This window comes from Scophthalmus maximus, chromosome 21 (genome assembly GCF_022379125.1).
Source record: "Scophthalmus maximus strain ysfricsl-2021 chromosome 21, ASM2237912v1, whole genome shotgun sequence".
In the NCBI taxonomy this organism is placed as follows: Eukaryota; Metazoa; Chordata; class Actinopteri; order Pleuronectiformes; family Scophthalmidae; genus Scophthalmus; species Scophthalmus maximus.
Window position 1 is genome coordinate 6,904,362 of NC_061535.1, and position 143,301 is coordinate 7,047,662.

Below are 143,301 nucleotides of genomic sequence, written 5' to 3' on the forward strand. Positions count from 1 at the left end.
TCCCTCTTTGTCCTCAGCCCTTGGCACTGGCAGGCTCACTGGTCATCTGCACCAGTGGGATAAGGGGAAGAAGGGTGAGTTTGAGACACAACATATGTTATTCGCTTTTCCAATAGTGTGATGCCTCGCGGGGAAATTTGTGCTATCGCATTATGACACAGAAAATGAAAGAGGCTCCATTGTGCCCCAAGATGGAGTATGGACAGCCAGAAATAATATCTAGAATGTAGACATTGGGGGCTGGTTACAGCTGGACTGCATGGAGACATCACAAATAATATATCTAATTTCAACTTCAGAAACAATCATATCCAAGATATATACTGTATATATATAAAAAAAACTTGCATAAATTGGAGTCAAGGAAGGATGGAGAGAAAAATACAAATTTAGTTCTTTTGCTTTCCTTTGCTCATCTGTCATTATGAATTTGTACATGGATGGGGGAAAATTCATATCAATATGAGCGGGAGAATAATAGATGATGTAAGGTTTTGAGATAGAGCTGGGAAATGCCTGGAGCAACCCAAGCCATCCACAGCTTCTGGCAGATTGTCACTGTTTGCTTTCTTAGAGGTGGCTCCCTTAAAAGGCTGAGAAAGATTTAAGGGGGGGGGGGGGGGGCAGTATTGTTAGAAATGGAATATGAAATATTCATAATTATGTTTTCATTAGTTTATAATCATCTAAAATTAAGAATCGTTGCCTTGTCATTACCTTAGAATTAGCTCTTTATGTCTGCATCTGGAGCAGGTCTCCTGCCGCAGAGTCGCCCATGTTGCAACGCCATGTTTCTACAGTAGGCCAAAATGGACAAACCAAGCACTGGCTCCAAAGAGGGCGTTTTAAAGTTACCTGAAGGCCAAAGGCTATTCAGTTTGTTGCAATGCTCAAGCTCACCACTAGATGCCACTAAACCCTACACACTGTGCCTTTAACTAAAGAAGATTGTAAGCATTATTAATACACCAAGAAAACATACGTACATGAATGAATATTTAACAAGATACATCAAGCAAATATTGTAACATTCTTTACCGACTTCTCTCCTGCCTTGTGTGCAGTGTTGACTGTGAAGCATTTTGGATAGCCTCACCTCCCCATTTATTTTAAACTGCACTACCTGGAACCATGATGACCATGTTTCAATTTAGACACAACCCCTTTCATAATGGGGTGTGAGTTTGTAAATGGAACTTATTTAACACACCAGGCACAATGTCAACAGACAAAAGCAAAGTATTTGTACAGTAATGAATACTGATACTTATAGAAAGCTGGACACCTGCATTGTACATGCAAGTTCATATTAAGACTGTAATTCATATATCAACGTAATACATAATAAAGACTGCATGTTGAGCTGTTCAGTAACGGAGTACCGGAGTATTCAAAATATAAAGGGGTAGGTCAGGAACCACTCACACACATACAGTACATCCACACAGATAGATCATGTAAATTGCCTAATAAGCAATAAAGTCTCTTAAATACGGTTGGTCAATTTTGGAATTTGGCATGATTACAAACTCTGGTCTTGTTTGCTATTGTTACTGACATGTGACTTGGTATCTAGATAGATGCAAGAGGGGAAAAGTAGCTAGAAACATGGAATCCGATGGACCTCAGGGACACGTCCCAACCCAACAGTGAAATAACATGTTTGTACACTTGCAGCACGTGCAGGAAGAGGTCAGGCAGGACTGAGGGAAACATGAGAGGCACAACAAGACGCACACGCAGCAGTTGCACACACGAGCACCCAAGCACGGGAGGCTCGGCAACATCGCAGGTCACCGGCAGTGATCTCCAAGCTGTGCGGCCAGGGTTCGCGCAGCAGGGGATCTGCAGGGCCAACCACTCCTCCATAACAATGCTGTGCTGCCAAAAGCCTTCGCTTGGTGTCACAGTTCTGAATTTAGCAAAGCCAAAGAGGCAGGAGAGGAAGAAAGGCTAGAGGGAGAGAGAGAGAACCAAAGATCGAACAAACAGAGTGAAAGGAACGCTGCAGTCTCGTAGTGAACTTTTGGTGATGCCTTATTCTCACAGTATCATGAGACTGCATAGGTTGCTTGTTATTATACAATCATAATTACATATAATTAATATTGCTTGCAAACTTTGAAAAAAATACTTTAATCTGTTCAATAATTATACACAGGTCTTCTCATTGTGTCATGTTATTGGAAAATTATGTTGATCCGTCGAACACATAAGTCACACACATTTACACATACATTGTTTGTGTAAAATGACACAATAAAATATTGCCTGGTGTAATTACTTTTCAGGAAGAAGATTTCCTTACCAAAAAACGGCACTGACAACTCCTGTGTTTCTCTTGCAGTTGCTCAGACTGAATCTGGCTCCTGGAAGAAGAAGGAAAAAAGTGTCAGTGTGACTGTACAGTGCTGTGCTGAAAAGATAAAAATGGGAAGATCGGGAGACAAAACTTGGCCTTGGCTCCAGTAAAGAAAGCAAGAGGAGGGATCAGGGCGATGAAACAGGAGAGAGCAGACGAAGTGACAACAGAGGTACTGTAAGCAATAATAGTGTATTTTTAAGCCTGTGCGCACACATAGTAGACACTCCATACTTTCATATTAGTAGTGTATTATATTATGATATGGTCTTAAGGGAATAGGAGTTGTCCCCGCCGTGCACAGACAGAAACATAATAATAGAAACAAATGTCCATGTTGCCACAGATACAAAGATACTCACGTGCTGACACAACTTGTCTCCACCCCTTGCAGCTAACAACCCACCCAATCCCTCACCATCCGCAGCAACGACGCTCCCACCTCTGCATTGTGAATCATTAGCAACATATAATGATCTGGAGTGTGTGGAGGCCTGGACAGTCCTGCATAACCCGATATCACTACCAACATACACACGCGCCCTCAGTGAGGGCTGCAGTCGGTGAAATGCAGGCAGGTCTGGGTCACCCCCTCGCCTGTCTCTGCGGGGAAAAAAAAAGGGGGCAGATGTGATTGGCTGTGACAAATCCTTGACAAGTAATTGCTCTAATCACTCGACGGCTCACCCCCAACCCCCTCCACCCTCCTCTATTCCTCGTCTTCCCCACTCCCCCTGTTCGCCTGCTCATCAGCGCGGTAACAACACCGGGTTGTGGGCAGACCGAGCAGCTCAGCGACGGATCCTCTGAGATGCTCTGCCGTTGTCGCCGCTTCAAGGTTGACACATATATACGTAAACGTCTACGGTTAACGTGACCTCCTGGGGTATGACGCCCGAAAGTGCTCCGCACTTTTTTTTCCACCCTCCGCCTTCCCCTGTCACTCTCTTTGCTTCTCCGTCCATCTTCTTTTTTTTCTCATTACGTCTCCCCTGTTCTTCTCACTCAGTCTATGTGTCAATTATTGCTTTTTGCTCCCTGGTGAGAACTGTATCTCTTTCACTATGGCCAGAATAAGCAACTGTAGATTTCATATAGCACATTATGCAACGTTCAGCACTATATTGAACTATAACACACTTTCGTTGTTGGAGCAAGAAAATGGTTCTCTGATTCTCTTTTCCAACCCCTTAATAGACAAGAATGGTGACAAAAAAGGGTGAGACAGAGAGAAAGAGAGATATACTCAGTTGTAGCTCTTCCAGGTTTCTCAGAGAGACTAGAGCTAGAGAGGGAGTGGGGTGATGGGAAAGGGGGATGTCTAGATATCCAGCCATCCCCCAATCCCAAGACAGCCACCCTCACGCCTCCTCAGACCCACCTTCCCCAGAATAAGAGCTCATCAATTAGGGGCAGTGGGTCTGCGACCGTCCCTCAGCCTCGTCACGGCTCCACTAAGCTGCTGCTCAACCAGTGCACAGGAGATGGAAGAGAGAAAGGAGGAGGAGGAGAGGAGCCATAGGTAGGCCTCTTGCTGTCAGCTCCACTTATAGGTAACGCTGCATTCATGGCCCTTAATTATATGTGGGTTGTCAGCACTGGTAGAAAAACCCAGCCAGTGAGAGAGAGGGAGAGAGTCTAGGTCGTGGGAGAGTATAGTTAGTGAGATTGCCGAGCACGGACAAGACAGAGATGACAGGCAGGCTACCCGTTCCGCTACTGCGACGACTCTTCCATCCCATCCCACCCTCCCTTCTCCGGTGCTATTGTCCCCGGCCTGACTGGGACAGTTGACTGGGAAGGTGAGGTGGAGGCTCCCCGCTCCGTCTCACTGGCTAACGATGGGGCCGTCCGTCAGTTACCTCTTGCCTCCAAAACAAAAGAGCTCAAAAAAAGAAATCGATATAATGCATCCCCGTTTCATTTCGCTCTCTCAGATGATTTGTGTGCACTTAGTCACGGCCACTGCACACATCATCTGGTTGTCTTCAGACGGATCGCGTTTGGTAATGTGTTGGGGTTTTCCGGTCTGTTTGTACTTTATTGCTACTAAAACGCGTCAAGGTTATTGTTTGTTACTCTCTGCCTCATTACGTACAGTCTCCAAGCACTTTATTAGGAAAACCATATTAATGCTGGATAGGGCCCTTCCTTTGCTCTCCGAACAGTCACAAGTCTTTGAGGCATGGATTTCACAAGATGTTGGAAGGTTTGCTATGAGATTTTTGGTGCATTGGGCAATTCGCGAATATAAACAAAGCAACTCTGGAATACAAAAACAAATCTCATTCATTTCTGCAGTAAAAGAGAATAATATAAAATGGTAGACCAGCATGGTCCTTCAGGATGGTTCTTCCAGGTGACGGTCAAGGTGTACACAACACATGCATAGCAGTTATATGTCATTGGTGAGATGAATCATAGAGCCTGGAAGAAAAACAGATGTCGAGTTCTCCAAGATTCTCCACAATTGTGTGGTGCACAGAAGAAGCTGAAACGTCATTCATATGGCAAATTTGTGCCTTGTTGCTCCTGTGGAACTATAATTGTTCCAAAGAGTCAAGTTTGTCTTGGTAAACCGCAACGGAGCAGATTAGTGATATGGCACAAGGTACTGAAAAAACACAGGACTGTATACAGTCAAATATTTAGGTTGAAGAAATCTAAAACTGTGGGAGTCATGTAAGGGGTGGCACTTTCTTTCTTTGTTCCTTAATTTTAGTTTGGCCTGCTGGAGATTTTGACAGAGCAGGCTAAACCAAAACAACTTGTTAACCTCAAAGCATTTGTGCAATGTCCGTAAAAAAGTACAAAAGTCGCTTGACAATGTGAGATCTCTCGCAAGAAAAACACGAATGCCCACAACATTAGTGTTTGGAACTGGTTCACCGAACAGTTTGGCATGTTTCCCCTTAGGTATGTTCAGTAAACACCACGAGATCCTATTGAGAATAATGAGCGTAGTGATTCAACCTCAGAATAAATCTCAGTGCTCAGCCCCCCAGCCCAAACAACAGGCCCCCATCATGGCCTTCAGGGGCTGGGTCTCAAAAAACAGGCAACGGAGCACCTGGGACTGCACTCTATAACCCCACAGCTTATAACATCTACATGCACAAACACATACACACACACAACCTGCTAACCAGGGTCAACACTAACAGACATGCAGGACAGTTGTGTTTGAAGAGCAGGTCACTTTATTTGTCAAAGTGGTTGTTTATCAGTGTTTTCTAATGAGTGTGGCTGGTTGGACTGCAGGAAGTAACCATCAGAACCCATCCATCGCAAGTCAACTCACGTAATTTAGCAGTTAGACTACAGTAATTGGCCTTAAAACTGTTTTTTTTTTCTTTACATGACATCCTGTCTGGCCTTCAGATAACAAAACAAACACCATTCCTTTACAAAATAGTTCTCAATGAATCTGTCTAGAATTTGTCAAAAATCAGTTTGCATGATCATAGTTATATCTTACTCTAAACACTATTCACTATTCACCACAAAAAAAACATCTTGGAAGAGGACGACCTCTTACTGTATTTGCTGTACATGGCCGTGCAGTTGCAATGGTACAGAAGAAAAATAGGATCTTAGGATCTGCCACAATAGTGAAACAAAGAACTTAATGTCAATAGCAAATGTACCAGAATAGATATGTGATGAAAAAGCAAGGAAATCTTTACACTGTGTGCTCTTGCATGTTCCGTTTTTAAGTTACAGTAGAAAACTCTTAAACCATAAATGAACCCTCTATTTCTAATATATAATCTCTCTAAACTACATCTGTCTGTGTGTCCATTTGTGGCAAGAGGGTTCCGAATATAGTGGCTGACACTGACCCTGATAGAGTCAAATGAAAGTTGTTAGTGCCAGGTCATTACACTGCTAAAGTGGGGTGTCACACTGAGGGTTAAAGGGGAGATGACATGGGTGGGCATCTCTATTTCACTCTCTACACCCAGATCTATCTATCAAGCAAGATACAGTAGCATTTATCTACAGAAAATATAATTTTCACTAGCCAAAGACATGGCCAAGTGTTTCTTGAGTCTCCACTCTTATTGTTTCCTCTAAAAGCAATCCCTTGATTCTCTTCTGAGGTTTTCTAGTGAGCTGTGCTCATTGAGCAGTTACAGTGTTATTTAGGGTTTGACTTTTAATAGAGCTGCCACTTTTCCATGTTCCATGTTGATCTGATTCAGTGTGTTTCATATATTTCCCTAGTCCCTGACCCCACTATGAGTACAAGGGAAATGCAATATGGCATGTACTTTCTTGCTATTACTCAAGCCATGAAATTGTTTAGAAGTATTCAGAGCTTAAAGCTCAAGAATATTTTACTGAGAGCAGTTAAGGATCCTCGGGCGAGAATGGTAGCGCTGGGCTGATATCCTTAGCCCCCAAGTCAGAAGGACAACAGGTGTTACTAGCATCTTTATGCGCTCGAGTTCTCAGTGGGCTGGCCCTCGTTTGAAGCTGTTAGAGAATACATGTGAAAGGGTTCGTTGGTTTACTGCTTGCACATGTGTATTGCCAGGTTTCTCCTGGAATTCTAAAGATGGTGGACAATTGATGTAACCTCCCAAGCATTTATTGTGATTTTATGCTCATTTTAATGCTGCGTTTATCCTTTGGGTTCGTCCTCGTTGCAGACGAAGAATCAATATCAAAATTAAGAATATGTTGGTTTCAAAACCAAATAATCACTAAATCTTTATTACGTCAGCGTACCTCTCTTCTTTGGCATTTACGCTATATTTAAATATCTGCCATTGTCAGAGGAACCGTGAATATGAATGCTACTAATCACTGTGGCCCTGCAACATGGCCACAACCATAGTTCTGACTTTGACATGACATTAGTTTCTTAATGTCCGTCCCAACTTTCAACATTCTCTCTTTTTATCTCACTTTATTATTTCTTAACAGTGGAATCTGGTGGGAAAAGTTCTCAATTTTCGGTGTGGATGGTTTTTGTTGTAAGGATGGAAATATTTAAGTCAAGTTAACCGAATCAATAAGTCATACTAACTTCACATTGTTGCAAAGTCAATGGTATGACAACATTTCACTCTTGGCTATTATACCACAAATAACTCTGTCACTGTGTGAAGAGCCTTGGAGTGCTATCTCTTAAAAAATAAATCTCTGAAAATGGAGCAGCAACTTTCTAAGGAGAACAGATTCCCCTGATTCCCCTCTCGCTGTGTTTCCTCCTCTTTCAGCTCCCTTTATTGCTGTTGTTAGTCTTTTCAGTTTGGTAGCCACCCCCCAAAAGCCCTTAGCATGTTGGCACTTCAAAGGCATCCCAGAATAAATCAAGACCGCTCGAGATTAGAGGTGGCAAATTATTCAGGAACAAGGTCTCCTGGCCGAGAATAGCACAGAGTGGCCTGGGCGACATGTCACAAAGCATTGGGGTTAAAGGAAACGTGTACACACACACACACACACACACACACACACACAAACCCATCGTTACGATAACACTGCTGCTACCAACACGGTTACTACGGAAGTGTTTTAGTTATTCATTATGTACACACATTTCATTGCCGGCAGCCAGATGGAAGGCAGGATGGATGACAGGAATGAGTGACACCGGTCAACAACACTGAATGCAGTTATACTCACATTTCTACAAGCACTACATCTGTTCACTGATAACCAGTCTCTCCTTATGTAATCAATAAACCAACGCAGTTTCTGCAACTCGATTACCGGCTGCCTAACTGTGGCTGACTTGAGCGGGTGTGGGAATAGCAGCCCCCAATAATGCAGTCAAGGCGGGGGAAGCTCAGAGGGAGTATCCATTTAGCAGTGACCAGCCTCGGCCTGCAATGATTCCCCCGTAATAGGCTTTGGGCTCGGCTCCCACCGGAGAGTTTGGTTGACAATCTGACAAAGTTATCTCAAGATAAATGGTTTACGGGTCGGAGGTGGTGGGAGGGAAGAGAGAGAGAGAGAGAGAGAGAGAGAGAGAAAGAGACTTGACTTCTCTGTCGGTGATGTTTTGATGGAGGATGTGTATAGCCGCGAGCGCCATCACTAGCAGGTCCCCCCCAGGTAGATGGGAAGATTGTCTTTGGATGAATCTGCAAACAGGGCACTGCTGTGTGTGTGTGTGTGTGTGTGTGTGTGTGTGTGTGTGTGTGTGTGTGTGTGTGTGTGTCTCTTGGTTAATCTGATAGTTTTATCAAGAGGGAGATTTGCAAAGACAGAACACAGCACACGTGATGCACCACCAGCAAGCCGAGGTTACAAGTTCAACATTTTAGTTGGACGATGTTGATTGGCCTAAACAAGCGGACGCTCCGTATCAGCCGATATCAGAAGCCATTCAAGTAATAACTGGGCCTGTCTTTCACTTGCACACACAGACAAACACAGATACACTCATACACAAATGCATAAACCCAAGTTCACACACACATATAACCTCTCACACACCAACACACGTGCGCACACACACACACCATACAGGAGGGCACCTATCACCAAGCCAGGCCTCTTTTTACCCTTTAATTCCCCAGATAAACAGACTTTTCTCTGATCCTGTCAGTCTGCCTTATCTGCAACGCCGGTCAGCCGGCCTGTGACTGTGGAGCAAATTAGGCCTCCAAATGTCAAAATTGCTACAATTTATTAAGTTAATTAGAGGCTGAGTGTACATGGGTTCAGACAGTATGACAAACGCAAACAGACAGAATGAAAAACACACAGCATATATATGTATATATATGTATATATGTATACATATATGTATGTATATGTATTTATATATATAACTGTTAAGGTGAACACAAACGGGTGTCTCTGAGTAACAGAGATGATTCAAAATGTCTTCCTTATTCCTGTGAAATTTACAAAGGTGACTCACGTTGCTATATAATCTATATGTGGTTATTGTTTTTCCTTTAAATCGCCGTCACGTGTGGAGAAAAATCAATTCTGAAAAAAAATTGAGAACTAACATTGAACTCCTGTCAACATTAGATATACTGTTCTGTCATGTAAATAATTACATCACACACACACACACACACACACATTTTGTTTTCTGAATCCAAAAAGCATTGAAAAGTACGGAATGATGTCCCTTCCCATTGCTTACAAACTGAGCTTGATGATTTGATGAAAAGCACATCAAAGTGGGAAATAATGATATGGAAATTATAATGCAAAGCATTGGCATTAACACCAAATATGGAAATATTAAGAGCTCTGTGTTATATGGGATATGCATAAACATAAGCTACTTCACATATTATGTCTGTGTGTCTTGGCAAAGCAATATGTGAAGTAGGTTATCCAGACAGGACTTTACTTCATGTATGTTTGGGATCAACAGGGTCCAACTCCAGATTAGACCTTTATTAAAACATGAATGCATGAACCATGTTTTATAGCTGGGGGGGGGGGGATGACAAAGACACAAGGAGAAAGTGCACATGACATTCCTCATTTCAACTTCTCTCAGAACCACTTATAAGGCTGCAGTTGCACTGTCACGCTCTTGGTACGACTTTATTCAGAATACAAAATGGAGACTTTTGCTTGCTTCTTTCTAAGCCTGTTCGATGCTCTTAAGCCTCTATTTTCTACAGCCCTCCACCGAGCCGACACTTGAAAGCGAACCGCTGATCAATGCTTTGCAGACTGTACTAATCAATTTGGAGTGAACAGAGAGACATGGGTCTAATGGCTGGCCCTCACTGAACAGGCCCTCTCATATGAGAGCAGTTGTTCATTACAGGGCTATTTCATGGTGTTCATCACTTTGCAGGCTTCTGTCTTTCATTCAGCAGAGCGTTGGTTGGAGAAATGGCCCCAGGATATATTGTCTGCTCAGAGCTTGAATGTTGTCATGCTAGTTCCCAGTGATTTGCCTCGTGCGATTCAACACTTTGAAAAATGGGAAATGTGTTTCGCATACTTGGGAGAGAAGGGGCTGAATGTGATATCAGTGTTACCCAGCGCAGGATGTTAAGGAAAGTCTGTGAGAGAATGGAGTTATGTTTCGGTTCAGTCGGAATCTTAAAGTAACGTTTTAGTACTCATGGTGGCTTTAATGTTTTATTACAATCAGCATTACATCAAGGTTTTACAATGCTTTTTAATGTTTTTCGGCACTCGGGCGGAACAATATTCGACTCGTACCATACAGAAGGAGGTTTTATATGGTTCACATGCAGCGCAGTGAGAGCTTTGTTATGGAATATATATGTTCAACAGCCTTGTTACTCCAAAGAAGCCAAAAGCAATAAGTCATGGACAGATTCTTGACTGTTGCTCTGAGTTGAATTATTTACCCTACATTCTGACAATATGTAAAGTAACCAAAGCATCTCATTCAGAATCTGCCTGCAACACAGCCCAGTGATTCTCTCCATACTAAACAGAGACCTCTGGGCATGACAGCAGCCATACATTATTTCTACCACACAGACACACACACACACACACACACACACACACACACACAGTCACGGCTCAAACATCGACACCGCACGGCGCACATATCTCCACATATAACCCCTGATGTATTATTTCTCTAGCCTTCAGTGCGAGAGTCACAGGTGAGTCCTGGGCGCTTTCATCATAGCCCGGCTGTCCGGCTGGCTGGCTGCAGTCTCATCTGTCCCTTGGTTGAAATTGCCAATAAAGAGGGTCTCATATAGATCACCCCCGGTGGGGGCTGCCGACCTGTCATGCAGACCATGATTCCTGGCTCTCAGAGTGGGGAAGAGGGACAAATAACCCTCTGAATCTCCCTATATCTATTTCTCTACCCCCCCTCACACACACACACACACACACACACACACACATACGCACACACACACTGTCCGTCTTCTTTCTCAGTCACACACACACTTGCCCCTTCTACCCCTCTCCAGAAGGCCATAAAGTGCCACATGAAAGGGATATAGTGGACACAGTCGTAGGAGAGACAAGTGCCGGCCTGAGCTTTCACTTTCCCACTCCAGAGGTAGTGAATCAAACTAATGGGTTAAAGACATGAAGACGGATGAGCAGGGAGGATCAGGTTCCTGGCTAGAGTTTTCCCAAATGGGTTCTCATATGCCTGTGACTCTTGAACATTTCAAACCCTGCATTCAAAAAGATGGAATTATGAAAATCATTAATGTGCTCCTGAGCAAAGTACTTTAAAGTAACAGGTCAATGCAGGGCGCTCACAACACAACCTCTGAACCTGTTCCTCATCCGATTTTGTTGAAGATGACAATGATATTAAATTGTTGTACACTTAGATTTGTGCACAACATTCACATTGCCTTTACAGTGAATACTTTTAAGTCTTTAAAATAATTCCATAAAATTATGTTCCATGTTCAATTATTATTAAAATGCTGTTAAAAGGTGGTAAATGTGTCAAAAAACGTATTGGTGTCTTCATTTTTCACTGATTTCAGTATAAGTTTCCCATGATTCCATATGTTTTTAATTATCTCTTTTTTATTTCAGTCCCAAAATTTCATTTTTACAAGGCATTCCTGGTTTGGATTTACAACTGGACCGCTGAGCAGGAATTGACTTTGTGATTTTTGAAAGACCCACAGTGCTCCCTGCTGGCGAAGGACAAAACAGCAGCTCCGTGTGCCGCCTACAGCCTGAGTTTAGTGTGTGTGTGTGTGTGTGTGTGTGTGTGTGTGTGTGTGTGTGTGTGCGTGCGCGAGCTGCGTGAGTTCAGACCTTCAACAACACGGGAGTCTCCCTCATCAACCTCCCGGCCACGGCATCACAGTTTCCTCCAAGATTTTGCCTGAATCATGGATGAGAGACATGGGAAAAGAGAGTGAGACGGAGAGAGAGTGAGAGAGAGATGGGGAGATGGGGAGAAACCTGCAAAGCCAGTGGGCAACTTCAATAAAAGACAATCTGACTTTTCAGAAGCTATAATAATCAAGATCCTCCCACCGCGGTTGTTTGTCTGAGGGGGACACGGATGACTACGGGTAAGGAGGAGGAAATTCTGAGCGGTAATTAATAGTCCTAAGTGACTACTGCTGGATGGGAGGCAGGGACAGGGTTTGTTGTGAGCTGGTACTCTGTCCCCCAGCATGTCCCACAGCCTTGTGGGTTGGCATGTAAGCAGAGGAGGAGGAAATGAAGAAAACTGCCTTTATTACTCATTCGTTTGTCTCCAGGGCCTCTCCTGATCAGCCAGAGACTCAACCAGCGTCCTTCTGCACACACACACACACACACACACACACACACACACACACACACACACACGAGCGTGCCTTCCAATGCTAATCACGTGTGTAAATGTTAAGGCAAAGACATGAAATGCCACAATGTCAGTGTCATCACTCCACCCCTGTCAGTGGCTCATCCAACCCTTCCACCCCCCTTTGTAAAGAAATTTGAACATACACTAATTTGCGTGCGTGCGTGTTTGTGTGTGTGTGTGTGGTGGCCTGTTGTCCTTAGCCCTTGGCTGCATGTTTCTGCATGGAGCAGCAGGGTGGTTCCTGTAATCCCATCACCATTGTCGTCATGAAGGCCCAAAGGCCCCACCTGGAGGTCCGACATTTCTGGCATCCTCTGACTCTCCTCCACTACGAGAGCCAGTATCGGCTGGGCCAAAAGACACACACACACTGGGCGGACATAGAACTAGTCATCATACACTATATTAGCTGGATGAATGAGAAACATGTAGTGGAGACGTTTGTTTCCACAACGATGTTTGTTTTTTTCTTTAAAACTGAGGCATTAAATGTACAGGTAGAGCTGAACCAGTCATCCATTAGTTGATCGAATGAAATGGCAAAATATTTCATAACTGCTGTTATCTCTTTTTTGTATTGTAGCAAATGTTTGTTTTATTTTCGTGTTTTGGACTGTATGTAAGACAAAAAAAGACTTTTGAAGATACCACATTGTGGTTGTGTTTTTTTTTTTTGCCATTTCTCTTTTTCATTTTTACGACATTTTATTGCACAAACTGTTGTGTACAATATTGAATTATGAAAATACTCTTTTTTTATTTTACACAAAATTACTTAATAAACTATTAATTTGATGATTGACTTTTTTTTAAGTTTTAGAATCAAGGAGATTCTTGTGAAAGATTTGGGGCAATTATTGACAACTTTTATTTTAACTCATTCTGCCTGAATTCTCACAGAATAATTTCAGAACTACTCACTGCATTACACTAATCATTTTCAATTGAACGAAATAGTTTTTCCACGTAAGTTTCTTCAAAAATCAAAAATAAATCCAGACAGAAGCCAAAGGTACAGGAAGCACACGTACAGAACATCTGTCTGTCGTCATGTCACAACTCCCAGGGTTCTCCCAAACTGTCACCCAGCCGCCTGCCCCCTCCTCTCCATGTTCCTTCTACACTTGGGATGCGACCTAGCACCAATATGCAATTTCACCAATCTGTGCTGACAGCGTTCATGTCGACTACTCACAACCGACCGCTCCCCACTCCTCCTGCGAGCATCTGTGTGGTTAGAATACACTACTCAGTCAGCTTTCACAGGTCATGAAAGGTAGCGGAGAAGACAGGCGGGCCGTGACCCTGCATCCCAGCTAGACAAATCAGTGTAACAGCATATTGTAAGCTACAGACTAGGCAGAGGAGGATATATCTACCAGGACTGAGGCTGTGTTTATGGCTGTGCCTGCCTTGGGAAGCCCCACGGCACTATCAGTGACCCCCACTGTAGATTTCCTTACTAATGTGACCCCAGATTGTGTATCACAATCGGGATGAGAAAACTCCCACAGGCTACAGTTAGTCCTGGGCACTGGGGATCGTTGTCTTCAGCCCGCCTGAGTACAGACAGGATGTGGCAGCTTCGAGGCATTTAGTTAAAGGAGACACACTTTAACGCTGCAAGCATGCATTTATGGAAGGCCCACTAGGGTAAAAGTGTATGACGTGCTGGAGCCCGTAAACAAATAGCACACATGGAAGGTTAGACGGGGGGAAAAAAGAGAGAGAGGGAATTAGCTTTACCTTGTTTCATGGCATCTAATCATTTGTGATAGTCTGTGCACTCATTCTTATAATTAATATTGTTTTCTGGGACAGCTTTTTCTCAACAAATTGGGTTTAAAAATATATTCTGTTCTTTTATGTTAAGTGCATGCATTGGATAAGGAATGATGTGGACACAGCGGATGTGCAAGGCAATGAGCGTCAATGAAAGTATGTTCACATGAAGCACAACTGCTAATCGAGAGGACCTAGATGTTTAAAATTAAACCGCTGTGTTAGACTCACCCAGGTATTCAAATACATTATAATAATATATTGTGTAGGATAGATATTCAAATATGTCTTGCTATGTGAAATCTGACGCTTAGTTTAAGTATGTCACGATGTGGCTCCAAGTATGAGAGCACTGGAAAGGCACGGGATAATCACAGGGCCGTGGAGTATTTCGGTGATGATAACAACTTGATAAACATTGTCTGTGGCTTTCTCAGGATTGCGAGTTGAGCAGAACAGTGTAGGTTTGTACTTTTTGTCCAAAGGACGATCATTTTGAACATTAACATATATTGGTGTCCACTGTTGTATTTCACTGTTAAGAATGAAAATAATTACTTGCAACTTTGTGGTTGATTTTTCACGACATATTGTACATTCAAACAATCACAGCGCTGTGCTTTGTTTCCATTTCATGCTACTTTATACTTCTACTCCAGTTACATTTCAGGGGCAATTTTTTTTCTTTTTTTAAAGATGAAGATATATTTATTTTGTTATAGAAGTTTCTGTGCAGATCAAGACTTTGAGATCATAAACCTATACTGGATAAAATAGTTCAAATGTATCAAATCTTGTCCAGTTTGAACATCAAAATGTTTAATATATTCACAAAGTAATGCACCAGTAATCAGGCTGTTATGCCGTGTCAGACCGTCAGGAATTGGTTTGGAAGGATTTATTGATTCATCACAATGTCATATCACTGTGCTGCACCTGCACAAGATGTAGAAAAGGCAATAAAACTTACACAAACAAACAATGCTTCAAATATAGTAATTCAACTTTATTCAAGGGAAATGTTGCCTGAGTAAATAAGTACTCTATATACTTTTGTGTGCCTTCACTGAAGTCAGATTTTGAATGCATGATTTTAGTGGTAACTAAAATAGGTGGAATAGGTTCTTTTACTCAAGTACTACTGCACAAATTTGCCCAATCACTGTGGTTAAACTATTAAAATAAAACTGATGCTATTCAGTTCAGACTCACCCACATTTATGTTCCTGACTCATCGTCTCCTTGTCTATTTTCAGTCTGAATAACGTCCAAAAAAAATATGAATTTGTATTTCTGCAGATGCCGACCGCACCTCAAGCCCTGTCATCCCGGTGAGCTGTGAACAATCAGGGAAAGAAAGAACGCCTGTAAAGTGACACCCAAGCCCAGCTGCCATTCTCTCTGGTGTCACACACACATAAAGTACATACGAACAAACACACACGCTCATGGAGGGTAATTAACAAGCTCAGCTTTGACTGACAGGTGACATGTCATTATGGTGAAGCCGTACATGCACAGAATAAATGCAAACAGACATGGTGCCAAAGCCAGGACACACTGCAGAGACTGACTCACAGGACAGGAAAACGTTGCTGCAGGATTTCAGCCTGAAACTGAAACTTTGATTCCACTCAACCATGAATCCTCATGGAGAAGTTCTGTGAAACTGGTCTTTCAGTTTAGCCCACGTAGGGAATGAAGAACAGCTGTATAGGTAAAGTGGGGTGCAATGTGTTTGTGCGTGTGTACCCAAATTAAAAAGGTCATTGGGCTTTATTTAGTTATGCAGGCAAACATTACCCACAAATCACACCAGCCGTGCAATTCATCTCACCACAAAATAGTTCTTTTTTTTGTGATTATGGATATTCTTTTTTCTACTTTTCTTAAAATTCTGATTGAAGATTCAATTGAAGATTCAATATTTTCATATTAATATTTATGAAAGAAAAGTGATCATAGACCAACCATTCGTACATGAACATTTTTGGTCTATCTTTATAACTCTTGTTACAGCAAAATCAACAAATTACAAAAAAAAACATTTTTTTAGCAGTTTCACTTATCAACCTGAACAAGTGTTAAAATGTTATCTTATCTTATTTTACTGTATTTATGATGGCGTCTTCACTGATGCAACGTAATGATTGGCTGACGTTCTATGTTTTCATTGGTTAAGACGACAGTCGGTGAAAGTCTGACGTATGGGAGTTGACCATAGATTTTCAGGACACAGGCACTGCTGCTGCTCTCCGAGCTGTATTTCTCCCACCCTAGGTGGAAGAAGACCCGCCCCTGCTCAGCCTGTGATTGGGTTATGTGGAGGCATAAAGAGCGATGATTGGTTAGAGTTAGGGGACAATATCGAGATACGCCAATGGGAGGCAGAGTAGGGGCGGGTCTTCTTCCATCACCGGTGGGAAATAACCACCTCTCTGACAGTCAGAAACATGGCATTACGGGAGCTGTCGTCGCTGGAGAAGTATTTAGAGCTTAAAAAGCCGAACAAGTACAGTACTCAGGGGGATAAAAAGGTGATATGACGGGTCGTCGTTGTGGCGTCCACCGATACTTTTCATGACGTTATTTTATTTAAAGGGAAGCTTGTAAACAGTTGTAACACGACACTAGCATGTGTAGCTAGCGTGGAAATGCTAACAAGCTAATCATGTGCGTTGAAAACACAGGCAGGTCTCTTCGTTACATCTACCTCGTGTCATCATCTGACACCCAGTAGTGTTACTCAGTGGTCTGGCTGTTACACTGACAAAATCCAGGCAGCTAGTGTCGATGACAACTGACATAATGTCTGACTTGTTTCCACAAGCGAGCACAATGGAAACGGCTCGATGAACTGCGCATGCCCCGTACGCAGAAAATGAAAGTGAGGTGGAGTCAGCTGTTCATCTTACAGAGTGATCGTGAGGGAGGTTGCACGGTTTGCACCTTCAGTGCTGATGAGTGAGAGAGAAAGAAGGAGAGCATAACTAAAGCATGTGTTGCCTCAGAAACTTCAAGGCTGCAGCGGTGGAAAAATAAAACTGCCCCATCCTTTATGGAAAGGTTGAGTATCACTATTCCTGCTGGAAGTCAACCTACACATGCAATGTCACTTAATGGATCTATTTGATCAAGTGATGATCATCACTGTGCATGTGACACATTTGTGTTTACGAATGTGGAAAATTATCAACGGGACATTTTACTGTCTTTGAAAGTGGAGTAGCAGTTTAATTAATGGGGTATAAAGAAAATGAAGAATGTGATGTTGGGGTTACTGTCTGAATTTAAATGAAATCAAATGAAATGAACGGGGGGGGGGGACTTCTCTCCTTCTCACTGCCCTCTGTCTGTCTCGCCTCCAGGTACCTGTGCTACAGAATAACAATGGTGCTCCTCTGGTGGGGCTGGTGACGATCGCCCGTCACCTGGTCAAAGAGGCCAAGCGCACAGAGCTGCTGGGCGACTCCGCCGAGAGCAGGGCCGTGGTGCATCAGTGGCTGGAGTACCGAGTCACCAGGCTGAACGGCTGCACGAAGGACGACATCAAGACCATCCTGAAGGTAAAGAAGCTGATGTACAAGGAGTTTTTGTTGTTGTTGTTTCTTTAAAAAGGCATATTGTGTTGCATCTGTAAACTGAAATGTATCTCTACGTATGATTGTCCCAGGTTTTTATGCAGTTTAGTCCAAGCTTTCTCTGAATTAAACTTCTCATGGTTTCAATTTCTCTCACATTCCCCCTTTCCCCGACCACCATCTAAACCACCATGTGTGCGTGTGTTGGTCTTGTTTAGGCACAAGCGACAAGAACACAGACTGATGTATTGCCCCTAAGTGACATGGCCCCACAAGACAGAGAGAAAAATGTTTTAATATGCCTGACGCCAGTCGGCATGAAATGGATCGTCAGCCATTGGTCTGTCGGACGCTCGGCGCCTCTTGGCACAGTTCTGTCAGCGTGAAGTGTGTGTGTGTCAGCGTAACACACTGTTGTGGCACGGGTGAGGAGCCATGCTGTGCAGCGGCGTGTTATCTGGACAGGCCTCTTAAATATTTTAATGGTGCCACTTACAGAGGGAAGTTGCCCCCAAGCAGCTCAGCTATGGTGCCCGCCGGCGCCCCGTCCTGTCCTGCTGCTTTAGCTCCGTCCTTAACACTCCTCTTTCAAGCACACCAGTCATCTTCCATTAAATTATCCGGAGATAGAAACTGTCAACCGCGCGAGTTCTTAAACTTTCTCACCCCGGGATGCAGATAAGAAATTCACAGTTTTTTCAAGTTTCTGAAGTAAACATCTTGTCACTCGTGTACCGTGACTGTAAACAAGCCAGGCCTCTTTGGCCCTGAACCCAAAGTCAGCTGAATGTCGTGGGAAGTCTGTCGCTCCACCTTAAACAAATGAGGCTAGTTCAGAGAGAGTCCTGCTGCCTTGGAGGAGAATGACTGTTATTATTGGTTTTACGCTCCTCAAACTGGAAGATCTGAGTCAGTTCTCACTTTGTCTTTAGTCAACCGAAACACTTTTAAGTCCTTGTGCTTCATCACAGGTTTTACGATTTCTGAATGTTGTTTGCTGTCTCTCTTCTCTTTTTAAGAGAAATGTGTGCACCTTCAGATGAACGATGGAAAACATAATTTCAAGATTGTAAGATTTCCCCTTATTATTAAATCGTATAGTTCAGAGTCAGGCATCAGAAGTAACTGTTGCCTGGAGAATGTGTAAACTCAAAGAGGCCGCAACGATGGAAAATGTGTCGTGATAGTAGGCAACAATTATCAGTCGTGTCTATGGAAAATTACAAAGAAATGGGCGCTAGTAATTAATTATTTAACTTATTTCGAAAATTCTGTAAAAGTGTAACTCTGTTGTTGTGACAGTCTTAAACCTGCTAGAAACTTTGCCAACATTATTTTATTTGACTATCCAAAGATAAGGGTGCACCTCTAAGGTGGGGGTAGATGAGAACAAAGGTTTGGGTGGGGGTGGCAGCCGGGCGGCCTCTCCTCTGATGCTTGACTGGGCTTCAGCTCCATGGCTGTAGGCTAAGAAGAGCAAGGATCTGATTGTGGAAGGGGAGGAAGTCTGCAGTCTTCATGCCTTGTTTGGCATCACCCACTCTTGCCGCACAATAACTCCATTTGCCCCCAAGATGTTCTGTGTGTGTGGAGTGTTGCCTTTGCACAATGTACAAGTGCTAAAGATGGTCCCGTCCCCTGGGACCACCACTTCCTAGGCACAACTTTTGAACACGCAGACACGGGCGGAAAAACACACATCATGCTGTCCAAGTTTAGGACGGCTTCATTGGATCTGCAAGCGCGAGGTTTTTTTGAACGCATCTGTACCAAGTTGCCAGTCATAGGGAGAGATGCTACAGCCCCTCAGGTCACGTATTATTCCTTTTCACATGGTACAACACACAGACACACATGCAAGCTAGGATCTAGGGCAGTGCGCTAAAAGTCGATTAGTCGATGCATCATTTGAGAAGAACCCGAGTGGACTTGGATTTTGAGAGTTAACTCGCTGCTTGTTTATTTTATTTTTTTTAAATTTTTATTTTATTTTTTTTTCAAATGTGAGTTTCTAGGTAAAACTATTTGTAGGTAAGGTGTAATGAAGTGACAATGTGTAGCATGTATAAAACAAAAAAATAAAGGTGACAAGAACCATTGAACCAAGAATCAGAAGTACCGGACCAATTAATATAGTAAAGAAGACCGAGCCCAATCAGCCCCCACCCGACCCGACCCCTCGTCCGTCTAAGCTGATTTCATTATTGAGTTTTTTAATTGTCTCTTCCAGGAACTCAACCTCTACCTGCAGGACAAGTCCTACCTGGCCGAAAACCAGTTGACCTTAGCCGATATTCTCATGTACTACGGAATCCAACCGCTCATAGTAAGTTGCCTTTTATCTCACTCGTTTCACCCTTGTATTGATTTCAGAGTGATTATCATCACTGTTTTCTGGCACTTAAACATCTGAGTTTCAACTGATACAACTTAGAGGGAAATGAAAATCAAGATATAAGATAATACTTTATTGGTCCCACAACAGGGAAATTTGCCATTTTACAGCAGCAAAGTTGTCAAAAATAGGTAAACATGCAATATAAACATAAGGATTTTTTTTTTTAAAGAGAGATGATATACTGGACTGGTTTAGACCAGGTGTTTCTGCTGCTGAACTTGTGATTTTAAACAAATGGAAAATATTCTTCTCAGTATCTTCTGTTTTCTGCCAACGTCTAATGAATTTGGAGAATCCAGATAGTGTTACTCATTTAGGTGCACCACTTGGATACATTCAGATATTATTTTATGAATAATAATGAAGAAGGAGAAACACAGAGGAAGATAAAAACCAACAGAACCTTCCCAAAGACCTGTGGAATTTTTATATTCAGTGATCAATTAGATTGATTTCTGTAGCGTTTCTCACTACCAGTTACCGAGAAGTCAACCGTCCAAACGTCCCTTCATACATCCTCTCCCCCATCAGCAGTTACATCAGTCAAACCACAACTTTAATAAGAAATTTGTCACAGTGCATAACACACAATTAGACCAGTCAGATGGCCAAAGGGCGTCAAGAGCAAGTTGGAAATAAACACGTTCTCACTTCTCTTCAGAGAAAATAAAGTGATGTGGTACAAAGTGATGTCTTTAGCCCGATATCAGGGACAAGTAAGTTTGTTGTGCCTTCCAGGATTTAGGAGGGGGGGGGGAAAGCGACTTCAGAAATGGGAAAGACGGGATGAGACGGAGGGAGGGAGACATCACATGTTGAGAGATGTCAGAGGTTGTGGCGGAGATGGAAGATCGCTCCCCCGCCACGAGGCACACGAGCGTCACTTTGGTTTCCAATCAGTGTGCTTTTAACCTCAGGGACAAGGGGTCAGCTCACCCCACCCTCAACCGCAGCCTCTCCTGATGTTCAATTCATGGAAAACAACCCGACACGGACATTAAACCCGACTGATGGCACAGTGGTTTTAGGCTGGACAGTTATGTGTGTAGTGAATTTGCACATTCCCGCTAATTAGATAATGAATGAGCACACATTTCATGAGAGTTATTTTCCAAGGACATCGTGATGCTGTTATGGTCGGGTATTGTTTAGACATTAAATATGATTCAGTTCAGTTTCTTCCCTGTTTCGATTTTAAAAAAAGATTTAAAAAATGAAAGGTCAAATGCTTGGATTACAAAAAACTTCATTCTTAATTCTATATTTTACTAGTCAAGAACATCTCACACTAACCCCTAATATAAATGCCTCATCCAGAGGTAATATTAATAATCAAAAAAAAGCAAATTTAAGGATTATATTCAGTACTTAAATCATGGCATATCAAAAAGGAAATAATGCTCTAGGAAATATTTAACGAACAAATATATACTCGCCAAAAACCATCTGCAACTTGACCTTCAGCTAAATGGCTTCACAAACTTTGCCTTGTTTTTTCCTAAAGTCCAATCTCAGCCCGTTTACCTCAGTCCATCTTATTGTGACACTAGCCATGCATGCTAGTTTGTGTTGAATACATTTGAAACTCCTGGAGCTGTTGGGGGGACAAACCCGACTCTTGGAAAATTCTGATTTGGGCACAACCTTAGTAGTTTAGTTCCATAAATGATTCAACCATGATGCATCTTTCACAAAGTCGACATCAAATGTCCCCACCCACTGTCCCGTTCAGTGGCTCATCCTCTTCCTCTCTGTGTCTCCCACCCAGGTGGACTTGGCCGTCCAGGAGAAGGAGCAGTATGTGAACGTGACGCGGTGGTTCGACCACATGCAGCACTACCCCGGCGTGCGGCGCCACCTTCCCCCCGTAGTCGTGCTCCGGAACAGAATTTACACCGGCAGGCACCACTGAGACCCGATCAGACCCAGTTCAGCCCGACTCAACGCAACTCCCCTGTCCTTCTGGACCGGAACCAACGCAGATTGTTTTCAAATAATTTGATCGAGTGAATTGCACGATCATCACCGTTTCCACACTTTCAAAGACCTTTTTATTACTTTTCTTTCGATTATAATTCCTGCCTTTATGTTTGTCAAAACACGTCAAAACCAATTAAATCAGGGAAGAACAACTGAATAAACTGTTTAGTGTTTGAGGTACAAAAATTCTATTAAGGAAATTCTTGCTTATACAAATGTAGTTCAGTTCATATTCTTTGAATAAGCCAGTGTTTTCAATGATATAATTACAGTTAGAAGTGAAAACAAGAAGGTTACTTGTCATCTTGCCCTCTCACATATTTAATCACATTAACACTATTTATAAGAAGATTGGTGTTTTAACCCTTCTCGTGTGGGCGCAATGATGTTTGACAGTTACGCGGTTGTTATGAGGGGGGGTTGATCTTTGGAATTCTATGGGTGTATGTTTGTAGGAAGGCTGTACGAGCTGTGCTGTGAAGTGAAAAGCAAGTGATGCAAGCTTGTTAGAAAGGTGTTTTCTTATTTATAAATGGTGGTTGAATAGTAAAACTTGTGCATCTGAGCCTTTAACATGCGATAATAAGTATTATAGGTTCAGAGAGGACCACAATACCTAAAGCGTCTCTCTGCCCCTGATGAATCTAGTGTCTCAGCTTTCATCCCCAACAGGACTGTGCCTGTCACATCCAACTCTCAGCCACTTCACTGGACAGTTTAGTTTCTCCGTTTGTGTGTGTGTGTGTGTTCCTGATTACATCCCGCGCTCTGCTCCGCTCTCTCACCAGTTGTGTGTGGGCAGCAGTGAGCAGTTGAGCGTCAGCCGCGGAGTCAGAGATCAGAGTGAGGCTCCCAATCAGTCCCACTACCACCACTGTTGATGCTGCAGGCCAGAGCGAGGGCAGCGGGCTTACCAGCTGCCACACAGATCCAGCCAACCAGGGCCAGAACGCAGGCCCCTGGGCGACAGTCAGCCACTGTGTGTCATTTCAACCCTTGCGCTCCCACAGGGATACTAGGAGAGAGGAAGCGGGAGGGGGGGAGAGAGAGAGAGAGCACCCAGAGGCAGAGAGATCTTTTTGTGACATGTGAACAATGACCCCTGCCTCCGAAAGCCTTACTGCTGCTGGCTGGATGTTTGCCGTTAGAATCATTAACAGGCCAAGACGTGGCAGTGGCAGGAGAACCTGTATATTAACATTGTGAAGGTGCTTGTGACAGAACAGTAGGAAAGTGATTAATGATTAGTTGAATAACTTATTCATCCCATTTGCGTTTGCAGGTGTATCAAACCCTTAACAGAAATACTTGAATAGACTAAAATCATTGAGCACAAAAATTGACACGATGGTCAAATTTTGTCTGTGTGATGTTTTTTGGGGGTCTTTGCATTAATGTTACTTTTTCTAAACCGTCTTACTCTGTTTAGATATTTTTTTTTTATTTCCTCCATGCAAACGGGCTCAACATATCTTTGTGTCTTTTGCTCACAGCCACAGTGATTAATGGTCTGATGTACGATAACAATAAATCAAAGGGATACGCAGCTCATGACCCCTGACTTCTCTGCAGTTTTTTTTTTTTTCAGTGCGCTCTTTGTGTTCTCCGACAATTTTAATTTTGTGTAAACAGAGCTATTGTTCAACGAGCTCCGATGAGGCGGCTCTCTGTGTTGGCAAGTGTGTGAAGATGATGATGATTTTTTAAAAACAACAACTTGGAGTCATCTGTGAGAGCCTTGTGACTAGATGAGGCCATCTATGGTGCAGTCTACCATTAAAGACGCCTTTGTTCTCTTGGGTTATGTTAATATTTGGCCGGAATGCTGTTTCGAATGAGCAGCACCAGACAGTTGTCCTTATTTCCGAGGTGTAAATAATCGAGCTTTGCCCCCAAAAGCTGCAGCAGCACAAGTTGCTTTTAATTCGCTGTTGTTTGTGACAGTGCCATGGTTACAGACCATGCAATGCAAAAATACTTTAAATGTTTTGGATACCAGTGAGGACTTTGTTAATTATTATTATTATTATTATTATGATTAATTAATATTAATAACGTCACCACTTTACAGAATTTGGATAACAAACATTTTATTAAAAGGAACCAAGAACAGAAAATAATATTATAAATGTTTGCTAGAGATCTCATGGAGAGAGTTTTTAAGAAGCTTTCAGAGATGGGGCATTGTGGATCTACCCCAGGCTATGCATACATATAGGAGCCCCACTCCACGGGCCGAGGTGGTGGGTCTGCTGCCATATGCTGGGCTGACATCTAGGTTGAGGAACTTCCAGTTCTCACCGTTGCCTCGTATATCGCCGGCCTAAAGCCTCCACCACCTTCATATCTCTGTTTTTTTGGGGGGTTTTTTGCAAAATACTTAACCAGACTTTATGGCGCCTGTGAAAACATCTGTTACAAATTATAACAGGTAGAGCAAGAATGTCACAGACCATGGTCCTTCACTATTTAAATGTAAAAAAAATAAACCAAACTTTGTTACTCATGCTAAGTAAATTTTCAAAAGCCAGATTTAGATAATTCACTTTTAAATGGGAAAAAGATGACCAGTGACACGGAAGAACTATATAGTACAACATTATAGAATACAGATGCTTTAAATGGCCTTTTCATTAATGCATGTACTCTATTATCAGCTTGTTTGCTGTTAAATTTGCCATTATATTGATTCAATCCGGAATACTTTTATATTTTCACATTTCACATGTCGACCAGATTTCCCCACTCATTTATGCACAACTAAAATGTCCTTACATTTTAAAAATGTAAAATTATGGAATATAAAAAAGACTAATAGAAAGGTGAACATTAGATTTATCTAAATTGTGTGGTGACAATATTTGTTGTTGTGATGTTTATTTGATGCCCAATTAATTTCATTTCTGATTCTTCATTTGACTTTACTTCCCAGTAGTGATTTAAAACTCAGGTCATCAGCACCTTTTTTTCTTCTTCTTAAGCTCAACTCCAACTATATAATGTATTTCAACAACATACTCTTCAAAGTGGTTCAAATGACTCCAGCTCCTTAATATACAGTGATGATTAGTCAGTTTTAGGAGGCTTGTTTTCTCGTCTGGCTCCGTGCTCCGCTGTTGGCAGGATCTCAAAGTGTGTGAGCGGTGCAGTCTCTCACAGTCAGGTTCCTCTGCCACAGCGATGTGGCCACAGCAGGTCGCCGGCATTCAGGCACCAATTAGAGTCGACCTTCCCACCGACTTCTGAAGACAGAATGAAAAGCCCTCTGCAGGAGTGGCCCTCTGCCGTGGCCCTGGGTCGACGATCACCAGACCAGTTCACTTTGCTAACTGTGCTCCCGCCCCCCCCCCCGGCAACAAAATAAATGTGCAATTTAGCCCGCCTCCTGGTGAGGGGGAGGTCAGAGGTCAATATGGTTATCATCGAGATTAACTGATGAGTTAATCTCTCGCCATGGAGCTGTGGCAAGGAGCGGTGTTCTCCGTCTCTGTGTTTCTCTCTTGAGCAAAACATAAAAGAATGAAGAAAAAAACAATTTTATGTCTTCATTTAAATACGCTGCTCGCCCCGTTTTAGTTTGAAAACCACAGGATGCAGTCGCCCACATTCGCTTCCCAATTGGTTCTTATCAGTCACAACTCGACTACCAGCAGTGGAGGCAGAACGTTTGTAAATACTTACTTTAAGTTCTCGTTCAAGTCAAGAAATCCCTGCTCTTAAGCATTTTTCTGTAACTAAGTGATCAACTACAGAGTTGACAACTTGCTTCCTGATTATACCGGCGCGCACATGCACAGTGTACGTGAATAGTCACGTGATATATGCGTTTGCAGATTTGTAAGTCTGGACGGGGATTCATATCGATATGGAGCTAACATTGATGGTTTTGCCGTTCAACTTGTGGGTTCCACTGAAGTGCAAAAGTTGATATTTCACGTGGCCATTCAAGCTTTACTCCTACAGTACAGCTTACAGAAGACCCGCTGAATCTGACGAACCAAAGGGGTCCAAGTGGTTTTAAAGCATGCAAGCGCTGTGCTTGCAAACACTGGATTGAACTGTGAAACAGGTTAAAGATTCCCGCAAATGTCGAGGTGACGTACATATTTGGAACATAACATGATGAGTTTGACCTTTTGTTTCCCAAGAGGAAGAGGAGTCTGTGTCTTGCAGCGAGGATACATGTCTAGCTGGTGCCACAGTTGTCACTTAATGAGTGAAACGTTTAGGTTCTGTCCGTGTAAAACTCATCGCCCAGCACCTTAGTCACCTCGAGTCCACTGACCATATCTGACGGACCACCCCCGCCCCGCCCACACCACCACCACCCTTCATTAATTCTTAACTTCAGAGCGGGGAGTAGAATGTATCTTCCGCGACATTTGCTAAGCAGGGAGCTATAAGCCTCGTCCCCGCCCCTGACTGATTCAGTGGAACATTCAACGCCGCGCGGTGGTGAGGGGAGCGTTACCATGTTGTAAGCTCTTACGACAGGACTTATCGACCACGCATCATCGCGCTCTTACACATTGTGACAGGTGTACCATGCGCCTATAATGATGGCATCTGATTGTCTATTGCGGTTACATGAGCGCGTTGACAAGGACGAACGGGACAGTCGGATGTCCTCCGTAGCTGCGTGTTCTTGCAGTAAAAGCTGGAGAGAGATGTGTCTTTACCTCTTAAATGTGCATGTGCTCACATATACACATGTCACCATTGAAAAGTAAGGACGATCATTAGAACTTACTGCCTTCATCGCACAATCCTTCAATCCTCCATTGCTTATCTTATCTTGTTTTCTCAGTTCTTGGTTTACTTGTTTCTTTCTGGTGCTAAGTGAATGCCAAGTGAATTGCCAAGACCTGAATTTGCATGTTGTGGTTTGGGTCTTTCAAACATCCCACGCCCTCCCTCAGGTCGATCAAGCCTCAGCTTGTCCCATAACCGATTGATCCAGAGGCAGCATGTAGGCTTCCTCAGCAGCCTCTGTGTTGCGGTAGACGGCCCTCCTCCTCCTCCTCCTCCTCCTCCCCCTCCTCCTCTCGTCTGTGATGCTGAGCCCAGCGTAAGCCCTGCAGAGGGACTGTCCAATGCCTCTGCACTTTACCTCCAGCCTTGTCTCTGGCAGTCCCATTGCACAGGCAGCTCCAGCAGGACTACGTTTTCCCTTGCTTTTTGTACAGTGTCGGGTCTAAGGTCGGTCTTTGCATCATGCTGAGGGAGCGTGTGTTGCCCACTGTCAGGTGCCAGTCCTGTGCAGTGTTAAGAAGCCCCCTGGTGTTGCCCCAGGTGTTGATCTTGGCTCCTCTCTCTGGCTCTGACGAAGCTTTGACCTCTGACAGCTGGTTATGGCACCGCAGATGATCCCTGCGAGGGTCCCAAGCACCTGGTTATGCCACAAGCAATATCAGCCTTCCCCCAGAGCATTGCTTCATCTGCCCCCAGGCACTGACTCAGTAGTCACTGTTAAGTCATTCATGAAGGCAGGAGTTGGTTGGTTGGATCCTGGACTTGAACTCGGGCCATGAGGTGGTGCATTTCCAGGCTGTGCCACTTCGTTTTTACATCTGTTGTAAATAGGCAAACATCAGTTTACCATATGTACGTATGTATTCATGCTAACAGAAATTTACAAGTTGTTGTTGTTTTTTTCCTCTCTGGCAAGACACGGCCTCACCTTGGATTGCAGAAGGATCCCAGGTGTGCAGCGAGACGAGAGTTTTACAAGATGCAACCGCTCAGCTCATCAATCAGAGAGATGGGTGGCTGATTCGGCACGTAGGTGCAAAAGTACATATGTGTGACCTGGGGCAAGGAGATTGCACAAGATTGCACCTTAAGTCTCACTTACACACACACACACACACACGCAGGGACACACACAGAGATGACTGTTGAATTAGCCGCCTCAATCGTTCCTCACCCGATCTTGATCTACCTCAGCTGCCGTTTCTTCACATTCTGTGTGTGTGTGTGTGTGTGTGTCTGTGTGTGTGTGTGTGTGTGTGTGTGTGTGTTAGTGTGTGTGTGTGTGTGTGTGTGTGTGTGTGAGAGAGAGAGTTTGCGTGCATGCGGCTCATGGGGTTATGGTTTTGGCCTGGGGGGAGGTAAAAATTAAGGGTGAAGGATGCAGAAAAAAAAGTGAGAAAAGGGTCAAACCAGTCGGGTGACTGAGTTGAGAAAACGGGGCCTGTAGCAGTAGGTGCACAAAATTTCAATTGTACACATTTTAACTGTCTGATTTGTCTAATGGTGAAGTTGTAGTTCGTTAGGCCTTGGTTGATTCAAGGACTTGTCAAAGTCTTCCTCCCTTTATTTAAATTTTCCACACCCACCCCTCCCGGTCCATCGGGCCCTCAGCCCACAGGTCATTCAGCCTGTCCCCCTGCTGTAATAGGTTCTGATAGGAAGCCTCCAGGGGAGTTCACTCAGTGAACTTCTTGCTGGGAAGTGATACCAAAAGTAATTGCAGCTGAAACCATGTGACGGGGGGGTGGGGGGGGGTGGGGGGGTGTACTTAGGAAAAAAATGAGAGAGTGCGGCACAGGGGAGGACGGCATTTAAAATAAGCATAGAGGAATTTTTTTTAAGGGCAGAGCGGGAGAGGATGGCAGAGAGACTCCTGGGTGGGCAGGGAGCAGAGAGCACTGCCCTCAGCCATTTCCCGTAATTTGACCTCCATGGGAAAAAAAAAACTGCAGCGGTCTCCTACTTTGCATATTTCTCCAGCTCATCTGCATACGTCACCAGGACAGTGACTTCTTTATCCCCCGTCCTTTTTTTTTGGTTTGGTTTTAATTAAAGATGACTAATTTATTTAAACCTGCAGTTAAATGCAGAGTTCTTTCTCTGTGAAGTGTCTCATTTCCCTAATGGTAGAAAAAAAACAGGGTGCTGATGACAGCTACATAGAAGATAAACAAGGTTTCATATCAGGACATGAATGGGGTGCCTGCTGGTTACAACAGGAATGCAGAGAAAATACCTGGTGTAATACTTTATACGTTAAAAGAAAAGATTTTATTCCATCTATATACAATTTAAGAAAGTGCCTTAGTTTCCAATAATTTTAATGCTTGCTTGTTTAAATTATCAACGGCTCTAAATCTGGATCCAGGAACTTTTTCAATTAAATCAATCTCAGTTAAATTGCAGCAACTTGGTAGCAAAGTGGAAATAAATGGATATTCAGCAAATGGGAAATTATTGGAAGTTGTATGAATCTGCAAAAATATTAATAACATTTTAAAACAAGTATGTGTTATAACAACAATGGCCTGAATAAAACTGACAGACACAAAGGATGTTCAAGTGAGTCTTTCCAGAGTGGTCAAACATTATTTAATGCAGGTTTAGACTGTATGATGACATAAAGAAGACAGGTATGTTAATGAAAGTTTAAAGTTTTGTTGCAAAGAAAACCCTTTCCCTTCATATTATATTCAATATCACATAATTTATTAGATTCAGAGGTGAAATTTAAGCTCATTTAGACATAGAACCCGATAAGTTAAGGCTTTTCAGATAATGTGATGAAGTAATTTTATCAGGTTTTTATTACATTATTGGGAAATTATTGTATTATTGGGTTCCACAGGTGTCATGATCCAGTGAGAAAGATGTATTCCTGGACCAAAAAAATGGTGTATCAATCAGTGACAGGCATGGAAAAGCAAAAGACAAACAGAAGACTGAAAGGTTAGAGGCAAGCTCATTGACCGATTTGCTGAGTGTGCTGTTGAGGGACATTTTTATTTTCCCTGACGGTGTCCCATGAAATGAATTACAGCCTGTCTGTGCTGCACAATAGACAGGGCCTTGTTGTCAAAGTGAAGGGCCAGGGGCCTCGATTCACACCCTCCAGTCCAACACTCGGTGTTCAGCGTATGGCATCGGATGGATAAGCGTCGCGGATTAAGTTTTAATGTCGCAGCGAGAACGTATCCCCTCGACAACAGTCGAGCTCTTGTCTGAAGTGAAGAGCAAAGTGACAGTGTGTTGTGCTCAGTGTGTTTTAGTGCAGCGGTTGATTATATTTGATGTTAAGGCAGGACCAAAAAAACTCTCTTTATCCAGGCTAAATTTAACAGCACATGACACACAGCTGATCAGTGGCGTCTTTGAAAGGCGCCTGTAAACGAGGGCGGCGTGAAATCGACATCTGGACAGGAAAGCACAAAGTCATCTCTGTATCTCCTGATTCTGAACAGACACACACACACACAGAGAGACACACACATATACACACATGCACACACAGTGAATTATCTATCCATCTCAAATGCCTCAGCATTTGACAAACTTTGACCAATCCAAAACCACTAGTCTTTGAAGTAAGACACACACACACACACACACACACACACACACACACACACATGCAATGGCGGCCCCGGGGGATGAAGGTGGGAGGGCGAACCAGCGATGAAAGATGCTGTTGATGAGACGGCGGGATGAGTGAGGGGACAGAGGATGTGAGCCGCTGATAGAGTGCTGATAAGCTCTACAATAGGTCCCAGTGTATATGGCACTCGGGCAAACAAACAACTCCGTCTTGCTGTTTTGTACATGTACATAACACACCATCACCAATATATTCTCCCACAGAAACATATATGTGTGCACGCACGCACTCACGCACACACACGCGAACACAGGCACACACGCACAGGTCATACCCTGAGGGAGGGAAACTTTGCCTTCTTTACGGCACTGCTGGACTCCCCTTGTGACTTTCACAGCTGTCATGCTCCTCTTTACAGCCTTCATTCATCCGCTGACCTCAGGGACACGAGCATGTGATGGAGCATCATACATACACAGACAAACACACACACAGATAATGTACACAGATGCATAGATTCAAGTAAAAAAAAAAAAAAAATGGCAAAGTTGAGACATGGGCCAAGTGCTGACATGGTGTTAACGTGGCGTGTTATTAGACCTAATGTCATTTTGCACTGTGCTCCACCATTGCAATGCCAATGACATGGACTGTTATCAAGTAGGTGTTCTGTGTCACAGCTAATTTTGTAGAGAGGTTAACATTGTTGTTATGCATTCTTATCTTTTTTTTTTTACATAAAATAGGGAGGAAACCTTTTCACTCAAATGAGCTGCAGCAGATCCATCATGATGGAGTTACGCATCGGATGGCTGTTTTCCGCTTGTGAGTACAATCCGTACTCAGAACTCGTGAAGAAATCATAAAGATCGTCATTGTCATTGTACTCCGGCACAAAGAAATCCGATCTCCCGCCAAAGGTAAATATATAAAAGTGTAAACGTATAGAAAGACACAAGCATGTAAATAAAAAGAGTGAAAACATTAATAGCAGCATAAAAACAGTTGACATTTTTTCATATTTACACACTGTGAAAGAATGACGATGTGCACTGTGTCTGTCTGAAAGCTCATTAAAGTGCTTTAATCAATTTCAGATGCAGTTTCATTTGAACACAGCCAGTCGTGTATAACTGAAATGTAGTCAGTGTGAATAAAGGCACTTTAGAGGAGTGGATTTCATCAAATTAAATAATCCTTGCACACATTCCGCGTTATGACACACGAACGTTAAATAATGTCACCTTTTCCTCGAGGCTTTTATTCTACAAAACTCGCTCTCTCCAGCGAATGTGACACCACAGTCTGCGATGCTTCAGTGGTGAATGTGACACAACGGGAGGACAAAATTGAAAATGTCCCCCTTCTCTACAGCATCCCTTTTTTTATGTCTATAGAACAGTTGAGTAGCTTATATGATTTATGTTTTTTTCATCCCCGTAGCCAGAAGTGCCTTGCACCCTGCCAGTTGGTTGCTGTGCTTTTTATAGGTGACACAGTGTGATAGACCCTGCCCGCAAACCCTCCATTACAATCATATTGGTCTCCTCTCAACTGTGCTCCTATGGGGCACTGTCACTGTCAAGACTGGCTGAAGTTTAGTCAAAGACATTAAGGGAACACCTCAAGGGACAAACATCAGCATAGAGGAGAGGAGAGGAGGAGGAGGGAAGAGAAGAAAAGAGAAGAACGATAGAGGCAATGCAGATGTGCCTTAAAGCTGCGGCCTATTATAATCTATAATTTTCAGCATGTATGAAGACAGAGCACAGTGTGGCGTCGTGACGTTGTTTCCACCTGTTGTTGATATGTTAAATGAATGCAGATTTTTTTCTTTCTCTCTTTGCTGACAGCATGGGAACAGCCCACCATTCATTCCAACTGTGATGCAACATCCACCGCGCTAATATTCTGCCAGGTTTCATTGCCAAAGATCAAACTCAGATCCCAAACTCTGCCCTCCACCACACGTCCAGTGGCATCCGTACAATCATGAGAGGGAGAAGATATGGCATACGCCCTTTTTCGCAGATGGAAAATCCGTTCATTTTTGTGCCTCTGGCTCTGTAAATATGCTCTTTCTTTTAGTTCTTTTAGTATTTTAGCCCAGTTCGAAAATGTGTTTGTTCCATCTGTTTTCCGCTTTGGTGTTATTTCGTTTGCAACTTCTTCTTTTTTTTGTTGCTATCTTGGCCACATTTTCCTTGCACATGAGGTTTCCTCAGTGGAACTTATCTGTTAAAATAAAGGCCGAGAGCCGTGCTGGTAGCATGGCTCTCGGCCTTGTGGCAATACAATTTACAGTTGGATTTTTATATTCCAAACACTTTTCATGCCAGAAAAAACACCACCATTAGAAGAGGATAGAGAGAGAACAATCACGCGCCCATATTCAAACATCGAAGAGTGACAATGTCTCCCCTAAGGAGGAGTGCTGCCATCTCTTCTCCAGGGTGGTGATCAGCGCTAAACTCCTGTCAGGTTCCATTTGATACCCTAATGCACAACTACACATGCACTCACACACACACACACACACACACACACACACACTGGTCTGTCTCAGGGCAGAACGGCTCTCCAAAGGGGTCAACATGTTGCCACATACAACGGGGAGCAGTGTAGCTGTTGGAAGTGTTTACTTCCTCGCAATTGTCAATGTCACCCGAGCCACAACAAACCCGCTGTGGCTATTATCGTGGCAGCATGGCGAGGACGCTTTGGCCCCAGAAGGACTTTATTGTGGCTCAAACATGGCAGTCAAATGTTATTTTATATTTTCTATTATTCGCGAGAGTGAGAGGACTGTCTTCTCTCCGGTTTGGTTTGCAGATCTGAGTGGAAAAAAAACTGAGTTAGGCAAAGATGGAGTAAAAAATGGTTCAGTACCAACAAAAGCTCAGAACAAAACTGACCGGAGTTATGGATTTTCTTTTCTTCCTGGGTCCATAATTTGCAGCAATCTGTGGTGTTAGCTATGAAGAACTGTACCATTCTGGTACAAATCATTGTGTTAAAATTGTTTTGTTTTTTACTAAAGAGGAGGTTCAATTTGAAACCAAATTAAAATATCCATTTGTTTTTGTTGTTTTATGTTTTATGTTTGGTTGTTCTTCTTAAATATATATTTTATAGTATTTTTAAAAATAAAATAAAAGATTAGAGTAAGGGACTGTATAAGAATTGATTGGGTAGGGGTTTTCATAAAAGAGGGTATTTATGTATTGTTTTGTTTATGCAACAGGAGGGTAATATTACTTTTCAAAGGAACATGACCATCTTTAAATCTTTTCATTCAATATTCATATATTTTCCATTCCTTTCCTGAAATGTATGCAAAAAAATTATTTAAGAAGTCATTTAAAAATGAAGAGCCACAGGTCTATGTGAAAATTACTATTCTCTATTAAGGTTTGGTTGGGGCACATCTTCTTGAATTGCAATCCATCCCAATGCACTTAAATCATCAGTTGTAAAAAGTAATTATCAATTTTGCCCTTTTTATTTCGTGAAACATTAACAGAGGGTTCAGCCCTGCTCCTCACACGAGTCTTTTTTGTACTTCCCCTCACAATCTCTATTTTCAAAACATAAAGTATATTAAACATCTAGTGATGAGGTGACAACAGCAATATAATAACTCTATGAGTATTTAAAGTGTGATGTCTTTCTTCATGTTGCTGGAACGACACTCAAACCAAACTATGTTTATAATGTTAATTTTGACTAAGTTGACAATTTAATCCCTGAAGCTTTCAATCATGTGCATCTCTACTCTTTCGGCAGTTGTTGCAGATCTCACAAACAAGCTGTCCTTTATCATTTCCTCTGATGCAAATGTTCGCCGAGGAAAATACTTACTGTTTAGTTAAATGTCATTTTAGATATGGTGCCTGACATTCACAGCTGTCTTACAACTGGGACAAGAAGAGGTTGGGGGGGGGGGGGGGGGGAAATCTTGCTGGAAATGCCTTTCCACTCAAACGTGGCACATCTCTCCCAGGTGACTGCTTAGCACTGGCAGTAATTGAAAGCTTGCCCCTGGCACTGTGTGTGTGTGTGTGTGTGTGTGTGTGTGTGTGTGTGTGTGTGTGTGTGTGTGTGTGTGTGTGTGTGTGTGTGTGTGTGTGTGTGTGTGTGTGAGTCTGTGTATGTGTGAATGAGCATTGCAGGCTGCACACGTGTATACATGTGTGCATGCGATCATGCTTTTCTCTGTCTGATAATATGCACTTGCTAGTTTCAGCGTGCATGTACACGTGCGCCTTCGTTGGTGTTGGGGCACATACGTGTTTCCAGTGTGTCTTCATCACGAGCCGCCTCCTCCGCCACAGGTTCCCACTCATACGTCCACCCTTCCTGGCGTACGTTGTTGGGAGTTTACCCTTTTCTCCCAACAGGAAGATAAATTCATAAGAAATAAATTTTGATACCACCCTCCCTTCCCCCCACTTTTTGCTTTTTCCACAACGAGGGGCCAAATCTCTTCAGCATTTCCAGCCCTGTGAGCTAATTTGACAGCTCACGGGGGTGACGCTGATTCCCCTTCACAGAGACAGGTACCCTAGGGCTAGCCAGCTGGATCGCAGTGGACGCTTACAGATTTGGCTTTAGCTTCATGCTGGGTGTCATCTGTCTCTTTGGTCTGGCGCGGGATAATTTTTGTGTATGTGTGCATGTGTGTGTGTGTGGGTCCGCCCTGACATCATGTGCCTGAGTAGTTTGTGCCTGGCAGGCCTTGTCTGTCCAGGTTGGCCATCAAACACAGCCAGCATGGCCCTAATCTGACAAGGCACTGCTCCAAACATGCCACAACAGCCCGAGAAGTGTGCGTGCGCGCGTGTGTGTGTGTGTGTGTGTGTGTGTGTGTGTGTGTGTGTGTAACCCCAGGGCAGACCCCCTTTTTCCTACTCCTTGCCTTTCTCTTCTGTTCTGTCCCACGTCCAGTATCACCCGGCACACACACTCACACATGCACAAAGAAGGAGACGAACATCAGAAAGCATACAGAGGAGCTGAGCTGATGCTTCTCGTCCACCTCGCAGTCCCAACTCCCCCTCTGTTTCAAGTTGTAGTATGTGTGCATGTGCGTATGGGTCCATGTATTATTCCAGTGCACGTGTGTGCGTTTGCAATCGCACCACAAACAGAGAGACAAACAGTCACTTTGATTGTGGGTACTTTACAAGACACTCTGCCTCAACAGGTTTGGAGGCTCCGCAGCCTGTTGCCCTCAGTCAACTTTGACACTGCCCCTCGGAGAGCGATCCCTCCCTGTGCTGGGACGGGAAAGGACAAGGGGACAGCCCCCCATGGGAGAAGTGACAGCGCGGTTCCCGTTAATCTTCAGGACGAGCCCCGAAACGGCGGCAGGGGCCCACTACGAACACTGATTGGAGCTGACACAACAGTGGGTCTCCTCTTATTCACACACACACACACACACACACTTCCAGTCCTCCTTTAATGCCCGAGTGTCAATCCCAAGCTCAAAGGAAAAGGGGAAGTTCACCGTCATCGCAAGAAGCATCTGACACGGCTTTCTGTTTTGTAGCTGAATCTTTCCGTCCCTGAAAAGCACAGGATGATGAGTACATATGTTGAGTTTCTTGCCATGAGCCATGTACCTTTACTGTGTCTTCCCATCAGGCCTTGGGACAGAGTGACAGCGGGATAGTGTCATGCAATCCAGTGACTAGTAAAGTCCCACTGCACAAGGGCCTTAAGTGTGTTTATTTTGGCCGTTACCTTCCTGCAACACTCCTGTCTTCATTTTTTCTTCATTCTATTTTCTGCTTTCATCTCCGTCTCTACTACACAGCAACGAGGCGTCCCGCCTCCAGCAGGCAGAGGGACAAGACAGTGATGCTGTCGGGACGAACAACCTGCTCGCTGCCCAAGAACTGAGAGAGAGAGAGAGAGTGTGTGTGTGTGTGTGTGGCGTTAAATGAAAGAAGAAACTGGATTTGAAGAGAGAGAAGAGCGGAAGAGGGTATAGGTGGCTTGCTGGCCAGAAGGTCCTCTCCCGTGACCCCCCCACCCCACATCCAGCCCAGAGGCCTTGGCATCCAGTGAGCCTCTCCCCCTCCTTTCCTTTCCCTTTCCCCCCGTTCCCGTCGCCATGCAACCCCTCCACCTGTTCAGAGCCTCGGTGCAATGAGTGGAGTTCAGGGTGTTGTGAACACAAAGCAACAGCCCTGCAGCCTCCGCCTGGACCTCGGTGTCGAGACCCAGCCGGGAGAGGGAGAGAGAGAGCGAGAGAGAGAGAGAGAGAGAGCAGCAGCAAAATGCAAAATAATGATATCCACTGGGTAATATGAGCACTACCGTTATACAGGGGGCGGTGTGGTCGGGCCGGGGAGGGGAGAGGCACAGAGGCAACAGTGTCACCAGGGCGAGCTCGCGAGGCCATTGGGCATATTTAGTAAACCACACTCACAGACCTCCCACTGCACTTCTGAAGAATCATTCGTGGAAGTGCTGCAGGACATCGTCTGGATACGGGCAGCGTGTACACGGGAGGGGCCAAACACTGCTGTTTTGGTCCTGCACACTTTGTACAGATCGTATATATGGACACGTAATGAAAAGATGAGGGAGAAGTGGTGCGTCTTTCATGACGAGGAGAAATAGACACGCGGATATCGTGCACTCTGGTTTCTCACAGTAAAAATGTACTATAGAGATCGTCAGTGGACAGAATTTCAGTCCCATTAGAGTAATTTTGGATCAAATGGAAAGAGTAAAGAAGCCCAATGGCGAGATAAGATTTTATGAAACCCAAATCCATACAGTGTACGATCAAATGTGTTAATCTGTTTGTTTAAAACATTGTTGAAAATAAAAATTAACTGACGTCAAAAGGAAAAATGTATAATTTCAATCAAATCCTTCATCAAACTCTTGATTTAATTTAGATTTTGCATCACAAAAAGAAATAGTGTAAATTGAAATCTCATTTTTGTTTATTGATTGTACATCTAACCCTATATTTTTAAACCATATAACTGAACTAAATTAATTATCAATACTATGAAAGGTTTTGAACGGCTTTAAAATGAGGACATGGTGAAAAATGTAAATACGTTCTAAAATATTTACTTTTACACGGTTAAAGTAGTAGTTTAAGTTTTACAAAGCAATAAACTTTGAATGTTGGTTTTGTTTTTAGTGACGATTTTGGTGTGTGTCCCAGAAAAGCTTTGCTTCGGCGTAGGGGTGTCAAATAAAAAGCAGGATTCCCCTAAAGGACCAGTGGGACAGAAATACAGAAAGACGCGCCGTGTGCTCTCAAGCAACGAGGTCACACTTAATGATGCAGAGGCACAGATAGTTGATGACTTTTCCTTGATGCGCCAAATTCTTTACTGTTGTAGAAATCTCAACTTTTAGAGTAATGTATAATTTTATTAACATTATGATTTTAAAGAGGGAGAAAACATTATTGTTCATCACACCAGTCTTATTTACACAAATCAAATCACAACCCCAAGTATGTTAAACCATAATGTTATTGAAAGTATTCAAACTTGTACTTAATTATTAAAATGTATATTAAATTACAAATATTTAAGGTGATTAAAGTTGAAGTTTTAGAGAAATTCAGATGAAATGTTATCATTTCTTTTACTGACTCAAAACCTAAATCATAATGCTCATAGTTAATCTATTCATCTATTTTTTTAGTCTGTTTCTCAATAAAAACAGAATCATTAATTAGCCTGCTGTCTAAAGATTTACTTATTACAAAAAACTGCAGTTTTTTAATTGATTTGCAAAAATACATAAGCAATTCCTGCACTTCAAAAATCTCTTAAATATGAATACTATAAAAATAATTTCACGGTGTGATCAACAAACAATGTTTTATGTTTCTCTGCTTTGTTTTAAAAATTGAAAGAACAAGCCTTTCACTTGACTTTCCACCAACTTTTAATTTCACCCTACTTAGTGAAGAATTAACAAAACGTCAGCAGGGACCTTGCTTTCACAGAGACACTTTGCTGGTCCTGAAATGTTCTGTTGTCAGAGATCCTCCCATCTTCATGTGTTTTTATCCTTCTGCTGTCGATCAATCATGTCAATCTGATCAAAACTAACATGTAATCAAATCAAAACTAATGGTGGATGTAGTAAGTGTTTGACTAAACTTAACTGGTGCCATTTTCTCTTAACTGAGCATGACAGTCCTGAATGAATTTAATACTCGCAAACAAACCTTTGAAATATTAATTGTTTGCCCCAAACAGCGTCGCCTTCTATACTCTAACTGAATATTTGCATGTAGTTTGCTCTTGCCACAAGTGCTGTGTTCATTAATACATTTATGCCAATATATTTGCATTTCATAAAGTGTAATGAAAGCATTTGCTAATCCAGGGTTGTGCCAGAACTGGATTTAAAAAAAAAACACCAATGTGAGAGATTTGATGCCATCTTGTGGTCATCGGTGAAGAATATATCTCAATTACACATCAAGTGTTTGACTAATCTTACTAATATCGCTGCATTTTTATTTTGATTAATGTGACTGTTGTATAGTCAAAATCCGAATCTATTTACACGCTGCACTGATGTAGGTCAGCAAAAGGGGAACTATTATTTTCTACATCATTTTCTGATTCTGATATTAGCATTCTCTAAAGAAATGTGTAAAAAAGTGTATTTTGTAGTTAGGTGATATCATTAAAAATGATCAAGTAAATGTATCTCCTGTGGTATAATACTGTATCCAATAATGCCTTTAATATGCACAGGGACTTATAGATTGATTTATATACATACATTTATCACAGGAAATCTTATTGTCTCCTACAAAATCTTGAGCAGTATAGGTAAAGATTTCAGTGTCACAACAGGATGTAACACTATCATGCAGCTACAGTAATTTGCATTTTATTTATTGTATTATAAGCATCATAAGGTCACTAAATATTCAGACTCACAAACCACAACGTAGTCCCATGACTTCAACGTAACCACAAAGTTTCCAACCACTTCTAACTTTTGGTTTGTTGTTCTCAAACCTTCTGCAAAGTCTTAGAAAGTTAGCGGTAGTTTGGAAGAGCACAAGTATGAACAGAGCAAGGCTGTAAACGTGAGGCAATTTGTTTCTTCTTGTTCGCTGTGATGATGCGCAATGTGAATGCATTCATAAATGCTAATGGGGGTTTATCACTACCAAAAAAGGTGCCAAATCTATAATTAGAAATGTCACGAAGAAGCTACTAAATAGAATTTGATTCACATGCTCAGGAGGATAAACGCCAGCTACAAGGTCATTCTAATCAATGGCTCGTGATTGTTGATGACGATTATTGATGTATAACGTATTAGTAAATTTCTTTTCCGACCATGATATAAAGATCTGGTTTATAATTCAGTGTCCATAAAGAAACACGTCCCTGTATCATTGGTTAGTTGAGTGTATGAACAGGCCAGTGACGTGTGGACATCAGGTCGTGAAGCCACTTTGTTTCACCACAGAGCAACACTGACATCTGCTGTCCTCCGAGTGTCACACCATCTCGCCGTCTCTCTTTTTGTCTCTCCCCTGGAAACGTGCAGACTTTTTCATACGTGGCATGTGACTATCTCAAATCCATCGCTTTAGAAGAATGTGTTTCATGTGAACCGGCGTTTGAAAAGGTCCACTCTGAGCGCGACCCGCCTCCTTTCAGCCACTCGCTTCAGTCCGCGGCTTCGAACCCGGAAGTAGGTCACACTGTTTACATGTCGGTCAGCTGACTTTCATTTCACCTGACTGGAATTAGCAGAATGCCATCGACGTTGGCTCACATCGCAGCTGATATGTCTTATTGTGCCATTGGACGATAAGTCTACGTCAGTGACTGTTTCGCGCTGCTGTGTGTGTCTTCCGCTTTTTTTTTTTACAATTTCCTGCTAGTTAGCCTAGCATTGGGGACACTTAGCAAGTGGCTAGCAGTTAGCAGCTGGTTGAGCTAGCTGCTCAAGTTGCTCTGCAGGGAAAACAAACTTTCAAAACCAACAGGTCCGCGGAGTTTGGGGGGGGGGGGATGGACAAGATTTCTAAAGGTGAGTGAAATCCACTGCAGACAACCGTTCTCATCGATGTTCACCTTTTAGAGCTCTCGTCTCAGACTGCAACTGATCTGATAAGGTGCAGAGAGATGCACTGTGTTTAAGTTCAGCACTGGGGTTGATACAAGGATCCGTTACCTTGTCCTTAGAATAATGTCGTTCAGTTTCACGAGTGCGTATAGAGTTTAAAGGTGGATGAGATTCAAATGCTGATTTGAATTAATTCAAATACACCTTTTAGAGCATGTATGTCTGTGTAACATGTACTAAAAAAGCAATCAAACTCTCAATTCAAGTGCATGTGTGTTGGTTCTGCAGATGTGGGTGACATCCAGTCCCGCCTGCTACACCACAGACCCATCATCAGCGCAGAGATCCGCTACTTCGTGAGAGAGTTCGAGGTACCCACGAAAAGCCACAGTGGTTTCAGTGTTTTCACACCCTTGTCGGTGTGAGAGGGGGAAAAAACCGTACAAAGCAAACAAAAACGAGCAAACGTAAATGCACAATTGTCATAAGACCCACATCACAACGCCTGCTGTGGATACATGGTCGGAGAGAAAAACAACTATGGTTGTGTGTAGTTAAACACTAATCCATCCTCTTGTGCTTCTTCAGGAGAAACGCGGACACAGGGAGAGCAGACTGCTGGAGAATCTCAGTAAGATGGTGGTGGAAGCAAACGAGCAAATTCTGCCCAAAAATTTAGAGGCAATGAACCAGGGTCTGATGTCTAACCTCACCCAGCGATGTAAGTCCCCTCCCTCAGATTCACACTGGGGGTTTGACTGTGCTACAATCGTGTCATCCCATGCCTAACCCGACCCACACGATCAAACACGTGTGTTTGTTGCCATGTACATAGATGGACAATTTTGTTTATTACATTGGTCTCATTATGATTATTGTGTTGACAGCTATCTGTAATAATAGATAACAATGCATGTGAACTAACAAATGAAACATCAAATTCAACACTGTGTTTCAATAATGATTGCTCTGTACTTCTGACTTCTCATGATGGTATGATGACAGACGGGGACAGCGTAATTTTTTCTCTGTATTTCCTTGGAGCCAGAAAACCTTGCCCCTCAAAATGATGGAAGATTTTTCTTCTCTTAAAAGTTTTCCATTTCAATGTTGTGCTCGAATAACTGTTAGTTTTGATTGTGGCTGTTAATGTTTTTTGTTCACTTGTCTCCCACAGTGGAGGCTGCTAATCACATGGCAAACAGAGTCCAGCAGAGGGAGCTAGAGGCACAGCAGGTAAAACAACTCTGACCAAAGTGAGAACGGCATGGGGTGGATACAATATCACAGCCTCGTTGCAGATAATACGGGGATTTATTACGTTGCGTCTTCAACGTGTATTATGGGATGAATCATCGGCATCTTCGATGTAGTGTGTGATTGCAAGGGGGTGTGAGAGCTAACGTGGCACCAAAGGGGGAATTGAGATATCACACACTGATTGATAAATTAATCTCGTTTAAAGTCAAAATATCAAAACAACCGCCTTCAATCTTTCATTTACTTGGATTTTCCCCTAAAACAGCGTATTAAGTTCAAAACTTTCATTGTGTTCTCATTTTCTGTGTTCCCTCCAGAGCACCCAGCTGCAGATGAACATGGAGCGTTTGAAAGAAGAATGGGCGGACTTTCTGAAGGAGCAGCAGAGATTAAAGGAGGAGGTGGACGAGGAGCATGCCAGGGCTGTGGGACAACTCAGCACCCACTACAGTGAGAAGAAGATGGACCTCACCAAGTTCTCACCCCCCTAGTCAGTCGATGTTTCGGGGGGCTCAAGTCAACAAACACACTTGAACATGTGGACATTGGCACCTGTTCTGCACATTGCAAAATGAAGGTATCGGCTTTGATTGATGTTCTTGAAAAATAGCTCTCCTTTTCTTTTGCACCTGCACAAGACTCAGCATTTTCCATATCATAAATATACGTGTGTTAAACAATGTGGCAATGTTGAGCCCGTTCTGTATATAGCACATGGTACTTTCATGGCACGCGAATGCTGCAAAATGTCTCCAATAAGTGATTTTTAAAACAAGCAATCACTGAAGGCTGCGACACCTCGAGCATTTCAAGATTTTTAATGGATGCCTGCCTGTAGGGTGCTGATGATAAATTTGCGTCAGCCTCAAGCTGAAAGGAGCCACAGCTACAAGCGCTGTAGAAAGGAGCTCAAACTGAACTGCAGAACAAACCATCCCTCACCAGCTCTGCTGTGTTTAGAACATTCAACCTCTGACATTCACTTCAAGTTACTGTTTATGAAGTCACTTGCATTATAAAAGGCTCCTGCTGAAACCAGTCTGAGTGATCAGCAGCAGCTGCTTTTTGTTTGCTTTGCCACCTCGAAGCTGATTTTAATTAGTCACACATCCAATGTATTTTTTTTTTATTGCTGGTTAAATGTTTTTAAAAAAGCATAAATCATTTTCTGGTTCCAATATCCTTCTGGTCATGTATGCATGAAAGTGTTTTCAAGTTTCCAGTGGTTGTCGAGCTTTTTGCCGTGTGTTTGAAATACACATAATGACAAACGTTCCAAGAGTTCATTTATATTTTGTGTTTATGTTCATTTTAAATACCCACTTTTGAATTATTTAGTAAATAACAAAAGATTGTAATATGAAGTTCAGAAGAATTTAAATCATCTCCATGTGTCGTGACCCTTGAGCTGAGAACCCCGCAGTCGATGTTGGACTCACAACACTTAAACAAAACTGTATTTACCACGAACACTAACACTAAATCAAGTGCTGTTGTTTTTGCTCTAGACAATGGTGGGTGGTTGGACAGGTTAATGGATGGGCGGGCACACCGGGGACATTCTTAGCATGACTGAGAACAGAGTTCATCTCAGACAGCCTAATACAAAAAATATTTTTACAAAATTCCCTTCACGTCCCTTCTACACACTCTGTTGAACTGTCCAGACACCTCAACTGTCAAATGTCCCACCACCATCTAAAGGAACAGGTTACTTTGGACTTCTTCACCTCATGCAGCGAAAGTAAAACCTTTCTGTGACACTAAAATAAGAGTAAAACATATTTTTTTTTAAAAGCAACAACAGTGGAGTGAGTGAATGCACTGCTGTATACTCTATGTCCTCTTTTTCCATTTCACTAGCAGTGCTCCCCGCCCTCTTGCAAGGCCACTTTCTGGCTGTTTGTGAGTCTGGCATCAGAGGAGAACACAGTGGATCAAAGGGGGCACAGTCATGCCATCAGATGTTTAGAGGGAAAGGGCTGCCCAATCTGCCCCGTGTGCTGCCCCGGTCTACGTCTGTTTGTGTGCATGCCTTATACCTTCACCTTGGTGACTGGATGCAGATGTCCATCACGGAGACGGCCCATCGTCAGCTAACCAGGAGTGACAATACGGAAACATGGTCAGACTCTGCCAGGGAGGGGCCTTTTTCATCTGCCCCTGTTTATTTTATTCACTTTTTTTTCAAGTTCAAAATAAAGAAAGCAGTCAGAGTACACCAAACGTCACTATTTAAGTCATATGAGCATTAGCTATTCATGAGCAAAAAGTCCTAAGTGTTTGTTGGACAAAATATTACAAAGTACAGGATTCGTATCAGTTCTAATGAATTTTGACATTGCCGTGAAATATCGGATTTAGAAAATAAATACAAGTCAGAACATTTTTGGATCATTCCTCCAACTGATTCGTAAGGAAGTCCCGGTTGGTTTTTCTTAGTTGAAAGTAAGTATGAATTCCCACAGAGTAAGTGGGGAACACAAGTTCTTCCAGGATTTAACATGTCTTTGACCTGTCAGTGGAATAAAGGGAGGCTAGTCTGACGTCGAACTTTTCTTCTTGTTGCCAGACTCGCTCTTTGCTGGCTCTCGTCCACAAACCAGAAAATAATGAGTGATGAGGCAGACGCAGTGCGGGTTAGCTCCAAAGGATAGTAACCAGTTGCAATTGCCCTACAAGAAGGTTGCTGTCAATAACAACTTGCTCTGCTCCAAAACTGAACTGACGTTAAATATTCTGGGATTTAGATCAACATGCATTTGGGACCAAGGGTTTGCCAAAACAACAGCTCTCAAGGTTCCTGGGAAGTTTGGTTCTAAGACAGAGGACAGGCTGAACATCTGAGAACCTGGTGAAGTCACTGTTATTGATCAACCTTATTAGAGAGAGAATCTTGTTTATCTGGACAGATATCTGTCAAACCTTAACAGGGAATTGTCAGTGCACTCGAGCTGCTGGCACAAAGACGTTCACTGACTAGAGCATACAATCCTGTAAAACGACTCCATGTGCAGAAAAGCCCTAAAATCCCCTGTTATCATTCTCGCTCTGCTGCCTCATATCTCTGGACCGTAGTTGGCTCGTGTTTTGTCTCCTGTGTCCATCAGAGAGCGGTGCGTTCTTCCTGTTTTGCAACGAGAGCAGAGCGCTCGGGCCACGGAGATGCCGTTCCCCCGTGCCAACATAAATGGTAAAGGAAACAGCAGCACCCAGCTGGAGCCCCGTTGGGCATGCGATGGAGATAAGGGGTGAGTTGGTCAATGCAATCTGATGTTCTGTCTGAAAAAAAGGTTTCCATGTCCACTGGAACAGAATGAAACACATCACTGGGATGAAATGTGCAGATAACATGTAATGAAGACATTTACCTAAAAAAAAACAGGATCGGATTTTAGTAATTTATGCTGCACCAAGAGCCTATGAGAACAGTTAAAGCTTTGCTTGGATGACAGACTCAGGCACATGGTGAATTATGTCAGCGACCACCAGATGTAATGCAAACATATAACAGCTACGCCTAGAAATAAGGACAGTTCCTATCATCAACGTCTATGAGAGATGTTTCCTTTGACAAGCCACAAATCTGTTCTAATCCTAGTTTCCATAGGGCCTACACTGATTAATCGACTTGTATAATCCATCTAAACTATAAAATTTTGCATCAGTTATATTTTATAATGGCACAGTAAACTTTAGGTCAGCTTGGCCACCTGAGCATAGGAATGACAGGTGACGCTGATGTATCCTGCAGCTCACACATCCTTCTTCCCCAATCAGTGATCCCTCTTTGTCAAGTAGGCACTGATCAAACCAAACTGCATCAGCCTGGTAACACATTCCTCATTTGAGAGGTGTTGTGCAGAAAAAAATAATAAATAAAATGAACCACATAAGGGGTGACTTTTCTGTTATCATGTAAAAGAAAATCTCACTATATATCATATTATAACCAAGGTTATAAGAGTAAAATCAACACACTGTAGGTGGTGTAATCTATATGCACTGTACAGGTCAACTTCATAACAAAACTTCTGAATATATTGTCAGAGTTGTCAATGTATTTCAAACAACTCTGAAAATATCGCATTGGTGTTCATGATGATTCCTATTAAAACAATAATTTGGCAGCTTCGGGGTAAAAAGTACAATGTGCACTTTTTATGACTGTTAGATGGGTCAAATGCAGCTTGTGCTTTAGCGTGACGTTAATGCGCCCATTCACTTTTGTTACTCTCGTAAGAAAAAAAGTTAATTACACATGACGTCATGTGACCACTACAGTTTCTACAAGGCTGACAGCAAACTTGGCATTACCAAGCGTGTTCTCTTTGGCCTGCTCGCCATTCAGTTCAGTCGACTGCTGAGAAAAAGCAGGTCTTACAGCAACACTATTTCAGTATTTCGTTTTGGATCATTAGAACGCTAGGAGTTATTCATTCACCCTGGCTTTCCAGAGAGCTTATATGAGAATATCCAGCCTCTGCAAAGCTCAAGTCTTTCTTTTGTGCAACGTGATGGGTCCCTGTAACTCGATTACAATGCGATCCAAAATGAAAATGCCAATGAACAAAGGCACTGTGCATCTGAGTTAATAACCTGGCTTAACAACACCCCGGGGGTGTTGGGTCGGTGGTGGGGGTAAAATGCAAAATATGAATTCTTTGGCAATAGCAGACATTCACCTAGTGGATTGCTAAGTGAGGGAGAGGGAACTCTAAAAGCTGCGGTAATATATTCATATTTTTCTGAGGGAAGGTTGCATGGCATGCTTGACAGTCTCGGACCTGGCCAGCTTTAGAAAATGAGCACTAGGTGGCATATAAAATCAATCATTGGAAAGAAAAGAGTTCAAAATGAAAGGTCCCCCCTTTCAATGCCACAATGCCAGCACCCCTTTATTAGTGAACTCTGAAGTGCTCCTTGGGAAAGGCCCACACTGTAGCGTGTCAGTTTCTTGACCTCACTCAGGCCAGATTTCCCTTACCCGTTTGATAGACACTGTGTTAGCATCTTTGGTGCACTAAAGCGGCGTTTAGCTGAACTCTCTGTGATGTTTTGCGTCTGCTCAGTTTCATTAGACGGCCTTGATACAACAGCGCCGTGTTCCTGCCAGGTCCAAGAAACACAAGTTGGAGTCCAGCAACAACAAGCACTTTCCTCAGTCAATCATAGGCCAAACAATAGCCAGAGAGTACACAGAGAATGGCTTGTCATCGGCCAGTGGCCACCAGCAGCAAGAAAGCTTGTTGTTGTCTAGATTCCTGACTTTGGAGGAATGTCGGCCATCAATACCAACCACAATTGGCTCTGATTTTCACAGTTTTGTACCAGACAGGTTTTTTCCTGATGTTATTTCTTTTGATATAGTGGCTAACTTGAGCTTTATACATCCAACAGATTCAGAGCAAGGCTATATCTTTAGCTGCTAAATCATCCCCTACGTTCACTTGCTACCTTTTCTGTCTACTGTTTGATTGCTGGGCAGGTAGCATATGGTGACTTTTTAGCACCTCAGTCTCTCCAGCCTACACCTGAGCTGGTCCAGCCTGCTCCTCAGTATCCAGCTTGCAACACACCCTTCCCCGGGCCACACTGCAGCCTATTATGATGAGGAAAAACACGTGAGAACCAGTTGGTTTTAATGTTGTGACTGGTCACTGTATAAATGTAATTTTAAGGAGACAGGGTTGGGTGTCTCTGTGTGCATGTTTGGATCCAGGGAGGCTTTCCATGGAGACTTGCTCTTGGCAGATGAATTGATGGGAGTGGATTTCAATAAAGGCAACTCTCTTTCAGGGCCCGGGACAGCCCTGGGTTTTACTTTCCATTGTTTCCCACCCCTGTCTCTCAGAACCCAAGTGGGCTGCTGCGTTTGCTGCTGCTGCTTCATTTCAAACATAATGGCTTTACCTTGAGGCTGAGAGAGAGGAAGAGTGATGGGTCCCGGGCTAAATGACTCACCTACCAAATGACCATATTAAGCACTGGATGTCATGACATCTTGTTAGCACTATAGCTGCAGATACATGTACTGCTTTTTTAATTCTGGCTGAAGATTTCGGGGCCAACTGTTTAAATGGGATGTGATTTATCAGGTCCGGTATTTACATATGCTAACATTTTATTGGAATCTCTGTCTGATGGTAAAAATGATGTGTGTTTATTGCACAGACCTGAAAGTAGTTGGATTAGAGCTAAGCTGACTACTAGGTTAAGGGGAGAAGAGAAAGTAAGGGGGAAAACACGACAAAGAGAAGAAAGAAGACAGAAGACATCAGAAGATGAAGACATCAGAAATGGGAAACCGAGAAAGGAAAATCTAGGTTAATGGGCGGCAGCTAAAGCAGAAGAGGCCTGCATAAACAGAGCAAATGGTAGTAATGACAACCATAAGAAAAACTGTGAGGAAGAGAAGGAACTGAACCAAAAACATGAAAGGAGGAAGACAAAGATATAATGAGAAGAACAACAGACAAGGGATGACTGGTCCCTGGCCTGCAGATGCAGGCATTGAGCAGCAGCTCCAGGCAGGTCCTCCCAGCACCTGCTGCTGCCGTGGTGCAGCCAATTCAAACACATTATTCCAACAGACGCACCGCTTAATGGCTTCTGTGGAGAGACCTTTACCAGGTCCCTGACTGCCTTTGCAGACGCTCAGAGGTGCAGGCTACACTGACACACACATACAGAGGCTTCCTGAAACTTTGTTTATGCTCCGTGCTTACACAGGATGACACATTTAGGAGAGCACACACATAAGCACAACTTTCCTACCTGTGATTCATCAGATCATTTTATTACACACCGCACAGACTGTCAAAATCATAACCTCATTCAAAGTACCAACAGACCTCTGAAGCATGCGTACAACAAGACCTGCGTTTACGATAAAACACCTGGTTGCACATATTTTACCCCTGTCTGCTCACTTTAACACGCGACTCTGTTAAAGGGACCTGGGTTATGGTTGGACCAATATTGAGCAGAGAACAAATCATCCTTAGAAAAACAGCAAACATCTGTTTTGTTACTTGGCTACCTCTCACTGGCAATGTCAGCCTGACCTCAACGAGGCTGGGGCCTCTTTTACATTTTCCATGAGAGCCAGCTCAAGTGCCAGTAGGTGGATGACAGCATCTGTCTTTCTTTCTTTTTTTAAAAAAATAAAAACAAACCTTTACACAATGACGGGCAGCAGGTACTAGAGTGTATGTATTTTGCTCAGGAAAAGTAAAGCCTCTTTGGTTATTGGTGGTATTCATTGCTTGCCTCATATAAGCTACCTGCTCAATCTGTGGGCTTCAAGAAGGTCTCTGTTATTATCTATATCATGATATCAATATGAGTTGCATATACCATTTTCGAAAGATTCATATTTCTCTTAATTGTGAGGAAAGTAAAGTCTCAAACACACTGAATATAGCCTCAAATTCTGTTCAGTGATTGTTGATTAAAAGATCACATTTTGGCCTAATATCTATATCATGTTGAGGTTCCAAAGTCCCTAAATCAAAATGACTAAATTGAAAGCTCTACTCGGCAGAGCAGAAAGTGTTTCCAACATGGCGCCAAGTGTTGTAGCAAGAGCCTGAAGGCATGCAATTTGGAAACACTAGGGTATCCGTATGTCTGGATCACCTTTTCTCATACTCCTTGTTCTGTACTTTCCTCTCCTCTATCCATAATATTCTCAATTCCCCCCTCTCGCTGCCCCATCTCAACCCCCTCACACTCTGGCCAGCAAATCCTGATGGTTTCCCCATCAGGAAGTGGGGCTCTAACTGTGATGGCACTGGACCAAGAAGCATCTGTGAAAGGTAGCCTCCAAGTTGAGTTGGGTCCTGTCACCACCTGTGAAGTCTCACGTGTTTGAATGTGTGCTGTGCTTCCATTTGGCAGAGATAAGAGAAGAGAGTGCCAGTGATAGAAATACACAAAAAAAGATACTCTTTTCCCATTGCCAGTTAATGTCGACTTTGCCTGAGCTGCCAGCTGCCATGCAGACTGGCAATATGGATTCATCCCATCCCGTCTTCGGAGTGGTGCTCCTGTCAGTGTCAGAGCCTCTGTGTGAGATGCCTCAGTCGATAAATGTTTTGTTTTTAAAATGCAGCACACTCTCAGGAGGCCTGCAGACGTGCATGGGAGAAGTTTGCCTTCAAGGCCTTCAAAGGCTTTCTGGCGGAGAGCCTTTGCACAAGGTTAACATTGTCAAAGGGTCTATTTTAACTTGTTTCCTCAACCTAACTGAGTGGTTGTGCTGCCTAAACAAATGTGATCGAGATGGAACCAAAATGTGATTGAAGGCAAACCCTTCCCTGCAGCATGGCAGCATGGCAGCTCGCAGCTGGCGTGCTGTGTGTAGCCCATAGACTGCATAAAATAGAAGGTTTAGCCGTGATGTTTCTGGTCTAACAGCACTGTGGGGGACAGGGCGACAGGCATAGTATAGGGCTTTTGTTCTCTGAAAGATGTCACAGTGCGGGAAAGGGGTGATGTCCCTATTCACTTGTCAGTTCATCAGCCCGATTCTGTGCCTGCTTGTCACTCCTCTCCCTTTCTCGTTCCAGCTCCCACCAGAGCCCCAGTCCCAGGAACCCACCTCAAGACCAGCCATTCCAAATCTAACAAACCTTTCCCTAATCAATCCCATACTGAACAATGTAATTTTTGTTGTAACATTATTTTACTTAAACAACAGAAATTTCCACTTGCACATCTCAATATGCAACTTGTTTACAGCTGCTGCGTGGAGTTTCCAGTAGGAGGAAGCTGACGTCCTGAGTACACAGACCTTTGTGGAAACTTGTGATAATTCTAATAGTGTAGATACCTCAGGAGAACTGGCACAGCTTTAGTCATCCGGCTGAATTCAGCAGAAAGTGGTAGAACATAACACTGGGGACAGTGTAGGAGTTGCCAAGGTAATCCGAAGCCAACACAACCACCTCCTATCATTATTCCTCCCTCTCTTCCACTGTCTGTCTTCATCTCACCCTATTTTAGCCACCCAGATGAAAAGACAAGGAGCGTTCCATTTCCATCCTTTTAATGGTTTTGTCTGGGATTGTTCCAAATATGTGGGAGAGTCCTTTCTCCGTTGTCTTTTCCAAGCACAGGTGCCTGCTGAAGTGGCTCCAAAAAGCTGTCTGCAAATGACATTGGTTCTCCTCTGTTGGTCACATCCTGTGTCCCGGATATGATACTCATGGCCATGACTCGTCTCTGTATTCCTAATGGAAACAAGTCTGGCTTTGGATTGCATTACATTCAGTTGTATGAATACTGGGTAGCAGGTGTTTCATTCCAAACCTAAACAAAGCTGAGTTCCCCATATTGAAAACCTGTTGGTTGAGTTAGATCAATTGAATGGCAATGCAAATCAGTAGGTTGTTGGTCTTTAGCAGACCATGACAGTTGGCTATTGATAGTATTTGATAGTGATCCAATATGAGGAAATGCACAAAGGGAGAAGGCAGTAGAAGATTGTCTCCTTTTTCAAGTCAAGTAGTCATGGAATTAAAATGTGTTTTGAGTGATCAGATTGCAATCAGAAGAATGCTTGACTACTTGAAAGAACAGGTGTAGATGCACCACAGACGCTTTGAGGCCGGATTGTGAAAAATGTGGAAAGTTGAAGAATAGGACATGGACTAGAACAATGTCTAACTGTCATGGGCTGTTTTAAAATCCACACACACGCAAAGAACTCCTCTCTGTAACTCACTGTCTTTCACTTTCACCCCACCCACTAACTTCAGGCCACTAAGAAAATACACAGAATGCCCTCAGTTCCCCAGGGTCCATAAATCTCTCTTTTTCCTATTACACCATACTAAAGCTGGCCTGGCAAGGTGCCTATCCATCAACAATGGGTAACCAGTAGACACCCACAACTATGCGACCTCCACTTCACCAGATGAGAAAATGTAAAATATGTCAGCAGCAATTTGGTCATATTTATCACAACTTTATGACATGTTCAGATTAAATAGGGGTGTGTGGTTATTGGCTTACCATTGTAACTATAAAGCCCCTTTGTAGGCTTGTCTCTAGATACCTTTTATCATGTGGAAATCACAGGAAATAATCCCAAATACCATTTTCACCTCCAATTAACTAGGACAGCGAGTGAGAGTGAGCAGCAGCTTGAATGTGAGAACTGTAGGTCACATCTGGTGATGTGTCAGCACAGTAGATTAATGAAAGCAGGTGTAAGATCACAGTAAAAACAGTTCAGACAAAAATACCTTTGATGTGAAATGAAAAGGTTGAAGAAAGACAGCACTCAGTGTGTAATCTTGCAGAAATTGCTACTTTCGGAGGCTAGCTCTTTCCATCATAGTCTTTATACTAAGCTAAGGTACTCACATGTAAGCTTGCTTTATATTTAACACACAGACATAAGAGTGCCAGCAATCTTAACCTGTAACTCCCTGTAAAAACGTTTTGCTTCTGGGTTGTTTTTTTTCCAAAATCTCAACCTTTTCCTTTAACCCTGTGGAGTTCGTGAGAAAACTGGGACAGCAGGTTGTTTTTTACTAGTTTACTCTAATTGAGGTCACGTCCACAAGGTAGAGCATTTCATGAAATTCTTCAGAGAAAAGGTATGGTTGAGTTTTTACAGCCGCAGGTTAAAGATCATCTCTTGTCAGCCTTTGGGTCATTGTAGCATCATCTATCTCGGTGAGGGAGTCTCTTACAAGTATATTGCTTCTCGGTTGAGAGCCTGTACTCCCTGTGGCCATAATAATGTGCGTGTGTGCGTACGTGCGTGCTTGTGTGTGTGTGTTTAACGGTGGAATTTTAATGGTTGTCTTGGGAACACGCAGGACATCCCCCGACACAGACAAACACTCATCTACACAGAGCACATAAACACCTCAGTTTGTAACACATGTATGAAACTTCAGACACAGACTGTGCATGGTAGGATCATTTTCATCCACTTTTAGAATATAGACATTCAAGAAGGCCTGGTTTTCGGAAGGAGCTTTGACAGTCTGGAAAAGTGTTACCATAGTGCAGCTCTAGGCGACACCTCTGTTTCCACGCTTTAACCTCTTCAATCCCTCTGCCCACTCTTCCTGTTGTCCACATGAAAGGAAAAAGGGGGATGATTAAAGAGAAATTCTGTACATATTTGGTTTCATGAAATCATGTCTATATTAAAAGAGGAAAGGAAAAGAGAGGACTTGCCAGAGAGCTGTTAATCTAGCGAGCACGCAAGTACTTGGAACTCTGGGAACAGACACACAAACACACTTAATCGTGGGAATAGACACACAGATTATATTTACAGTCCCCATTACACAAGGCTACAGCTCCCACAAGAGGCACTATTTATCCAATGTAATAAATTGGATTGACTGCCTTTGCCTAAAAATTTTCCCCAGTTGTGATGAGGAGGTTAAGTGACTCATATTTGACCATTGGCGTAGAAAACCTACTGTCCATCTGCCATGTGAACCAGCACTAATGTGACTCCTGGGTGTTGGTGCACCGTATTTTCATAAAGCAACATGTTAACTTTGTATTCTATTAATCCTGAGTCTATTTTCATAATATTTCATCTTTTCGCGGATGTCTCAATAAATTTAAACCATTTCATATTATAAGCCAATTTGTTCTAGTAAGACATTCTGAGGTGTGAAGGAAACTTACACTGCCTGCCAAAGAGCCACAGCCAGCTCGAATTTACTGGACCATTTATTATGAACCAGTTTGGCTTTTTCTTATTCCACCAGAGATGAACACACTCCTAAATGTCTCTAGAATTACATTCCAATTAATTTACTTATCTTCCCAGTATGACTTCATCGGCTTTCCTTAGTGATATTTCACATTTGATGTTTGGTTAACTTCTGAGTTTAAGCCATTGGATGAGTACAATGTGGAAGATGACTGCCGCAAACGCAAGGAAAACGACATGCCCAGCCAACCTTTACCCCCTTGATAGCCTCCCTGGCCTGTTTGCCACGGCAGCCCCCTCTCTGACGGGAGAGTCGTGGCCTACCCTGGACCTGCTTTCACTGCTGACTCTATACCTTCACGTGCACCTGGTTATGGGGCAGCATGTCTTACATTGCTGAGTTCCAAAGGGATACGAGCAGCGTGGGGGTTTTACAGGGTCACACAGTGTGCCGTTGCTGCTCTCTTATTGGATGATTACAAAGATTTGTATCAGGGTGGCTAAGTGGAGCCTCAAGGAAGTTAACCATCGGAGCTCTACGCATATACTCATAGAACTGCAGTAACCTCCAATAACTACTATTCACTTCAGACTAAACAGTTATGGCTTCTCCCCCTCATTCCCTTGCTGCCTCTTGCTCACGGTCTTATGTTAAGATAAGATACGATCAGATGTACCTTAATTGATCCCCTGTAGGAGAAATTCAAAAATTGACACAGCAGCACATAAGTGTATCAGCCCAGAGGAAAATGTTATTATAAAATAAAGTAAAACCTAAAGATTTGCCACAATGAAAAATAAATGTGACTTGATATTTCCACTGAATAAGTTCTTTTTCAAATGAAAACTAATTTAATTTAAAATGTCAAACTCAAACTGTGACTGAAGCATCTTTAGTTCTCGTGAAATATAGTTATGCATTATCTCCCCGTCTACTAAAGTTTCACCAAACAGGCTTCCATATTCCGCGAAACCCGGCACTGGTTTCTGATTGGATAGAGTTGCTACGCTGGCTTCCGCAGATCTACATAACATCCTGTCTTCACGCAACAGCTGGAACCGCCGATCGGGCGCCATGTGAGTGGCCCATCCAGACTCTACATTCCTGCAGATCGAATCTGCCAGAGGAGGCGTGCACGTGGAGAGTCGCTCTTTTTTTTCTTTTACAGTACACCAGCAGGGACACTGTTCACCGACCGGGAGAGACTCACCATGACTCCTGCACTGAATTGCACACCCTCTATGTTGGGTTTTATTTATATTTTTTCGTTGCTCTTCTCCTGTGTATTGTGCGACGCGGAGGCAGAGGAAGATGAGCACGCCAAGCACACGTACACGGTGGAGATGTTCAATGCGGCGGTGCCCACCGCGCCCCACTTTGTCATGTTTTACGCCCCATGGTAAGTGGAACAGTCACCAAGTTTTTCATTACCTGACTACGTTGATTAAATGTAATGCAATAAAAAAAAACCTGGACTCTCTTTTTAAAAAGACCCCCCGTGTGCACGGCAGCAAATGTAAACGCACGTCTTTTAAAGTTGCAGGTAACCGGTACGTTAGCTAAGCAAGCTAGTTAGCACACAAGCTAGTTGGCTACATAGTCCTTTCCTTTTTGGTCGACCCGGCGTCGTTAGCGTAGCTGCTAACTAGCATAGCCAATCAGCTCGCTAGCAGACAGCAGGATAACGGACTTGGGCACTTTACATATGTTGGGACTCGGTACTAACACTTTTGTTAGCTCTTGAAATGGAGTTGGAAAACTTTTTTTGTGACTGTCGGTCGGGTAACTGGAACAGTAAAACACACTTTGTTGCGCCAAGCTCATTCACTTTGCGGCAGTCGCAGTTTGACACCGTTCGAAGTTTTCGTTTTTTGAGGGGGGAAGCAGCGCTTACGTGGCACGCACTGATTGACCAATGTTATGTCAGTGGTTCCAAAAGTGGGGTCCACGGACCTGCACAGGTCCCCGTGGAGGCCCCTCGCCAGTGTGCAGTATAACGAGGAGCGGTGCAATTTGATCCCCACCCACCACTGTGATGTAGAACAAGAATAGGGAGATGGTGATAAAGCTGCAGAGAAAATGAGAAGATAAGATCAGATGGTCAACTCCTTCCTTGACAGTCCAATCCTGAGTACAGGTCATGGGTAACAATTGGTACATCCAGTACTAAACCTTTGTCTGATACCCAGATTGGTGCTTCTTACGCGGATCACGATGCACACAGTGCTCTACTTCCTTTAAACTAAATAGCCTACTATGGCAATAAAAAGTATTATCATTCGGTTTCAGTGGGAGTTTGACATTTTTAGACAAAGTAGCAAAAATAAAATATATATATCTATAAATATTTGTTCTTAATTATTAGTAGTTTTTGTAGAACTTGAAAGCAAAGTAAGCATGATATTTCATTTGTTTACCTTGCTCCAGGAAGGCTCATTCAGAAGCCACAATAACGGTTAGAAAAAGAAAATGACCAGAAAACCACAAGAACAACACCTGGAATGCTACAGCAGTGAAGCACAGTAGCAGATTTAGCAGATGAAATGGGCGAAGGAGACCACCTGTTAAGCCCCTGTGAGTCAATGCTCTTGGCCTCTTGTGGAGCAATTGCACCAGGGTGCTGGGACGCTGTTCTACTCGCCTGCAAGTCTGGTTATTCATTTGGATCTTTCAGAGGACAGTGGAGAAAGCACATGTTTCAGTAGTTGGCCACCATCAGCATTATGGTATTTCCAAGAATGCAATGTCTTTATTCTATAAACTAAACCAATAAACCATCATATGTCATCACATGGGCTATAATGGCTGTAATTCCTTTGAACGTGTGGTCAGTTCAGAAAGGTTGAGTGTACTAACCAGGATCACAGTTTAGTTTGGGCAAAATAAGCATTCTGCCAGACCAAAATATTCAAGATTCACTTCTGTTGTACTTTTGTAAAAGTGTATATATATATTTATACCACTATTGTGTCCAGGTGCGGCCATTGCCAGAGATTACAGCCGGCTTGGAATGAACTGGCAGACAAATACAACAACATGGATGAGCCTCAGGTGTATGTGGTGAAAGTGGACTGCGTCCAGGACACCAAGTTCTGCTCCAACGTCCACGGGGTTAGAGGCTACCCTACGTAAGTTCTACAGTCATCATCAGCTGAGGCGTCTTGTCCATCAGCTCTTTATCAATTCATTTGCATTGATATTTGGCAGAAGCTGAAAACTCTATGAAATATAATCCACTAGCTGTAACATTCAGGATAAAAACAACTCTTACATGCACATAAACAATCAAACAATCATCACTTATTGACAGAAGTGACACATTGACCTGCATTTAGTTAAATATTCTCATAGTATCTTAATGACATCCTCACTGCAATACTGCACCTGCAAACACAGCTGTCACTGGGCAATGATTCACTCAACTCGTATCACTGAAATGACCAGGTACTATAGATTGTAATGATTATTTGTAGGTTGGTAGGAAAATAGTTTGTGCGTCATTGATTTTGAATGTGTTTACTTGAATCATGAGTCTGCCACTCTACAATTCATTCAATTCTAAATGTTTTTTTGTTCTGTTTAGGCTGAAGTTGTTTAAACCAGACCAGGAGGCGGTTAAGTATCAGGGGGGCAGAGATCTGCAGTCTCTGGAGACCTGGATGCTGAAGACACTCCAGGATCAGCCTGCGGTGAATTGGGTTCATTCATTTAACGTCCCCCAAGTTTACAAAAGTGAGGTGAAAGCACGGTGGTGTTCATAGTCGCTTGGTCTTGTGTGTTCTCTAGGAACCCGAGAGTGAACAGGAGCCTCCCAAAGCCCCAGAGCCCAAACAGGGCATGTATGAGCTCACCGTTCTCAACTTTAAGACTCACGTAGCCAAAGGTAAGGATCGAGTACAAAATGTGGTCTTTAATGCTTCATTTAAATAATGTTGTAACAGTTAAACCAGGCGAATGAATTGGTTACCTAATCTCGTGTATTTACACAGCTGTATCCTGCCTCAACAGATAAACTGTGTGTTTTGTCTTCACTTTTAAACATGCATCAGTTTTCAGCCACGTTGGGTATTTTTTGTGGATTACTCGTTAGCGAATGGAAACTTCTCATTGCTTTGACTTGCACAACTGACAGTTCAACACAAATACCTAAATCACAATCAGTCAACTGTAACACCTGTCGCCTCATGTTTCTAGATTTTCAGACAATGACTTCAGAAATAAACATTACTCACAATAATTGTCTGCTTGAAATTATGGTTCTCAGGCTCTGAAATTTTATTTTGTTAAGAAAAATACATGAATCTTATTTGGAGCCGAAAAAAGGGCAGGATATGACATAGGCACTTTTGAAACAGTGTTTATATGTCCCACATTCACATCTTGGCAACAGAGCTGCAATAAACGTGTAATTGATTGCTTGTAACCTCAGTATAAGAGTATAATTCCAATGGAATTATAGCAGCTGTGTGGAGTTCTTAGTGAATCAAATTTTTATTTTGCTCCATCAGACGAAAAATATGAACTTAAAAAGTACCCAACGATACACTTCTGTGAAGCATTTTGCTTGTTTATTGTTTTCTTTCTTTTTCTTTTTGGTTTCCATTTGTTTTCAATTTTCTCGTTAGTTATCTACAATTTATTTTTCTCATTTGGCTTCTCTCCTGTTTCAGGCGCTCATTTCATTAAGTTCTTCGCCCCGTGGTGCGGCCACTGCAAAGCCATGGCCTCAACCTGGGAACAGCTGGCCACCTCATTTGAGCACTCTGATGGTGTCAACATTGGAAAGGTGGGTCCTTCAGATTGTGTACAGGTTCACAGGCTCTTGCTGGAAATACATCATAAATAATTTATCAGCTATTAAAGCAATAAAGCATCACATAATGTGACATGGGTGGAATCCAGGAAAACTTGGACAGACCATAGCACTTCTCCACTTTACATCAGTCCATCTCAGATGAGCTTGAATAACTGAGCAACTGCTGTTGCTGGCGTATTATTCAAATAAACCTATATTTACAGAAATCAATAAAGTTGACAAGATGACACATTGAATATATGTCTTTGTAATGTTGTGGGTTGCATGCTTCATTCTACTTTTGATAACACATGTATGGATTTATTGCGCAGGTTGACTGTACACAGCACTATGAGGTGTGTTCTGACAACGGTGTGCGGGGATATCCCACTCTGCTCTTCTTCAAAAACGGGCAGAAGGTATGAAGAATGTTTAACATTTGCTCTGCATGCAACTTTGGTTGCATCCTGCTGTTTACACGGCTAATATTTGAGTGAAACCGTGATAAATCGGCGTTAAAAAAGATAAATGTTTTATATTATTTGACAATGAGCAATCAACATTTTGCTTCGGCTAAAACTAATTTCAGATACTATTTTAAGGCATTTAATTTTGCTGTGTGTTGTGTTCTTGGTGAATGTGAAAATGAATCTGTAATTCCAAAGACAAAAGTATTAATTACAATGGTAGAAATCCTTCTGCTAAAAATGTTATAACAACTACTATCCTTATTATTATTGGTAGCTTCCACACAAAAATGCATGTGTGTCGTGTTTTTGTAGACAGAACAGTACAAAGGAAAAAGAGACTTGGACTCTTTCAAAGACTTTGTGGACAATCAGCTGAAGGCGGCCATCGCCGAGGAGCCAGAGCAGGAACCAAGTGACGAACAAAAGGCCAACGAGATCCCCACCGATGAGCCGGCCAAGGAGGAGGTAAGGATGGGTGGGAACAGTCCCAAGAAGAAACATCACACCACACAAGAAAGATTATTTCCATGTTATGGTAGTACGTTTCTACAGCATGTTAAAACTGGATTCCCTAAATGCCTTCTTATGTTAATTCAGCTTACGACACTCCACAGACACACTTGTGCCTTTCTGTGGCTGGGAAAACCAACAAAGGAATGAGCCTTTAGTTTGGTAAAAGTACTGTACATCAACATAATTCAGCAGCGTCTCATGTTCTATTCTCTTCCCTTCTTCTCTCCAGTCCAGCGTGTTGGTTCTGTCGGAGAACAATTTTGATGAGGCAGTGGCCAAGGGCTTCACCTTCATCAAATTCTATGCTCCATGGTAAGATCGACATTTTTACGGAACAAGTGTCTTTTAAATCATACAGATATTTTAAGCCCAGCTTCAGTCTAGCTTTGTTTGTGATTTGGTCGGATTAACTGCACACTTTGAGAAAGTCTGTTGCGTACACTTATAAAACATGAATTAGTTAAAGGACAAGATGAGTTCCTTCGTGTGTGATTCTTTAAGTGGCTGACAAGAATTTGAATCATTTGTTGAGAGATTTGTCTGTATCTTCACTTCAATCAAACCATAAAATACATTCTCCAAAGTATTTCTGTCAGTAAACATGATGTAATTGCTTTATTACCCTGCTCTGTAGGTGCGGCCACTGTAAGAACCTTGCACCAACATGGGAGGATCTTTCCAAGAAGGAGTTTCCTGGCCTCACTGATGTCAAGATAGCCAAAGTGGACTGCACTGTTGAGCGCACACTCTGCAACAAGTATTCTGTAAGTATGTCTACTGAAGCCAGTGGTTCTCTAGTAACCTCTAGCTCCCACCTAGTGCACAACACAGGGAACCATTACACAAACGGTCAGAAGCAGCTATTTTTTAGTTGTCAGTAAAAGTTTTTTATGGATATCACATGGTCTCCAATGACCTTTGAGTCACAGGTTTGCAGCAGCCATGGATTTCGTACAAAAAGAAAATAATGGCAGGTCGTAACATAAGATTTATGAATAAACTTTATTAATAAACAATTTGTTTTGTATTTTCAATGTGTTTTTTTATCTGAATGTACAAAAGATTATCCCAAATGTACACAGCAGCTTACCAGAGGTATATTGTAAGATTTATAGTTGCTGTAAGGTATTTTGTTTGTTATTAATCTAAGCTTTTTATTAAAATCCTCCTAGTTTTTTGCCACTTCTGTACCTTCTAAATACAGCTTTGGTAAACTTGAATTTTATTTTATTTTTTTAAACTGCAGCAGCACATTTGATATTTGTTGTCGTTCCAGGTACGAGGTTACCCCACGTTGATCATCTTCAGGGCAGGGGAGCAGGGTGATGAGCATCACGGTGGGCGGGACCTTGAGAGCCTGCACAGCTTCGTGATGAGGCAGGCGAGAGACGAACTGTAGAAATGCTCAAGTCAGCGCCCGCACTGCATATCTGACCAGTAGGACACCACTCTCTCGCTCTCGTACAGTAGCCAGCTACTCCTTTATCTCTCTGCACTCGGGTTCTTCTCCGAAAGGAATTAGCCGAGGGCAGACTGAAGCAGTCTGTTCTTTCTCCAGTGTTCAAGGACAGGGTGATTCAGTCGAGTGTTTGAGATGTAAATGTATTTCCCATTGCTGTTACCCAACCTCCACTCTCCTAAGAGTAAATGGAGAGTACTATTGTATTGGTTGGGTCTGCAAAAAAAAAAGTAATACTGTATGTCTGACATCCACTTTGCAAATCAGAACCAGAGTTCCTCACACAGGTAGTGTTCTTTAAAAGGGTAACGCTGTGGGACAAATGTTCCAGGTTAAAATCGATTGTTTCTGACTTAACTTCTGTAGCCTCTTTTTTTTATAAAATAAAAAATGTTATACTTGGGATCTGTTGTTAAATCGTGAGCCATTAATGTTACGGTACTGTCACTCAGAAGGTTGTAAAAGCTTGCGCCACCCAAATGTGATTTTGAGTTAAGTTGAGGGAACCTCATATCCACGCCAGTTAATGGCTCGTCTGACTTAACTCTCAGGGAAAACACGCACGCAGGCCAGAGGGAGTTGTGACGGAGGCTTCATCGTCATCAAGGGAGTCTGACATGGCACAGGGACATGAGAAAAAAAAATAAAGATCAGATTCATTTTTCATACTCATTCGAATGTAAAGATCTTAGTCATACACCCTACGTCATCTCTGACTGCTGTGATCTCAGCCACCCCTCTCTGCTCTCCCTGGCATTCAGCGTCTCAGGCCTCGACCATGTCGCTCCATATCTCTGTTACTGAACATTCATTCTCTTGTTAATTCAGAAAAAACCCATTAGATGCAGCATGGCCAAAATGTAGAACAAATGCGTGAATGTAAAACCTTTTATATGTTTTTTTAGGTGTTGTTAACCAGCAGGTGGTGCTGTAGAAGACAGTTTGGTCACTTGGACCAGGTATTGGGGTTTAAAACACTGTTCCCACGAGTTTGCGATGTCATAAGATGTCATTGGCACAGCTCTTGTTCACCTGGTCATCTTTTCTAGGAAACAGACGGTTTTGTGAAAGCTTTTGAGAGCGTGCTTCGGTGGTCAGACATTTTTATAATACTTGCGATTTTAGCTAGCATCACATCACCTCTCTTGCGATGACTGCTTGAATTTTTGAACCAGCTGCGTCTTTTGTCTATAAGATTTAGTTTTCCTTGTACCAAATGATATTTCTGGATGTCATATTTTCTGTCAGTGGCTGTGAGACCATCGTCTTCAAGAATCTCTCTAAATGGATGAGCAGGGTTTACCAGTAAAATGATGATGATAAAACTAATTAATTAAATAAATCCAAAACAATCTTTTATTTGGCTGGTTTTAATTTCCTTTGCATTGCTTGGCTATATTTTTTTAAAATCTCCTGTATACTGTCATAACCATCAACCCTCAAATCCATCTTGAACGAAGGGTTAATAAATTGAACGCACCTTCCTGTGATTAATCACGATTTCGCAAACTGCATCTACAAGGCCGAGCGCGTTCCAATGCAAATGTTCTTTGACCCAGGTTAAGTGAAGAAGCACTGCACAATGCAGGGAACCATTTATTGTCTCAACCAGGTACACAAACAGTCAGACACAGCAGTTCTTTTGTCAGTAAAAGTTTTTATGGATAACACATGGTCTTAAAAAAAAAAAAAAAAACTCCAGTGAAAGTTTTTTTCCTTGTGAGTCATGGGATGTTCACTGCCCATGGATTTTGTACAAAGAGTAAATAATGGCAAGTTGTAACATGAGATTTCATAATAAATTTGTTTTCAAAAATAAGTTTGTTTTTTCATTGTGTTTTTTGCGTCTGTCTTTGTTATTAAGGTATGTGATTTTTCTTTTTTTAATAAAAGGTGCAATAAATAAGCTAAGAATGTACAAGTATTTACAAACAAGAACAGTCTAAACATGATCACAAATGTAAACAGCAGCTTACCAGAGGTATATTTTGTAATTTATAGTTGGTTAGTCATGTAAAGGTATTTTTTGATTCTTATTGGTATTAGTTTTTCATTAAAATATGGTCTCTAAAAGACTATGTCATTCAAAGCTCACAGTAACATGTTCAATTGGAGAGAGCGAGTTCGCCACTGGACACACATCTCAGCACAATTTTACCCTCAGGGTTGAAAAAGCAAAAGGGGCTAATTTCAGAAATGCTGGCACACAAGCGGTCCTGTCGGCCGGGTTTGACTCGCTAAATGTTTTTCCACAAGTTGTCAGGGCTGGGACGTTTGTTAACTTTGCGAGTACAGCAACATGGAAATGGCCATTTGCGGTGTGCCGGAGGGATAAGGCTGTATTCTTCAGTTCTTTGGAGGAAAAAAAAAAAACCCACCAGCTTTAGCCAGAACGTGCATCGCGCGCTGAACCAGCCTGGTGAATCGCAGCTCAGCGTGAGCCCGGCAAATATTGACACGGAGTGGATATTCGGGAGCAGTGCACTACTGAAATAGTGTGCGGTCACTATGGTTCAGTCCATATTATATTTTAAGTAAGGCAAATATGGCTTGAGAAGAAAATACATCAGGTGGAAAAAGGAAGGAAATGTGAATCAACTGAGTCCAATGGATCATTCAGTCAGTATTTCATTGTTAGGCTTAACAACATTTTAGCTGAAGAGGACACGGTTTGGCAATTTGACGTCTTGACTCAAACCGTTTATAACACATTTTCCTTTATGACTTGACCAGTTTATGTCGCGGCTGGTTTTTCAGTGCTGCGATGACACTGAGTCTCCTCCCCGTGGCCGTGAGAAGGCCTAGAGAAGTTATTCATCAGCAATCAAACAAAAGTCTCTTCTGAAAACTGAGTCACTGTGTTTTTTATAGAAGAGTAAGAAAAGCAGCAGTCTGGACTGGTCCAGTTTGGCCCCCGTCCTCTCAGTGAGGGAGAGGTTGCAGTAGCCTCTTAGGGCAAGTCATACACACACACACTTCCATAAACACAATATACAAACAGACTGACCCCAACACACACATACACACACACACACGTAATCATCCATTCACTTGCAGACCCATGAAAGAAAGACTCCACTCCAAAGCCAGTAAAGCGGGTGATAGACCATTTGGTGACTCGGCACTGTAGTGAATATGTTGTTGGGGTTTTTTTTCTTTTCAATGGTACTTACATAGCTTGGTGCCTTGTTGGCAAATCATGTTGCTGGATGAAACCTTTGAGCTGTCCAGGATTATTGCATTAGAACATATAAATGATCTTTCAGGGTTGACATCCCTTGCAGGCTGGGCATTTGAAACTGGTGTCTACCGGAGTTCGACCTCACGCAGGAGTCGCTGGTGCAGTTTGCAGCCCTTCGCCAAACCCTTTGTTTTTTTTCTCCTTTCCTCGTATCGGTCCTCGGCGGCGTCAGTGGCAGCCACAGGCCCGCACCACCATGTTCTTGTATTTCTTCAGTATGACGTTGGAGTTGTCGTCGAAGTAGAGCACCGAGATGGCGTGGAGCTTGGTGGGGGCGCAGCACGGCTTCGGCACGTTCTCGGGGTTCATCAGGTGCACCTGCAAGACAGAGGAAATAGTTAAAGTTAAAAGTCTGCAGCATGGGGAGAAATCATGTGCGGTAAAAAAAAAAATGATCGCAGTCACAGGGTCTGGAAAGTGAAGCCAGTGCCTAAAACCCGTATTCTCTGGAATGACCAGCAGAGGGCGACTCCACTCGTTGCAAAAGAAGAAGTTTATGAGAAAATGACGTCTCACGCGATTTATAACGTCAGTAAACATTTTCCCGAGGAGTTTATGGTCTCAATCTCTAGTTCCAAATCTTCTCCAATACAGCATGTTGTTCATTTTGTAAATTATGGTCCCATTAAGATTTACTCTTATCTATTTTACATAGACAATGTATGGAGCATGGATACAGTGTGACCGCCCAGTGGTTGCAGGTCGCAGGTGGCCCGCCGCCCGCCGCCCGCCGCCCGCCGCCCGCCGCCCGCTCCTCCAAATATGGTTACTTCTGGTTTCAAAAAACCAAGATGGTGCTGGCTAAAATGCTAAACTTGAAGATTTGAAACTGCAGTACACAAACCAATGGGTGACGTAACAGTGGGTTGCCACTTGGGAGAAATCCTGCGGTATCAGTGGGCCGTCAAAAAAAATGGTTCTTAAATAGACCAAAACCAAACAAGACGAACATACAAATTATGTATGGTACGTATGTAATGGTCAATACCCCTGTGGGTTGTTCTTACCAGTGTCTGTACAATGGCATGGTTGGTGGCGTTCATGTGGGCGTTGAGGGGGAAGGAGCACTCCCCGTCACAGTAGTTGGCTGCGTAGCCTTCCGGAGCAATGATCCAGTCCTAGAGACACAAGACGACAAAGAACAGGCAGCACGGTCACGGTAGAGAAAAACCATCACGTCGAGTAGATACAAGAGTGAAAAACTATTTTCTATTGGTGAGGTGTAGACTGTATATCTTTTGCTTTTGGAACACTGGACAGGTCTGATTTGGTTTGCGTAATTCCACAATACTAGTTTGCTTATGTTTGCATTGTGGTAACCGATGAATAAGCTCTGCATATGAATGCAAATATTAATTTTGTCATATAGGCAGGGTAGTTACAGTATCTAACTGCAAGTGGACAATCACTGTGCCAACTTTCTTTCTTTCATGTTTTCTTTCCTTCTTTTCGATTTTCTGGACAACCTTTCATCGAATCGACTTTCAAACGAATTGTCTGTGGAATCGCTCTGAGGAGCAGTATTTCTTTCCTCCTTCTTCCCCTTGCTCTTTCTCGTCTGCCTGTCCTACTGTCTGTCCAACTCCCTTAGCGTGTGCCCCTGACTCTGTGTGTGTGTGTGTGTGTGTGTGTGTGACAGAGAGAGAGAGAGTTTCCCTCTAGATGTCAGTGCTGTGTTAACAGCTCACTATTGGCTCTCTTCTATTTCTTCCTCTGTCCGTTTTCTCATATACAAACACACACAAACCAGAGACAGAGGCTTAATTTTACTCCCTCCCATAGAGTTTACATCAACTGAGCTATCGTACTTTCACTGATTCTCTCGCCTGGTACTACACGTTTCATATCAGCCTGACAAAAAGACTTTATATTTGTATAAATCATGTACTTTTTTTGTACACAGTAGACATGAATGACTTAAAAAAAAAAGACAATATGTAATTCACAATCATCTGTTGTTGCTGTAATGTTGTTCTACATCCAGTAAGTAGCTTTGAGTAAACACAGATTATGAGATGAGAGAATGTGAGGATCACTGGTTCACCACACCTGTAGTACAGTAGGATCATCAAAATAAAAGAACGTGTTTGCTACCTGCCAGCCCAGCTCTCGGAAGCTGACGTAGAGCTCGTGTCTCCTGCACGCCGTTTTCTGATCGCTGCTGTTGTAATCTGCAACAGAAGAACAGACGTGCTCAGGTAAATTTTTAGACGCACGCACACACAGACACACACACACACACACACACACACACACACACACCTCTTGTCACCCAGCATGATAATTGCGATGCTTGATGTATGAATATGTCTCTACATGAGTGATAGGAGATTACGCAGCAAAAAAAAAAAAAAACCTTTCTTGGGCAAATTATGATGAAAAAATACGTCAAATTAAATCCTATGCAAGTGCATTCAAATGATGCATGGCGTGAGCACAAGTGGTGACGCAGTGTCCAATGTGTTTATGGGCTCTGCAGTTTCTTCATAATTATGTCTGTTCCACTCTGCAGCCGCCCAGCAGCCGGGCGGTCAGTCCACTCAGGTACAGGTTTGGTTTTTACAGTCGAGAAGGTCATTGCTGGCATCAGTCAACGCACTGTTAAGACTGTGACACCAACTTTCCACTGACGCTTCACGGGCTCTCCCTCACTTACTTTCGCTGTCTGGCCTTTATAGTTTTGAAAAGCTTTTTTTTCTCCCTTTTTCTCTTCGCAAACCCAAACCCAAAGTAAGACACTGAGAGCGGGAAAATGCAGTGTATGGCACCGACTAGGCCAGAAGACTGTTATCCAGGAGGGATTTGTCCTTTGACGACCATGAGCACCTTGAGATGTGCACACTAAGTGTCTCGGTGGCCCCGCGGGCCCACAAGTGATTTTATTGCTGTTGGTTTTTTGGTCGGCACATACTCTTAAATATAAAAAGAAAACTTTCCAGTTTGTTCGTTTTTTTTCTGTCATTTACAATAATTGACTTAACACGTTGCAAGAAAGAAAGAAAAAAATTCTCTCACATCCAAAACTGTCACATCTGCTAGCTTTTAAAAAGTGCTCATTGCATTGGCAGCCTGTTAACCACACAAACATGGTTAATTGTTTGTCACACAGGCAATAGAGAGGAGATGTTTTCATCTAAAAGAAACAGATGGGGGAAAAAAAAATTGGTATTTGTAGGGGACTGAGAGTCAACATGCAATTTTTTGGTGGAAAATTGCCATTTTGATGACCTCCACATCTCCTCCACATATGCATACGTTCCACCAAAACAAGTTCCACCCGACACTATTTCACAGGGGGCACCGTCGCTGCATCCTGGGCTTATAGTGCCACGCAAGACAATTGGGAGATTAGTTTAAAGAGATACAAAACAAGCCAGAGTGTTTTTATTCCTCCTATAGCCGAGTCACGATGCGTGCAGCCAGACCAGGTCGGACACGGCGCCATGGAGACAAGTCTGACTGTGCGAGACTGGTGGCAGGGTGAGTTCAAAGGGCCATATATAACCGTAGCGCGCAGTCAGATGTTTCCCCCCCCCGTTTCAGGTTCCTTCCTTTCCAAGAGGAAAGACATGTGCTAATGTGGAAATACCAATTTATATTTGCAAGTGTATGTACAATCAAGTGTGTGTGTGTGTGTGTGTGTGTGTCCAATTGATACACATGGACACTGGGTCACATGTTTTGCTCCTGCCTCCCTGTGGACTAACTGACCTGCGTATGAACAGATTTACTGGATGAAGACCTTCACATGTGAGGAAACAGACCCGATCCTAGACCACCTGCTGCTGAATTGCACTGATTCTTTCCCTATAATTATAACAATAAAAAGAATCATTTTTCGTGCATTGTAAGGCAACATTTTTCAGCGTGTAACGTGTTTCTATGGGAGGAAACAGGAAACATCCACGAACAGAGGAGGAGTCCCATTGAAAGAACAAGGCCGAGTGACTCGGCTGGCCTGATGTGAACTCGAGGAGATGTTTACAGAGAGGAAATAACGCTCTGAGGTAACGTCACCTACAATGTCCTCTCTTTATTTTTTCTGTATTGCAGGAATTTCAGTAAAAGTAACTTATTCAATAATTATTAGCTCCTACTTCATCATGATCTGCTCAGTTGCCATACTGTATTTTTAAAGTACACACACAGTGGCTCTTCCATGACTTCAATAACTTACGGCTGAGCCACCACTCTCTTTGTACGAATTGCACAACATATGATTACGTTGACAATCGCTAATGATGAGTCAATTCTGCTCACCGACAAAACAAAACTCTCGCCGTTTTACAGATAATCTGTGAATCACATACACCTTATCCCTGCTTTTGTGGGCTTTGCACAAGCAAGTGCAAAGCCCATACAAGGCAATCGAGGGTGGGTCGCTATACCGGAAGAACTACAAGAGTATCTTAATAGCTGCTGTACAGCACACGGTTGTAGTGATTAGCAATGAATCCCCTTTTAATCTCTTTTCTCACTGACACATAACTCATTTTCCCTGCTCCTCTGGGCCGTCTAAGCCATGAGCATTTACAGTTTGTGGGTCTCTTTAAAAGGAATAAAGCTGATATTTACTGTGCAATTTCATTGAGTGTAAAGGCCCAGATTTGTGGTGCCCATAAACCACATCTCCCCTTCCTGTCTGTAAAAATTTAATGCCACATGGTTACTGCTGAGCTCCGGTCGCCACGATGCAACCCTTCACCTCGTATTCCTCCACAGAGAGCTCAGGCGGGAAGGAACTTGAAATACTGACTCTTTCCTGACTATATGTAAATAATAATATGTACTATTCACGATGATGCTAATTAGAATTCTGTCCTAACTACACTTCTCACTTCTCTCAAGTTGTGTCTGTATCATCTACAGACAATGCTGACACAAAGTTAGTGTATATGTTTGAACAAATACATTTTCATACCTGTGTCTTAAATCATAAATCGAAGAAAAAAAAACGTTGCTACACAGTCTTGGGATGAAAGGCTCTAGGGGGCGCCGCATATGCAAAAAAGTTCTTAATTCATAATTTGAGGCACAAAATTCAGTTTGTGCATGTCAGGACTGTGCATAACTTACTATGCATAATTTATTAAAGTGAGCGTGTTTTTTTATAAAAGATAATAATAAAAAATTATAATTTCTAGACATTTTGGATTCAAGACTTCAAGAGAAGAAAATGTAACTAATTCACCTGTACGTCCTACAGAGCCGGAATATTTTAAGCACATCAAATCAATTGATGACAAAAGTTTGTTTCACTGCAAACTACGGTCAGTCCTACTGTATTTGCTATTGTACAGTATAAACAGCATCTTGTAAGTTGCCAAAATTTTGATCAAACAACATTGTATTATTTGACAAAAAACAACAGAATGCTGTGATTCTTTTTTGCCCCCAGAATTATATCACTGCCATTTCTGACATAATTCCTAAAATAGTGAACAATGCCTGAGAAGCATCAGCAGAATCTCTCATCACACCCACTTCTTACACGAATGTTAATGCCAAATATTTGTATATATCGAATAGAAGGAGAGCAGTATTGGCTCTGAGCACTGAGCTCTACTCCCATATTACAGCAGCTTACCTAACAGTGTTTAACCTGGAAATGTTTCCCTGTGAGTAGACAAACATCCGTTTGACCACGTGAAACTCAAACGCCGATTCACATTGAACTCATTGAGGTGGGACACCGGCTGCCCGTTCCCACCCTGTCTATTCAACGGCAGGGGAAACATTACTCATTACTGAACGTAAGCACTGTACAGTGTAGCTCTTCAACACTGAGACTTTTGATCTTCTGCACGGTACGAGTCTTGGGCCGATATTAACACTTCACTACACTATACCTGCCATTCATTGAAACGCCTGAAAGACTTTCACCGGCCTCTCTGTCCGGAGGAAACGTCTATACGTTTACCACGTGTCCTTTGGAAAAGACAGGAATCAGATGATGCCATTTCAGACGTTATAGCCTGGGTGTTCCAAGTGTGTGTGTGTGTGTGTGTGTGTGTGTGTGTGCGAGAGAGAGAGAGAGAGACATTTGACAGGCCACAACCTCCCTAACCACTCCACTGTAAGTCTATATTTTGCTCCGTAAATTTCTCATATCATTACTCATTTTAGAGAAAAGATTGCAGCTTTTACTGCAGAAATTACATGAGCTCCCATAGAGCCGGCGGTGGTGACAGAAAACTCAGGTTCCGTGCGCCCGGTGTTTATAATAAAATCCGGGTGCCCGTCCCGGAAGAAGGACGGAGAGAGTCCCACATGGCTATAAAGACAGGGAAGGAGAATGTCACTGTTGTCTCTCGTCCCCCTCCCACCGACCACTACTACTGAAGCTTTATCTTTCTCCCTGTCTTTCATCACAGAGGTTATTAAACCCTGCGAGGGAGCTCCACTATGTCTAATTACTCCAACAGTAAACAAAAGGAAGTCGGGCGGGGAAGGAGCGAGGAGAATGAGGAGGCGGGAGGAGCGGGAGAGACAGATGAAAAAACACAGCTGGCTGAGTGCTGTGTTATTATAATTCTTTAAGCGATATTGTTAGCGTGGTCAGTCTTCTAGCTGCGCGGCTAATGACTGGATAGGCCTAATTACAGGCCTCACGGGCAGCCTGTGCTGCGCTGGGACGTGATATTCCTTCCCGGGATGGTTGTTAACTTCCCCCACAGCCAAAGCCCAACCCGACTCCCGGTACCTCCCTTCTTTGCCCATAAAACCCCAAATTACCTTTGAAAGGTGTTGTATTGTTCTTTCGGTGGGCCTCGTGTGCACACGGGATCAAATTCTGCTGAGCAGCACACGAGGACGTGTCGGACGCCTCTTGCTGACAAAAATATTCCCGCGTTCTCCTCCTAACTCCAAATTTAAGTTTAAAATCCAAATTGAAAAAGAGACAAATGTGGCAAAACGAGACTTGGTCTGCAAATTGTCTGCTTTGAGAGGATTTCATGTTTATATAATCACACCATGATTATACAACTCATCCTGTGTTCTTTTGGGAGAATTTGCCCCCCAAATCATTTAAGGGTGAACACAACAGGCATCTCAGATATCTATGACAAAGCAAAGCTCTGCAGGCAAATTTATAAAATGATAAGAATAACTCTGCCGGTGTCAGAGAGTGGCGAGATGAGGACAAAAAGGCAACAAACTCTTTTAAAAAAAGATGCATTAAATTTAGCGCAGTGGTTCACCACACAGGTCGGGTGTGTGCAATTTAGGCAGAGGAGGAGAATTATTTTTAGAAAACACACAGTCAAGTAACAAAAAACGACTCTATGTGGAAGCTCGCCCATGAGAGTAATTCAAAACAAACAGGTTGCTGCCCTCCCGCCTTAGATCACGTGTTTGTTTAAGGGGTTTTTTTCGGAGAAGGTATCAGACTGACGTATCAGTGAAATACTCCTTTTAGCCGGAGCTGTGGTGGCCTGAACTGATGTACTGTGTAGCTCCATGCCAAACCGAAACTGGGGGACATTGTCCACATTTTGTTTTTCCCCATGAGCGTTCCACAAGACGGATTCGCTCCCCATCCCTCCTGTCCTCCTCCCCGTCTCTGGAGTGAGTGATGCGGTATTGAAACCATATGCCCTCCTGAATTCCTCACGGATCCTCCCATCGCATCCAATCCCAGCAGGCCACTGCTGGCCGCGGACACTCGGCTGTCGCGAGGGGGGCCTCCCCGCTTCCTGTGTAGGATCTAAATATTTACACTCCCCATCGTCCCGAGTGGCGAGGTGGAGGGGTCTTGATGTTTTGGGTTATGTAAAGTCCAGTCCTCCAGGATGCATATTTAACAGATTGTCCTTGTTAGAGCAGATTCCTTGGGCAGATTCACTTTGGAGAAAGTTTTCTCATCTTCCCGATACAGACCGGGACACGAAAGCCACACCACAGTCAAATTCAGTGGTAGAAGCAGGTACCTTGTGGATTTGTTTGCAGAACAACGCCTCATCCCACAACCTCTTGTGTGAACAACAGGGCAGCGTCACCTACTGGGAGAGGCATCGACGGCGCTCTTCACAAACAGAAAGTAGAGCCAACCAATCCAAGTGAAGGATTTTCAGAGAGCAGCAATGAAAACAAATCCGACTTGTCCAACAAACGCGTCCGTATGCCACACAGATGGTGGAGTCGTTAAACACAGTAGCAGAAGAAGCAGAGCAGAGGTAAATCTTTTCTCAGGTAGCCAGCCAAGATGTGTGTCAGTGCACTGAGATGTGAGCCCGCCATGACCCAGATTTGGCTCGGTTTAGGGGGGGCGCACACTTCTCAGCATCAGCTTTGGTTCTGCAGAAGTGTGGCAATACTGTGGAGTCTCGGCCCCTTGAAGGATACTTGTACATGGAACGAGTCGGGCGCTTCATTTATCACTTTCTCACTGACACGAGTCCAGAAAAAACAGGTGTCCTGAACTCTGGCTGCTGTTGGGCCAAACCATTTTTTGTTACCTGGGGTTTAGACCTTTTTTTTTGTTTTTTTTTAAAAGCAATAGCTTGTGTCTGTATGTCTACTATGGTAGGATATAAACTTTGCTGAACTCAGTTTAACTTTTCCATTTGTGGAATCGAGTTGAACAAGATTTCTGATATGAATCCATCGTAGGCTGTACAAGAATCTTCTCAGCAATTTAAGAGAAGTTCATTGACTTGATTTGGTTATGTACAATATAATGTTATGATCCTAGAATCTAGTATCCATTGGAATGATGTAAATGTTGGATGATTCTGTACCTCGTAGTTTTTATTCCATGCCTTTGTTAACAGCGCAGGACTCTGTATGCTGATTTTCTAATCATAGTATTTCATTAAAACCAGCCCAGTGTCTTTCCCTGACCGTCAACCACACCGTCAGATGCCACATGCAGAAATTATAGAAAGCAGGCTTTAAAAAAAAAGGCACCTCTGGACATAACTTAATTTGTAGAAATGTTATAAATATTTACCATATTTGCTGGGGACATTTTATTTACTGCTCCATGCGGGCGTCTGTTCTGATACATAGTCAGAGTCAAAGCTTTAAGCCATGAGGGCTTGATATGAATTCGACACTTCATCTGTCAAATTAGCGAGGGATTAGATTCAATATTACCGGCAGGCTCAGTGAATATGGGCTTTATGTACAACAATGAAGCCTTACAGGATCAACGTGGCTTTAAGAGCTATACAGACGGGCCAGAGTTTCACAGCAGGTGGTAGGTGAGTGGATTAGGGTTTGATTTAATTTGAAAAGCCTGCAGAGCTCATAACATCAGGCTTATACCTGCTCATAATCTGCTGAATAGAAAAAGAGGCAGTCTATATCTTAATGTTTTTTTTCTGTATTGACCATATCAGGGCTCTGCCATTTTTTTTATAACATTGCCTACTATTTATCTTCCTATCATACACATTCTATTTTTCATTTTATCTGACCCCGGATATTAAATCCAAGCTGTCAGGTCCAGTCAAGGTCCAGCCACTGCATCAAAGTCCCACCCACACACCTGGCTGACCGATCGCAAGTCGATCACAGCTGTCAATCAAGACATCCCACCACCTTTTCATGGCATCAAATGACTCATTCAAACCAAACTCATCAGGACAGTGAACACCCGGATATACTGTTCACCAGCGTGATAAGAAATACCTCCAATGACAGAAGCTATCTTTGGGGGAAATGTATTTGCTGTGTATTAAATTATGTCTTGTCTCAAAGATAAATATTTCAACCAGACTTCCATCAAACGCTTCCAATCCACTGATCTGTGGTGAGATCAGGGTCTGACTGTGGACATGGTTGCACTTTGAGAGGTTTGTCTGGTTGACGTGAGACTGACCTGGCAGGCCCAGCCCTCTGGATCCCTCCTGCGGTTGCGTGGACCGGTTGCGATTCTGCTGGCGACGTTTGCCGCCAGTGGAGCGGGTGGTGCGGATGTACACCTCGCTGACCTTGAAGAACGCCACCATGAAGGGCTGCTTCTCCAGTGCGCCGTCGCGTCCCACGAGCCCCGCCTCCCTGGAAGTGATGCTCTGTCCTGTTTGAGAGGGCGGGAGAGCACATTACAACCACACAAAGCAAGATTTACCACCACGGTCATGTTGACTTGATTACATTTTAGTTTCCAGTTATTTTATTGAGAGGAGGCAACTTTTTTAAACTTATCACAGGTAAAATGTCATACTTTCTTTCAACTGTAAATTTATGTTCATTGAATTGTGTCCATTGTGGCCTTTGAAAGAAAACCTTTTTTTATTATTATTACAAAAATAAGGATGCCATTAAATGAACCAGAATTGGCAAGGCTGATCCATTTGTGTTTGTTGTACACTGAAGACTTTGGGGTTTAATACCAAAATATGAATGTGAGACAAGAGTTCAGAATCCCAGATCATCTTAAAGTTACTTAAAATAAACAACATTTAATCATGTGGTGACATAACCCTTGCATGAAAAGCAGGACTGCATCATTGTGACCCACTGACATCCACGTCGTCAGCCTTTCACCACGGCCTCTTTCAGTTCTCGTTTCTTACGGGGGCGTTCTCCACTCAGTCTCCTCTTCGGGAGGTGAAATGCTGCTCTCTTGGTGATTGACGTGGCCGATGGGCTGGCAGACGCGGCGTTTCTGTGGACCTCCGAATGCCTCCTGCTGCAGCCATCACGAGTTGCATCATCAATAAAGATTAGCGAGCACGTTCCAGAAGCGGCCATGACACCACCTCCGCCATCCTTCACAGATGCGCTTGTATGCTTTGGCCCAGGAGGACATCCTTTCTGCAGTTTATCTTGGTCCCATCCATCCATCCAGAACTTTCAAATGTAAATTCCAGTCTGGCCTACTAAGCTTTACTCCCGATGAGTGGCTTGCATCTTGTGGTGCGGCCTCTATAATTTTGCTCTTGAACTCTTCTTCAAACGGTGGATTGTGATACCTTCACCCCTGCCCTGTGGAGGTTGGTGGTGGTGTCACTGACTGTTGATATTGGGGTTTTTCTCTCACAGGTCTCACTATGTTTCTGTCATCAACTTCTGCCGCTGTCCTTGGCCGACCTGTCCGATGTCTGTTGCTCAGTACACCAGTAGTTTCCAGATTTTTCATGACAGTCCAAATTGTTGCCATGTCCATCGTTTGTGTAATGGCTCTGAGCGATTTTCTTCCCCCCTTTCTCTGCTTCAAAATTGTTTTTCTCCCAAGGGTCTTCATGTTGTTCTATGCTTCTTAACAACTAAAATTCCATACATAACACCTGGGGCTAAAACTACGAGTAGACTTTCAAAGCTATTTAAAGTTTAAAAAAACAATTTGAGAATCACCTTAGACAACAAGAAATACCTGTAGGTCATTATAAATGGGTGGATTCTAACAAGAAAATTAAAAACAACCTTTATTTTTTAACGCATCTAGATGTGAATATCAGACAGAATTGACCTTGTCATTCCACTAGTTTTTGAAGGGACTGCTTGAAAAATTGTAACATTACGTGAAAATCTAAGAAAAGATTTCTTAGCTGGGCTAGGCCCCCAATGTTTCAAGATCCTAACAAGGCATCTGGACATACATGTACAGTATGTAATCGTAACCCCTTACCGCTGCTGGTCTCCAGGCTGACCTGCAGGCCCAGGTTGTGCGCTCGGCTCATCACCCACAGGTTGCTGGTGGCGGTGATGTCAAACTCCAGCCAGCCCTCCTCGGCCGCCCACAGTTTCCGGGACTCCAACAAGAACAGGTCGGCCTCTCTGGGAGAACACGGGAGATGATACCAAAAAAAAAAAATAAGCTTGGAATAAAAATGTCTAACTAAAAAAAACATTTCTAGCTATATAAACTTTTCTTATGAGAACACAAACTGAGTGAGGCTTTATCAAGCATATTTTGACTGCATGGATAAATGTCTGGCATCCAATAAAAGTCCTGTCTCACTGTAAACATGACAAATTTAGTATGTTGTTTTTTTTTTACAGAAGATTTAAGAAGACAGTCAATGAAACAGAGAGCGGTATATTCATTTAATTAATAACAATTTAGAGGGGGGTTTCAAACTAACCACTCGAAGTTGGCCAGTTTATCTGGTTAGCTACGGTGACCTTTAAAGCTCAAAACAGCCAAGGCAGTCAGTTAGCACGTCGGCTTCTGCTAAAGGGCCCCTGTATTTAATGAAAAAAAAGAAGAAAAAAAGAGCTAAGGACATGTAAGGAGAAGACAGAGTGTGAGTGATAAGAGGGCCTGTCCCTCTGTTGTCCCATTACAGTAGTAATAACATAGCGTCGGGTCTGTCAGACCCTCCTCCAGAGCCGACATCAAAGCCTCACAATCATCCAGGTGTTCGGAGAATTTCCCCTGCAGTGGTGCATCAGCAGCCTCTCTTTATTGGTCATTAATGACAGTGCTTCTGATGGCTTCCGCATGGGCCTCTACACACTTTTCCTCACACGCCCAAACGCACACACACGCATTCAGACACAGGTGGTGTCTGCGGCTCAGGAGGTAGAGCAGGTCCACTTATTGGAGGATCGTCGGTTCGTCCGTCGGTTCGTCCTGTCCAAGTGTCATTGGGCAAAATGCCGAACACCGAATTATCGATGATGCTTGTACAGTGTGCGAGTGTGTGAGTTAATGTGTGTGAATGGGTGACTGGCATGTAGTGTGAAGTGCCTTGGGTGGTCGATTAGACTAGAAAAGCTCCGTATCAAGAGCAGTCCAATTACCAATTACACACACATAATGTTTTTCAGACATGTGAAGAACGAGGCAGGACATTGTCCGGGTCAGACACATTCACACCAGCAGGAACATTTCCGGAACATCCAGGCCAGGGCTGTCGCCTGGGTAGAGTGGAAGAGAGCCGTGAATCGTCCCATGTTCTTGCAGGATTGGACTCACTCTGCATTTCTTGGGGAAACAGGTTGCAGAAAAATTTCTGGAAAATGTCCAGAGCAACATTTGCAGATATTTGCCTTCTCACATACAGCCCCTCTGGAACAGTTCAGGAACATGTCCGTACTTCAGTGCATGTCTGAAAGCAACTACACACACACACACACACACACACACACACACACACACACAGACAAACAAAGGACGGACCCTCAGAGAGCCGTGTGCCGAGCGAAGGGCTCCTGCGAACCTACTGTTGAAGTTCTTGACTGACTGCTTAAATGAACTGGAATAATGAGGTCAAGGGTCACAGTTGAGGGGTGGGGGGGTTGCAACAATAAATCTCCTTTATAAGTCTTTTCAGTGACTGTTGTTAAAAATGTAAGGTGGGAGCCGGCCTGGTTATTGTGTGCTTGTGTGCTTGTGTGCTTTCATCTTTTCGAGTGCTTAAAAAGCACATTTGTTAGAATGCCGAAGCAATGTGTGAGTCAGGCATCTGGAGGGAAAGGGTTGCAGAAGTTCTCCACACAAAGAAAGATTCTCACTCCTTTATTTCCTCATTCTAATTATAAAATATCCTGTTTGGCACAGCATAATGACTTGCAAAAGGATTCTGACCGGGCCTTGGTTAGTAAAAACAGCATCTGCAGCAAAAACCAAAATTTCTTTGGCATTGTAATCTCTCACACTCCCTGTCAGCTGTTGGCAGAACCACCTGAATCAAATGAGAAGACCAAAGGGTGTCGGGCTAATTAGTGCTCTATTATTACGACTCGGGGTCAAAGCAGGAGTCGGGTTTGTACAGGAACGAGGGGCACGAGAAAGCTAATAGGCTCCCCGTTGACTGGGCAATTTCAAAAGATGCAACAGGCCGAAACTGGGAAAAACAACAACAAAGACATAACAGATTTGTCCCGTATGAACCGCCAAACCTCGGCCCAAACCGTTGCTTCCAGCACGGAGGAGGATGTCGATAAGAATGTGACGCAGCATGAGCAATTTCTCTCCACCTGACAAGTGCACCGTCCAGGCTGTAATTTTCTACAGGGTTAAACAAAAAAAAAGAAGCCTGTCCTGTAATAATACAGAAATTGGAGATATATGGCCCCTTTAATCTCCAAATATCTCCAAAAATAAAAGGCTTCACCTCCAGGCTGGGGGAGCACAGACCGGCCATTGCTGGGATAAAGGAATGCAGAGTAAATATGCAGCTCTCGATGCCCATAGAAAACATTTGAAAGACAGAAGACGGAACATAGTTTTGCTAACATCTATAGCCCAGGTTCTCAAAGGACATTAAAGTGGATCAGCTTTAGCCTCGAACAACAAACCGAGAACATCTGGTGATGGAGACCCCACCTACGGTTGTTTCTTGAGGTGAGTCGGAACAAAATATTATTATTAATCAAGCATAATAGCTCTCTCTATATATATTAGCAGCTTCAAAGGAGAAAGTTGCTTTGCTCTATATCCATTGATCAACAAAGTATACTGGGCGAGCTATATATATATATTTATATACACTACATATATATTATATAACCTGTTAGTCTAAAATGAATACCAAAGATTCTCTTCATGTTAGTGTTTCTTCTCACTGGGCAGGCTTGATAAAACACAAATATCATTCAGAAATCTTAGCGGATGTTTATTTACCCCTGCAGATGTAATGTAAATGTTTGGCATGTATTAGCTCCGCTCATTCTGGGGGGCGGGAGGATTTCGAAGCTGTGCTATTTCTGTAAGAGGGTTTTTCTTTTTTGAGGCGCGGGGGGGGGGGGGGGGGGGGGGGGTCATCATAAACACAGCAAGAGCAACAAGGGTTGGGAGAATGACAGAGAGATAGGAAGAAAAAACAGTGAGGCGACTTTAAAAACTAGAGAGAGTCTTGAACTTTTTGTGTCCAGACAAAAAGTCAACTGAGCACACACTTGCTGTTTACATGAACTCCCTGATTCTTGTTGACTTGCTGATTCCCGGTACAACCGCAGTGCGACCCCCCTCTGCAAACCGACTGGGCCCACCCGAGGGTGGGCCGAGGCAGACGCATGCTGTACATGGCCGAGTGCTGTTAAAACCCACGAAACGTGATGATTTCACTCAAAACAGAAACCGTTTTAAAGGTGCAGAGTGTAGGATTAATGGGGATCCATCAGCAGGACTGTAATACAATATTCATAATGATGTTCTCATTAATGTATAATCAGCCGACACTAGGAATCGCTGTGTTTTTGTAATGAGCCCTTCATAGCTAGATGGGAGGGGAGTCCTCCTCCACACAGGCCGTCATGTTGCACTGCCACGTTTCTACAGTAGCCCATGACAGACAAACCAAACACTCGGTCCACGGGGGGGCCTTTTGACAGCCACTGTATAGGCTCTCCAACACGCTTGGAAGGGGAGGGGGTATTCAATTCTCGGTTGCAATATGACACTTCACCACAGGACGCCACTAAATCGTACACATTAATCCTTTAAACTACAAGCGTTTTAAATCACATTACTGATGTTGGAAATTTAGGTTGTGGCTGAGTCGCAGTGTAACCAAAAATGATTAAGGGAAAGATTTGTGTGCGTGTGCGCGTGTGCTACCTGTCAGGGTGCTCCTTGACCACCTGGTAGACTTTGAGTATGAAGGTGTCGTTGCGGAAGGTGCGGCTCACACACTCCTTGTAGAGACGGAACTCTGCCGCCGTGACGGCCTCGCCCTCGGGGATCTGCGAGAGGTTGAACTTGAACTCCTTGTGGTGACGCCGCTGTGGAGAGAGCTCGCTGTCGTACTCGACTGTGGGATGGAAACACACACAAACACACAGCGTCACAGGATTACCCACAACGGGAAGGAGAGGGGGAAAGAAAGGCAGGAGAAACTAGTTATTTACTCTCTCTGCATGAAGTTATATGCCGTTATGGGAGTGGATTGGAGTTGCACTTGAGCTTTATAATTGAGCTTCGTAATGCCGTTTTATTGGCTTGTCTCACATTCACGGTCCACTTTCCACAAAAAAGGATGAAAATGCATATTTACAATCGGGGATTCAGTCAAAAAATACACGGCAGTGATTGATGAGTGGATACTCTTTTCACACACTGCGCTGAGGTCGACCATGGAAGCCTTTAAAACGATCACATGATTTATACTTAAGGTCTAATAGGTTTCTTGGCTTCCTGTTTCCTTAAATAAACCCCTGTTATCATCAGTCCACAGCATAAGCCATTGATTTTTTTTCTGTGGCAGCGAACTCAGAGACGTTGTGCGACCACTTCTGACGGAGTGAAATGACAAAAACCAACAACAGTGTTCCCCTCTATGCTTCTAAGTGCAATATGCACCATAATGATAATGTGGAATTGGTTTCTGTCTCGGCCACAGGTTTTGCTCCCACGGCAGAGGGCCTGCAGTGTCGACAGACACACAGAGCAGCGAAAGGGAAATCAACAAAGTACTGAATGTAAGTCCCATACAGAAATATTCATGCAGACATGCACCGACCGATCAGCCAATAATTATCATTGAACATATATTTTTTAAATATTTATGGGTCATTCAAATTCTTTTGTATTTTGTAATCTGGAAAACTTTCCCAGATGAACATAGTGGCCAAATTTCTAACTACTCTGGTCCCGCTTGCAGCAACAAATAGGATTAGCCTGCTAAATTTGCATTCTGCTTGTCTGCTAGGCTGTCGAATCGACTTCCTGGCCTGATATCGTTTCAGTCCGCCCCTTGCAGGGGGCGTTGATGATCAAGACTTGATAAATGACAGCAGCATCTCCACTACAGATGTCCTGGCGCCTTCCTGCTACATTAACACATCACATGACTTCAAATAAGCTTGTGTCCAGCGGTTTGACACATTCAAGAAGGCAGATGTCTGAGATACTCAAAAAAGTAAAGGAGTGTTCTATGAAGCCAATATTTATTAGGTATTCATTAGGTATTTCGTTTTATTTTTGAAAATTTATTTGGATTTGGATACTTTTGCTGCCTAAACCTGAGGCGACTAGAATTTAGTTTTTTTTACGTGGGCCAGGCTTGTTAAAAAAAAACTCTAGTAATTTTATGATGTGGGGACCAGCCCAAAATGGACCAATGACACATTTTATTCCCTGAGTCATAGCCAAAGAGAAAATTGTGTTGATGTGGGAACACTGGAACCAATCAGACGCTCCCAAAAGTGCCAGCCCCACCTTGTACCCACACCTAAGAAAGGTCAAAGCTGCCCTTATCCCGGGACATTTCCAAGTTGCATAAACGCGGCTGAACCAATGTAACAAAGGAGGCCGAGAAGGCAGGGAGGGAAAGACATGACACTCCTGGCTTCATCGCACTACTGAGGAAAAAACTCTAAGAGTGTGTGTGTGCTGGGGCTCGGTCAAAACAGCTTATGATAATTGAAGGGATTTAAGCTCTCAGCCAGGTCTGCCTCTCTGTTCTTCAAACACTTTCCACTGGAGCAAAGGAAACCACCTATAGCGAAAAGAGATGTTATTCCCATCAGCATCGATGTGACTTCTATCAGAGGCGACAGTGACCATTTCATCATCTTACTCCACAAGCCGCCCACACACACACACACACACACACACACACACACACACGACACACATAGATGTCGCAGTAACTGTGTGTGTGTGTGTGTGTGATACTGGGTCTGCTCTTGCGTTGAAGGGTAGATCGATCAGCGAGGCTTCTGTGAGTCTGTGTGTGGAGGCCTGCAGCAGAGGTCATGGGACTCTAAATGACTTTACAACGCTCCCTTCAACACCCCCGAGCTCAAAGACCAACAGCTTTAAATTACATATTCCCTATATGGGAATGTACTGACTCTTTTTGGCACAATAAAGTCAGGAGGAGTTCCACATGCATCAAGTGTGTATTACATTTACTGCTTTGTATGTTGAGTGGATGGATTTCCCTTTGCTCACAACTATGAGGCTGACATGAAAGTTTTTTTCCCCCAATAGGCCCATTAGTGCAATATTATATAAATGCAGTCTTTTTTTTCTCTCTTTTTTCTTTGTGCAGCCAGGACTGTCCCTTCTACAAACACACCCACAATCTGGGAGTTGTCCAGTGTGGCCACAGTCATACAGTAACCAGTTGCAGTGAAGTAGCGAGGGTGTTAACAGCCTACAATTCAACTGGGCAACTTCTTATACTTTGCATTTCCTGGTAAAAAAAAAAATCCTCAAACAATCGCACTAGAGCAATGAAAAAGAGATTCTGGGTACGGAGAAAACATTGATTCCCCTCACATCCAAACAAAATCTCAAGGCACTCGTAAGGTCGTTTTAACAACTCACCAGCCTGTTCAAGTAAATCTCATTCATTTTTTTTTTATCTCGGACAAAAGCGTCGTTTTGTAAAATATCTAGCTCATTCTATGAAATATGATGATAGCCACAGTCTGAAAACTCTGGTATCTTACACTTTATCACTGCAGCCCACTGCGACGTGGCCTGAGAGCCACACTGTTCTGGGCTAAGAAGCATTCCATCTGCATCCTCAGCTGCCCATACCATCCCACTGGTGAAGCCTGGTGGTGGTGGTGGTGTTTTTCAGTGGCAGGGTTGAAAGAATACCGAGCGGAGTAAAGTACAGATAAATCCTCAATGAAAACCTGGTCTAGAGCGCGCACGGCCCCAGTCTGGACAGAGGATTCATTTTCCAATTGGTCAACGGAAAAGACAAGACAGTGGTGGACTCTGAATGTCCTTTAGTGGCCCAGTCAGAGGCGTGATGTGAACCCAAACCTGAAAACGGCTTGTCCCCATCCAACCCGAGAGGACAGTGAAGAAGTGGCTAGAAATTCCCAGATCCAAGTGAGCGAGGTTTGTTGCGTCACACCCAAGAGGACTCGAGGCTGTAATTTCTGCCGAAAGGTGCTTCAACTGAGCAAATACTGAGTAAAGGGTCTGAGTACTGCAGTCAATGAGTCCATTTCAAGGGAAGAGATCTGAATGCTTCGTGGATCACTGTATATTTGGATGATTTCTGGGGGGAAATTCTTTCAAAGATGGATGGGAAGTGATTACGCTACTGCAAACAGTGCGTAATGGAAAAAGTGAACGTGAGTGTTTATGTGTAATAAATGTGTGAATACTAATCTGTAGGTGTTAGTTATGATTTTGATTTGTTAAAACACTTTTTTTATTTCATAAACAGTATACACAAAACCATTAAAAATGATGCAGTAAATGTTAATTTTAACTTTCCACTTTCTCTTGTCAGTCCCTTAAATAGACAGAGAGGGATAGAGAGAGGGGGGGGGGGCAGACAAAATGAACCAGAAAAACCAAACAAAACTGGGGAATTTCTCTGATGATTCACCTAAACACTGGGTGATTCAATCTGCTATGAGAAACAGAAAGACATTAGAGAGAGGAAGAGGAAGAGAGCATGAGAGGAGAGGAGTCAACATGAAAGTGCTGATACAGGCAGGGAAAGACTGAGAGCATGAATGAAAGTTGATAGAGAGAAACAAAGACAAGAAAGAAAGCTGGAGAGAAATTCAGAGAAAGTGAGAGGCGAGGGGGAAACGGAGGAGAAAGAAAGGATAGAAGAAATGAATTGAGGAATGCTTTCTGAGGGTTTTTTTTTTATCAACGACTGATTCATAAAACTGGATAAGCTGCATGGAACGGGAATACAGTAATCCACAAGCATCATTTAAATGTCAATTTGAATAAAGTTTATATCAGTTAAAATGACAACGGAGAGGATGATAACAAGGGGGGAGAGTGAACAAGATGATAGGAGCAGATGAGGAAAAACAGAGAGCAAGATAAAGAGACCGAAGGGACGAAAATGGAGGTGGAGAGGGAAAAGACAAGTCTGCGATGCAACGCTGGTGACAGAGACAGAGCGAGGGAGATTTATACTTTCATAGGAGCTTTTCTCTTGTTTCCACCTGCACGACATCTGTCCCTGCAGCGACCCACACACAATCTTTAACATGGTCAGATAGTCCTTACATCTACAGTCTACGTGGTCATGAGTATAGACGGCATGTCCTGCTTTATTATATTGTTTCGTGAAAATATGACTGGGGGGGAGGCAGGATATGACGATAATGATGACGATAATGATGTTGCGGAAAAAGCATTTTTCATTTGTACTCGTCAACACGCCCACTTGCTAGCTGTGACTTTTCTGCAGATTATGCTGTTGAATTCTCACGTGGGCTCAAGCGGACATTTTACGGGCATTTTTGCCATTAACGGAGACGCATGCCCCTTTAAGAGGCAAAGGGAAAGGACCGAGGTGCTGAAAGAAAGACGAGCGAGTGAAACGTTGAGCCAGAAGGCTGCGTGAGCAGAGGCTGCATGAGAGCACCGACAGGAAGGCAAGACAGACCAAGAGACAAAAGTGAGTCTGACAGTGACTGACAATCCCAATCTCTGGATTAACCATCAAAAAACGCAAATGGATAAAACAATTTGTGAAGACGCAATGGCAAAACTTTGGAGGTACGACGGAAAAGCAGAAATGAGGATGGAGCAAAGTGGGACAAAAAGCTAAAAGTAGAAAGAAGGAAGGAAGGACAGAAGGAAGGAAGACAGACAAATTCAAATCTTGGATGCGAGGCAAAAAAAGCAGGAGAGGCCTGGCGGTGGTTGACTGGCTGGCTTGTATGTGGTCTGTGGTTAGCGGTCAGTGCTTTAGCTCACACTCCTGATGTCGTCCAACCAATCCCTCGGAGAGACAGCTGGCGAACGGCCGTCGAGCATCAAATCCCTCCTTCTTTCTTGCACACGCACCACGACCGCAGAGCAAAACAACCTCCTCGCCCTGCCAAAATACTTTTTCACCCCTCCATCAACACTGCGTTGTTCAAATTAACTTAAAGGAGTCATTATGGATAGATTGAAAATAACCCCAAAAATAATGCCATCAGATATCTGTCCGTTTTAAAGTGTTACTGAAGGGGCTAGATTATTGTATAAATGTATCCGATTGATAAAAAGTGTGTTACGATGGTAGACTCTCCTCTAGTATCCCATGGTGCCATGTAGATTACAGAGAACGGAGATCCTGTGTCCCAGATCACAGAATCTAAAGGGCGCTCTCATCAGTCCCGCCAGCATCGCGATCGCGACGGCTAATGCAAATTCAACGCTGTATTGAAGGAGACGTGAAACTAGAGATTGAGACCATAAACTCCTCAGGAGAATGCTTACTGACGTTATAAATCATGGGAGAAGTGGAGTCATTTTCTCATATAGAATGTCTATAACTTCCTGCAGCTCGTGATTTTCCTCTGTCATCATTCCGGAGGCACCACTCGTGTTTTACATCATTACAATTATTAGTCTTTCATTTATTTTTAGCCTTGTCATTATTAATTGCTGTTATTGCTGATTTTGTTGCTATTTTCACTACAAAAAACAGTTTGCGCTTAAATGCAACAGTAGCACAACTGTCCCTGGTACGTCTCCCCCTCTCCCTCTTTTCTCTCTCCCTAAATATTCTCCGGTGAGTTAAGATTTGCAAAGATGGTTACATAAATAGAATGCACACAAAAAATTGAATTGAAGAGAAAGTCACCGGTTTGCGTGCAACGGCAAAATCTGCACATGGCAACTACAGCATATGGTTAAAGTCCGGGAGAGCTCGTGCGGCCGTGCTGAATAAAAGCTCTAATGTTAAATGCAGGTTTGCGACAGGAGGTGAACCCTGATCCGCTGCATGAAAGTCAGACATGCTTACATACCCACCCGCCACCGTGATCTCCACAGCCCTATTTTTCCAGAAGCCACATCCTCATCAATCTCTTTACCTCCCTGCTCTATCTCATAACGCACACAGCCCAGGGTTGGCTCTGCCTCTTCCCCTCCATCCGAACAGGAAAGAGTGGATGTTGACATTTGGTTTGTGAGATGGGTTAAACGCTCGTGCTCTGGTTTACCGTCACTGCGGGCATTCTTCTTTCTTTCTTTTCCCCTTCTCAGTGTCTCCTGGAAGAAATTGGATGATTGTTGTACTACTGAAGAAAGCAGCCACTGACCCTGTTGAACTACCATGGGAACGAGACGCCAGTGTAGCTGAAAAAACAAGAGTTTGGGTTGTTCTCTGCTGTACAGCAAACATTCCTGCACCTTCTCAATGACCACTCTGTGTGAGGGTTTTATGCACAAAGCACGCCAACAATTGAATTCCTCTGACCCTCGTAAAAAAAGAAAAGAATCTCTGCTTTCTAATTAAATCTGTAATTTACTATTTCCTCTGACCCACAATGCATCACAGTGAAGGAGACGCAACGAGAGGCAGACCAAATCAAAGTGAACGAGAAGAAAGGGAAGACAGTTTCACAAACACCTCTCAATTTCATTTCTGCACACCAAGAAGCTGTCATCATTGTTTAAGTCTTTGCAGATGGCTAAACCAATAAAATAAATGTTCTGGATGTCCAAGGCATGAGAAGAATTTGTGTTTGTGTAATTACAGTCACAATCTGTCTGGTTTTTCTCTCAGACTTGATGGTTTCTGAGGAAAGGTCAGATACGTCCGTGTCTTCCATTTATTGTTAATTCCACTACAGTCCCATCTAATTAAGGGTTTGGCCTGACAGACCGACTTGCTTTGGAAACTCTTGCAGTTGATACAATTATATTCATTCTCCGACTGTCACAAATCTTCATTATGTATCATCAACAGTCTTTTGTAAAAGGCTCGAGCCAGATTCTATGTACAGATACGAGTACAGCTGTTGAGTTTTGCAAAGCAGATGGACACTGGTATTCACACACACACACACACACACACACACACACACACACACACACACACGCGTACACACAGTGGTGTCCGCTGCCTGATGTGTTGCCACCATGCTCTGCTGCAACCAGGGGCTGTTCCCGTCTTCTGTGTAGTGATTCGGTTCTTTGTAGTAAGGCAGCTGGCAGAGCCGCTCCTGGGGTCGAGGTACAGACGAAGGGGCTTGTAGTCTACTGGGAGTCAACATTAGCAACGTGTGTGTGTGTGTGTGTGTGTGTGTGTCTTTGGAGACTCATCCAGTGCTCTGATCTCCTCCTCTGACCCAGCATCAAAGCCGACACACTGAGCACCACAGGACCAGCCAAGGGCCACTGGCAAGAGTGACACTTTATGTCCGATGCATGTAAGCACTTACGCACACACACACAAACACACACACACACACACACACACACACACACACACACACACACACACACACACACACACACACACACACACACACACACACACACACACACACACACACACACACACACACACACACAGCTCTTCTACACATGTGTGGACTCTTCACACACACGCTGACATATGCACAAGTACAGATGTAAGAGTGAAAGCGAAGTATTAAACGACGCACTTGCATTACAGGATCTCCCACACGTCACATTTCCACACGCACTTTGTGATGCAAACACACTGTGAGACCTCAGTGATGTGAGCATCAGTTCACAGCGAGGTGCCGCGGCAGTGAGACCCATAAGCAAACAGAAGAACAGAAGCCCACCCGCTCCACTACGTGTGAATCCAACAGAAACCAGTAAAGCCGGGAAAATAACCAAAGACCTGTGTTTGAAAAGAGAACAGTATTTACGTTACAGAGACGATCTACGACAATTTCAGATAATAATCAAATGTCTGTTTGCGAAAAAGACAGTGACTTAATGTGCAGACGCTTCATGGAATTTTTTAACTGTACAGTTCAAAACAGAAGGTTGAGGTGTATCTCTCCTCTGGTGCACGCGGAGGGAGAGGTTTAATGTTTCCAACAGGTTTGTTTGGATGGAAATAAGAAGAGCTTGGTAGTGAGCATGAAGAGCCACATAGTAACAATAAAAACATCATCAGCCTCATCAGATCACATCACCTCTAGCAGAGATGTCGCATTACTTGTGCGGAAATTCATGACTTACATCAATCCAGTTTAAAATAAGTACTCATAGATGTGTTATGAAGTCATAAATCATAGTCGCATTTAAGTTTGTAATTTGAATGTGCTGAGACCTGTACAAAACTGAAACTGTACAATATATTGCCAAATTGTATTGTATATAATTGTAAATTATATTGAATAATATGTTGAGAGTTACAGATATACCAAATTGCATCGCTGACCTTAAAACTCTCATCACTGCAGAATGACCATTTGCCTACAATGCACTGGAAGTTTTACAATCAGTATTCAAATCAATTTAAAATGAATATAATAATTAGTGGTGTCAGACTAAGGGACTGCTCCAGCACTGATTCAGAACCACCAGAACCGCAGGGCTTCCTCAGAGGCCACAGTTCAGGCTGTATTTTCTCCTCTAGCACACAGACACACATTAATCAATGGCCTGGATATCCAGCCTGCTCTTCTTCCGTTACCTCCCACAGGTTACGATACATAATGATCTCACTGGACAAGCATCCCAAGGACCAAAGGCCCCATTTGAACCATATAATCACTTTTTTTTTCTTCTACTACAGCTGTCATCCTCCATATAATGCTTGAAAACCCATTTGGCCTTTTTTTTTCTGAATACCCTTCCAAAACCATGACCCATAATGTCAGACGCACTGTCCCAGACACACGCACATACTCACACACATCCAAAGAGGTACAGGGTATTCGGCTTTTGTTTCCACCACCCTGAGCTCTATCACCACCGAGCTGCATTCCATACAAGATGATAAAATGAGGTCTGGATACACATCTATCTTTTGTCATTCCGAGATTTTCAGCAATGTGCGTGGGTTCCTATGTGTGTGTGCATTTCTAACCTTGAGCACAGGCGGATAATTTGCCGTAATTGCACCAGTGCTGGGGCTTTGCTAACAGATAGATAACCAGGGAATGGCTCTTGTACTGTGCAGTATCAGTATTTGCCATCGACGAACTGACAGCTGAGTGGTAGCAGTCATCAGCTCGCTGTTGAGTCTGCAGTTGGCCGCCAGGTAGTTGGATATGTCATACCTGTGTGTCAAGAGGAGATTTTATTCTATGTCTCAAAGCAAGGCTCTGTTTTTTTTTCGGGTTTTTTTCGGGATTATGATGTGGACCAACTAGCTAAGCTCCAGGGGACATTTAAACATCAAGGGTATGTGAATGTTATTGTTATTGTTATTCCCCTTTTCTCTGCTTGTTGTTTTCCACTATGTCACATAAAGTATGGAAACATTACATATTATATGATTAGGGAAGGTAACGTGGAGTATGAGTTAAGGATCTGAGTTAAAGTTCAGGGGACCATTGTATTAGTATTTCACAAGAGAGTGACGACTGAGTGCTTCCTAATCGTTGGGTAGCAAATAATTTTTAGCTTTTGTCCGCTCATGATGCTCATTTAGTTCCTTCTTCGACGTGCTGTTCCCTTTGGGGGCAGGTTTGGCAGAAAAACTGCAAGCCGTTTCATTTAGACGTGAACAACAAAATAAACACAACCAAACACTGGAGTCATAAACCAAACCAGTGACACCAAACACTTGCTCTGTAACGTATGTGACTAACATCAACGATCCTAAACCGAGAATCATTAATCTTACAATACACACTGCACATTGTTAAGAGGTGGTCAGATTGTCGGGGTTTTGCTGTCCAGCGGTTGCCATGTGGCACAGGGGGAAAAACTTTTGGACGGCCTGCAGATGTCGAGGTCTTTGACTCTCTGGTAACAAAGTAGAATATTTAAACTGTTGCTCAATGAAATCATCCAAATGTAGCAGATGTTGGGGGATGTTGGGCTGTTGATGAATGAGTTTACCAAGGTTGTCAGGAACATTAATTGTCATCACGGCGAACAAGAAAAACCAAGCTTAACACTAGCTCCGTTTATACTTGCACTCTTCAACAAACTAACTTTCTAAGAGGAAAGACTTTTGCAGGAAGCAAATTACAAGTCAGAAGCAGTTGCGAACTTACTGGGGGTGACGTTGGCGTCACATGACCGCGGTGTAGTTCATTTGTCGCATTACATTAGCTTTATACCTCTTGTGACAGCATTTAGTCTTCTAAAATCAAAAAAAAAAGTGCTGTTAATTTGGGAAGATGTTGCGGGAACCAGGGTGATGCTAACCTCCGGCCTGGCCTTCAGAAACACATCCCCGCGGCAGGCTTTAGCAGTCTGTGGTTAATGTCTGCGTTTGGGCAGCAGGTGTGCATGTGAGTGTGTGTATACGTGTTAGTCTGGGATCGGCTGGTCTGGTCCCAGATTGAGAGGAGGAAGCCAGTGTCAGGGCCAGGAGATGGATCTCTCCTGAGGGATCCGATAAATAAGGAAAAAATATCTTTGAAAAAGGGGAAACGCAGCTGTGGCCAAAGAAGAAGTCAAAATATTGGTGGCTTTGCATTCCACAGCCGCAAGGTAGGCCAGCTCCCTCTGCACGGCTGTTTGAGACTCTAGTTTCCCTCTCTCTCGCAATTCACATCTTCCTTCTCTGCATCTCTGCGCATCTTTTATTTCCTCCCTATCACCACCTCGCTGTCAGCCTTCCTTACCCCCCTCACTCATTCTCATAAGTAGACAGTTGAGCCTCAGCGGGATTCCCTTTGGAAAGTCTATGGTGACCACAATGCATTTCACCGGCTTTGAGCTGGAGCATATGATCCAGTCTAGCCCGGCTTCAATCTTCCCCCTGGGCTGAAATATATGTTAGACCTACTGCTAGTTTTACACACACAGGCACAGCTCCAAAAATAGCGGCGGTAACCAGATCCAGGCATATTTGAAAACAGGTGGGCCTTGAGGAAAATCCAAAGAAAAATAATCAATGTTCTTAATAATACATCTGTCCACGAAGGCAACACAATATTGGTGGGAGGAAAGTGTGGAGAAATTTGGCTTTTCTTCATGTTGTGTTTTGGCTGAAGACAAGAAGCACTCTTCCAAATGATGCTTTTTTCAGTTCCCAAAACAATGTTTCCTAAACCAGACACACAGCCTGGTAGGTTGACCGCCAGCCTCAGGCAATGGGCAACAAACGCTGGTAGCAGGTTCACCAGAAAAAGCAGGAACATACAGAGGAAGCTGATACACTAGGGAAACTGGGGCTGGAGTCAGTCAGGAGGGCAATTCAGAGGCAGGGACAAAGAGAGGGCAACTCAGAAACAGACGAGACCTCAGCGGAGACCCCCGACTCGTGAGTAGACGAGCCGTCGGCCAATTCACCAGAACCGTACTTCCTTCTAGGGCTCCAACTCCTGGAGGCCTAGGAGTCCCAAGGAGAGCGGACTGCTCAAGGTCTTCAATACAGCGTTATGTTCGGATTCCACATCCTGATTCCTGAAATGCAATTGTGTGGTTTTGTGAGATAAGATATTCTGGAACACTGTCTGGCCAATTGGTCATTTTTGGACTTTGGCACTAAAGCAGCAGATAACAAGGAAAAGTTATCAAAGAGGAACACTGTTCTCATTGATCTCACAACCCTGATTTAATAAATTCTGTATCATTCTGTTCACTAGATTAATGTCAGAGTTACATTCCTCTCAGAGTGTACACAATACCAGCTGGGCTTAGACAGCAGCTAATCTCAGATAGTTTATACAGCACGCAGCACAGTGTGTGTATAAGAACAGCTCTGAGCACACCAACCGCCATGCAATATTCATAACAAAGACACACTGAAAAATAGGGGGCTTCCTGTCGGAAATGGATTCATACTGGACTTTTAAACACTAACACAGTCAGATAAGGTATCCAGGAGACCGGCTGCGTGGAGGTGTGGAAAGTGTCTGTACAGGAGGAAGGAGTGGGCAGAGTTTCCCCTGCACATCCTTCGTGATAAGATCCTTTTATCCAGAACACCTCACGTCACTGGGAGTGGATACATTTTTGTTTTGGGTGGTCTCATTGGCAGTCAAACTCTCAAACTTCTGTTCATATTAGTGCAATGTTGTACCCACTGAGATATGAGTCTTGCCCTTTAGTCTCAGTGCTCAGTGCTCTCTCCTCCTTGTACTTTATTTCAGCACCCTATTTTTCTTTCTCCAACAATGCGTCTGCGGCCCCATCTATATATTATTATCCAAATTATGATCTTTTAAATTAGGAAGAACGGGAGGACATGTGAAAGGAGATGAAACTACATTCGATTGCTAAATTATTGAATATGTTTTATGACTGTAAAGTAGGATACAAATCAGTCTCTAATAGAAAAACACAGCGTGTACAGTACATACATGTGCCTGCTTCTCTTCCTCCTTCTCCTCGTGTTACTTTTCCCATCTCTCCTTCTCCCTGCCTGCCTCCGTCCCTCCCGTCTCTGACTGTTTTCCTCTGAGTATCATGTTTGGAAAGTCAGCCTGAGGGTCAGCCTAGGGCTTGTAAATTTGTCAGCGGCAGCGCGGCTGAAAGGGAGGCTACTTGCTCCGCAGGGTCAGGCGCATCAGTGCTCACACAGGGCCTTTTTTTCTCACTGTGGACCTCACTGGTTGTTTCAGGCACGTCCTCTTTGGTGAGACGACCGGCCTGGGACCATTTGAGGGGCCGAGGGTTGCAGCTCTCTCTGTGACATCCAGATGGAGACTTCTTGTATACCGAGGTGGGAGTCCTTGCTCTCGGACAAGTATATTTCGAACATGCGCCAAATATCAGTGCAGACACGCAGCAGCCAAGTCTCCTGTCTGTATTTGTGAAATTGTAAAGACTGCATGAGTGAGTGACCACATTCATTTCCCGACCCTTGACCCTGACCTGAAAGGAAAACTCCACCCTAACAAACTTGTCATTATTAAATAAACAGCAATTTACTGACAGTGGATGGGAGACTGAGATTATGAACTAAGGCTGTGTCCGCATTGCTACGTTTTAGTTATAAAAAGCATCACTGCCGCTACGTCCGTGCCTGCTTTGGCACGATGGACATTCGAACCAGAAGCACACGCGAAAACCTGATTCTCTCCAGCTTCCTCCAAACACTGATAACTCAGAGACACTGATAAAGGACTTGATGAAAATGTAACTCAGCCTCCCACATCACACCACAAACCATATCTCTCTACACCATGTTCACAACCATGGGTCCAGTGCTAACAAATCACCCGACCCATCATCTCCAAAGTGGAACATTTCAAACACAGGGAACTCAGAGGCACTAAATATGGACTTGTTTGCTTTTACCTCCTTCTGTCCTGAATAGGTCCACTTAATCTTGGACAGGCAAAAGGAGCAAGCTGTTGCAAGGGAGGCAGGACTGTAGTGGGAGGACTGGGGTGTCGGGTGTGACTGTGTGGCAAAACCCCTGTATATGATTATTATATCCGCCACACAGAAAACAAAATCTGAACGATAAGCAGAATTTAAAAAGGCATTAATATTGATAAAATTCTATCAATACATATCCCGATTGTCTACTCTCATTAACGTACCCACAAAACAAACCAGCACATGGACAAAAATATACACAACTCAAAGCCAGTGCATATCAGGACATATTTTACCAATAACCCTTATTCACGGCTCAAGGCGGAACATGTCATAGTCAGTTTGATGGATCAAGATTTCTGCTGAGTGACGGTCATGGTGGGGTCAGAATTTGGCATCAACAGCATGAATCCACGGTCCCTCAAGCATCCTCTGGTTGTGCCTTTTTCCTTTTTTCCTTTCTTCCTCCGCTCACTCTCTTCTTCTTTTTATCTACTGGAGATAAATCCCAGCAGGCTTCCCAGTGGCATCACAAAAGAATGTGACGGCAGGAATGTTTGACGTGACATTTACGCCTTTTCCTGTCAGCCACGGTCATCTCCATTACCAGAGCGAGCCCCTGCGACAGAGCAGTGACTGAGTCATTACGATAATGAATGGAGTTCACTGGGCACACAAGGACATGCCGAGTCCGAGTTCAGCGGTTCATGGGTTCACAACCTCTTTTAACACCAGGGCAGGCCGTAAATTCCACAGAGCAGTGTTTACAAAAAGGTTTGCCTCCTGTACTGCGCAGCCTGACATTCGATGTATCATCGTGAAAACCTCTCAGGAGGCTGCAGTCTTTGACCAAACTCGCTGTTACCAGTGTAACCATGTTCAAATCAAGCAGGGCTCTAGTCATGAGGACTGTAACTCTAAGGTGCTGAATTAAATTGCGTAATAAAATATGACTGTTCGGATTTGAAAATGTAGAGTGAATTGCAAACCTACGAATCATTCCCACTGCCTTCTGGATACAGAAGAGGAGATGTGATTTACAGCTGTTTCACATTAACATAACTTCTTCATGTTGATTCATTGTGAATTAACGCCAACTAAAACATCCACATGCCCGTACTGCCTTAGTGTGTGTGTGTGCGTGTGTGTGTGTGTGTGTGTGTGTGTGTGCACCTCTGTTCCCTTCTTAAATATAACCTTCTTCCTATCGCCCGAAACTTGGTGGCGGCGGTGGTTCAGGATACCGAACCCAGAGTGCCCCTGATGCCTGTGCCATCAGTAAGCGTGAGTGTGTGAATGGGTGAATGTGGCGTGTGGTGTAAAGTGTGTTGAGACTATAAACACTGGGATTTAAGTGCAAATTGGTGTATTTACCAATTAAATAAATTACTGAAGTTGCTAGCACTAATGAATGAAGTTGGTTCCACTTAAAGTTAACAAGTTCAGACGATTGTAAACTTAAATTTGAACAAACAATTCATTTGTGTGTTACCAATTAAAGGATTTTTTTTAAGTTCATTAGCACATTTTCCTTTTGACACCTGACAGAAACACAAAATCACATATTAAAAAGCGAGAAACACAACCAGCTTCACACGTTAACGAATACTGTCTCTGTCTCCTCTGTGTGGCCTCCTCAAAGACGCTCAACACAAGACAGAGGCCGACAGAGCACAAAGACACACACTCAGAACTTCAGTCTCGTAATTGAAAAGGCAAGAATACAACTGCAAGTTTGCATATGTCTTTCTAATCACTACAACAAGAATACAGTGACATGGCCTGACCACCTACGATGATATAATAACATTTAAGCAGCAACTTGAGCATGAACTGATATTTTGTGCCACTCCTTTTTTTATTTCTGTCTTATTTTCTCTCGGGGGGATGGAAAAGCTTTTAAACTGCATTTGGGGCACCAGACTTTACAGGGAAAATCATACAATAATCAGCATGTTTGTAACTGGGCCTTTGGCCTCATGAGCTGTGTACATGAACTCCTGAAGGAGATCAACACACCAGCCTCACATCAGCTGCTTCTTGTTGCACATACTGAAGCATGTGGTCAACGGCTCCGAGGTTTTTGTCAGGCTGATGTTGGAAATTGAGTAAATGCAGCGAAATGACAGAGCAATAATCTGTGGCGTGGCAAAACAGACAAAGAAAGCGCAAAGACAGAAAGAGGAGAAGAAAGAAACAGATGTATGAGAGAGAGAGAGAGAGTGAATCTCTGCCCCACAGCAGAGCCAACAGAGCGTGTCCCCCCCATGTCTGTACCCAGAGGTGATAAATGGGAGTATAGCCGATCCTAATCAGATGTTCCGCCAGGGTTATCATCCACTGCCCATCACCTCCCCTATCGCCCTATCGCCACACTCATCCATCCTAAGCCACTATCATTCCCAACTGGAATGAAGACAGTGGGTTGGAGAACGAATGAAGGCAGAGAGAGGGAGTGAGAGAGAGAGATAAAAAAAACAAAAACACGTCAAGAAAATGTAATCGCTGTACTTCGCCCCAATCGGAGTTGCCATCTCGTCAAGTCAGACAGTTATGGCGTGAGAGGCTGAGATATGATCGGAGTGGATGGGCTGGTGGGCAGAGGAATGATATCATGTGCGCGTAGTGCGGCGTTAGAGCAGGGTGTGGGACGGAGGTATCTGACGTGTAAATGGAATAATCTCACCTAAGGGTCGGACAAGTGTGCGTACCAATCTATATACGCCCACATTGAAATGTTTGTTGCGTCAACTGCGCGATTTATTGAGAGCACAGTTCAGCTCGAGGGGCCTGCACACACACTCCCGCACATCGCGAGGCCTGCAGCAAGAACTCAGCTGGACAATAGAGACGTCCTGCAACACCTCGTCTTTTATGACTGACATACAGCCGGACTGGAAAAGACATAATCTTGTTAACCAGATATGTTTTCCCCATCAGCCCTGTTTGTTTCTTGAGGCAGCTGCATGTTTTGCCAGGGAGCTTGACAACCAATACAATCCAAACATGAGAAAAAGGAAGCACTTTAAAACACTGTAACTCAATAAGCAGCATTATTTGTATATCTTGGGCCATTGTCGAACACCGTTGCGAGTTCGAGTGAACTTTGTAGCGGCGGTGAATGATCCGATCCCGTAAACAGCTGAAAACAGACGCAGGCGTTTGTAGTTTGTTAACGTTTCTTTTCTCACCATTGCAAGTTTCCAAGTTTCTGTCTTGGGAAAAAAAGATCCTTTATGCAGCTTCAGCATATCTAGAATTCCTCGCTTAACTCCTGGTCAATGCTGTTTACGGTACACTTGAAGCTGAGGTGTAGTGACGGGTGGTCCTTCTGTTCTGGTCTCTGAGGCTTTACAGGAAATATTTCAAGATGGATTTTGTGATTTTTTTTTTCTTCTTTTCCCTAAATTGATGCAGGAACTCCCTTCTCCCTTAAACAATTGACTCTTTTATTGAGTACAACTAATTATTTGATCATACTAGGGCTTTGGGACGTGTTTCCCTGGAAAGGCAGGGGCTTATCTGGGGCTTAGGCGCTGAGAAATGCAACCAGGCATCATAAGACAAGGGAAAACACATTTAAAGGGCACTTCGATTCAGAATGAGCCCAGGGCTGTCTGAACCCAGCTAATCTCCGGAAAACCCACTTCTTAAAGCTTTCTGGCTTGTTTGCCTTTTAAGTGTGGGAGGTATGGTCAGTAGTGACTTGACTGTTGAGAAGAGAGGGCTCGTGACAGCTCAGCCGTAGCCACGCAAACGGTTGTGCAGAGACGGAAGGGAAAATGGAAAATGAGGTACACAACAACATAAGATAATTTTATAATATCTGAGCGCGAGTGGGAATGTGTGACTCAACTTTCCAGACACTGGAACGACCTTAAAATTTGCCTGATATGACGAATGTTCACAGCTATCTGACGCCAAACGTTCCAGGTGTAAATGCAAACCAAGGGGCTTTTTTAACAAGGTCAAATATCCTCCGAAAACTCCTGTCCCCCTGAGAGTGACGCTGAACTTACAATGACATTTGCCGCCATTCTCCCGTTTAAGTGCAAAATGTTTCTGAATCCTGAACCCAGAAACCACTGAATGCCTGTGAGGACAAGGAAAACTGTTGTCTCGCTATTAGTCCTTCCAAAAAAGGTCAAAGCCACAGTTAACTGAATCTGAACTGCAAAACTGAAAACGCTTTTAGCCATTCGCAAACAGCTTCGGGTGCATTTACACCACCTCTTGGATTCGGAGTTGTGCCAGCCTTGATTTTAACAGTAGCCAAGGAAAACAAAGGCAAATGCAATCAGGTTTCTGACACATCCAATGGCGGCTAAGTGTGAACATGAAACGTATTCAATAAAACTCATCTGGATTTAATCCAACAATGTCTAAATAAGTCTTTGAGGAAAAATTACTCTTCCCCACAAGTTAGGTGTGCGGGGACTAGCCCACCTGTTGGTCATGAATGGGGTTTTTTTAAGGAGAAAAGTAAAACAAGAATGACTGAGGGTTATTGTGCGACCTTTCCTCCGGTGAAACCGACGTTTTCGACTGCGCTCTGAGCCAAGCCGAGCTCAGAGAACACCCACCCCCCTCCGCTGCTCAACGCCTGTCAATCTGCCGGCCAACGGAACAGCTACGACGAGGCAAACTCATCACGGCTAAACGCAGATGACACAGGAACAACATTTGGAGATCCTGTTCTGTGAACCGTGAAACCGGAGCCATTTTCTGTGCATTCTCCACTCACCAAAAAGCCCACAAGCTAACAGCTCTGCCACAAAAGCCAAACCTGATCGGAATGGCAAAGTTTCTGCTTTTGGCTATTACAGTCCTCTCGGTGGCTTCGGATATTTGTAGAGCAATATGTCTCTGCTCGTGAATTTAGTGAGCAGTGACGTCTCGTATTTGCTTTCCACTGGGACGCTCCTTACCAATATTGGTCAGCGTCTCCCCACTTACTCCCTCTCACTCCGCAATATATATTACCTTGTGAGATTTATGGAAAGTTTTTCAAAAGTGAGTAAAAAAAAGAGTAGGCCGTCTTTTTTTCTACCTGGAGTTCTAGTTAAATATGAAGGGAAAGAATATGCATTTATACGTAAAAGTTCAGGAATAACCGTTTCCTTTAATGAAGCTGTTTAATGTACGATTGCATGTACTTTGTGTTTGAGCCACGAGCAAAACAGAGTCTGCTGAAACCTAAATACAAGTGGGAACAAGCCCTAAACTCTAGTTAACATCAATTGTTGCCATTACCCGAGTGCACCACTGTGCATCGGGCCATGTTCAGATCGGCGGCGTGTCACACGCAGCGTGAGTCACACACAGTGTCACTTCACCAGACCTCAGTGGAAAGGGGCAGCAGGAAGTCCGCTGGGCAGCGATGACCGTTGCTATTCTAGGAATGAAGATGAAAAAGGAGCTGGAAAGTATGCTTCTGCTCCGACTTCCTTCTTTTTCCAACGGATGATTCGTAACAAGTGATGAGAGCAACGGAGAACAGATGACTGAACAAGAGGTCTACATGAATCATGCAGACGGGGTGGGGTGGGGTGGGGGGGGGGGGGGGGGGGCGAAGAGGCACACAGTTTGAAGAGAGCACACTTGAGACTGGATGTAACGCAGGGGCTCTTAAATCTACCCACGTCCCAGGAGACCACCCTGAGAAAATGAGCTCTCTATCTGTGCTACTGCTGCAGCTGGCTGTGAAAGACATCAGGTCAGGCCAGTGCTTAAATCACTGTCACCGTTTTATTTGCTACGGGTCAATTTTTAAAAGTTTGAGATGCTTACGTCCTTGTGCAGGGAGGATCCGCTAATGTAAACAGGTGGAACCAGTGTTAAATCGGATCATCGGTGTAACAAGAGCGGTCTTCTTCTTCTTCGCTTTGATTTAATTCAACAAACACAGATTATGCAGGGAAGGTGCCTCCTCCTGAATAAATCTGCTCTGGGCTCTGTCGGTTAATCCAGGCCCATGTTTTTCCAATGATTTCAGTCAGATTGTTTGGCTTTGTTGCTTGTCTTCCTCTCATTTATCTTGATTCTGATTTGTAATTTCACTTTGGCCACACATGATATCCAGATTTTTCGGGGCCGTTTCTTTTTTTAAACAAGAGAGACCACCCAGAAGTGTTTCAGGCATCTCCCTACTATATAGCATCCTGAGTTCCTCCACACAAACTACTCCGATCGCGCAAGAGACACATTCAAATCTAATTGCGCGGCGATGACACACGGTAGTCGCACAAGGCCTTATTTGCAAAGCAGATGGAAAGCCTTGGCCTGTCCAACATTAATTACAATCACATTCGGGGAGGAAGCCGTCCCTCCTGCAGGGAGGCGGTTAGGACTCTGTGTACAGCTGGAAGAGATGGCAACCTAATCCCCCCGGTCGCCACAAGAAATCTGAGGGAATCGTCAAAAGATGCACAGGACGTGATTAATCAAAGTGGAGAGCCAGATGTGCAACATCACAGGGGCATAAACCCAGACTGACACAGCACGGGGAACACCGGAACACCGGAACCACAGACACACAAACACCACGCCATCGCCATCGCACTCCCCCAGGAGAATCCAACAGAGGGTATATGATATTTGAGACCAAGACAACATCCACCTTCTGTCTGAAATATCTGGTTTTCATCACAACATGTCGCAACACCTACACTCAGAGGACCGATGAGTAGAGAAAAGCATGGGTTTTTTTTTAACGTGGTCACTCTGACCTGATTCTCCTCGTCATGTGTGGTGCTGAGTTACTACAATGGTTTATAAAGGTGAGGAGTAAAATATGCAAAGGACTTCCTGTTTTCAAGAGCGGCTGAAGGTCTGAAGAAACGCGAGAGCTCGTCCCTTCAGCGGTGATACATTCCTGACAATGCCCCTTAGTTCCCAGGAAGAATGACAATCAATCTGGATTTAAGCCTCCTTGTCCTGCAGCGTCTGACTCTGTTTATCTCCAGGCGCTCTGTTTAGAGTCTCCCAGTAAACACAGGGGGCCGCTAATGGAAGGAAGGGCTGTTGGCTTTCAAGTTTCAAACTCGTTAAAGTGTCGCTCCTCATCGCCACTGCGGCTAATTAAAGACGACTCTCCTCGGGTCAAGACAAACAATGCGACGCAACTTTACGCACAGGAACCCGCAACTTGACGCGCCGGAGGTCAGCGGCAGGAATGGCGTTTTATACACAAATACCAGCGGTGGTGGTTGATGGTTTGCTTTTCCCACACAAAAAGGCATAAATCAGGGAGTACATGGCGCAGCAAAAAAAGTGACCACAGAATTTCGGTCCTATACAGTCAGTGAGCCGATGTGGGCCAATGCCCGGAGAGGGGACGTGTGACAATAAAATAACTCCCAAACAATACAAACCAAATCGGTTTTTTTTAAACGGAGATGGTGGAGTTATTTGGCCTCTGTGTGGCGCACACGATGAGTTACTTCGTGGTCCAACGCGACACGTGCGTAATTGTTAGACCTGTGGTGAGCCGGTGTCCTGTGACGTGTGCGGCAGCTATGAGCTCCAGGTGCGGCGAGCGCAGGTCCAAAGGGAAAGAACGATTTCATTTTCAGATAAGCACAAGGCCCAGCTCATGCGTCTTTTCTCTTCTTTTTTTTAAAAAAAGAAATCATATCCCCATTATGTTGACAGCCTCTTTTAAATAAAAACAATCTTCCTGTCAGGCAAAGTTACGCCGAGTTTCCACTTGTTCCCAACACCTGTTCACGTGTCTGCACAGCCTCGATCGCCTACTGGGATTTTCCGCTTGATTCGTTGTTCTGACATCATGAAACTGGACGCGCGTTGACGCACAGTCGTGTTGTGAAATCATTCCAAGTGCACTTACCTAAATTTACGAAGCTCATCACCATATCCGCATCGTTCAGAAAGGCAGTTTCTTGATATGTCGCCAGAGGAGGGCTCTGGGTTGTCGGCGTGGACTGGTACCGCTCCAGCATGCCTTCCACTTGGCTCTTCTCCTCGCTCGATATGGTGTTGTACAAGTCCAACATGAACAGCGGAGCGGAGTTGTACTTTCCGTGCGACAGATGCGGTCTCGGTCTGTGGGGCAGCCCGAGGATGGACAGGATCTCCTTCTGCATCTCCCGCTTCTCGTGCGTCCGCAGCCGCCGGTGGATGAAGCCCGGGTGCACCTCGTAGTTTCCATCCAGTGAATAGTTACTCCCCGCCACCGGGAACATGCAGTAATATGTGCTCCACCACAATCCGACCAAGGCAAGCCAGCAGCCGGTCATCGTGTTGTCCCGCTGCGCTCTCCGGAGTCCCGAGTGTGTCTGGTCTGTGCGCCGCAGTCGACTGTCCGAATGCGAAGTGAGCGTATGGTAACCAAAGTCCGCTCAAGCGTCGTTATCTGTCGCAGCCACAAATCAAAAGCGAAAAAGGAGTTGTGTGTCAAGCCATTTGAAATACTCCCCAAAGCAAAATGCGCCCAACAGGGTCGGCGCCGCTCTCATTTCTGATTCCCTCTGCGCGCAGTGGTGCTTCGGGATGAAGTGCACCATGTGAAACTATGTGGAGAGCGCTCGGTGGGAAAGTCGCTCAAAAGACACCGTGCGACACGAAGTTCAGCAGTAAGAGAGTAACGACTCCCCTGAAACGAGCCATTTTACGCACGGAGATCAATCTGCTCTCCAATTCGATATGACTTTTCCAAATGTGCAATTGAACATTAAAAAAAACGCCTTCCGACACTTGAACGGGTCGCCCACTCCGACAGGCTGTGAGTGACGGACTGAACAGGAGGCAGCAGGTTGCAGTCCATATGCCTGTGCGCGCTTCAGTGTGTTAGCGCTTCTACGTGTGTGTGTGCATGTGTGCGCGCACCGCCCACTCCGCGCGTCTTTAACCAGAGGTGGAGCTCTTTTGGCTACACGGGGCAACTTTAACATCATATTTCCCGTCTATTTTAACAAGCACGTTAGTTCAAAGAATATATCAAATCCATATTACAACTTGTGCGATTATGCCTCCAGCTGAGCCTGGTTTTTCCTATTTTTGGCAAAGCCTCTATGTTATTAATACTATCATTGGTGTATGTCAGTATATTCCCTAAAGTTTTTGGTTAGATTCATGTTTAATACAGGCTTCACGTGTAGATTACCTGACTTCTTTTTTACTCCACGAAAAACTTGGACTAACGTGCAATTGACAAATCTGCGTTTAGTGACGCCGAGTTCACACGTCTTTCCACGTCCAGGGTCGAGGTGTGCGTCTCTCCTCCTGCGCCGAAGCAGAGTGAACGTCCAGTCGAGGCACGACCCCTGACGATGGAGTGGGAAACAGCAAGTGTAGTGACAGAGTCCGTGGAGGAAAGTCAAGGCACCGAACACACTGGAAGTAATCTGATTACCCGTTGAACTAAACAATCAAAAGGTTAAAGACAAGTACATGGTGAGGCTGCACCAAAATCTCAGGAGTAAAATGCCTCATGTGAACATATTCTATAGAGTCCCAGATATATGTGAACCCATAATGGTATTCTTTCTTCTTTTCTTTTTTATCCTTATTTCCCTTTCTCCTTCCTCTTCCTCCCATGATTCTTTTCACCCTAACGTGTGTTATGTCTTCACGGCCCCTTTACAATGTGATGGTGCTGACGATAAGGGCCCAAGGTGTGTGTGCATATCTCCCTGCGTCTGTGCTTCTGCTGCCAGAGCCGATCGTGTCTGTATGTGACGAGTGAGAACCAGCATCAAAGCTACACACACACACACACACACACACACACACACACACACACACACACACACACACACACACACACACACACACACACTCACACACACTCACACACACACACACAGCAGAGGGGCTTTGTGATTAGACTTCATGCTCATATACCATCAATTAGATGGCAGATTATCACTATTGGTCTGTGCAAAAGTTAAGGAATAGCCCATGTTTTTGTATGTTCCAGCTATTTGGAGAAAGAAAAAAAAGAGGCGTTTAAACTCTTTAACATGTCCTTAACATTTTTGCCTGACATTGAGCAACTGTTTGTGTATCCCTGGACGCAGAGCAGGTGATACGTGAGTGTGTGTGTGTGTGTGTGTGTGTGTGTGCAATGGAACCAAAGGGAGGGGGAGGAAACATTAAACAGAGGTTCTGTGTCCTGTCATCAAACTGTCTAGACAGGACACCTCCTAGACCTAATGAGATCTTTGTCCGTCTGTATCTATCTCTTTTACTCACTCACTCACTCACACACATACACACACACACACACACACACACACACACACACACACACACACACACACACACACACGGTATACTCACTACATCTTGGTTTTAGTTCTTCCTGCGAGGCATTTTTCTTAAAGTGCTTTAAAAGGTCACAGAGGAGTCCACACAAACCTGCACACAGAAACAACTTAGTCTTGCTTGGACTTTGTGTGTGTCTTATGTGTTTGAGTAGGATAACACACACACACACACACACACACACACACACACACACACACACACGCCCACACCTCTAACAAACAAAATTAAGGGGAAGTGTGCTCCAAAACCATAGGAATGCCTCCACCTGGCACAGATCTGACGAGAGGTGCTGAATCGTCCGCAGTAATTATATTCCTATGGTTACCATGTCTCTCACACACACACACACACACACACACACACACACACACACGGGCACGCACGCACATGTATACAAGCACACGTCTTATCCCACTTATCATAAGTCAAATGAACAATGGCGAGCTGCTGCAGGTTTGCTGCTTTTGATGCCTCTGCAGTCTTTTGTGGATGAATGACTTGTGTGGTCGCAGCCATCCTATAGCTCTGCATCAGCCAGCACACATATGATAAGGTATCTTCAGGATTCTCCCTTTGGATGTCTCGCATTCACCAAATGAATAGAAAGTTGGTAAAGGGTTGAACAATATGTGTATTTATAATTCATGGATTTAAGGAAAATATTTCAGAGCAACGGTCAAATATAACCACCCATATCCTTACATTTGTCCATTACCAGCTATTTCAGTTCGCAGCCACATCTTCTGAGCTTGTGTGGTTTCTCCTTCGGAGCAGACGCAGTTTTCAGCACAACCTCTCCAAAGTCCAAATACTGATTGCCAAACTGTTTATGTGCTGAAAGAGAAAGAATTTCCTTGTTACAACAAACAATATAGTAGAATTTCACCAGTGCATTTTGTAAATGCAGTCATACAGGCTTATGTTAGTAGTTTGATATACGTGTATTCTTAAAAAGTTTGACTTTAATCTTGAAATTTCATCTGAGATGTTTCAACGCCTTTTTTTTACTAAGAACTCTCAAATGGCTTCTGACGACTAGGGAAACTCCAGCTTCATGGAGAAGAGCCATTATTTCAGTTGTACCTAAGGGAAGGGAGCATAGCCTAAATTAGAGTGTGCAAATTACAGAGAGAGCTAAACTCTGATTACAAATTGTTTACTTTAATCGTTGCCAAAAGACACGAGGAAATCTGGCCTAGAATAATCAAAACGGATCAAACAGGATTTGTTCTGTCACGTCTGTGTCCAGATCAAAAGACACGCTGCTCTGCCGAGGCTGCCCGCTCCAGGTCCTTTAATCGGTGCTGTGGCAAATCACTGCCACGTTTTTCTGGAACTGTACCTCTGTGGCTGCATTTTAGAAAAAAATGTCCATAATGTTCACAGCCTCCTGGAGGCCGTTTTTTAAGACGAAAATTTGTTTGGTATTAAAGCAATGTGCCTCAGTGATCTAGAAGTGGGGAAAGCGTTAGTCGCATGCAAAATAAAAAGCCTTTGACCAGAGAATAACATAAGGACATACCAACCACAAAGTACTGGATTGACCTAGTCTACAAAATATAGAGTTTGCTTTGGAGAGAATTAGATTGACGTTGACAGGGTGGCATCAGGGCACCGTAGAGTGAACTCGCTTCTTTACGTGATCAGAATAGGAAATAACATAGGAAATACATCGGAACAGTCAATTAGGCCGAGGCTAGAGTGTGGGGAAAAGAATTGAGCTAATCTTCTCTTAATGTCTATGGAGAAAGGGGAAGGAATTGAGCGGTGGAGAATATTTTTCATTAAATGATACAGGAGCATTCACGCATTATTATGACAGAGAACCACGTTAGAACAAAGTGTAATCCTCAGACTGAGCAGGAGTGGAGCAGACTGTGGTACGGTGAGGAATAGCTTGACTGACCAAAAACACCTTTACATTATCCTGTATATGATTCCGTCTGAGACTGCTTCTTAAAATGTTACCTGAATGAAAATGTGGTCACAGGCCTGCAGCCAGGAGACTTCCGGCCTCCCCCATTTGTGGTCTTCACATTTGCCATCAAATGTCCTGCTACACTAACTACAATGAACACGATTGACATCCTCACACTTTTAATCTTAGCATGATTTCATGAAGTAATGTTTCCTGGATTTATTTTGTCTTAAAGCAAGTGTTCAGTGCCAACTTTCAGTGCTTGACGCTTCTGGAAACCCGGTGGCACAGATGCATCTTGGTCAATATCAGTTGAGATGTAGTGTACCCAGCCCAGTCCATGACCGAGAGCTGATGGACATACAGTTGACTCCATCTCTAATACCTTAGCCGCCAGGGACAACTCTATAAGCCAGTCGACGAGTAAAGAGCCTCCTGTGTTCCGATTGGCAGTCCAGTCAGAATCAGGACGAGGGTTCTTGACAGACCGACGACACGTGGGAGCCGCACTGGGCCTCCATCGATCAGGGGAGTTCCTGGAAAAAGATGAGATGTTCATTATGGAATATGTCTCTATCAAAGGAAATGCCAAACATTATTTGTTTTGACTTCTCAAATATGAGCATTTGCTGCTGTTTGCTTGAGTGTTGGTCAGGGGAAAAAAAAACAATAGCGGTTGAAAGATGCCACCTTGGGCTAGAGGAAATGTTGATGGACAGCTAAAGCAGCCAAAAAAATGAAACAATTTTCTTGCCGTAGCCGCAGCTTGTGGAGAAGCCGTCTGTATTACTGCGCGGCCTCATCGAAAATATCTACACCCTCCTGCTGCACTATTGCTCTACCACATTTGGAAATTTCCTGTGCCATTGAATAATATAACCAGACTATGGGGGTGGGGCTCTACTGAACTTACTGAACAGTGCAAGGTCAAAGGAAATGCAGGCCACTGTGCCAGTGTGTTGGGTTAAGGTCACTTAATCTGTGTGCAAACAGCTAAAGAAACACAATAATACTCGCCCTGCATTGATGTAGGCTACAGCTGCCGGGGGAGCACAGTTTAGCACACTTTATCTCTGCTTTCTTTTCCATCAGTTAAGGAAAACTCCAACTCCTCATTACTCTGGACATATTTGCATTATTATTGTGTCTACCAGAGAAAAAGAGAAAAGAGAAAGAGGCGGTGGAAGGAAGGGAGCGAGTTACAGGAGGAAAGAGAGAACACTGCAAAAGTACGGTAAGCTTCTGGCATCTGTCCTAATTTCTAAAGAGGACCAGCTGTAACTGGCATACTTTCTACTATTCAGAGCTCCCAAGTTCCACGCCACGATCCCAACTCCCTAATTCCTCCAAGTCGCTGATTCCATTTGACTGCCCCTTGGGAGCACATGTGTCAGACATGTTTTCATAACCCCGAATCATCATGCTAGCTTTCAGGTTGTTTTTTTTCTTTTTGTGTGTGTGTGTGTGTGTGTGTGTGTGTGTGTGTGTGTGTTACTCCCCCTCTCTCATTCTGGCGGGGAGTCGTGGAATTGCTGTGATTCTTTTCATGATCTGCAAGCTTCTCTTTCTCTCCCTGTCGTTCAAATAAATGAAATTGGAATACATGGAATACCAGTGTTAACACACGTGCGACCGATTCCGGGGGCCTGGTGTGGGTTCAGGCCGTCGGCACATATGGCGCTCTGACGGACAGAACGCCGTGATTGGGCTGGGGGGAGGGGTTGGTTGGGGGTGTTACACCGTCTGCAAATACTAGATTTCACTCAATTTTTCGGTCATCCCACATTGCACAGCAGTGCATTCTACCCAGATGTAAATTCCATGCAAGGCCCAGAGATGATGAAATGTTAGGTACATGACGCTTCATTTCTCTCTGCTGCGGTGCAGTTGTCAAAATAGCGCCGATCCTTGTAGCGCAGGTGTGTGTGTGTGTACATGTGTGTACTGATCCAAGGTCTTTTCAATATTGACTGAGACAACAGCGGAGTGTGTTTCAGTCTGGGTTTTGCTCTGCGGAGCTTTGTCTTGCACCTCATGTAACTACACACACACCCATGCACAAGGACATTCACAAACAGGTAAGTCTGTGCAGCACAGTCGCACACACACACACACAATCTCAATCAAACACTAAATATTCAGGAGTTACAGCTGACTCAGTATTTGGACTAATTTCTTAAAAATCGAATTGTATTTCTTTTAAACTTCACTGGTCTTTCAACATGAGTACACCCTGGGGTACACGTACCGCTGGTTGGGTATCAATCACATCTATAGGCCTCCGCACTGGAGGGTTGACTGGAAGCAGAGAGCTTCTCTGTGTTGTGTCCGGCACTATCACCCCGCTGATTACGGACAGGAAGAGGACGAAAAGGGAAGCAACGTCGAGAGACAGGTGGTTTGCCGGAGACAGTGAGAGGCCCACAGAGCTGGAATGAGGCAACAAAGACAGAGCCTGTCTCGGAGAAAGACAGATAAAGAGCCAGGTTGACCCCCAGTCAGTCTGTCTTTTGTTGCTGCCGTTGGCACCACCGCTATCAGCAACCAGAAGGATCTCCCTTCTTATCCACCGCACTCGTCTCCACTACTTCCACCTCTCAACCCTCCTCTTTCTTTCTCTCTCTGTCTTCCGCCCTCTCTGTCTCTGATGTGTCTCACACAGACCCGCGCCCACATACACGGGAGCTGCGAGGTTGGAGAGCACCTCCTTGATGTAGTTTTAACTCAAAAGGCATGTTTGGCTTGAGGACCGTGGCCCCGGCCAGAGAGCAGTGGATCCTGATACCTTTAACACACTTTTACAAGTGTGTTCAATAGAGGAAAATATTCGGCAGCGATCCCTAATCGTAAAACTGAAACAAGGTTTGATAATCAGTCAGCGTCTGCAAAACAAAAAGTGTGGATTTGTCATCTTGGGTCTTCAATAATAAGCTCAAAGCAACCCTGCCTCCTTGTTTACGGTAGATAAGCTCATTGTCAAGCCTGAGGCGTGTTATTAACAAAGTTCTTCATGACTCAGCAAAGCCTATTGTTCATTAAATACAGAATGAGAGATTGTGCTTCCTGCATCATAAGACCGCCACAGTTAAGAACACAATTTGCAACATGAGTTGATATAACGTGTCAACCTCTTAGGCCTGCTATGAATTCTGTTTTTCAGATCCTCAATTAGAACAATAAATTTGTCAAAAAAAACCTCACACTAACTTTCAGAGCAATTTTGACTTTTTTTGAAAGAATAATAATCTTAATTTTTAACAGGAATATTCAGAGATAATTCTACATTAATGTACATTTTATTTGCTGAGAGCGTCAAGGGAGGGAGCTGATGGGGAGGGAGCTGACCCGGAAAACGGTTGAGAACCACTGATGTACAGCGACTAACAACTTGAGGGCAGAGTGTGAAACACGACACACTCTGGGTTGCTGCTGGCGTCCGCGCCACATCAGAGCAAAACCCACTACAATGGCCCCCCATGAGGGTAACGCGATTTAGTTTGATGTGGATTAACGATTTCCGGAAAACGGCAGACTAAACGGACAGAAGGAAATGGAGCACACACTCAATGTAGAGCTGACTTTGAAACCGAGGAAATCAAGGAGCACAGTTCAGTGAGGATGGGTCCGAGATGAGCGCCACGCAGTGAACTGGGTGTTTAACCCACAGAGGTAATCAAAGGGCTGCGTATTCTGTAGTTTGCAGAGCACCATAACGCGAGACCACCAAGGTTGACAACAGGGCCTTAAACCGTTAAAATGGCAGAGGAGTCGCAGCAGCTGATAAAAGATAGATTATTCACATTTTTGGTAAAGACAAGAGTTGTCCCGCTTAGTCTTATGCCTAGCATGCAATCCAAATATAATGTTAACTTCTTTCTGTTTTAGCACTCAAATATTGCATCTTTTCACTCTTTACAGTTTCTCATTTAGCAGTCAGCTTTGGACTGAGGCTCGATTTCATTTCGACTTTTTCACTCAGGCATAAGACAGACGTTGCAGTTGGGATCTAGAGGAAAAAGGGGGGGGGGGGGGGGCTGACAAAATAACAGGATTTGGATGCTGCTGGTAAATTTGTTTCACACACTTTTTCAAACAGGAAAATCACAAGTATCTTAACAATCAAGAACAACATTGTGAAGTGTAACTGAAGTTCCCTTCTCTGTTGCCAGCTCTCTTCTTTTTTTTTTTTGCTTCATGATGTTCAAACGGATATTAAATATCATAAGGAAATTAGTTAAACGTGGGTTGTTGTTTTTTTTCATTCACCTCAATCAGTATTAGACACTAATGCCAGACTCCTGTGACGCAATCACCTTCTCCTTCTCATTTCCTCCCTGGCGGGGCAGTGGGACCCCAGACGGGAAGCCACAGGTCCAGCAGCCAATCGCATGTCAGAGAGCTGTCAGATCCTTGTGGTCGCCATTGGCCACATCAGAGCGCAGTGTGCAGCGTGCCTCTGAGGGTTTTTCTTTTCTCTCTCTTTTATTTTTTTGGACTCCAAAGCCACCAGGGATTCCCTCCAGCTGCTGCGATCTGTGCCCAACCCAAGAACAGTTACAGAATTCAACCATTAAAAAGGAAGCAATGTGTAAGAAACACAGGATCTTTAAATAAACTGTGCATCCCACAGAGCAGCGTTAAATGGGGGAGGGAGGTTCGGTCTAATGCAGGGAGAATCATGTGCATTTAAATCCATGTAGTGTATTTTCCAATGCCATATAATTGACTGAACTGAAGCTCCACCTTTTGTTGGCCGGTCGCGAATAGGGAGTTTCCCTATTGGCCATGGCTCTTTCAGAATGAATTGGCACAAACAAGTGGCACAAACATTTTTTTTGATTATTGGCCCCTTTTGAGACTTTTCCTCAAAAAAGCAAATGCAGAGACTTTTTGGACAAACCTCGGCTATCTGCCATAGAAAAGCGACTCCAGTACTGCCCATGCGAGGGAGGCACACGCGCTCGTCCGTGTCCTTGCCGCTTTCAGACATGCACGGCAACCCTGAAATTTTCCAGACATTACCCGTGGTAGCCCCGTCCGTGTGTGAACACAATTAATGTGTTTAAAAAAATCAGTTGGACGGTACATCAAACAGACTTTACCCGCCCAGCTAGTACAAAGTCTGAGTAACGTCCCATTGAGCTGAGGATGTCTAAAGAGACAAAGAGCTGAAACACTAGACACAATGCGAATATGATGTGATTGTGATGACATCATGAATACGTTGATTTAGGTGTTGCAGTTCCACAGTGGTCCAACCACATTGTGGGTTTGGACTTGGTCTGGTCTCTAAACTTTGGTTTTCGCTGATTAAATCTTCTACTTAACATTAACTTGAAAAAGGTTGCGATGCTGGTTGTGCAGCATGCAGCTACAAAAACATTACAAATGCTCAAAACCTGCAGTCAGAGTAATAATCTCACCGGTGAACGCACATGATCCGAATGAGAAGCGAGGTATTTTCGACTAAACTGAAGGAAACGGCTCGAATGCGTTGACAAACAAAAACCTTGAAGATGTGAGGCAATGAAGAGTCTGTGAATTAATTACAGGGAGGAAATGTGCAAGTCAATGTGTCGAAACCGCGGCAAAGCCAGTGTCTCCCTCCCAAACATCGAGCTGACGGAGGAGGTTTGTGTGGATTAACTGCATCCTTACTGGGACATGCAGGAGTGCAGATTGAGATGCTTGTATCTGCTGCAAGAAGTTGGTCAGTTTGTGTCCAGAGATGGACAATAACCCATTAAAGTAGAGTCTTTTTAGAGTCTTTTTTTAAGTTTTCCGCTCTTCAATTCTTTTATAACCTAGTCTCTTCTCTTTTTGTTTTTGACAGACAACCAGGATAAACTTGAAAGTTAAAGTTTTTAAACATTTAGAAAAACATCACACTACAGTTGCGGAAATAAAAGACATCATAGCACAGGATACAAGGTTGATCTAAATAAACCACAGCATCAAGAATATTGGCCCCAAAGCGGCACTTATGCCAAAATGCAATGTGGCAGACAGTCTGGTGCGAGCAGTCAGGGATGCCACCAGATATTTTTGGGGAGGACGGACAGATAGACAGGCGAGGGCACTGCCAGGATGTTCCCTTGTTAAATTACAGGCCTGGGATGATAAGCCCTACATGTTTACACTCTATATCTAGTACTGCCCGTAAATTATAATAGGACAGTCTTATTTATAAACAGCATTGGCCATATTTTAAGCCCTTCGGCAGCATGGCTGAAGCAGCGACAGCTATATGCAACGGTTCCATGCAAGCCACTGTTGCATAGTGAAGCCAACCACGACTCACTGGGATCAGGATTAGCTTAAAATGTTTACAGCAGAGGATCCAAAGTACTACTTGTTCTCCTGAAACTATAGCTGAGTCAGCCGGCAAACCTCGCCAGTAAGCTGCGAGACGCCAAAAGAGGAAAGTGTTGTTTATCAGGGAAATTGTGTGACATAAATAATATGTACGCTGTGTTTGGCCCTGCAGTGGAAACCTGGCAGTTGGCTGCTTCCTCTTCCACTTATCAAGACTGCCCAGCAGACGCCCGCCGCGATGCCAAAAGGTCACGGTCGCTGGCGTTATCGCGCCCTCGACTCCGTCCTCGCTCACAAACAGGAGGAGGATGGGGAGATAACAGAGGACAGAATTAACAAAGCTGGAAAATAGAAACAGTGGGGGACTTCCTGACGTTAGAAGACAGATGATGTGCGCGTGGATGCAAAGGAAAACAAGGGGACACTTTCACTGACAGCTGTAACTAGCTAAGCAGATATAGACAAACTGAGAGAGAGGCAAAACGGAACGCGAGGTGGCTGAGAGAGAGTCGTCTTAAAATAAAGCTCCTGGCTCCTTCTGCAGCACCAGCAGCTACTCCTACTACAACCACTGCCAACAGTGCACGGGGTTATAAGCTATTCAGCAGCATATGGCAGCATTAAAAGAGAAAGTATGCCAATTAGTATCCCTAGAATTAAAAAGTTAGGAGCAGCAGCATGGATATTGGCAGAAGATGAGCTGAAAATGGATCCACGACACCAACACAGACACGGAGCTCCGTCAGTACCTACGTTCCTAGGAAAAAGAGAAGACGTTCAGAAGCTGGTTCATACAAGATCTTACAGCGTTATATAGATTCTCAGAGGAGGTTGGTGAGAGAACACAGAGGCCAAACAGACAGAGGAGAGAGCACTGACTGGGAGACTATTGTTTGAGGTTTGAAATAGTAATTTCACTCAAATTATGGAAAATAAACAGTTTTCATGGGGCAAATTTCTTCTATAGTAAGTATGTGATACAACCAAAGGTTTGTGGACAGTCCACCCTCTGGGGATCACAAGATGAATCTGAGCTGGGATGAAATGTTGGGAGAATGATAGTTGCTGTAGTGGAAGTAGTTGAGGTGACACTACTTCTGGCACAAACACAGAGAACCAGTGACTGAATGTAATGACGGATGACGCATCTCGTGATGAACATACGGCAACATGATAAAACTACATGAAACTGAAAAGTTGGGTACATGTCCCATCTGCTAACATGGAGAGGACGGGGTTTATGACTTTTACCGCAGCCAGCCAGCCACCTGGGGAGGGGAAGAATGATTTAGCCTTCACATTGTGGAGCTGTCATGTTGTCCATCATCACAAATAGCCATTGATTTCAACTAGTTCATATCATAAATCAAATTTTCTTGATTGGCAATCTGGGCCTTATCCACAGGGGCCACCAAAACAACCGACATGCTCTGTCATTTCTTCCCTCGATTTATGGGGTGGGGAAATAAAAGGTCTCCAACACAACAATTTTTTTGAACACTGCAAAGTCGTTTCTTTGCCGTTAGACTGAAGTCTGGAATCAACATTTTTCCTGCCCTCTGCAACAAAAGTTTTCCCTCTCAGTCGGCTGCGGAGAGCAGCGGCCGCGGTATACACCAGCAATTTTCCGAGATACCTGTTGTGGCGGCAGAGGCCACAGAGGCCACTGTTGCCACTGCCCAGCAACATTCAAATTAACTGGCTTAGAGGAATAATATCAGCCGATGTAAAAGCTGAGGTAGTAGTGGGGTTGTAGTAAAATGAATAGCACGTCTTGAAGAAGGAGCGCCTGTGGCAGCAGTGGTGGCAAAAGTAGGTAAAAGGATTTTCCTTTGCTGATCCCTCATAGAGGAAATTCAACGTGGAGTTGCAAAATCCTAAACCCTCAAAAGGATCCAGTGCAGCTGTTACGTGACCAACACATAATAACTGTGGTTGTACTGAGCAGCTTCAAGATCTCAATGTGTGTAACTGTGTCAGTGTGAGCAGGGTGTGAAAAAATAAAAATAAAAGACCATTCACTGATTCTCTCAGTGGCACAGTCCCAACTGTAACTGGCAACTCTTCACAAAATAAAGAAGTAGCACTGCCCCGTAAACACAGAGGGACAGTACGACATCGTAAAGCAGAAGCTGTAGTACAGTGGCGAGGGCAGCAGTGGCATGTGGGATCAAACATACACACAATCAGCAACAGACAAACAACTGACTGCTGCTTTCAGCGGCTTAGAGAGCTGCAGACAAGACGGACCCGGGAAGAAACAACAGGATTAGTACGTCAAAACACACAAACTGACACACCCAACTTGGCTTTAGGTTGCGTCAAATCGATGCAGAAGGAAAGCACCGTGTTAACCAGGCAAAGAATATCTGACGCATGTGAATGTAAGTTTTCACTTTCAGCTCGATACTTCTTTGGCCTCTCTGATTTCTATCGGTTCGTCTACTAAAATGTTCCACATTTAACTTCCTGATTCATTTGTAAAACTGTCAAGTGAAAGAGAACGAAATTATCCAGGTGCTGGCTCTTGCGGAATCTTCACCACTATTTTTACATTTTAAAAAAATTGATTTTACATTCAATGGAAACCTTGAACCCCCACTAACATCACAAGGAAGAATAGATATAACCCTCATGAGCGCACACACACACACACACACACACACACACACACACACACACACACACACACACACACACACACACACACACACACACACACACACACACACACACACACACACACACACACACACACACACACACACACACACACACACACACACACACACACACACACAAAACAGCGCTCACCATCAGTCTGGGACCCTTGGTGACATCTTGCTCCAATTTGAGGGAGGCTGTGTGATTGGCCAGCTCTGTCAGATCATAACCAGCGCAGAAATTCCCTCCTGGAGGAGACCACAAAATTACAAAGTATAGCCGTTGGAAAGTCAGAGAGGAAGGGAAAATGATGAGGATGTGAAAAAACAACAAGTTGAGCCGGAGTCTGAGGGCTGCAATTTGGACAGGAGCTCGCTTTTTGGGCTGGCTGGCACACACAAGTGCTTCTCTTCCCTAAAGAGCCTGAATCCAGTGTACAGTCGCAGATCATGTATGTGCAAATCTCCCACACACACATGCACAAACACTCGCATTAATGGAACGCTAACACACTCCAACCAATGTTGTAATTACCACATGAATTCAGCGGAAGGGGCTGTCCACTTCCGCTGAATTCATGTGGTAATTGCAACATTGCCCCAAGAGCCCCGCAAACACTATGTCACAGGCTCAGGCAGGGACTCATAAAAACCCTCCTCCCTCTGTAATGTAATGTGAGGAATTAAATCTAAATGAAATTATGATAATGAACACATGTGCGAGCAACACCCATGAACTGGGAGCTTTGATTACAGCTACAGCGCAGGGCAATTAAAGAAAAAACGGCGAGTCGAAGTGTAGAGCAGAGGCCGTGAAGAGCTGGTCGTGAAGGAGCTTTGAGAATTTTTAGACTCTCAAAAAGACTCTGGTGACGTAGGTGCCGAATTGAAAACATTCCACGTCCCAGGCCTTTAGACGTGAACCCGTTCCAGAGTATGAAAAAATAAACTGTGCAATTATATCAGAGAGGTTGCTAAGCAGAATCCTTGTGGGTTCAGGATGTTTGAGCCTTAAAGGGAAGTTTCACCCGAATTATGAAAAGGCATTTCCTCCATGCTGAATACACTGTATACACTGTTAAAATAAATATGTATCTCGCTGTACCTTGCCAAAAAAAGTCAGGAGCAAACTCTCAACAGGGATAAACAATACACATATTTGGCAAAAATGCTGGACTGTTTCTTTAAAGGTATAATACTCCATATTCCAAAGTTATATGACCATAGCCTGACCAGTTGAAAAAAAAGAAAAGCCAGACAAAGGACGAAGAGGAAACACAGAATCTGAGGATGAGTGGTTAGACACAAAATCCTTCAACAAGGTTTAAACTCTATGTTATGTCGTCTGAATGAAGTAAACCGTGAGCAAGTCACTTAATCCCTGGCAACCAATAACTTTGATTTTAAGGAAAATATCTTTTTTCATCCATCCAACCTATGCCCCTACAATTTCTCTCACCTTTCCCTAACAGGACAGCCACCTTCAAGTCTTTGTCAAAAGGCCCGCAGCTCCTCCAACAGACACTTCGCTGCCTCCTTGTTCGCCGCATTACACAACTCGGGGCGCTTTATCACCACGGTGACCACAGGCCCCCTGCACTCCGAGACCGCAGTCTGACCTGCAGCTAATGACAGAAGATGAGAGAGATGCACAGACAGAAAGCAATACGGGCCACAACAGTTGGAGAGAGGCTTACCCCGAGATGTTCGGTTTTAAAACCTCACAGTGGGACAGACCGAGTTGGAGTTTTAAATCATCTCATGTGGATAAAAGAAAGAGACAATTAGACAATGAAAGCATGATGTGGGTTGAGGTGAGGGTCTTGGCTTTTGCTCTGTCTCTGTGAGAGTTCATGACTATGTATGTGTGTGTGTGTGTGTGTGTGTGTGTGTGTGTGTGTGTGAGAGTGTGTGTGTGTGTGTGCCAGTGATTGTGGCCTAAGGTTGCAGCAGGCAGTTGACCTGACATAGTTCAGAGTCCTCCCAGGGAATCCAGCTGTCGGCCACAGCCAAAGGCGACTGCATCCAAGTCAGAAGAGCATGGAAAACCAAAAAGTTACACAGACACAACCTCGCTAACAAAGGGCTATTCTGGAACAGTATGTGGCGAGGCAGCAGGGCAGAGCGGAGTAAACATAAAGATCACAGTCTGAGGGAGGGTTCCATTTCATGTACATGTATTCACAACAACAAAACAATTAAACGGTGAAAATCATTAAGAATAACTAAAATAAAAACTTACTATTTCATTGTATATAACTCCCAACTGTTTCGATACTTACCCCATTCATGCTCCAAACATTTCAGGTTTCAGCCTATCACATATCAAGATTTTATTATTTTATGACTGCAAATTGGTTATTTTGAGTTTCTGAACTGTTGGCAGAGGAAAACAATAATTCAAAGGTATTGCTTTAGGCTCTGACAACCAAAAGGTAATATCTTTTATAACCTTACAACACGTTATTTATTATACGCTCATCAGCTTTGCATCATTTTTACGCTGTTGACTCTAAATTATGTTACTCATGATAACTTGCTCTAAACACAGTACTACAGTATTTGCAATAATTGAAAATGGTTATAACGAACCATGGTGCTCAAAACTCTGTGCTGACATCATGGCCTCTACTGCCTCCTGAAGTCATCAGTGCGCGTCTACACCTACGATGCTGGTTGGTTTTACGCACAAATCTGCTCATGTATCATCTCCATCCTTTACAGTATCTGGGGATTTTAAAGCTACAAAAATGACTGTGCAGACATTTCACTTCGACAGAGAGATTCAAAAACAATGTGCAAGGTTGTGTGACATACTGTACTGCAGGTGCACTGCAGTGGTAAAGACTTCAAACATCCAGCAGAGGGCGACTTTTAGCTATGTTGACTTTCCCCCCTGCAATACAACGTGACTGTAATGTCCAGTAAATAATAAAAGCACACTCCACATCAGATTTTCTTTCTTTTTTAATAAAAGATTTCTCTTTTGTGTTGTTGTTGTTTTTTTTAACACATTTTAAGGCATCATGCACAAAAAAATAAGCCATACTAAAGGCATTATGCTCACCCTCTACCAAAAGTTCTATGTCCTAACAGTTGAAGGTTTGCCGTTAAAAATGTTTGTACAAATATGGCATGTAAGCTGGCATGTCAGTGAATCTCAAAGCAGAGCGTCACCTGCTTTCACAGTTTTTGTAAACATGGCTTTGAGCAAAATAGGGCTGAGGAAATATAAGAGAAAGGGGAAAGCATGCTTTAAAGTGGGGCTAAATTTCCCTGAAAAGCATGCAATGCATCTTAAATCATATTTACAATGCATCATTTTACTCTTAACACAGTTATTTTTTAATTTTAATAATTAAAGTTAAGACATTAAAAGGTTTGTTGACGATAACAGTTAGACTGACAAGACAAGTGTCCACAAGATTTCCCCCGATCGAGTCGCCAACACAGGCATCGTCCAAGTTGGTCAACGAATAAAACACTACAAGATCTTTTTTAAATCCTAAATTCCTTAAATCTTTTTATACTCACAAATACCGTCATCTGGAAGGCATTGTGTCCTTAAAAATAATATAACGTCCCTAAATGTTATCTTGTGTTAGTTTTCAGGGTTCCCACACTGTCTTAACATAATATTTAAAGACTTTTCAAGGCTTTCCAGACCCAATTTCCCCTTCCCCAAACTGTCAAGGTTTTCAAGCACACCTGGGAACCCTGAGGTTTATAAATTTGTGTGAAACAGCCCAGCTGGGGCTAAAAATGAGGTTTTAAAAAAATCTTGTATTGTCCACCATGGCCGACATTCGGGAGGTGCCAGGGGCTTTGGCACAGTTGTGTCCAGTTGTGCTCTTCTGTGAAGATCCGTGTGCGTTATACTACATTAAAGACCATGGAAAGATACTGTTCATATGAAACCTGGATCCAGCCATCCTGATCTGTATCGTACCGCCTGAACACGTCGGTCAACCTCTGTAGAGGAGAAGAACAGATGAAACTTCAGTGAATAGTAGTTTTAGTTAATTATCTTTACCTTTATCCTTCTGGAGACGTGACTATAATCGAGTCAAGTTGGCTCATTCGTATTTAGCAAAGAAAATAGTGCTAAACAAAGTGAATGGTCGCATAAAATTACTGTAAAGGAAAAAACTGGTTCCTTTGGACCTTCCCAGGGAGATTAATTAGCTGAATTGATTTTTTTAAATGTGCATAATTACAAACTGCACTTTGAATCTTATGAATAAAAGATTGCTGTGACGCAAGTGCTAAGTGTAATGGAAAAATTGATGAGGTCGTAGCAGACAATCAGACAGCAGGGAGAACGTGGATGTCTCACACAGAAGTGCTTACTCAGGAGCTCAATATGTTGAGGAAAATTCTGGGCCGGTACAAAGCACGACATGGACACTGCAATGACATCCAGAAACCTCCCTGTCCCAAATCGTAATACATGAAGTTTTTTATGATTCTGTCTAAATGTGGCACCTGTAGAACAATGCAGCACTGGATGAAGTCGTCGAAGGCCACTTGTCCCTTCCTCTGGCGGTCAAACTTCTCTATCAACGTGCTGTAGAACTGGTCCGACAGACGATAGCCTGCACACAGTGTCAAATATAACACATTATAAACATTATGTGCTCTCCCTCTGGTTTTTGACAACTATATAAAAATTCCATAAGATAATGGGCACTACTAGTTTTGGATTTTGGCCCTATAAAAGTGTTCTGTACTGCAGATGCTTGTCAAAAATATATATATTTTTTAAAGGTTTAATCACTGTGAAAGTAAAGCCTCACAAAATGTTTGCTACAGTATAAAGCATTAAGTATTGATAGAATCACAAACTCCTCTCTTATTAAAAGTCATCTTATTGCATACGGGTCTATACAAACAAACAGACGAACTGAAAAGACAAAATCCGACCCACACAGACGACGGTCCTTTAAAAAGCCATGGAGCCCTCCACCACATGATCGAGTTTGAATATACCCGCATACTTTGTGTCTCACCAAATCCAGTTAGTGCCTGTTTGAGCTCGTTCTTATCAATGAAGCCAGAATTGTCCCTGTCGTAGGTCCTGAAGATGTTCTGCCAGTCTGTGATGTACTTCCACACACCGGCGAACTCGTTGAAGTTCACGCCGCCTTTGTTTTCCCTGTCGAACATGGCTGAATGAAAAAAAGGAGAAGTTTCGAGAATGAGGTTTACTGTCAGGTATTATTAATATTCACTCTTTGTCTCATACACACATGTTCATCACAGGTCTAGGAAGTGTTGGTGTTCAGCACACGCACAGGACGAATCCTATTGCAGGAAAGCAATCATGCTACCATATATAGTTAAAATCAACAGGCAGAGAACGGCGGAGCGTGAAGTGTGGATCAGAGAGAGGCTGCTCACACTTGACTAACTCCTAAGACTAAGACCTAAAACACCATAACAGAGGAAGAAAACTGTATGACCCCCCTCCCCAACATTAATCCATTCCTCACCCCCATGTGGTTCAATCCAATTACTTCCCAACAAAGGGAGTGTGATCTCGGGATATGCTCCTTGCTTGGGGTGTTTTAAACAAATGATTTACTGAGCATAGCGCAGTGCGAATGGGAGGGCGATGGAATTTACTCTGCAAGTCGCACAAAAGCATATATGATTTTGTATAGTTTTCGTATTTTATCTTTTGGGTGTGGTTTTAATATAAGCCGCCGCTGGTTTCCACATCACCCCACACATATTTTTTACATTTCATTCATGGATTTTGTATCTATCTTGTGTGAAATGAATCAAACAAAATAAACCACATAAAAGACCCGAGCAAAGATATTTGTGGCATATTTTGTTTAATTTGGAATCAATACAAGACATGTGCAAAGAGTTTGCAGTTAAAAAAAAAAGGGAAATAAATTCAATACATAGTTTGACAAGCAGTGTGTGAAGTTCATGTGTATGGTGAGGAAAAGTCTGACCTACAGTAGTGAAGTTAAAAAGCTGCCAACCGTAGAGTGTTTAACATCAGATGCAAAACACAACTGCTTCTGAGGCACCAGAGGGAATCGGCAGCTTCCTTGCGAGACAAGCTACGAAGTGGGAAACTGACGGCTTCAGGTTTTCACTTGAGCAACACTGAGGCCTTTGTTTGAAGGCCAACAGTTTTTCTGAAAACGTAATGAATTTATCCGGTCGTCATGGAGAGCGAGCAAACAAACAAGACCTGTCGCTGTGAGGAATTACTTACATATGATGGAGCGAACCGTCACTGGGTTGAAGGGAGTCCATGTGCCTGCGAGACAGGAAAGCATCGGTTACATTCCAGTCCAATGTGGGCTGTTTCGGTATTTGTTGTCAGAACGATAATGATGAAAACATCTGTAATATTTTTTTTGTACACAAGAGTGATAAAAGATAACAGATCATGACTCATGAGTGAGTGAAGAGAATGAGTTCTCTTGTCATCTGGGCTTGATTAACACATTTTCTAAGGACAAACATTTCTGTGGCGTCTGTATTCATCTTTAAGACAGACCGATACTACTGTATATATTATCAGACTAATTTAAGGACCCTTTTTATTTTCAATCTTGAATTTTCAATTCATTATCCTGGGATAAGAAATGAAAGCCCCGTTTATAGTAAACTTGAAATGAATAATATTCATGTGAATATTTTCAGACCATCTGATGTTATTCTCTCTGTTTTTAATTTAAAGACTAAATGATAAAAACTTAATCAAACCAAATGTGCACAGATAGAACATTGTGAATACTTTATGTTTGGACATTTCGGACAATATTAAATTAATAATGGCTGAATTATATTTAGCTGTGTTGGCTCCAGGGTCCTAAGCTCTGTCTCTATTTAACCGGTAGTGCACAACATTAAAGTTGAATTTCCAAATTCTTAGATCACTCCTCAACAGAGGACCTTATATTAAGTTTCCATGAACATTAAGCGGTTTATAAGTAATCTAAATAATCAGTGCAAAGAAAAGCCAGACTAGACAAAAAAGGGAAATACATGATCCATTTTTACCACATCACAGCAGAAAGTTTTCCAAAAAGAGAAGACAAAGACATGACAAGCCCCCCAAAACGAAAAAGAAAAGGTATTTTTCATCTACAGGACAAACTGCTGTCATCTTTATGACCAGAAAAAGACTGGTGGCCATTGAGCTGAGCAGGGTGTTTATACTTTATGGCCCTCTTCACACACTCGGTTCTCAAGACACTGAGATTTATTGGGCAAACTAAATGGCTTGCTGACTCACCAGCGCGCTTCATTACAGAAGGGCCAACAGCTCAGGAGTAGAAACAAAGAGGAGTGACAGCGCGAGGTTGCAGAGGAGAGAGATGAGACAAGAAAAGACGAGGGAAGAAAAGAGAAGAACAATACAGCAAGAGGAGAGATAACCAGATGAGCGAAGCCAACAAAAGAGAAGGGACATAAGGAGATTTTTTTGCAGTTTAGTTTTTGTTGCCATACTTCGAAATCTTTGGCCTACATTCGATTCCTTCCTACAACCCCATCTACCGATTTGTACATCTCGTTGTGGAAACCTTTTCATAACATGCTCTTCATGACTGGTTATGCCAGCAGTAAGCAGGTTTGCTGTGAGATCTGCAAAGGTTTTTGAAACACAGCAACTGATTTAAATAAAAAGGTGGAATTTAACTTTGAGAAGGTCCATAAATTATAGGAGGAAATCAGTTTAGGACATAGAGATTTCAGGATTTGGGGATGGAAGTGTGTCCCCCAGTGCTTCAGAGCTCAGAGACACTCCCCTGCCTTGGTTTGTTTTATTGAAGGGTGAGGCTGTCTGGGACAGTGGGTGGAGCTGTTCTCGGACCAGATGCGAGTCTCTTACTGGAGACCATCTTCATGCCAGGATCTATAGCAAATTCTTACACCAACTACTGAAATGTGTATTGATAGCGTAGATCAATTTGTAGATCCAGATAAGTCAGAGTAACTGCTGAGTGTACTCGCCGCAGTGCAGTCCGATGAAAACCTTGTCTCCCATGAACTGCTAAAATGTTTTCAGAAACTGTGTAGTAGCAATGGATTATTTTATAATACATGTCTCCAGAGTGACATTTTTATAGCAGCCAGGTCTGTAAATTACCAACACAACACCTGCAAGACAATTCCAATCTTGAGCCCAGACGCCCCTCTCGACATGAGCATAACAAAACTAATGAGTAGTACAACAATCCACTTGTGCTCCATCCATATGCTTTCTGCAACCATTTCCAATTTAATAAAAAAAAAGCAGGGTTATTTCTCGAGTCGGCTTTTCGTCATAGTGGCACTGTCATGCCTTTAATATCTTAACAACTATTAAATGGATTGCCAAGAATATAGAGACATTCATGTAACCATGACTATTGTCCTAATGATCTGGAAACTTGCTTTCCAGAGGAATTACAACGGGTACATGGCATTTCGTGTCACTTGTGTATCTCAAAATGATACTTTTTCCCCTGTAAATCTGCTAAAATGACTCACACTGGGTAGACTGCGGCTCCCCAGGGTGAGGTGGTCGGTATGTTTGAGATGTTTGTGTGCGTCCGATTGGCAAATGGAACAATACAACTTCTGTTCAGTCAACACACTGGGCTCTCTCAAGAAGGGGGGAGAGAGGGAATATAGGAGGTGAGGCAGACTGGTGGAAAAACAACTGTGAACTGACTGCAATGAGTATACATACATATAACGGTTGTGCTGGGGGTCTAGTGAGATGCTAGTACATATACACGTGACATATGTGAGCACAAATGGACCTGAACTTTGACAGAACTCCATTTCTTTTTAGCTATAATCCTCACAAAGTAGTTTCACAGACTTGAACCAAAACACACAAACTGAATACAATTTCTTTCCAAGGTAATGGTTTGACCTTGATACAGTTCACAATTGAAGTAACGATGACTTTTTGAAAACATCATCATCATCATTCATCTTAAAAACCTGCCTACTCAACATCATAATTATAGAATGAAAATGTTCTTGTATTTCCTGAACCCTTCTATTTCCAGTTCCAATAAAGCTGCATGCAACGATGATCAGCATCAAAGCAGCTAATGAGCTTTGTACTACCGAAAAAGGAGGCGCATTACTGACTGTGCCACTGGGCGGACAACGTTTCCTCACATCTCCTCAGATCTTCTCACATCTTGAGGTGATGATATAAGAAGTGAAAAACAGGTAATATTGTCCAATTGAATGTAAGAGGCTTACAACAGTCAAACGGTTGGTGATAAAATTCTTGAGAAATAATAAATCACATCATCCTGTCGGATCGTGTAATATTTTTGTGTCAAAGGAATTCGGACTCTAAGTCAACATAAGAGATAATTGTGAAAACAGAACATTTATTGTTACAATGCCACTAAGAGGTCAACTAGTGTCATTTTGGGCACGTTTTTCTCTTGTGGTTTGAAGACATTGAAAAGCCTTACACAAGGCTGGCAAAGATCAGGTTGAACAAACTCTTCTACTCCCGTCATTCAGCCAAATCTTCAGTCTGCACAGCAGGCAAATGCTCCCTCACTTCATTTAGTTCATTACATTTATTTATCAGAGACCGACCGTGTACAAAAACATTAATCTTATCCAAAGAGAAGAGATGCGTTGTGACAGATTTCGATAGAAGCTAATTCTACTTCTGCAGACCTGGGCAGGTGTCAGCAATTCCGTGGCTATTACTGCTCCAACACACTTAACTCAAAATAACTCACGTAGGAGAAGAATAAATCTGTATGGGAGGGATGGAGGGAGTCGGGTTATCTACTCACTGCTGAGCAAAGATTGCCAAAAAAAGCTATACTTATAGAAAATGTTGCAGCTATAAGGCAGACGCACAACACAAACATTCATATACACTTCAGATGATGCATTGTCACACCCAGGACTGATGGAGAGAGGGAGAGAGGGAGAGAAGGAGGATAAGGAGGTGGGGCAAACAAAGAGAGGAAGGGATATTATAAAAGGTGGGTTTTAGTAAGGGGCGAGAGGTAAGTGACAGAGGACAAAACGGACAAGATGACAGCAAAGCACTGGGTTGGTGCCATTATGGAATAAGAGAGGAGAGGAGATGTAATTTTGTTAGTTTGTACTTAAAACTAATAATCCTCTGCCAGTAGGAAGAGATAATAATGCTATTTGAAAGACTAGGAAAAAAGGAGGCATCATCCTGACAGAGAGCAAACAGCCTCAAAAGAATAAAGGCACTCGATACAAGACAAACTGGGATGGAAACAGTTGGAAATATCTCGTCCTGCTGGCAGATTTTTTTCCCTTTGAAAATGTTTCACATCCACCAAAAAGAAACAGGGAGAAGGCGGCTGGCAGATTTCAGGAAAAGACAGGCATTGAAGGCAGAGAACAGAAAAGACAGATGAGAATTGAGAAACGCAACAGCCTCACCAGCGTCCCAGCGTTTATTAGGGACACTGGAGCCGAGACACACAGACAGACAGTGGCAGGGCTGGTGGCTCGAGCAGGCAAACTGCAGGACAGGATGCGGCGCAGTGTGTTCGGCTTCACTGGCTCTGTTTCATATCCAAGTGACGAGCCTAATGAACTGGTGGAGAGTGAACCAGGAGACCTGCTGTTCAGAACATGCACATTCACAGCTAAGTGTAGGCACACATGCACACACATACAAAACAACACCGATAATTACACGCACATACGTGCCAAGCAAAAAAACTACAAATATAAAACATACTTGCTGACCCTTGGCATAAATGCTAAATAAAAATGAATAACTGATTAACACTCACATTGTGCAGATAACCACATGCACACACACACATGCGCGCGCGCGCACACACACACACACACACTTATCAGTATGCTGAGCCAGAGCCACTGCGCAGACTGATAACAGTTTCTTTCAGTGCTGCCGACGGCTTTGGCTCGTCTTTGTTTCCTCTGAGGTGCCAACAAAAATAGGTTTCTGACAAGAGTATAATCTGTTCAACGCGGTCTTAGAGAAGCAGCCCAAACACTTCAGCCATAAACTTGATGGGGAGCAAATTATAATTTAATGAGAAAACAAACATTTAACTGTTAAAACATCAATTAGAGTTTCGGGGCAAACTCTGGCCTGAAATACAGCGTATGTCTCAACGATCAGTATCAATGTCAAAAAGAGAGCAAGGTCAAGACGCAATGCTGGTGCAGTGGTTTTTGTGTGTGTTGTGTTGTGTTGTGTGTGTGTTGTGTGTTGTGTGTGTGTGTGTGTGTGTGTGTGTGTGTGTGTGTGTGTGTGTGTGCGTGCGTACACTTGTTTTGTAGTCCGGGAACTGAGGACCTAATCCTGTTTGAATCCCCTCTCCTCCTGAGCCTCCTCCAGGACATACTGCAGAATGGTTGCACCTCCATCACTAGCTGCTGTAATCCTCCCGTGATCTCTCTGGGCCCTTTTCATGCGGATTTTTGAAATATTTCCGCCAAGTATTCAATCTTTGTCAGATTAACATCCGTTCAGCAGCACAGACAACAGCAATCCATATTGGAAAATAAGATTAATTTTTTTATCTATAGCTACTGATATTTTCTGTCCTTCCAAGCATTTGTCTTGTAAAAATTTAAAATTGCAATGCATCATGGTTGAAACCTTTCACAAGCAGATTCATAACGCCGTGTAAAGTGGGCACAATTTCAACGACCTGCTCCTACAGTGTTGAGCTGGCTGTGATAACAGGGACAGTGAGGTACATTGGAGAATGTTCTTATATCACCACAAACTATATGCCTCATAATATTGAATCAATGCATCTCTAAAACAATTTCAATAAAAGAGCAACAATATAACATTCATGAAGGTGGCACTTATTGGCATTCGTTATAGCTGAGGGTACCTAATAAACTGCCAGCTGTGTGTATATGGAGAATGAAACAAAAATAGAAGGCGGAAATTTAGAAAAAAGTCAGAAAAAAGAGAGTCCGACGCAGAAACATACCATTCGATAAGGCCTGTTGAAGCTCCGAGTCTGATATCACTCCGCTCCGGTCTTTGTCGACCCTGGGGACGGAAACACAGATTAGATACCCCTGCATTATCCACTTCACACACCCACACACTCAATAGCAGCACTCGTCAGCTGAAACCTTATCCTCCTGAGCGCGTGTTAGTGTTTCAACAGTCCACCGGGGCTGAATGGAGTTCTGTGATCGAGACACACGAGGAAGCATGTACACTCGTGTCTCCCCAAAGATCCGCCAGACAAGCCTTGTGTGTGTGTGTGTGTGTGTGTGTGTGTGTGTGTGACTGTGCTGCACAGACTTACCTGTTTGTGAATGTCCTGTGTGTGTGTGTGTGTGTGTGTGTGTGTGTGGATGTGTGTGTGTGTGTGTGTGTGTGTGTGTGTGTGTGTGTGTGTGTGTGTGTGTGTGTGTGTGTGTGTGTGTAAATTACTGCCAATGATGGTTTTCGTAACATTTCGTAAACTTTGGGAGTCAAGCTTTAAAATACTTTCTAGACATGGCATTGTTTCCAGGTCAACATCCAGAAGTTCTAGATCACGGAAATAAATGTAATCTGGAGTGAATACGCATGAGGGAAACCTCCTAAGATAAGAAGTTATTCATGGCAAAAAATATGTCAAAAGCTATTTTTAGGGCATCAAGTTTTCTCATTAGATCGAACAAAGGCCAAATTACTTTAGTGTCCGTGTTGCAGAATAAAAACATGGTCGGAGTGTGACACGAGTAACGGGCTTCGCTGTTGTGAAATAATGTGAGCTAGTCAAACCTCCAGTGACTCAGTTGTTCCTTAGCAACAAGCCAGGCCCAACCCATCAACATTAGAGCACGCTCAATAAACACTCTCTGAATACCAGCAGAGAAAAAGCGAGAGGAGGAGGAGACGGGCAACCCCCTTAAAAAAACAGCGCGCACACACACACACACACACACACACACACACACACACACACACACACACACACACACACACACACACACACACACACACACACACACACACACACACACACACACACACACACACACACACACACACACACACACACACACACACACACAGAGGACCAACTCAGTGCTGAGGTTGTGGGCTGACTTTCCGCTCCCAGTTGTCTCACAGTATGTGAGGTCGTGTCATAACCTCTGCAGCCTTCATGACTTTCTATACGGTGATCAGATACATATCTCTGTGTACCCCCCTCTCTTTAACTCCCCCACCTAAAGAAAGAAAACAAACATAAGGAGACCTGCCTGGTCCCCTCGGGGAGAAACACAGCTCTCAGCACGCCTCCATAAATGAGAGCTTTGTCGGAGTGATGGTGACGAGTGGTTAAGTTAGTGTCGGCAGCGGGGACCCAGCCTTTTACAAACACTGACGGATGAACTCAAAGAAGTGTAGTGTGTGTGTGTGCAGCATAACTTCTCCCTCTTTCTCCCTCCTCCTCCTCTCCTCATCCCCTAATTTCACTAACTCTTTCACTGAGCCTCGGGCAACGTTACCTCAACACACTTTCACGTAGAGTAAGACGACTAAAAGAACAAGTCAAAACATCATTCAAACATTCTCTTGCCTATGGTACAGTTTATATTCACGTTGTCAAATAAGACCCAAAGAAAAAAGACGGAAGGACATAAAACCCCGTGGCTGAGTGGGTTATGCTCAGATTTTCCCTTGTGTCACTGTGTCCTATTAAACAACCAGGTCGGAATATGGTTTTCTGGGACCAAAAACACACCCTACTTTCCGCATAACAGTCCAAAAGCAAGCAAATGTCAATATGGCTTCAATGGTGGAAAAAAAAAGGATCCAAATTACAGCTGCATTCACAAAACCTTCCGGGGAAATCCAGCTGTCCAAGAGTCAGTTTCCGTTGCTGTACTCTTTCTGTTTTGATCTAAGGTTCAGGTTGTAGAATGACTGTGGACCAGTTTCCAGTCCACAGAGATCCTGAAACCTCATATCAGCTTTTACTGTTTGTGAGAACAGTCAGTTCAATCTCTTGTTCAGTTACTCAAAGTGAAACAAACTTCCTTCCTACAGGCTCTGATTTGGTGTTGTCATTCCAAAGTGACAGGTATGGACTCTGATTCGCTTTTGTCTGGTGAAGGGCTGGGTGCAAACATTTTTGTCGTGCCAGCATCATCCGCCAGAAAGCAGGCAAATAGACGAGAATGTCTTCCGCGTGATTCATTCCTTGTCACGTCATGGATTTGAATAAAAACAAAAACACTCGAGAAGTCTAGCTTTACCGTTCACTGCGAAACAACTAGAGATTAAATGACTCTTTTCCGTCCAACCGATGTGACAAGTCCAGTCAGGAAACGACAGATTGATGATAAGACAGGATAAGAGGTCTGCGACTTGTAAACTGAAAAGCTGTTTTCCAACAGCAGCGGGAAGGTGAGTCATAGATTGGAAAGGTGTGTGTCTGCGTGACACACAGACTGAGAGGCCTTCCACGTCAACTATGCTCTATTGAATCCGATCACATGACTGAGGGAATTCCATCACAGCTCTGCCAGATTTCCCCCCAGCAGATGAGGCATGAGGCAGCACAATGCTCTTGTGAGAGACGACTGCGTCGCGCGTTCAAGGAAGTCAGATTGCGTTTTCATTCGCGAGGAGTCGAGTGATGATGACTCTCTATGTGGCCGTGACTGAAAGACTGTGGACGTGTGTGGGAGGTGAAGACAACGAGAGAGAAAACAAACATATATGAGGCAAAATGTATATATCTGACCTAATTTCTAAGAGGGTTTGCACCAAACATAAATAATTCATTAAGGGTGTTTCAAAAGCCTTGCGATGCCTGCAGCATATCAATGTTGTAAGGAAAGCAGAAGGGGAGAAAAAAAATCCTCTGCAGTATTACATAACTGTATAGTTAACTATTAGCAGGGATCAAAGCACATCAACTGTTTCCCCTCTCTACACTACTATGAGCTTCTCGGATGCTGACACACTTTTGACCCGGGCTGAGGTGAAATTGATGACAATCAATGGTCGAATACAGCCACTGAGGCTTTAACATCAAAAATGGAGAGAGGGGGAAAATAGCACGGGCGACAAAATACAATCTTATTAGTGTAGATCAAGCTGTCCAGAATTCATGTCAGCCTCTACACTTGTCAGGGTTTTTTCATTTTGAAAACCTCATACTGTGAGGATTTACACTCTAGTGAGTTTGCAGCAGAAACTGCCTAATGGTGGCAGAAGGAATCATTCATGAAATATTTTCACATATAACATTAAGAAATCTTAAATTGAACTGTTTGCTGAGCAGCAGGGCAAGACGCGTTCAAGGACTCCTGGAGGTCCTTGGACCCCCAGTTCGGAGATCGCTGCAAGGAGATGGTTCACTGACTGAGCTTGAGGCAGTTAAACAGCAACAGTGAAGCTAAAGTACAGTAACGTAATGAACCTGCTGAGTGACGTGTAACGCTGTAGGCTGTCACACCGTACAGCAGTTATATCTCCAGGAAGCTCAGCCGCTGAGAGGAAACCGAGGAGCCGATAAATCACTCATTTCGCCGCGGAAGCACAGCTTCTCGGGCCAGGAAACACTCGCGAGGACACTTAAAGTAAAGACACAACCCGAGCTGTCAATGAAACGTAGTGTCACCGCCAGCACTCAGCCGCACTCTCTCCTTCTTGCTTCTCGCCACGACCGACGGCGGATTTTCACCGCCAAAACACGGCGGAAATAGCCCGCCTCGCCCCGCCTCACCTCTGGAAGATATTCCACAGAAAGCCCTGGTCCGGAGGAGCGTTCATGTGCGCCGGGGCTCTGTAGGGACTGTGATACGCCATTTTTAAACGAGCACTCAAAAAGATTTTCGTGATGTCAGACCGACGGACTGCGTCTTCTCTCCCCGCGGCTGTAGTTCCTCTCCTGTGAAGAAGCTCTGATCAGGCTCCGCCGCCGCCGCCGCCGCCCGACGTCCACGTTCACCGCCTGCCTTCCTCGCGCACAGGGGGCGTGGCCAACAGTCAGAGCACTACCCTTAATCTGGGTGACGTCACACCTTCCTCTCCTTACTCCACTGTGTAAAAATAGAAACTTGCACGTTTGTCTTTTTATTATTATGTTGTGTCCATCGTTGTCCTTCCGCTGTAAAATATCTTCTTTTTTTTAGACCAACATTATGAACAGGAATACTTCGTGATTAATTTACCATTTCCTACTAACAGATTTATTAAATTATATTTTTTAATGTTTTCCTTTGTTTGTTTGTCATTTGTTGGTATTCATACGTTTTCATGAGTCTTTATTTTAGCTTATTTGTAAATCGGAATAAGTTATATTCTTACTGTTTGTTTGTATGATTGTATTCAATGAAGTCAATTTAATTGTTTTTTAAAAAGGGGTATTTATTATTATTCACGTCTCCCTGACTTCCAAAAGCAAAATTTATACAAGTACTATTTTCTGAGATTTCATGAATGCATCACTGGCGTTTAATTTGAAAGTCACAACCTGATTGGCCCACTGTGATTTAAGGCGGGGTAGACCGTAGTGTCCTTACTAAAAGTTATAATAGTTTATATTTCTTACACATTGACCTTTTCCCTCTACGCATATGCCATTTGTAGAGACGTGGAACAATGTTTTACTATCCAAACGTCCTTCACCGCCAGTCTGGATGTTTTTCCACAATTTGGTGAGTAAAAAAAGAAGCTTGTTAGCGTGTAGCTCTTTAGCTAGCAAGACTGACAGATTACTTGAGTTTACCAGGACAAGACATGACAAAATAATAACCCGTGGTTGTGTTTTGTTGTTCAGGTTAGCAGCCACCAGAGGAATCAGGGTCACTCGCAGAGAGCTTCTCAGAGTCAATGTCAAGCGAACATGGTAATTTATATCTACAGAAAAAATATGGCTAATGTTAATGTTAATTTATCTGTAGTTGTGTTGCTATCAACCCCAATTTGATTAAAGTAGACCAAATAACAGATGTGATTAATTCCTGTGTTATAAATCTATATTGTTTTTCACTCAGCAAATTAGCTAACTTTTTTTCTTCCCATTTTGCCAACTTAATAGTGCTGAAACTATTCAAATGTTGTCACTACACATATGTAGCATCTTCCTTTTCTTCAGTTTGAAGGGAAATCAAAGGTGACGTGGAAATATTACCCCTCTTTGTGTTCTTACCTTAAATAGTATGTATAGTTTTTAACACACTTAATGAATTGTTTTTATCCATTTTGTCTAATCTTCACAGCGGGGACATTTTGAGCTACGTGACAGCTCAGGTTCCTCCATCGCAGCCCAACCTGCCGTGGCCGCGGTTCTCCCTCTACCTGTCGTCCCAGCTGCAGTATGGAGTCGTCGTGGTCTACCACAGCCAGTGTCGCTTTCTGCTCGGTGAGAAGAAGAAGAAAAAAGCGAGCAAGAATAGAAAGACCAAAATAGAATCATTTACAATCAGTCATAACTCTCCTCCAAGCTACATTGTGTACACACAATATGATGTAACTTCCTGCTAGATGTAAGAGAAAAAATGGGCAGAAAAATGAGAGACACACACTTTACTTCTTTATGCTCTATAAAACCCACATACTGTAGATCCAGTCACTGTGGCAGCAGTGTAATTTCATAGCTCATCACAGAAAGCAGAGTGAGTTAAAATGAATAAAAAGGGAATAATTTTCTGGACGTAGTTCTGTTGGGTGACTTGTAAGCTCCGGTGAAATGTGAAAAGGCTGTATGCTCAACAAAGCGTATGTCAGCTAAAAAATGTAGAAACCTCAGAAATGCTGTTTTAGTTAAAACCCAAACATCTGCTCTATGCTCGATTCCCCCAAATTACCCAGATACCCTGTGATTTAGAGGCCAATGTAGAGCTGATGAAAGCATTAGCGTCAAACACAGCTCAACAGTTTCTATTCATCTGTTCCTAATTTACACCTCCTACACATCGATATTGTATGTGACAGATTCACTATGATTGTCGATGAAAACAGTGAAATAGAGTGCAGGGTTGTGAGCAGCCAAGAAAGAAAGAGCAGCCTCTGTAGTGGCTGGCTGGTTTATTTTCATCCATCTGTAAAATACAATAGATCCTCCCAAGGTTTTTGAAGTATTTCTTAAGGATGTCATAATGGAGTTTTATGATCTTTTGAATATGTGACATCTTTGGCACAGCTTGCATATTACAGTAGAGTTACATGGAAATTTAAACACAAAATCAGTATGTGCCCTCAGCAGATTTTTTTTCTCTCCAGTTAGTCTAGACTAGGGTGTAGTTGTCAATAAACGCAGCGATGGTGCATAAGAGGCACTTGAATGGAGTATTACCTTCCTCCTTTTTCTGTTTTGCAGAAGAGATTCAACAGACCATTGACCGCCTGCTGCGTGCTAAAATATGCACACGCATTGACATGGCTGAGTCTGACAGGTTTGCACACACTCCATGTGGAAAATGCACAGGGGAAGAGTGTTTTGTTCCTCGGGAATCTAGAATTTAAGTAAAACCGTGCAGAGGTTATATGTGTTTGGGGATGTCTGAACTAAAAGGATCTGGTGGGATTTTGATTTTCTATTTTTTGAGTGGTAACACTGGTATGTCTCACGCTTTCTTTTTTCCCGGCAGGCTGGTCCTGAATGTGCCTGACAGTCTGAACATGATGGAGGAGGCTGAGGGAGCTCAGGACCCCTTCTTCGGTCTCATGCAATCACACCAACTCCTCAGCCCTTACAAAATACACCAGGTACAATTTACAATACAGACATCAGTCCAAGCAATCTTTGAATCAGTTTGTTCCTTAACAACTCTAACCTCTTGTTTTAACGCATTTTTGGTCATGAAAAGGCTCTGATCACGCAGAAATCATCCAACAATGAAAATAACCATGTTTCTGGAAGCTGTCTTTTACACAATGCTTGTAATGTTGGATTCACAGCACTCCCTGGTGCCCAGTCCCCACAACACACTCAACAAAGAGGGTAAGACTAATAATTTAGCTGCGTCCCATTTCAGGGACGACCGCCTCTGCAGTCCACATTTCAAAATTAACCATGTCAAAAGAGAGTAAGAGTAAATCCTCACTGTCTCATTTGGGAAGAATTCAGTATACTAGTCTACAGTCCTCTACGTGCTGCACTTTTGTAGTCCACATTCTTGCATCAAGTCCTCAAATGAAATGGGACACAACTTACTGCTTAATACTAACTGCATTTCAAATTAGAATTCACTTTATTCTGATTACGATTGGGGTAAAGTTTTGCATGTTTACGGTCGAGGTGACCTTGTCCTCAGAGGATTTACAAATGGGTCTGTTTATTGACTTAAATGTTCTTTTTAATTGAGACTTTTGGCACAGTGAGGTTGCTTGTTTCACTAATTTAGCTTAAAAACTGATTAAATGCTCTGAGATCAGTAAAATGCATGTGTCATAAAAATCCATTGTCCTTATAACCATTGTTCAAGTGCCACACAGTTCAAGTGCCACACAGATGAACCTGACCTCGTTTCACGTCCTCCATGTGCCCTTACAAACATGCTTGGCTCTGATTTTCTCCAACTGTGTTAAACCAGGTTTCAGGTTGCCCCCAGTTGACATCACGCTGACAGAGAAGGAGCAGTTTGTCATCACCGCGGCTGAGGTAAACTGTCTTTTCTGAGTCCAGAGACAGGAAACATCCCAGTCATCCTTTTTAGGTACAGCAGGCTTAACTTGGCTTCAGTCGACACTGGACTTCCACGGGTCCTCTGCAGGGAGGGACAGACAGATTTCTCAGTTTTATTTGTCGTTTTACTTGAGTTTCAGGTTTTAAAAAAATGGTGAGAGCAGGTGACGCTAATGGTGCTGGTGAATGTGGATGTAAAATACCTGATGCTTAACAGGCTGCTCTGATTTCACCCACTGCTTAGGAGAAGGCAGATCTAAATTATCTTAGTCATGAACTGCAGCCGTTGTCCAACAGTAGATCTCAATACCTCCACACACTGTTAACTGATTAGCCTCCTCCTGAGGCATCATTAACAGACATTTTGACTTGATAAGATCTGACTTAATGACATCAGCCTCCACTCAGTTCGTCACAGAGACACGCGGCCCACTCTTCTGTCGTCCTCTATTCATCTGCCCCTCGAGTTCATTTTTGCTTTGCGTTTAAAAAATGTAGCAATCTCTGACAATCTTATTCATCACTGTTGACACTAAACTGAATAAACTCTATTGCTTCTGTTTCAGTCTCTACGTTATTTAATTTTGTCCTCTTCTGACATTTGGTCTCTCTTGATTGTTGTCACCCTCTGTGTGTTTCAGTTCTTTGAGGGAGAGGATCTTCCAGAGGTCACGGCCAGAGAGATCGACATGTTGATAGGCCAACCCGACCAGTTCGATCAAGGTGTGTGTGTTTTCTGTGTTTGGACGTTCATCACTGTGTACCATAAGGACTGCACAAGTACGTCAGGGTTTTATTTGTTTATTATAATGCCACACTGTAGGTTTGCAGTCATTTTAAGGACCTGTGAACAGCCTGGTGCATCAGTCCTACATGGTCTGTCTCGTAATACGTCTGTACCTGTCAACTAGGTCAAATTATCCGCAACACTGTTAGATTTGGGGGGTGGGGGGGCAATTCTGACTGCGGGTGCTTTCACTGCCAGCAGAGAAACGGATTATTTTCTGGAGACCTTTATTTCAGGGTAGAAAACAGCAGTAAATGAGCAGAAGCTGGATTTGTGGAGAGGTTCGGTACATCGACATGAACCAGTTTTATTGAATAGATGTAGTCATTTGATTTGAGTTTGTGTGAAACGTGTGAACTTAAACATGTTTATTCATGTCTATGTGATTTGTATGTGTCACATTGTTTCCCTGTGCATTGTGTACATGTGTGTTCAACAGAGGTGGAGGAGCAGCGGACCAGGGAGAGAACCAGGGAGCTTGAGGGAGCCATGTCGTCTTTTGACCAGTGAGTTTGGAGACATGACAAATGATAGTCGGTCCTGCAGTACGTGGTGAATAACAAAACTGAGGACCTGTGCAATATCACTAAAATGCCAAATGGTTCAAAACAATGTCGTCTTATAATACTGTTCGTCTATTATTTTCAAGTTGATGTTTAGTTTATCTGATCTTTTCTTGGGATTTAAAACAAACAGGCTAGATAGAGTACAACGAAAAAGTGAGTAAACCTGCGACCACTACAACAATTTGATTTGATCAAATTTCCTATTGAAGATAATTGCCTAAGGTTATAGACTAACCAGTTAAAACCAGAGGCTCTTAAACTGGGTTGTGTTTAATGCAACGTGGCTCCACAATTTGAAAAATAAAAAAACAAACAGATTGTGGGACTTGTCAAAGATGAGAGAGGGTAGAGGAGCATTAGACAAAGCATAAGGGAAACACAGTTGCAGCAGTGGTTAGGAGACGTAAGAAGAACCATACTACCAAAAACAGAAGGCCCGGTTGCCGTCCTTGAAATATGATGACATGCACAATTTGCTATTAACGCGACCTTGAAGTGAAAAACAGCTGGGCGATTTCTCCTGACTCGGCACCAGGGTTATTTGTGGACATTTCAGTAATGGATCAGACATTTTTAATAATAATTTGATAGTGCACGAGGTCAACCTCTGTGGACGGTGTCCAAGAAGAAAAACAAGAGTTTGTAAACATGAACTCAAGTTAAACTTTAATTTACATCTCTTAAAGACATTTCGGTGATATGATGTGGGAATTAAAAAGTTCCAAGACTGGTTCTGTTTCCCAGGTTCTGGGAGACAAGTGACCCAATATCAGTCATTATTCAGTTTTTGAGTGTGTTTGTGTGTGTGTTGTTGTTTCCAGGCTGAATAAAACAGCACTGGGAGCAGAGCGGGACAGTGTGTACCTGCTGGACGAGGGGTTGGGTCAGCCTGTGGTGGTCCCTCTGGTTGCCGTCGCCCTAGAGATGACTCCACAGCACGTTGCCATGCCGACTCCACCCTCTGGAGCATCTGGGACAGAGGGAGACCAAGAGGTGATACACTGGTGATTCAGGGGATTGTTCAGTTCATGAATATATATCATAAAAAATGGATTCATAAAGTGAATTGATAAGTGAAATGAAGTTTGGTGTTTCTCGCTCTGCCATCAGAACATTGCAATCCGTCCTCTCAGGAAGCCTGCTGGACGTCGCCGGCGTCAGCTGGTCTTCGCCGACCCACAGGTCCAGATGTCTGATGGAGCACTGAAGGACCAGATTGAGAATCCCCTGACTGAGACTCTGGACCTGGTACAGAACACACTGGAACAGTTTCACTCAGCCGCACAAATCACAGCCAGAGAGCACCTCACTAACTCTGGGCAGGGCCTCACTTTGCCCTCAAAACAGCCTCCTCGCCCTTTAACTTGCTGCTCTCTCAGCCTATTATAGAATAGTTATCCATTGTTTTTATTTCCTTCATTCTTCTCTTCTTTCCATTCTTCTTTGTTTCCTCTGAGACACCATCATTAGCTTTTACCCATTCTCTCTCTCTCTCTCTCTCTGTGTGTGTTCAAACTTGACACTGTTCCATCCAGTTAATATTCTAATATTTTGTTGTTTCTCTCAGTCCGAGGTGTTGCTGGACTTGCCCTCCTCGACCAAGAGGGCCACACCTGCTCAGCTCTTCAACGCCCCCTGTGGATGTCAGTACCAAGTGCAACACAACCCCTGCTGTTGAAGCAAAATGAAACTCAAGACAGATACATGGGTTATGAAATATTGTAAACAAGGTCAGAATAAAGAGAATACAAAATGGGTGGGATAGTAAATGATGGAGATAGAGAGACCAGTGTCGAGGTAGATTAGGGAACAAGGGCGATCCGAAACAGGCAGGGGGAGGTTCATAAAAACGAAACCATGACATGATCAAGGAAATCTTACTGTACCTTCTTCTGAAACGTTTTATTAATATTGATCACTTCACCTCCCCAACATCCAGCAAACAGCGCCGGGCAGCTTTCAACAAACTCTTAACTTCAGCTCTTGTGCAGAACATACACAGTAATGACATAAACCATCACCCCCCCCCCCCCCCCCCCCCCCCCCTCCACAGGCCTACCCCATGCTGACCTTCAGTTGCTATGGAAACAGTGTGCCTTGCTCACCGTCCTGCCTGCACAAGGGGGAAAACGAAGTGAGGAGATGGAAGAAGGAGAAGAGGAGGCAGAGGGGGCACGAGGGGAGTCTGAGCAGGAGCGAGAAATACTGAGGACAGAGAGGAGGCACTCGGACATGAAGCAGGTGGGTCTGTTGCGTTTAACCAGCTGAATTCTTTTGCTTCCTCCTTTTCCAGTCGTTTTCTGAAATCCACATAATAATCCAAAGAGACATAAATCCTCTCCCAACGGTAAACTCTCACTTTCATTCGAGGCGCACTCGTAAGGCCATCGCGCTGCAATAACGAAGGTTACACAGCTCGCCTGCAGTTGCGGCCTGTCGACTGAGCGCGTTCAGTTCAGTGGTTCAGACAAATTAGATTATAAACCTTGTGTCTGTGTCACGAAACTCTCTCTCGCTTACAGATATCCAGTGAGTCAGGACTGCAACCGGCTGAGGGTTCATGTAAGAATCCTTCCTCCCCTCTCTCTCTCTCTCTCTCTGACACACTACGTTAGTTTTTCAGATCGTGTTTTTGGAAGCAGAATAAACACATCATTAACGTCAATCCGTCAGCTGCTCACCTTGTGTATCTTCGTGTTTATGTGAACAGCTGCGTTAGATGTGATCCTGGACATATCCAAAGAGGACAAATCTGGAAGTGAGCTGATCACCCCCATTGGCAGATGGTGAGTCTCCGACGTAAAAGACAGATGAACAGCTGAATGGATAGAGACAGATCAGTGTGTGTGTGTGTGTGTGTTCAGGTCTCCTCCAGAGGACACTCAGCCACTAATGGAGCCGATAGCAGAGGAGAACATCGAGATGCCCGAGGCGCCGACTGACACAGAGAGCAGGGACATGCTGAGGTGCGTCGTACTACTGTACAGTCCCTCAGCACCGTTACATTTGAGCTCTCACATGCAGCCCCCTGGGGAGGAGTTCTGACTCCAGTACATGTCTGAAAGCATCTCTTCACAGAGAGCAGACTTGATCTTTTGTGTGATCAACTCTAATTTGCATGTTGGTGAACTTCCTGTTTTCCTGATCAGAACATGTAAATTCTGATGCACTTGTTGCCTCCAGCATCACAGGTTGAGCCACTTGTCCTCAATTTTTTACATTAAGCAAACGGCCACAAGGCCCAAGGAATGATCCTGAGCCACAGACACATGTTGCCATTCATCTCATCAACAAGGACATTAGACATTAAAACTGTTTTACTGAAGCTACTATTTTACGCTACATTCTAAACATCACACATTGGCCTGTGACTGGAATCCTGCCAAAAAATATATGCTGCCAAATATTTGTTTCATAAGGTGCCTTCATAGCAGCAGAAGTCATGGTTCTTGTTTACATGTTGTCTTAATGCAGAAGCGTTCTATTCCATCATCGGTAAAATTCTGAAAAAAATAATAATTTTAGAATTTCTTGAGATGAAAGTGGTTATATCCATCATTACCACTTACCCCTACCACTCGATTTCTATCTGTACTCGTGGTTGGATCCTGCCTCGCACTCACACTGCTCGTCTTCCTCAGCTGGATCTCCTCCAACCTGCAGAGGTTTGCAGGAGTCACCTTCGACTCTCTGCTGCCCCCCGAGGCCGACCGCACCACTGCAGCTCACACCCTCTACAAACTGCTCGGTGAGGAAATCAACATTCTGCCGTTTTCTGAAGTGTCTCTGTACTTTTGGTGACGTGAACATGTATTTCACGCAGTCAGTGGTAGATTTTGATTAATCATATTATCACAAGAATAAAGTTGTGTAATTTAAGAAGAAGAACAAATTTAAAAAATATGTTCCCTGCCATATTCTTCAGAATAGACAGTTTCTTGCACAATCTTTTCTAAGTCCTGATACTTGACACATGATAATGTTTTTAAACCTTTACATGTAAATCTTTAGGGGTATACCGACACATAGCCTTAAATGATGTTTCCTTCTTGTAATATGGCTTTATTTCTCCGAAAATTATGAATTCTCTTCCTCAGAGTTGCTCTCCGCCAGACAGCTGACCGTGCGACAGACTGAACCCTTCAGTCAAATGACCATCAGCGCTGCAGCCTGATCGCCACGGCGACACACATGAGCTCAGCCGTTCTCACACTGATGTGTTCACATTTTTTCAAATCAGTGTTTCATGTGAATTTTTTACTTATAATTATTGAAGTCTGTTATTTTTTACCCAGTGTTCCTTAGTGTTTTTAAGAGATTTTTATCTGATTCACTCTGGTATTTGTTCATGTGGTTGTAATTTTAAACAATTTCACACAGTTACAGAATTGTACATTGCTATTATTGATGTTTTAAACAACTTAAAAGGAGGGAGCAGATTTTATCATACAGGTTTTGTGATTTATATCAATACGGTTTGTATCTGCTGTGTGCATTTGTAGCCTTTTAATTCTTTTAACTGAAACTTTTATTAAAAGTCTACATGCTCAGTGAAGCTGCATGTGATCTCAAGTAATTTTCTCAAGCTCTACACATATTTAGGCCTGAGAAATTTGGGGATTCTATTTTTTATATTGATCAGAATATTATTAAGGCTTGTGATGTTTGTGCAATATCATAAACACAGTGAAAATCCGAAATAGTTTTTTCAACAATTTTGTTCTTTGATAAATGCCAGAATAGTGACGCTGAAGATGAGGCTTAACTTTCATAGTTTTGGGGTCACAGGCCGAGGGAAACTCCTGCCAGTTTATTGTTAGTATAGTGTTTATATTCCTGTAAATTCAGATTTTTACTGATGTTGTAGTACAGTGTACATAAACCACTGAAATGTGGCTTGAGAGAACGTAAGCTCTCCCCTGCCTCCAACTGAACCATAATGTGCCTCCCTCTCAGAAAACTGCTGTCTGACCTCATGCCTCAACAATTTAACAATAACTTGCTTGTTCATTTTATTGTGTGTGTGTGTATGATTACACCATATATACTGTGGCACCTCGTTGTGACTGAGAGGCCTGCGCTGAGGCTACAGATGCAGCCAGACAACAGGGATCCTGATTTATCTCAACACACAGAAATGATTAGTTTGTTGATGCTACTTGTTCAAGTGGAGGTGGTCTGTTGGGAAATGTCCGTTCTTTACATCACAGAGCCTCTACATCATCCCTCCTCTGCAGCGCTGACGTCAAGCTGGTGTCAGTGTGAGAGTGTTTATTGTGGCTGCCCATGGAATGTGACATGCCAAGTCCAGCAGGCTTTAGTGGGAGAAGACCCCCCTGTAGTGAGTACAATGCGCAGAATGCTCCGCAAGCTTCAACTCCTCAATTATCTCTTCCAAGACCAGAGACACATAGTACCTCAGTTCACAGTAGAAATATACAAACTCCTGACTTCACCCCGGCCTGCTCTCACAAACACCTCGCAGAACAAACACTACCAGCTGTCCATCACCCGCCTGACAGTCTGATGAACCTAACATCTGAGCGACACATAACACATGTCCTCACCAGCTGCTTATATCAGCCAGCAGGGCGGAGCGTCGAGAGTCTGTATGCATGAGACACGCTCACAACTTTCCAGAGGCCTTGAGCATCAGAGGAGGCAAGAGCCCTGACCAGGCCAGTGTCTGCAACCAAGTACCAGGAGTCACGGAGGTAAAGGAGGAGATACATACAAGAGAAGAGGGAGACGAATACGTCCCATTCTTTTCTTTTTTGAGATACTGATCAGAAAGTCAAGCTGGCGGCAGATGAGACAAAGAGCTTGTCGGAGGAAGGAGAGGCCACCAGAGGGTCGGGCGGCCCAGCGGACGGGAAGTTTCCCGGACCCCGTGGCAGGATGGTGCGCGTCGAACTGGAGTGGGACGTCCCCATGTCGGTGACACTGCCCATCCAGGTGCAACCGGACGCCGCCCATCAGCCCTTCCCCTTCCTGGACACGACACTGGCCGACCTGGGCATCGAAGAGTGAGTGTGGTGTCTTTTTAAAAAAAAAAAAAAAAAAGACCTTTAGGGTACTAACAACCTTTAGGGTACTAACAAGTCTGTGTGTCCAGGTCAGAGGTGAAGGAGAGGGTGGTGTGGGTGGACACCAAAAAGACGCAGGTGAAGAACAAAGCAGGGAAGGTGAAGGAGAAGGAGATCACGATCCTCGAGGTGTGACTTTTAAGATGACAGGAGAAACCAGCGTTTGTGTGTCCGTTTCTTTACATTTCACATCTGATTTCTTCCTGCAGGTACGAGTGAAAGCCCAGAAGCCCGGAGACAAGGAGCTGCAGGAGGTGCTGTACAGCACCGAGGCCCACACCGACCGCTCCTTCTGTCGCACCGGGATGAACATCCTGCCCTGGAAACAGAGATGTAAGCAGGTCACGAGAGGTCAAGTTTGACTTCTTTTGAGTTTCATTCCCCGTCAGCAGCTCGTGTTGTAGCTTTAGTGGGTTACACTGCTGGTACAGAAGGTCGGGGTACGATTCCAGGTCATTCCAGTGTGGGACCCCTTGGGCAAGACCCTCAATGCTACCTGCCTCTATGATTGTAACTCGCTTTTGGACAAAAGCATCAGCAAAATGAATGTAATGTCAGCAGCGGGCGAACTGTCAGACCGATGTGGATCACAGCAGGGTGCTGGAGCCTCAGGCAATGAAATGACGTAATCTCAAACATTACATCAGTGTCCAAGTATAACATGGGGCCACGGCACTCGCAGCACTACGAGAAAAATCTGGTTGACTTGGCCTAGTATTAGATATATATTTGCATTGGTTTAGGTAGAGGAGTCCACAGATTATGGCCAATGTCAGTAGAAATGCTGTCCACATTCGTATAGGAGCATTCAAATGTGTTTGTTTTTCATTTGTGGTCATTTGAGCACACGCTGATAAAAACAGTGCGCTCTTCTGTGTCCTTGTCAGGGGAGGACGGATTGTCGCCAGTGCATACGACGATGGCGTTGGACATGGAACATGAGCAGCCTGACTCGACTGAGGCTGATGGACAGCGGGAGATCTGAGGAGACAAAAAAAACCCCACAAAGAGTCGCCATCGCCATTTTAATGTGAATCCCAGAGCTGCCCTGTTTGGTTCGTGTTTATGATAAGATTTGTTCAACTAATCAATGGCAAAACGTTTTAACTCCATTTTAGTTCCAAAAGGCAAGTTGGCATCCGTTGATAGGATTCTACACCAGGGCAAGGTGGCATGGCTTAGTAATAACTGCAAGGCAACATTTGTCAGGTTTGAAGGATTGTGCTAAATTTGTTGTAACATTTGTAAAAAATATAATAAAAAAAATAAGTAAGTAATAACAAACTCTTGCTCCTGTCAAATGTGTTGCAGGAAACCATTAAATAGTTTTGTACTAAATATAGAATCACCACCTTGCTTCTTGCCTGTGTCCAAACTCATAATATATATGTAGTAATGTTTTTACGTCAAGACAATAAAACTGATTATGACAGAAGTCAAAGTTGTAGCCATGACATTGGACAATGCTTTAAATGTGGATGGCGCACACACACGCGCGCACGCGTACACACACACACACACACGCACGCACGCACGCACGCACGCACGCACGCACGCACGCACGCACGCACGCACGCACGCACGCACGCACGCACACACACACGCACACGCACACGCGCACACACACGCGCACACACACACGCACACACACACACACACACACCACTTCCAAATGATTAGAGGACATTCTTTGTATAAACAAGCATTACGTTGCCCCATTCCAGAAATCCCTTCACAAGCAGCAGATGAGTAGTAGTAGAGAATTAATCCACGACTCACACTGGGAGATGGAATATCGCATTTATCGGGAGATCAAATTCA

At 43.4% G+C, this 143,301-nt stretch overlaps 9 protein-coding genes and 1 long non-coding RNA gene across 14 annotated transcripts in view; 6 read left to right on the top strand and 4 right to left on the bottom strand.

The window, feature by feature from the left end:
• The window catches only part of LOC118291482, a 21,360-nt gene extending 14,397 nt beyond the window's left edge, over positions 1 to 6,963 (top strand). The window contains exons 3-4 of the long non-coding RNA XR_004786675.2: positions 2,348 to 2,534; positions 2,757 to 6,963. This is a non-coding gene — a long non-coding RNA (uncharacterized LOC118291482). The remainder of the gene's footprint in view (positions 1 to 2,347; positions 2,535 to 2,756) is intronic.
• Positions 6,964 to 16,791: 9,828 nt separating this feature from the next.
• Positions 16,792 to 23,921, top strand: eef1e1 (eukaryotic translation elongation factor 1 epsilon 1). Its single transcript, XM_035619541.2, has 4 exons — positions 16,792 to 16,945; positions 17,777 to 17,974; positions 20,220 to 20,315; positions 22,156 to 23,921. Exons 1-4 carry the CDS (start codon positions 16,862 to 16,864, stop codon positions 22,297 to 22,299), a joined length of 522 nt encoding a protein of 173 aa, XP_035475434.1. The 5' UTR covers positions 16,792 to 16,861; the 3' UTR covers positions 22,300 to 23,921.
• A 16,513-nt stretch (positions 23,922 to 40,434) lies between these two features.
• bloc1s5 (biogenesis of lysosomal organelles complex-1, subunit 5, muted) lies at positions 40,435 to 43,341 on the top strand. The gene is made up of 5 exons (XM_035619617.2): positions 40,435 to 40,770; positions 41,095 to 41,177; positions 41,395 to 41,527; positions 41,984 to 42,042; positions 42,384 to 43,341. The coding sequence occupies exons 1-5, from the start codon at positions 40,752 to 40,754 to the stop codon at positions 42,555 to 42,557; spliced, it is 468 nt and encodes a 155-aa protein (XP_035475510.2). The 5' UTR covers positions 40,435 to 40,751; the 3' UTR covers positions 42,558 to 43,341.
• An 11,516-nt stretch (positions 43,342 to 54,857) lies between these two features.
• Positions 54,858 to 62,818, top strand: txndc5 (thioredoxin domain containing 5). Its single transcript, XM_035619018.2, has 10 exons — positions 54,858 to 55,161; positions 56,738 to 56,890; positions 57,346 to 57,451; positions 57,549 to 57,645; positions 58,433 to 58,548; positions 58,890 to 58,976; positions 59,340 to 59,492; positions 59,770 to 59,852; positions 60,175 to 60,304; positions 60,817 to 62,818. The coding sequence occupies exons 1-10, from the start codon at positions 54,974 to 54,976 to the stop codon at positions 60,937 to 60,939; spliced, it is 1,236 nt and encodes a 411-aa protein (XP_035474911.1). The 5' UTR covers positions 54,858 to 54,973; the 3' UTR covers positions 60,940 to 62,818.
• Positions 62,819 to 62,896: 78 nt separating this feature from the next.
• bmp6 (bone morphogenetic protein 6) lies at positions 62,897 to 102,053 on the bottom strand. Its single transcript, XM_035619017.2, has 7 exons — positions 101,083 to 102,053; positions 79,698 to 79,890; positions 75,819 to 75,967; positions 74,067 to 74,264; positions 66,335 to 66,411; positions 65,248 to 65,358; positions 62,897 to 64,558 (listed from the first exon to the last, which is right to left on the bottom strand). Exons 1-7 carry the CDS (start codon positions 101,489 to 101,491, stop codon positions 64,409 to 64,411), a joined length of 1,287 nt encoding a protein of 428 aa, XP_035474910.1. The 5' UTR covers positions 101,492 to 102,053; the 3' UTR covers positions 62,897 to 64,408.
• A 3,774-nt stretch (positions 102,054 to 105,827) lies between these two features.
• zgc:101569 (uncharacterized protein LOC449822 homolog) lies at positions 105,828 to 116,129 on the bottom strand (the record flags this gene model as incomplete). The annotated part of the gene is given in 8 exon segments (XM_047329977.1): positions 105,828 to 105,857; positions 105,859 to 105,977; positions 107,054 to 107,123; positions 107,690 to 107,870; positions 113,937 to 114,008; positions 114,572 to 114,668; positions 115,879 to 115,916; positions 115,918 to 116,129. Coding segments are annotated over 8 exon segments (819 nt in total), but the record flags the coding sequence as incomplete, so codon positions are not given.
• Positions 116,130 to 117,368: 1,239 nt separating this feature from the next.
• pdcd6 (programmed cell death 6) lies at positions 117,369 to 130,269 on the bottom strand. Of its 2 annotated transcripts, none has more exons than XM_035619388.2 (6): positions 130,136 to 130,269; positions 126,386 to 126,447; positions 120,655 to 120,699; positions 119,429 to 119,587; positions 118,905 to 119,014; positions 117,369 to 118,391 (listed from the first exon to the last, which is right to left on the bottom strand). In XM_035619388.2, the coding sequence occupies exons 1-6, from the start codon at positions 130,216 to 130,218 to the stop codon at positions 118,293 to 118,295; spliced, it is 558 nt and encodes a 185-aa protein (XP_035475281.1). In that variant the 5' UTR covers positions 130,219 to 130,269; the 3' UTR covers positions 117,369 to 118,292. The 2 variants fall into 2 exon arrangements, with proteins under 2 accessions (XP_035475281.1, XP_035475280.1); XM_035619387.2 differs by having other exon boundaries at positions 119,417 to 119,587.
• A 21-nt stretch (positions 130,270 to 130,290) lies between these two features.
• On the top strand, positions 130,291 to 139,951 carry rec8b (REC8 meiotic recombination protein b). The gene is made up of 19 exons (XM_035619384.2): positions 130,291 to 130,421; positions 131,002 to 131,069; positions 131,192 to 131,260; positions 131,634 to 131,776; positions 132,734 to 132,809; positions 133,005 to 133,122; positions 133,315 to 133,357; positions 133,950 to 134,017; positions 134,683 to 134,764; positions 135,268 to 135,334; positions 136,216 to 136,387; positions 136,505 to 136,642; positions 136,962 to 137,037; positions 137,448 to 137,635; positions 137,917 to 137,956; positions 138,105 to 138,180; positions 138,259 to 138,360; positions 139,036 to 139,142; positions 139,492 to 139,951. Exons 2-19 carry the CDS (start codon positions 131,014 to 131,016, stop codon positions 139,566 to 139,568), a joined length of 1,698 nt encoding a protein of 565 aa, XP_035475277.2. The 5' UTR covers positions 130,291 to 130,421; positions 131,002 to 131,013; the 3' UTR covers positions 139,569 to 139,951.
• An 833-nt stretch (positions 139,952 to 140,784) lies between these two features.
• si:ch211-196f5.2 (uncharacterized protein LOC556372 homolog) lies at positions 140,785 to 142,915 on the top strand. The gene is made up of 4 exons (XM_035619005.2): positions 140,785 to 141,420; positions 141,510 to 141,609; positions 141,690 to 141,813; positions 142,368 to 142,915. The coding sequence occupies exons 1-4, from the start codon at positions 141,293 to 141,295 to the stop codon at positions 142,463 to 142,465; spliced, it is 450 nt and encodes a 149-aa protein (XP_035474898.2). The 5' UTR covers positions 140,785 to 141,292; the 3' UTR covers positions 142,466 to 142,915.
• A 351-nt stretch (positions 142,916 to 143,266) lies between these two features.
• The window catches only part of ipo4 (importin 4), a 10,642-nt gene continuing 10,607 nt past the window's right edge, over positions 143,267 to 143,301 (bottom strand). For all 4 annotated transcript variants that reach the window (XM_035619000.2, XM_035618998.2, XM_047329788.1 and 1 more), the window contains one exon: positions 143,267 to 143,301. This exon is cut by the window's right edge and continues 469 nt beyond it. The gene's annotated coding sequence lies outside the window, so the exon portion shown is untranslated.

Coding starts and splice junctions, on each gene's coding strand:
- txndc5 (XM_035619018.2), top strand. CDS start 54,974: ATGACTCCTGCACTGAATTGCACACCCTCTATGTTGGGTTTTATTTAT. Junction 59,853..60,174: donor ATCAAATTCTATGCTCCATG/GTAAGATCGACA, acceptor CCTGCTCTGTAG/GTGCGGCCACTGTAAGAACC. Junction 60,305..60,816: donor CACTCTGCAACAAGTATTCT/GTAAGTATGTCT, acceptor TTGTCGTTCCAG/GTACGAGGTTACCCCACGTT.
- rec8b (XM_035619384.2), top strand. CDS start 131,014: ATGTTTTACTATCCAAACGTCCTTCACCGCCAGTCTGGATGTTTTTCC. Junction 134,765..135,267: donor ACCCGACCAGTTCGATCAAG/GTGTGTGTGTTT, acceptor TGTGTTCAACAG/AGGTGGAGGAGCAGCGGACC. Junction 137,957..138,104: donor GCAACCGGCTGAGGGTTCAT/GTAAGAATCCTT, acceptor TTATGTGAACAG/CTGCGTTAGATGTGATCCTG.
- eef1e1 (XM_035619541.2), top strand. CDS start 16,862: ATGGCATTACGGGAGCTGTCGTCGCTGGAGAAGTATTTAGAGCTTAAA. Junction 17,975..20,219: donor ACATCAAGACCATCCTGAAG/GTAAAGAAGCTG, acceptor TGTCTCTTCCAG/GAACTCAACCTCTACCTGCA. Junction 20,316..22,155: donor ACGGAATCCAACCGCTCATA/GTAAGTTGCCTT, acceptor TCTCCCACCCAG/GTGGACTTGGCCGTCCAGGA.
- bloc1s5 (XM_035619617.2), top strand. Junction 41,178..41,394: donor ACTTCGTGAGAGAGTTCGAG/GTACCCACGAAA, acceptor GTGCTTCTTCAG/GAGAAACGCGGACACAGGGA. Junction 41,528..41,983: donor GTCTAACCTCACCCAGCGAT/GTAAGTCCCCTC, acceptor TGTCTCCCACAG/TGGAGGCTGCTAATCACATG.
- bmp6 (XM_035619017.2), bottom strand. CDS start 101,491: ATGACCGGCTGCTGGCTTGCCTTGGTCGGATTGTGGTGGAGCACATAT. Junction 65,359..66,334: donor TCCGAGAGCTGGGCTGGCAG/GTAGCAAACACG, acceptor TTGTGTCTCTAG/GACTGGATCATTGCTCCGGA. Junction 64,559..65,247: donor ATGCCATTGTACAGACACTG/GTAAGAACAACC, acceptor TCTGTCTTGCAG/GTGCACCTGATGAACCCCGA.
- pdcd6 (XM_035619387.2), bottom strand. CDS start 130,218: ATGGCGTATCACAGTCCCTACAGAGCCCCGGCGCACATGAACGCTCCT. Junction 126,448..130,135: donor CTGTGGAATATCTTCCAGAG/GTGAGGCGGGGC, acceptor TTCCGTCCCCAG/GGTCGACAAAGACCGGAGCG. Junction 119,588..120,654: donor GACGGTTCGCTCCATCATAT/GTAAGTAATTCC, acceptor TTTTTCATTCAG/CCATGTTCGACAGGGAAAAC.
- si:ch211-196f5.2 (XM_035619005.2), top strand. CDS start 141,293: ATGGTGCGCGTCGAACTGGAGTGGGACGTCCCCATGTCGGTGACACTG. Junction 141,610..141,689: donor AGGAGATCACGATCCTCGAG/GTGTGACTTTTA, acceptor TTCTTCCTGCAG/GTACGAGTGAAAGCCCAGAA. Junction 141,814..142,367: donor CCTGCCCTGGAAACAGAGAT/GTAAGCAGGTCA, acceptor TGTCCTTGTCAG/GGGAGGACGGATTGTCGCCA.